The sequence below is a fragment of the Neolamprologus multifasciatus genome, chromosome 15, assembly GCF_963576455.1.
Source record: "Neolamprologus multifasciatus chromosome 15, fNeoMul1.2, whole genome shotgun sequence".
NCBI classification, from domain to species: Eukaryota; Metazoa; Chordata; class Actinopteri; order Cichliformes; family Cichlidae; genus Neolamprologus; species Neolamprologus multifasciatus.
Window position 1 is genome coordinate 35,431,169 of NC_140453.1, and position 103,799 is coordinate 35,534,967.

General features: G+C 41.8%; 3 protein-coding genes across 4 annotated transcripts; all 3 read left to right on the top strand.

Moving 5' to 3' along the window:
• Positions 1 to 4,435: 4,435 nt before the first annotated feature.
• LOC146502576 (interferon-induced protein 44-like) lies at positions 4,436 to 9,310 on the top strand. The gene is made up of 5 exons (XM_085132706.1): positions 4,436 to 5,121; positions 5,205 to 5,357; positions 5,458 to 5,629; positions 6,933 to 7,033; positions 7,127 to 9,310. Exons 1-5 carry the CDS (start codon positions 4,816 to 4,818, stop codon positions 7,355 to 7,357), a joined length of 963 nt encoding a protein of 320 aa, XP_084988832.1. The 5' UTR covers positions 4,436 to 4,815; the 3' UTR covers positions 7,358 to 9,310.
• Positions 9,311 to 14,958: 5,648 nt separating this feature from the next.
• On the top strand, positions 14,959 to 25,702 carry LOC146502577 (interferon-induced protein 44-like). The gene is made up of 8 exons (XM_085132705.1): positions 14,959 to 15,815; positions 16,439 to 16,930; positions 17,290 to 17,338; positions 22,523 to 22,718; positions 22,802 to 22,954; positions 23,055 to 23,226; positions 23,572 to 23,672; positions 23,761 to 25,702. The coding sequence occupies exons 2-8, from the start codon at positions 16,459 to 16,461 to the stop codon at positions 23,953 to 23,955; spliced, it is 1,338 nt and encodes a 445-aa protein (XP_084988831.1). The 5' UTR covers positions 14,959 to 15,815; positions 16,439 to 16,458; the 3' UTR covers positions 23,956 to 25,702.
• Positions 25,703 to 34,970: 9,268 nt separating this feature from the next.
• large1 (LARGE xylosyl- and glucuronyltransferase 1) lies at positions 34,971 to 96,090 on the top strand. 2 transcript variants are annotated; one of them, XM_085131904.1, is made up of 16 exons: positions 34,971 to 35,580; positions 36,868 to 36,915; positions 46,654 to 46,840; positions 50,223 to 50,521; positions 55,713 to 55,795; positions 67,762 to 67,885; positions 68,032 to 68,203; positions 72,658 to 72,762; positions 73,052 to 73,164; positions 77,113 to 77,238; positions 80,446 to 80,601; positions 85,747 to 85,910; positions 88,324 to 88,602; positions 88,696 to 88,842; positions 89,520 to 89,715; positions 92,963 to 96,090. In XM_085131904.1, the coding sequence occupies exons 3-16, from the start codon at positions 46,735 to 46,737 to the stop codon at positions 93,158 to 93,160; spliced, it is 2,268 nt and encodes a 755-aa protein (XP_084988030.1). In that variant the 5' UTR covers positions 34,971 to 35,580; positions 36,868 to 36,915; positions 46,654 to 46,734; the 3' UTR covers positions 93,161 to 96,090. The 2 variants fall into 2 exon arrangements, with proteins under 2 accessions (XP_084988030.1, XP_084988029.1); XM_085131903.1 differs by lacking the exon at positions 36,868 to 36,915.
• Positions 96,091 to 103,799: the final 7,709 nt, after the last annotated feature.

Below are 103,799 nucleotides of genomic sequence, written 5' to 3' on the forward strand. Positions count from 1 at the left end.
AACAAGGCAAAAACAGCAGTAAAATTAATAATAAGAAGATAGAATAGAATAGAATAGAATAGAATAGAATAGAACAGAATAGAATAGAATAATCCTTTAATTGTCCCACAAGGGGAAATTTGGTTGTAACAGCAGCCAAAAAGACAAATATACTACAAACAGTACACAGGACAAGGAACAGAAACATACACAATTTTTCTTACATATTTACATTAAGGACAATGGTTACTATAAACAGAGAGTACTGTACAGTTATTAAATTAAATAAAAAATAATTACAGGTAAGAGGCAAACCAGGTTGTAGTGCGAATTGGTTAATTAACTAACTTATTGCAGTTACAGCATTGATGTAAACATCTATGTTTGTTGGGAGCAGTTCAGATTGTACAGTCTGACAGCTGCAGGGAGGAAGGACCTGCGGAAACGCTCCTTCATGCATCTAGGATGCAGCAGTCTGTCACTGAAGGAGCTCTGCAGTTCAGCAACATCTACATGCATGGGGTGGGAGACTCTGTCCATCAGAGATGTTATTTTGGCCAGAGTCCTTCTGTCTCCCACCACCTGCACTGGGTCCAGGGTGCATCCCAGAACAGAGCTGGCCTTCCTGATGAGTTTATCCAACCTCTTCCTCTCAGCTGCCGATAAACTGCTGCTCCAACATACCAGACTGTAAAAAATGACAGATGCCACCACAGAGTAATAGAAGGTCTTTAAAAGCGCTCCCTGGACTCCAAATGACCTCAGCCGCCTCAGCAGGTAGAGTCTGCTCTGACCCTTCCTGTAAAGAGCAAAGTGTTGTGGCTCCAGTCCAGTTTATTATTCAGGTGAACACCCAGGTACCTATAAGAGTCCACTATCTCAATGTCCACTCCCTGGATGTTCACCGGTGTCAGTGTGGTGGGTCTGCGTCTCCGGAAGTCGGAACTCCTTCGTTTTCCCGGCGTTGATCAGCAGGTGGTTCTGCTGACACCAGTCAACAAAGTCCAGAGTCCACTGTCTGTACTCTGAGTCGTCCTCACCTGTGATGAGGCCGACTATGGCAGAGTCGTCAGAGAACTTCTGTAGGTGGCAGCGTGGGGAGTTGATGGAGAAGTCTGCAGTGTAGAGGGTGAAGAGGAACGGTGCCAGCACAGTTCCCTGTGGGGCCCCTGTACTGCAGACCAGTGTATCAGAGACACAGCCCTGTGACCTCACATACTGTGGACGTTCTGTGAGGTAGTCCAGTATCCACTGGGACATGTGGTGGTCCACTCCTGATAGCTCCAGCTTGTCTCTCAGAAGTCGTGGCTGGATGGTGTTAAAAGCACTGGAGAAATCAAAGAACATGATCCTCACAGTGCTTCCAGGCTTCTCCAGGTGAGCCAGAGCTCGGTGCAGGAGGTAGATGATGGCGTCCTCCAACCCAATGCCAGGCTGGTAAGCAAACTGCAGCGGATCCAATGAAGACCTCACCAGGGGGTGCAGATGGTTTAGAACCAACCTCTCGAGGGTCTTCATCAGATGCGATGTCAGGGCTACCGGCCGGTAGCTGCTAAGGTCCTTGGGATGGGAGGTCTTTGGTACCGGTACCACACAGGAGGTCTTCCACAGCTGTGGTACTTTCCCCAGTGACAGGCTCAGGTTGAACAGATAACCTAGGATGTCACACAGTTCATCTGCGCAGCATCTCAGGAGCCTGGAGCTGATGCCATCTGGACCTGCAGCCTTCCGCACCTTGATCTTGCGAAGCTCATTCCTCACTTGAAGTGCTGAGATAGAAAGAGTGGATTTTGGGGGAGGGGTGTGTATGTTGAAGTCCACAGAAGCCGGGGGTGGGTGTGATGACTGGGAGTTGGGAGGTGTGAAGCTGAGAGGTGTGAAGTCCTGAGATGAAGGACAGTCAGTCCCTGAAGATGAAGGAGAATGCAGCAGGGGGGACGATGCTGTGGGAGGGGTGGGTGTTTGATCAAACCTATTAAAATATTTATTTAGGTCATTCACCCACCCCAAGTCTCCTGCAGCCTGGGAGGTTGGTTTTTGTCCTGAGATTGTCTTCAGGCTGTTCCAAACCCCTCTGATGTTGTCCTGTTGCAGCTGCTCTTCCATCTTCCTCCTGTAGTTATCCATTCCTTGCCTTATCTTCCATTTCAACTTCTTCTGAACAACTCTCAGCTCCTGTTTGTCTCCAGATCTAAAGACTCTCTTCTTCTCCTTGAGGAGAGCCTTAATTTCAGGATTTATCCATGGCTTGTTGTTAATAAAACAACGTACCTTTTTGATGGGTACGGTGTTGCCCTGCACACAGAAGTTCAGGTAATCCGTAATGCAGTCTGTGATGCTGTTGAGGTCATCCTCCAGGGGGCTGCAGAGGTTGTCCCACACAGTAGAACGGAAACAGTCTCTCAGGGCCTCTTCAGTCTTCATTTCCTTACTGTGCGTTTCACAACTGGTTCTCTGTGTACTAGAGGTTTATACACAGGCTGGAGATGAACCAGATTGTGATCTGAGCCCCCCAGGGGAGGAAGAGGTGATGAGCTGTATGCCTCCTTGGTGTTGGCATACAGTAAGTCCAATGTTTTATTGTCTCTGGTGTAGCAGGTGACATACTGGGTGAAGGTGGGGAGAGTGGAGGACAGGGAGATGTGATTAAAGTCCCCAGAGATCAGGAAAAGGGCCTGAGGGTGCTGTGTTTGGAGTCTGCTGGTTACAGTGTGCAGGACCTCACAGGCTGCTGCAGCGTTAGCAGAGGGCGGGACATACACAGCTATCATAATCACGTGTGTAAATTCTCAAGGTAGATAGTACGGTCTCATGCTAACCGCTAGCAGCTCAATGTCCTTACAGCATAGCGTCTCTTTGATAGATAAATGCCCAGAGTTACACCATCTATCGTTCACAAACACAGCCAGGGGACCCCCCTCCTCTCTTCTTACCACTCTCCGTTGTTCTGTCGGCCCGGATCAGATGAAAACCATCCATGTTTACGTGTGAGTCCGGAGTTAGCACAGTTAGCCACGACTCTGTGAAGCACATCAGGCTGCACTCCCTGTAGCTCCTCTGATGTCGGGTAAGGGCTGCCAGTTCGTCTACTTTATTGGGGAAAGATCTCACATTCCCCATAATAATAGATGGAATCGCTGGCCGGTACCTCCTGACTTTACTGCGACGCCCGATCCCGGCCAGAGTACCGCGTCTCTTCCTCCTCACCTCGCGGGGGATGTTAGCTTGCTCGGCGGTAGGCAGGGCAGCGGAGGCTCCGAGGGCTAACAGCTGATCCCTGCTGTAAACAATGGGAGATCGGACCTCCACGCGCTCTCCGGACAAAGACGCAGTAAAAAATGTAATAAAGAATACCATTGTCCATAGTATTCTGAGCTCCATTGTGGGGGACAGCAGTCCACAATAGAAAAACAAAAACAATAACACAAAAACAACAGAGAAACATATATTAAAGAGAAAAAGGGACTCGGTCAGGTCGGAGCTGCTGATACTGGCTGCCAGCTCGGAGCGGCGCCGGAAGTTATAAAATAATAAAAATAATAAAATAATAAAGTTAATAAAATTTAATGAAAGATTTAAAAGTTGAAAATTTAAAAGATTTAAAAGGGTATTAACTTGTCAGGAAAGCCAAGTCAAATAGATATGCTTCCAATCTTGATTTAAAAGATTGGATAGAGTCCAAGGCACGAATAGAAGCAGGGAGGCTATTCCAAAGGTTGGGTGTAGCTGAAGCAAAGGCACAATCGCCTCTGGTCTTCAGTCTAAACTTAGGTTGGACCAGGAGTAATTGACCTGATGATCTTAATGCACGACAAGGAGTGTACAGATTGAGGAGGTCAGGGAGGTAGCTGGGTGCAATGTTATTCAGGATTTTAAAAGTGAGTGGCAAGGTGTGTTATTTTCCGAGGGCGTGAGCCCGCAATGAGCTCCGCCCCGGAGACAGAGAGGAGGAGAGAGAAAGAGAGCGAGAGAGAGAAAAGGAAGAAAAGGCCAGTTAGCGTCTCGCCAATCCCCCAGGCCGTGACAATGCCAGGGTGCTGGAGAGGAGAGTCCGTCCATTAGTCGAACCTCGGATACAGAAGGAACAATGCAGTTTTCGTCCTGGTTGTGGAACACTGGATCAGCTCTTCATCCTCTCAAGGATACTTGAGGCTGCATGGGAGTTTCCCCATTTGAAGAGTTTATATTTGACAAGCTTTAGTTGTATACTTGGCCATCCGTCTTCTCTCCATTTTGATCCATCTTGTCATTTTCCAACATACAGTTCCCCAGCAACAATAATGCTATCATACAGATACTAAGTGTTCACAGTACTGCAGCTGATGTGTCTGCAGTGTGAAATTTCCAGCTTACTTCATGTTATCATCCAGACCAAATTTCTGTTTTGTTTTGTTTTTTTTGTTTTGTTTTTTTTACTTGTGACCAAGTTCTTATGAAACTACTGATACTGACATCACCTTTAGCTGTAAATTGTGTTTAGTGTTATTCAAAAGATGAAGGCACACACAAGTTTTTTTTGTTTTAGTTTGGGGTTTGTTTGTTTTTTACCTCTGTAGTAAGTCAAGTTCTGGCAGAAACCATTTTTGTGTGGTGCCTGTAGTAGTACCCATGGTTTTGTTTGTTTGGTTGTTTATATGACTGATAAAAAGATAAAGTATAGTTTATGTGCTTAAGGAAGAAACCATCCTGCTTGATCTATTAACATTCCTCGGTTGTGCACAATATCCTTTCTACATTAAATGTAAAGTATACTATTGAATACTTTAGATAAATATTAAATTATCTAAATATCTAAAATCTTTTAGATTTTGACAGCATCCATGCAAAACATGGAACATGTGTAACTGCAGCTGCTTCTGTCAAAGAAGTAATATTAGGAAAAATGATTTTACTACTACGACTTCTTCTAAAATGGGAAAAGTTCTTTATTTCCTTGTTTTGTACAGGAAGAGGAAGGAGCTGATTGAGAGCATTAAAAGCTACAAACCCACAGTCAGCTCTGTGACCCAGCCTTGGGTTTTGCTCATTGGACCAGTCGGAGCTGGAAAGTCCAGCTTCTTTAACTCTGTCAGCTCTGTATTCAGAGGCCACGTCACCAGCCAGGCCATCTCTGGCTCCTCCTCCACCAGCCTCACCACACAGGTCTTTGTTTGCTGTCTGATGATTTCCACTTATTGTGACTGATTTCAGTGGTCTGTCACTCATTCTCATTGCACTGTAAACAGTTTCGCTCCTACTCTGTGAAAGCTGGGCGTGAAGGGAAACCTCTGCCAATAATCTTGTGTGATACCATGGGACTGGAGGAGACCAAAGGGGCGGGGCTTGACATTGACGACCTCAGCAGCATCCTCAAAGGTCACCTGCCAGACCGTTATCAGGTGCTACATTATATCAGTGGGTCACTGAATGTATGAAACACTGATTTGTCAGCAGTCGACTCAAACTGTGTCTCTGTTTCTCCTCAACTGTATCATTTAGTTCAACCCTTCAGCTCCTCTGCATCCTGAGGCCCACGGCTATCGCACATCTCCTGGACTCAAGGACAAAATCCACTGTGTGGCCTATGTTATTGATGCTTCCAAGGTCTCCATCATGCCCACAGGGCTGGAGGAGAAGCTGGATGCTATCCGCAGAAAGGTCAACTTAATGGGTCAGTAGAGTTGAGTCAACAAGGTTCCTGATAGCGTTATTGCGGCTTCCCACTCTCATTTTCAAGTATATTTTGTGACAAAGAGAAAGACACATCCACACTCACACTCTCTCTCACACACACACACACACACACACACACACACACACACACACACACACACACACACACACACACACACACACACAATGTTGATTTATTCACCTGTGTATTTTTGACGTTTTCTCTTCCAGGTGCAGCATGTTTGTTTTCTTACAGGCGCGGCACTTGGCAATACATTGTGCATCCTTTTATCACACACCCCTCCCTTTTTTCCCTGTCTGTCCTGCCATTGTGTCCAGACATTGTCACACTGTATACAACATATAATGTAATAACTGAAATAACACAAATAGATATGAATAAATAATCAGATAAAATAAAGACCTGAACAAGAGGAGCATTTAGAGAATTTATAGATCTGATCTTGAAAAAGCAAAATGTGAAGCACAACACTGCATTCAGATCATTATTATGATTGCAAAAGCTGCCAGATAGGTCAGGATTTAAAGGAGAAAAAAAGCCAGTGCTCCCCAAACAATACCTACCTAATTATCAGCCTGTTAAAATGAATGAATGCAAATCATTAAAAACCTGTATTTATCAATGCAAAGAAACATCTCAAATGTTGAAATTTGTCAAATTCTTTTTTTATTCAATAAACAAAAAATATAAAATTGCTAGCAGGCTAGTTTAGCAGCTGGACTTAAACCATGTTTTTTGTGATTCATGCTGATGTGATTTAAAGGAAGCAGGTCCTCAAATCTCATCTGAATGTTACCATGTGTTCATCCAAAACCTACATAAACACCTGTGAAGATGCCCGTTCCATAACATCACACAATAACACGATCTAGCTCTGTATGACATAGATCATGATGTCAATGATTTCAGTAAAACTGGTCACACTACAGAACAATTTCCTCTTCAACACTATTCATCTTAATTTCATCATGATGCAATTCATTATAAAGCCAGGGACAGAGGTGGCAGCAGTATTTTGGAACATGATCAGTTACAATAACTGGACAAAGAATATGTGGAAATGCTTTAATGGAAAAACTTTTAAAGATCTTCATAAAGACTAGAGAACTATTGCTCAGAACCACTTAAAAAAGATAAATATTAAAAAATAATGAGTGACTCAAGACTCTTGCACAGTGCTGTTTTGATGGATTAATCCAGATACATGATCTTCAGATACTGAAACCTCATTATAAAAACCTAAGGTATTTTACCAGTCATCTTTCTGGCTTGTTTCCAGGTATTCCTCAGCTGGTCCTCCTCACTAAAGTAGATGAAGCCTGCCCACTGGTGAAAGAGGATGTGAGAAATGTTTATAAGAGTGGTTACATTAAGGATGTGGTACGTGCTTTTTATTTTTTACTGCTATTGTGGTTATTAATAATAATAATAATAATAATAATAGTAATAGTTTTCCTGTGTTGTGTCATACAGGTTCAGGAGGTCGGCTCTCGGCTCGGTGTGCCGTTGTCCTGTGTTGTTCCGGTGAAGAACTACAGCGAGGAGTTGGAGTTGGACATGAATTGTGACATCCTGTTGCTCAGCGCTGTCATTCAGATGTTTCGCTTTGTTGATGATTACTTTGATGAGCTCAGTGACCGAATGAGCAGCATGCAAACCACAGAGCGGAATGAAGTTAAGAAGCAGCTGTACCAACCCGAGTAAAAAAAAAAACAAAACAAAAAAACCTTAGTTTCTTCATCATCAGTGCAAACAGTTGAAGTTTCTAATGGCCCTAGGATTTGGTGTTGTTTCTGAGTTATGGATTCTTCTTCATTACTGTGACTTTTGAGTTCCTTGTTATCGTACTGGATTGTGAGGTTTGAGTGACATCACCACGTATACAGTTTTATTCTGATCATCTTTGAGTTTTGCTTTTTTTTTGCCTTGATTACCTTTTTGTGTGTCTCATAATGAATGTGTCTTATTACCCTCCTGTCTTGATCCACGCTCAGTCATTCAGTAAATCCAGGAAAGTTGATTCTGTTTCTGTTTGGATTGCTGCTTTATACCTTTTTGAATTTAGTCTATTTTGGAGTTTTGAATCAGCCACAACAAAGGCTCGGCTCTTTTTGAACATTCTGCCTCCATTGTCCTGTATTTGGGTCCTCATTTGCATAATCACAACAAAGTTTTAGTATTCTGTCATTTCAGACACTTTATCCTCACATCAAACTCTGTACTAATGATACACTAATGAGTAATGGGTTTTTCCTTCAATGAATCATTTTTCAGTTGTTATCATGCCTACTATATTTATATTAGACTGGATGCCATAGGACTTCCTGTAAATGTGACAATTAAATTATTTGTAAAAGTAGAATTTTAAAAAGAAAACATCAAAAAATCCAGGATGTTGGCTTTATAAAATAATTACAGTTAGGCATTTTGATAATTATACGTCTTTCATAAATTTGCAGCTCTACACCAACACAGTGGATTTTCAAGCAATCAAGATATGATTGGAGTGCAGACTTTCAGCTTTATTTAAGCATTTTTACACAAACTATTACATTAACAGCTTATGAATTAGAGCCGTTTTTATACACACAAAAATTCCCATTTTCAGAGGCACAAAATTAATCGGACTACTCGGGATTATTTTAAACATGGGGATTGTTTTTAACACTCAGATGAAATCAGTCAGACTGCCTGAAGACTAGAATCTTTTTATTTTTATTACCAAATGCTCAGTCCTCTTTTGAGATATTCTGCCAGCCCTTTACTGCAACCATCTTCATTTGCTGCTTGTTTGGGGGTCTCTCTCTGTATTCAGTTTTATATTTAATAACTGAAATGCTGACACTGTAAGAAAATTATACAGTGTCAGAGGAGAGGATTAATGTTAATATTACATAGATAAAATGACTATTTTGCTGCAATGGCAACATGTGAAGCAGGCAGTTATTATTATTATTATTCTTTTTTTCTTCACTCATTCAGACAGATGGCCAAATTCCCCCACTTGGTTCTTCCATCAGTTTTGCAGTCCTGGAAGTCAGTAAGCTCCACTCTGCCACCTGCTGGAAAAAGAATAGTGCTTTTTTTTCCTACTTGCTTCAGCTGTGTTGCTTAGCTCTAGTGTGCATCCTACTATGATGCACACTATGATGCATCCTACTATGATGAAAGAGGGGGACTGGGATAATCATCTAGGCAGTACCATTGATTGGGGAGGACAGGGTCTGGCATATGGAGCTGAAAGGAAAGGAGGCAGCGCTCTTTGAAGACCCTAAACTCTTGCTGGGCCAAGATGTTGTTCATCAAGACTTCCTGCTGACACTGGAGCTCCTGCAGAGCCAAAATGGAGCAATATTCATGAATTAGGATGAGCATGGAGGAGAGGACAAAATCAAAAGCATAAACAAGTAACCCTTTTTCAATTACTGACTTTATTTGAACGTTAGAGCAGAGACAGAACATAGCTGTGTGGAAAACTAGTTGGAGCTGGTCCAATGAATTCTTTAACTCTGTCAGCTGTGTATTCGGGGATCACATCAACAGACAGTCCATTTTTGGTTCCACCACCACCAGCCTTACCACACAGGTTTGTGTCTGTTGTGTAATGATTTCCAGTCACTGTGATTCATTTCAGTGATCCACTTTTTGGGGTGTAGCCAATAATTTTGCTCTTACTTAGTGAAAGGTACACATGAAGGGAAACCTCTGCCCATAATCTTGTTATACCATGGGACTAGAGGAGAGCAAAGGGGTGGGAATTGACATTGATGACCTCACCATCATTCCCAAAGGTAACCTGCCAGACTGTTATCAGGTAATGCATTTCATCAGCAAGACACTGAATATATGAATTCTGGGCTCCATACCATACAGCCTCAACACCAGACTTGTCAACAACAGACAAAAAGGACAAGATAGGCTTTTCTGAATCTGAGACGCTTCCCTGCCAGTGTTGGGCAAGTTACTTTGAAAAAGTAATTAATTTTAGTTACTAGTTACTTCTTCAAAAAAAGTAACTGAGTTAGTAACTGAGTTACAAGATTCAAAAAATAATTAATTACTTGAAAAGTAACTATTGCGTTGCTTTTGACCATTTTAACTACTTTTGATGTTTCCTACACATTTCACCTTTAAAAACTGTTTATTTGCCTTGTTTGGTATCATCCTTTTCAGCACAACCTCACATGTCTGAATTTACAGTTACATTTTTGACATACTGTATTAACACAATTGATCTAAAATCAGACAAAAAACATAAAATCAGAGTAGAAAAAGTTATAATTTTTATTGTAACAACCACAAACATGTTTAATGAATCATATTTCATAAATTTAAATGCAAATATACGTTTTCAATTTTAAAACCATATGCACAAGTTTTGGAAACAAAGTTATTTGCAGCCATTTACCTTGATTTTTCTTAAAATAACCATTTCAAACTATTTACATAACAATCAGCTGTTCTGCATTCAATAAGATGCCACACAAATTATTTGTGCCACTCCAAAAACATAATTTCTGTCCACTATAAAGGAGAACATCACAGCCTGATACCTGCAGGTCTGACAGCAGGTGTATCACTCCTGTTTTCTACCTGGAGACAGCAGCCACCTCATTGTTCTGACAGACAGCACAAAACTATCCACAACACTACACACTAACTACACAAGACAAGACTTAACTACACACTCCAAACACACTAAACGTCACAAATCTCTCACATCTCAAAACCCGCTCTCGCTCTCTCTCGCCGTCACTCCTGAAACTTCCTCCTCTTCCTAAACAACCAAATGTCATGTTGCCATATAATTTTTCGATTGGTCAACATGGTGCATTTTTCCACAAAGACGAAATGGCTGGTTTTTTTTGTTTTTTTTGGAGGGGGGGGGGGGGGGTCATAAGCAGAGAGTGCGTGCTAGCGCTTAGACAGTAAACATGCCGAAACTATTGAGGAAAAAACACTGGTCTATATTGTTTATTATGACTCTGGTTTTACGTGGCCTATCAACACAATTTACAAACTGGTATATATCACCTTGTTGCTTTGTCATCTTGATGTGGTCGTGTGATTCACCACGACTACCTCACTCAAACAGCAGCACTCATACGCAGTGTTGGGTAAGTTACTTTAAATTAGTAACTTAGTTACATTACTAGTTACTTCTATCAAAAGTAACTCAGTTACTTCAAGTTACTCGTTACTTTCAAAGTAACTAGTTACTAGGGAAAGTAACTTTGGTTTTACTCAGAATTCTCTTGTTGACCACCGCCATGATTCTAGCCTACGTCACAGCGTCATGTGTGCTTTTTACATCCAACACAAAAACTGCAGTCGTGGTGCTTTCGATTGTACTCAGAAGTCGGAAATTCTGCCTTCTGAATAGGAAGATGTAGGTAACACCAGACTGCAGATGAGCTGCATACAGGGCTGGACTGGGACAAAAAATTGTCAATTGGATGATAGTCATTCAAGCAGCTCACTGTGTTCTTCTTGGGCACTTGAATGATGGAGGCTGACTTAAAGCAGGATGACTACAGACTATAGCAGTGAGAGGTTGAAGATGAAAGGCGAAAACCTCTGCTAATTGGTCTGCACATGCTTTAAGCACTCTTCCTACTACTCCGTTAGGACCAACTTTGGACTCTGTGCAGTGTGGTTCTGACCTGATGCTGTTCCAGCTGAATGGGGGCATTGTCCCCCTCTGAAACAGGTGTTGATGTCCCTGTTTTGTTGGTCAAAGCGGGCGGAGAACTCATTTAGAGTGTCAGGTAAGGTGATGTGCAGAGAGTTTGTTTGTGTGCGATTGTGTTTGTAGCCTGTGAGTCTCTTGATCCCCTGCCACATGTTTCTGGAGTTGTTTGTGCTAAAATGTTCCCCTGAGGCACTGTTTGTATTTGCACTTTGATTTGAAGGCATTGTCACATACTCTTAGTAGGGCTTGCACTTCCTTGTTGAGCCATGGCTTCTGGTTGGGGAAGACTTTAAGAGTTTTTGTTGTTGTTGCACTCTCAGTACAGAAGTTGATGTATGAGAGTATGGCAGATGTGTGGCCGTCCAAGTCCGTTCTTTCTGCAAATATACCCCAAACCGTTTTGTCAAAACAGTCCTGTATGGCTGTCGTGGATTCCTCCCACATAGCAAAATTGGTATGGCCCGCATCTGACCCGCACCTGACCCACACAATGTGCTTACACATGGCCCACATACCGCAAAGAATGATGGCCCTTTGGTGGCCCAGATCTGGTTTCCCAGAGGTGACCCACACATGGGCCATCACAAGGCCAGTTGCAGACACACTGCTGGCCCTGTGCTGGCCCAGAACAGTTTCAGCTCTGGCCCCAGATGTCAGCCTAATGTGTACCTTAATCAAGCCATGTATTAACAACATGTGCCGGAACATAATAGTGCAAAAGTAACATGACAAAAATCTGATCAGACAGTGAATGGACAGATTCTTATATTATGCTTTTCTACTCTCCCGAATTACTTAAAGTACTCGATACAACACTAATCCAATCACACACTTTCTCTAAACTGAGTGCTTCCTAACTACATTCATACTGCAGATTGGAGGAGCCAGGGATCAAACCACTAACCTTCCAATCAGTAGGTGACCTGCTCTACCTCCTGAGCTACAGCCACCCAGCAGTAAACATGAGTAAGTTTTGGATAAAGTGTACACTCACAAACCTGTCAAACCTGCATTTGAAACATTGGCTACCATATAGCAGTATAGTATTGCAACATGGCATTTTGGGTCTTCTGACTAAAATAGGAAAATAGCAACACAAATAGTGCCATCGTTGCCAGACCTGGCCCACATCTGGTTGACATACACCCTGCCATGACACCAATCAGTCAGAAGTGCCAGCTTGATGCCAGATCCGGGTCAGACCCGTTTTCTATGAGCCTGGGCCACATAAACCAAACCACAATTGGGCCAGATGTGGCATGCCATCACATAAACAGGGCCCGGTGGCACCAGTGTCCGGCAGCCTCGCCTCTGTCAGTGCGCCCCAGGGTGGCTGTGGCTACAATGTAGCTTGCCATCACCAGTGTGGGAATGTGTGTGTGAATGGGTGGATGACTGGATATGTAAAGCACTTTGAGGTCCTTAGGGACTAGTAAAGCGCTATACAAACACAGGCCAAAAATACAGGCCATCTATGCCAGCCCTGGCCCATATCTGGATGACATACGTCTTATCATGCCAGAAGTCAGCCAGCAGTGCTGGCTTGATACCAGATCTGGGCCAGACCTGTCTGCTATGTGGGCTAATATTTTCACAGACAATCTGACTATGGACCGTGGACGCCACCACAACCATACATGAAGCCACGACAGCCCTACAGGTTTGGGGTATATTTGCAGAAGGAACATTCTTGGAGGGCCACACATCTGCCGTACCGTCATTTCCTCTCTAGCTTACGAGTTATCTGTTCTAAGATTTGAGAGTTATACCTGGGAGTCAAGTTCTTCTGATTTGTGGCTTTCTTTTCAGAGGAGCTACGGTATCCATAGACGTATATAGTGAAAAAAAAATTAACAAGATAATCAACATCTGTGGGAGTGGGATTCAGGTAGCTGTTCTGCACTTCGTTGGTACAGGGCATTAAAGATGATAACAGTGGGTGAACTTTGTCCTTTAACTTAGTTACAGTCCATTCAGAAAGACATCTACTGGGATGAAGTCTACTTCTCACTGCTGTGTAATCAATCATTGTAAATTTAAATGTTAACAGGAAATGATCAGACAAGAGAGGGTATTCAGGAAACACTGTTAAATGTTTTGATGCATGCTCAATCATCCAGGTAAGTAAATCCCCAAAAGTTGGTCATCTGGACGTAGCGTTTTCAGTGGGAGGAACATTTCGTCACTCATCCAAGTGACTTCTTCAGTCTCAGCAGACTGCAGGTTTATCACTTACAACTATGAATCCCAAGCTAGTAAGTGTCAAGTGGCAGCTGTTGTACAAGGCCAGCATCCATGGTTTCAGTGGTTCAGTATCTTACCAAAGATGTCACAAATATACTCCCACTGTGTCTGTGAGCTACAATAACTCTGATTTTGTGTTTGGAGGCTACACCAAACAACCTTTTAGTCAGTCTGAACCGTACGTGAATGATGATCAGGCTTTTCTTTTTACCTTCAATGATAAATAGCTCCTTAAAAATCCAGTTACTGGTCCTGGAAATGAAGTGAGAATGATATCTAACTGTGGGTCCTAATTTGGTTCTTGCCCACCAAAGCAAACCAGTAGTGTACAGCAATCCAGGAAATTATTACAACTTCCCCTCTGCAGAGATGTGTGGCAATGATCTCAACCTGATTGAGTGTGAAGTCACATTATCATTAGTCAATGAGCTGCAAAGTAACTTCAAAATGAGCACATTTGAAATGGTCTTTAAAATATCAGTGTCATGCACATAATTGACAGGGAACTTTCTCCAGCTTTGTCACAAACTTTCACAGACCAAACAGCAAGAGTGATACAATACAGAAGACCTAGTGTTCAGTGAGCTTTTGTTTTCTCTTGTTTCATGATATTGAAGCATTTTCTCCAGTTGAAACACCAACTGACCCCCAGTAAGAGGACAGTACTCTAATGAGGCTGAAAAATAAGATTATTTGACGAGGTGGGCAGAAATCATTAGGAGCACAGATGAAGACCACAAGAAAGAGCAAAGGATAGGCTCTTGTGGCAAAGCTGACTCTCTCCAATAGTCCAAACAGTCAGTTTCTATACCTTCTCCCTCACAGAGAGAATTATGACCTTGTTTTCTGCTTGGCCATCACCTAAGGATTTACACCCCTGATAAGCAGAAGGAGTCCCACTATCTGTTTAACGTCTCCCATTATAATGGCGTCACTGTGTTAACATTCCCCATGCATGTAAACTAGTGGCAGGAGTGCTCTTACTATAGTAAAGTGAGAAAGTGATATTACAATAACTAATGTGATATGATTAAATATGTGATTAATACATGAGAAAATAAATCTGCCACCTCAGTGTTTATTGCTCAAAAAACAGAAAACACAAGCAAAGCCAATAATGCCTAATCTGCCCTTTATTTATTCATCATCTTTTGGACTGGCCCAACTATAGACACATTTTCAAAGTGTCTCCACCTCATCAAACAGTTCTTAATAGCAGGTAAATTCTCCTTTTCACTGTTTACACTGTTTCCTGGCAGATAATAAACAGTTGGCCCTGGAACTATGGAAGAGGTTAAGCTGCTTCTTAGTAGTGCTGACTCTAAGCTTTGGCCTATGCTTTTCTCGTAATAAGAAAAAAGTCAACATTCACATATCGATAATCACTTATGTTTCAGTGTTTTCATTTTAAAAATGGGTTTGTTTTAAAACTTTTGTTTGTGTGATTTTGCCATTTTTGTGAAAGCTTTAACAACAACAAAACGCTGCACATAGGTAAATAATTCTAAATGCAACACAAATGTGATTCAGAAATACGGTATTAAAGCTTTTGACATTCATTCAGGGCTTTCAATTTTTTCTTTCACAGCATAAAAATGAAATTTATGTGGTTCAGTCATCCTCACCCTGCACAGACGGCCTTCCTCACGTTACACAGCATTACCCAGTGTACATTGTTCTCTCTTCCATCTCCATTACTGCTTTGAATAAAGTCATCACAAAGGTTAACTTGGACCTAGAGGAAGAGATGGGTGTTTACATTTTCAGATGTAAATCTCCCTAGCCAGAGGGCAGTCTGGGCTTCTCCGCTCTTATAGTTTTCTTATTGTTGATTTTCACTCTTTGGGGAGAATTCTTGTTGAATTAATAAATAATTATCAAATGCTCTAACACTCACCTCCTTCTGAGCAAGTCGCTGTTTAATCGATCTAATTATGTTAATGTGGTTTACTTCACTCTATCTTCATACTATCACTAGTATGAAGAACAATGACCCCTCATAAAACGTAAGCAAAAGTATACATTATTTATGATGTGTGCCACCTAGGTTTGTTTTATATGTGTTTTAAACTGAAAAGCCAGCGGACACAGTGTTTTATTTTGAATTCCAGCGTGTTCCAGCCTGAGACTTTCGGTTTCGTTTCTGCCGGCCTGAAACTGCTTGTCACATCTGAACAAGGCATCTGTGATTTCTTCTCTTTTTTCCTCAGCTCTCTATAACAGGAGGTAAAACTGAAATTATTAAAGAGATGCATATTGATACGATTTTGGTTCTGATTAGATTATGAATGCCATGTGATGTAGTTCATTGGTAGTTAATTAATGAATAATAGTGTAATTATTGTTCGCTGATTTATTTATTTAAGTAACATGTATGAAAATATTCTAAAAGTACCTGCAACCAGTAAAAATGGGGTAAATGACTGATGAACAAGTAGGAGAACTATTTGGCACAGTTTATAAGCTGGGTGTGGTCTACCATGAAATACAAAGTTATGCTTCATATCATGCTGTGGTACTGTGCATCTTACTCTTATTCTTGTGATTATTATTATTAATAATAATAATCTGAGAATATTTAGTATTTTAAAGAAACAGAGAGACAAAATATGAAGGACATAACAAAGGGATCTGTGGTAAACTAAATCAGGCTTTCCTATCACCAAGTTTTCAGCAAGAAATGCATAAGAAAGAATAACATGAATAATTCTAATCCTGATGACTTGGAAATTCTAATCCTGCTGTAGTGTTGCTTTAAGTTTGTGTGGTTTAAAACAATGTAGTTTTGACCATTTGTGTCTGTTTTGGTTCAATGAGCTCCACAAATTCATTCACTGTCCTTTACTCAGTTCAGAAGTCCAAGTCCACCATGAACCCCAGACTAACACAAAGCCAGCAGAGAACAATCTGCGCTCAGCTGGGAAGAGTCAAACTACAGCTGCTGTACAAGGCCAGCATCCACGGCTTCACCGGTGCAGCATTTCACCAAAGATGTGACAACCGCTCTCCCACTGTGTCTGTGGGCTACAACAAATCTGGTTTTGTGTTTGGAGGCTACACCGAACGACCTTTTAGTCAGTCTGGACAGTACGTGAATGATGATCAGGCTTTTCTTTTTACATTTGATGGTGAAAACCTCATCAAATATCCAGTTACTAGTACTGCACATGCAGTGAAAATGATAGCTAACTCTGGGCCTTATTTTGGAGAAACACTGGTTCTTGTCAATGCAAGCCAAGCAGTAGCATACAGCAATCCAGGAAATATTTACAACTTCCCTGCTGCACAAATGCATGGCAATGATCTCAACCTGACTGAGTGTGAAGTCTACCAAGTGGAGGGTAAGTTCAGTATGAATAAGCATGAATAATCACATTTTCATTTAGTTGTCGTAGATGAGCAGTGATACATTTTAGGTGTGACAGTCTATAGATAAATATAATAAAATGACTCACAAATCTTGACTAGGTGACCGTGAAATTTATTGGGATTTATTGTACAACAATTAATATATATGATTTACTGTCTGTGAAGGTTCTCAGTCATCCAGGTCATTGTAGGTCAGTCGTAATATGTATGATTTACTAAAAACCAAGCTAAGATTCAACCTGATGACTTTTTTAGGACATTAACTGTGCTACAAAGTGCACCTAAAACACACACAATATGATATTTATCATTAATTTTTTCTCTTTAACAGGAGCAACTGAACTTGAGAGACCATGGAGGACTGTAATCTGGGAATCTGAGTAGGTTTGATAGAACCACCATTCTGGCATATCTGCAAAATTCAAATGAATTTGCATGCCACCCGTACCTGAAACCGCATAGACGTATATATATATATATATATATATATATATATATATATATATATATATATATATATATATATATATATATATATATACACATACATACAGTGGGGCAAAAAAGTATTTAGTCAGCCACCGATTGTGCAAGTTCCCCCACTTAAAATGATGACAGAGGTCAGTAATTTGCACCAGAGGTACACTTCAACTGTGAGAGACAGAATGTGAAAAAAAAAATCCATGAATTCACATGGTAGGATTTGTAAAGAATTTATTCGTAAATCAGGGTGGAAAATAAGTATTTGGTCAATAACAAAAATACAACTTATGTTGTATTGTAGACCCTTATGAAAAAAACACAGAGGGAACAGTTTACCCTGCCCGGGATAGGGTTACCGGGGCCCCGCCCTGGAGCCAGGCCCGGGGAGGGTGCCCGAGGGCGAGCGTCTGGTGGCCGGGCCTTAGTCCATGGGGCCCGGCCGGGCACAGCCCGAAGAGGAGACATGGGCCCATCCTCCCGCAGGCCCACCACCCGCAGGAGGCGCCATAGGGGTCGGGTGCATTGTGTGCCGGGTGGCGGCCAGGAGCGGAGGCCCTGGCGGACTGACCCCCGGCTGCCAAGACTGGCAATAGGGACATGGAATGTCACCTCTCTGGTGGGGAAGGAGCCTGAGTTAGTGCGTGAGGTTGAGAGGTACCGGCTAGATATAGTCGGGCTCACCTCTACGCACGGCTTGGGCTCTGGAACCAGTCTCCTGGAGAGGGGCTGGACTCTGTCTCAGTCTGGAGTTGCCCCTGGTGAGAGGCGGCGGGCTGGGGTGGGTATTCTAATATCCCCTCGGCTTGCTGCCGGTACGTTGGGGTTTTTCCCGGTGGACAAGAGGGTTTGTTCCCTGCGCCTTAGGGTCGGGGAACGGGTCCTGACTGTCATCTGCGCTTATGCGCCGAGTGGCAGTTCGGAGTACCCAGCCTTCTTAGAGTCCCTGGGGGGGGGGGTGCTGGAAGGTGCTCCACCTGGAGACTCTGTTGTCCTGCTGGGAGACTTCAATGCTCACGTGGGTAACGACAGCGAGACCTGGAGGGGCGTGATTGGGAGGAACGGCCTCCCTGATCTGAACCCGAGCGGTGCTTTGTTATTGGACTTCTGTGCTAATCACAGTTTGGCCATAACGAACACCTTGTTCGAACATAAGAGTGTCCATAAGTGCACGTGGCACCAGGACGCTCTAGGCCGTAGGTCGATGATCGATTTTGTAATCGTATCACCAGACCTGCGACCATATGTTCTGGACACTCGGGTAAAGAGAGGGGCTGAGCTGTCAACTGATCACCACCTGGTGGTGAGTTGGATCAGGTGGCGGGGGAGGACGCTGGACAGACCTGGTGCACCTAAACGCGTAGTGAGGGTGTGCTGGGAACGACTAGCAGAGGCCCCAGTCTGCGAGATCTTCAACGCACACCTCCGGCAGAGCTTCAACAGCATTCCGAGGGAGGCGGGGGACATTGAGTCCGAATGGACCATGTTCAGCGCCTCCATTGCCGAAGCTGCTGCATTGAGCTGCGGCCGCAAGGTGGTTGGTGCCTGCCGTGGTGGTAATCCCCGAACCAAATGGTGGACACCAGAGGTGAAGGGAGCCACCAGGCTGAAGAAGGAGTCCTATCGGGCTTGGTTAGCCTGTGGGACTCCGGAGGCAGCCGACAGGTATCGACAGGCCAAGCGGAATGCGGCTCGGGCAGTGGCTGAAGCAAAAACTCGGGTGTGGGAGGAGTTCGGAGAGGCCATGGAAAAAGACTTTCGGACTGCCTCGAAGAGGTTCTGGCAAACCGTCAGGCGTCTCAGGAGGGGAAAGCGGTGCTCTACCTGCACTGTGTATAGTGCTGGCGGAGCGCTGCTGACATCGACTGAGAAAATTGTCAGGCGGTGGAAGGAATACTTCGAGGACCTCCTTAATCCCACTGACGCGTCTTCCGAGGAGGAAGCAGAGTCTGGGGATGAGGGGAATGACTCGCCAATTTCCGGGGGCGAGGTCACTGAGGCAGTTAAACAACTCCTTGGTGGCAGAGCCCCTGGTGTTGATGAGGTCCGCCCCGAGTTCCTGAAGGCTCTGGACGTTGTAGGGCTGTCCTGGTTGACACGCCTCTGCAATGTTGCGTGGAGATCAGGGGCAGTACCCGTGGATTGGCAGACCGGGGTGGTGGTCCCCATCTTTAAGAAGGGGGACCGGAGGGTGTGTTCCAACTACAGGGGGATCACACTCCTCAGCCTCCCCGGAAAAAGTCTATGCCAGGGTGCTGGAAAGGAGAGTTCGTCCGCTAGTCGAACCTCTGATGCAGGAGGAACAATGCGGTTTTCGTCCTGGTCGCGGAACACTGGACCAGCTCTTCATCCTCTCGAGGATACTTGAGGGTGCATGGGAGTTTGCCCAACCAGTCTACATGTGTTTTGTGGACTTGGAGAAGGCATTCGACCGTGTCCCTCGGGGTGTCCTGTGGGAGGTGTTGCGGGAGTATGGGGTGTCTGGCCCATTGCTACGAGCCATTCGATCCCTATACAACCGTTGCAAGAGCTTGGTTCGCATTGCCGGCAATAAGTCGGACTCGTTCCCGGTGGGTGATGGGCTCCGCCAGGGCTGCCCTTTGTCACCGGTTCTGTTCATAATTTTTATGGACAGGATTTCTAGGCGCAGCCAAGTGGCGGAGGGCTTTCGCTTTGGTGGCCTCAGGATCTCATCTCTGATTTTTGCGGATGATGTGGTTCTGTTGGCTTCATCGGGTGAGGGCCTCCAGCTCGCACTGGAGCGGTTCACAGCCGAGTGTGAAGCAGCGGGAATGAGGATCAGCACCTCCAAATCTGAGGCCATGGTTCTCAGCCGGAAAAGGGTGGAGTGCCCACTCCGGGTCGGGGATGAGGTCTTGCCCCAAGTGGAGGAGTTTAAGTATCTCGGGGTTTTGTTCGCGAGTGATGGGAGAAGGGAGCTGGAGATCGACAGACGGATTGGGGCTGCAGCTGCAGTAATGCAGACGCTGCACCGGTCCGTCGTGGTGAAGAGGGAGCTGAGTGTAAAAGCGAAGCTCTCAATTTACCGGTCGATCTACGTCCCTACCCTCACCTATGGCCACGAGCTGTGGGTAGTGACCGAAAGGACGAGATCGCGGATACAAGCGGCGGAAATGAGCTTCCTCCGAAGGGTGGCTGGCATCTCCCTTAGAGATAGGGTGAGAAGTTCGGCCATCCGGGAGGGGCTCAGAGTAGAGCCGCTGCTGCTCCACGTCGAAAGGAGCCAGCTGAGGTGGTTTGGGCATCTGACAAGGATGCCCCCTGGGCGCCTCCTGGGTGAGGTGTTCCAGGCATGTCCCACCGGGAGGAGGCCCCGGGGCAGACCCAGGACACGCTGGAGAGATTATATCTCTCGGCTGGCCTGGGAACGCCTTGGTGTTCCCCCGGATGAGCTGGAGGAGGTGGCTGGGGAGAGGGAGGTCTGGGCCTCTTTGCTTAGGCTGCTGCCCCCGCGACCCGGCCCCGGATAAAGCGGATGAAGATGGATGGATGGAAAAATACAACTCAATACTTTGTAACATAACCTTTGTTGGCAATAACAGAGGTCAAACGTTTACTATAGGTCTTTACCAGGTTTGCACACACAGTAGCTGGTATTTTGGCCCATTCCTCCATGCAGATCTTCTCAAGAGCAGTGATGTTTTGGGGCTGTCGCCGAGCAACACGGACTTTCAACTCCCGCCACAGATTTTCTATGGGGTTCAGGTCTGGAGACTGGCTAGGCCACTCCAGGACTTTCAAATGCTTCTTACGGAGCCACTCCTTTGTTGCCCGGGCGGTGTGTTTTGGATCATTGTCATGTTGGAAGACCCAGCCTCGTTTCATCTTCAAAGTTCTCACTGATGGAAGGAGGTTTTGGCTCAAAATCTCACGATACTTGGCCCCATTCATTCTGTCCTTAACACGGATCAGTCGTCCTGTCCCCTTGGCAGAAAAACAGCCCCATAGCATGATGTTTCCACCCCCATGCTTCACAGTAGGTATGGTGTTCTTGGGATGCAACTCAGTATTCTTCTTCCTCCAAACACGACGAGTTGAGTTTATACCAAAAAGTTCTACTTTGGTTTCATCTGACCACATGACATTCTCCCAATCCTCTGCTGTATCATCCATGTGCTCTCTGGCAAACTTCAGACGGGCCTGGACATGCACTGGCTTCAGCAGCGGAACACGTCTGGCACTGCGGGATTTGATTCCCTGCCGTTGTAGTGTGTTACTGATGGTGACCTTTGTTACTTTGGTCCCAGCTCTCTGCAGGTCATTCACCAGGTCCCCCCGTGTGGTTCTGGGATCTTTGCTCACCGTTCTCATGATCATTTTGACCCCACGGGATGAGATCTTGCGTGGAGCCCCAGATCGAGGGAGATTATCAGTGGTCTTGTATGTCTTCCATTTTCTGATGATTGCTCCCACAGTTGATTTTTTCACACCAAGCTGCTTGCCTATTGTAGATTCACTCTTCCCAGTCTGGTGCAGGTCTACAATTCTTTTCCTGGTGTCCTTCGAAAGCTCTTTGGTCTTGGCCATGGCGGAGTTTGGAGTCTGACTGGTTGAGGCTGTGGACAGGTGTCTTTTATACAGATGATGAGGTCAAACAGGTGCCATTCATACAGGTAACGAGTGGGGGACAGAAAAGCTTCTTACAGAAGACGTTACAGGTCTGTGAGAGCCAGGGATTTTCCTTGTTTGAGGTGACCAAATACTTATTTTCCACCCTGATTTACGAATAAATTCTTTACAAATCCTACCATGTGAATTCATGGATTTTTTTTTCACATTCTGTCTCTCACAGTTGAAGTGTACCTCTGGTGCAAATTACTGACCTCTGTCATCATTTTAAGTGGGGGAACTTGCACAATCGGTGGCTGACTAAATACTTTTTTGCCCCACTGTATATATAGTATTTTAGATTATGATTGCAAACCATGCACAATATTATGCAATATTGTTTGCTATGCTTGCTTGTAACTGCAACTGTTTCTTTCAAAAAAAGTACACAGTAGTACAAATTATTTCACAGTCAATATGACTTCTAACGTTCTTTATCTCCTTGTTTTGTACAGGAAGAGGAAGGAGCTGATTGAGTACATTAAAAGCTACAAACCCACAGTCAGCTCTGTTACCCAGCCTCGGGTTTTGCTCATTGGACCAGTCGGAGCTGGAAAGTCCAGCTTCTTTAACTCTGTCAACTCTGTATTCAGAGGCCACGTGACCAGCCAGGCTATCTCTGGCTCCTCCTCCACCAGCCTCACCACACAGGTCTTTGTTTGCTGTCTGATGATTTCCACTTATTGTGACTGATTTCAGTGGTCTGTCACTCATTCTTGTTGTACTGTAAACAGTTTCGCACCTACTCTGTGAAAGCTGGACGTGAAGGGAAACCTCTGCCACTAATCTTGTGTGATACCATGGGACTGGAGGAGACCAAAGGGGCGGGGCTTGACATTGACGACCTCAGCAGCATCCTCAAAGGTCACCTGCCAGACCGTTATCAGGTGCTATATTATATCAGCGGGACACTGAATGTATGAAACACAGATTTGTCAGCAGTCGACTCAAACTGTGTCTCTGTTTCTCCTCAACTGTGTCATTTAGTTCAACCCTTCAGCTCCTCTGCATCCTGAGTCCCACGGCTATCGCACATCTCCTGGACTCAAGGACAAGATCCACTGTGTGGCCTATGTTATTGATGCTTCCAAGGTCTCCATCATGCCCAAAGGGCTGGAGGAGAAGCTGGATGCTATCCGCAGAAAGGTCAACTTAATGGGTCAGTAAAACTGAGTCCCTCTTCAGTTTCATTGTATTCTTTTTTCTGAACAAGATTATGTGGAATGTACAATCCATGCCATGTAAACAAAATCAAAAGAAAATGCAGTGATGTGTAAATCAAAGTTCGTGAAATTATATATTTTTTAAAAAGTATATCAAAAAATACAATAACATAACTGACGGCAGATCAGTTTTGCATCCAGACTGTTTCATGTGATCAAAGTTTTCAACTTCAGCTCATTTGATCTTCAATGAGTCCAGATGTGTTCCTAAAATTCTTACAGTCCAATACATAAACATCTCTGGCAGTCTGGAAGTGATCTTCCTGCTCCTTTGTTTCCAGGTATTCCTCAGCTGGTCCTCCTCACTAAAGTAGATGAAGCCTGTCCACTGGTGAAAGAGGATGTGAGAAATGTATATAGGAGTGGCTACATCAAGGATCTGGTGAGTTTGTACTTTTTTCTTCTCTTTTTTAGTGAGTAAAAAATTAGATGAGGGTACTAATACTTTTTTCCTGTGTTCTGTCATACAGATGCAGGAGGTCGGCTCTCGGCTCGGTGTGCCGTTGTCCTGTGTTGTTCCGGTGAAGAACTACAGCGAGGAGTTGGAGTTGGACATGAATTGTGACATCTTGTTGCTCAGCGCCGTCATCCAGATGTTTCGCTTTGTTGATAATTACTTTGATGAGCTCAGTGACCGAATCAGTAACATGCAAACCAAAGACTAGGAAAAGACAGAGGAGCCGGCATAAGCAAGGGATGAAATATCCCTGAAAATAGTTCATTTACCTGCAGGTGACCCTGCAGAGTGATGGTTACCAGTGTTGACAGAGGTTTGATATTGTGAATATTGGGAGATACCTTGGCAGGGATATCCAGAGTCTTACTTCAGAAATTTAGTGCACTGATTACTAAGTTTAATTTTATCTAGCAGTAGAAAAAAATGGCATTGAGGATACACCAAGACATTTTTATTTAATTTTATATATTTTATTATAAATGAATAGGTCTGGCAAACTAAAATATCATGTTATTACCAAAGGCATCATAAAGAGTTTTTTTATGTTGCACAAACATTTAAATTTTATTTATAAATGTATTCAGTATCTTAATGTATTTTGCTTATTTTTTCTTTATTAAATGTGGCTAAAACTGTGGCTACTCCCCAACAGTGTGATGTTTTCCCATCAAGTCCTTTCATAAACTGTTTCCCTACATCAAGCTTTGCAGTATTTATCAGTTTCTTTTTTTCCCTGGAACTTGTTTTCAGATGTTTTCATGTCTAATCATGACGTTGACATTATTTACATTCACCTGTGTTTCAGCTTTGTCAGTGATGGTCCTTACTGAGCAGAGTGAATGCAGTGAAGCTTTTATTAAATTAAAAAATGCAATCTGTGCTGAAAATGTTTATGTCAGTATAACTACTTCAAATGAGTCATCTAAACCAGTATTCTGTAGTAATAGCACAAATAAAATGCAAATGTAACAACACTACTGTTATGATTTATACATTTATTTTTGTTAAAGTTGAACGTGTGTGTACAGGAATGTGCAAAGTTTTGTGAAAAGCATCAGTACTTGATGCTTTTTACTAACAAGAAAAACATTTTAAATATGCAGGTAAATGCAGATTAGTATGTTGCATAATGCCAGTTTGAGATTTCATGAGTAAACAGAGAAAGTGGCATTAACTATTAAGTAAGTAAAGTGGGGTTTTTTTTAAAAAGCGCAAGAAAATCAAATTAATAAAAGCTAGAAGTCAAAATAGTAATGTCACAGGTCAGATTCTCTTTTTTCCTGTTTCATGATATTGAACCATCTCTTCCAGCTGAATGACCAGATAGTCCACAGCGAGAGGACAGTATTCATCCAAGGATGCTTCTAAGGGAAATGTCCAGTAAAAGCTTGTTTGTTGACATGGGCAGAGATCATTAGCACAGGAAAAGTACAGAGGAGAGGCTGTTAAGGAACAGCTGGCACTAACTGAGAGTTTAACAGTTAAAATGAAACATTTACTCAGGAGGCAGACGCTATGTCTACTTTTAAGATTAGGCTTCAAACTTTCCTTTTGATAAAGCATATATAGGGCTGCATCGGGTGACACTGAATCCTCCCTTAGTTATGCTGCAATAGGTGTAGGCTGCCGGAGCATTCCCCATGATGCATTGAGTATTTCTTCTTCAGTCACCTTTCTCACTCACTATGTGTTAACAGACCTCTCTGCATTGAATCATATCTGTTATTAATCTCTTTCTCTCTTCCACAGCACGTCTTTTATCCTGTCTTCCTTCTCTCTCCCCAACCGGTAGCAACAGATGGCCGCCCCTCCCTGAGCCTTGTTCTGCTGGGGGCTTCTTCCTGCTACAAGGGAGTTTTTCCTTCCCACAATGCTTGCTCATAGGGGTCCTATGATTGGTGGATTTTTCTCTGTATGTATTATTGTAGGGTCTACCTTACAATATAAAGCGCCTTGAGGCGACTGTTGCTGTGATTTGTCACTGGCACTAGAATTGAATTGCCACTAAAGATAAAGATAAACCATTTTGAACAATCAAAGCTGTCAGATGATGCCTCAAAGTTTTAAAAAGAAAAATACGTAAGAATGTTGAGTCTCAGTGTGGAAAAGTTCTCCTTGCAGCAACAGATAAATCGCCAGTCCTTTACCTGTTGCAGAACGGATCTTCCACTTCTTTTCTGAAGTCGTTGTTATCATGTGACCAAAGGGGAGGGCAGACCAGACAGAAAGCAGCAAAAAAAAAAAAAAAAAAAACAACTATTAAATTATATCTGAAAAATCCAGAGCTATGAGGAGACTAATCATGCCTAACTAAACACTACATAACCATCTAATAAGAGCCCAATCCTAATATGTCCTCACAATTCCTCACAAACACTATCAAGTGCCATTACCCCAATTAAAATTTGTTAGCATCCATTTCTTAGCTGCGACACCCTTTGTTACAGGTACAAGTCATTCTTTAAGTTGGGGGAGACTGTAGGTAGGAAGTGACACACTTTCAAAATAAATGCATGCAACCAAAAAAGTGCAACAAAACTACACAATAAAACGCACATAATAAAATATTTAAATGACTTTCACCCTAGACAATCACATAACCAAATACAACAATGACTGTGTAAATCTGAGTCCTTGTTCATCAGCTCATCAATGTGATCTGAGACCTTTAAGTCTTTTGTTTGATGTCCAAATTAAGGAGTTTAAATTTGACAAACTAACTTTAGTTGTATACTTGGCCATCCGTCTTCTCTCCATTTCAATTCATCTTGTCATTTTACAACATACAGTTCACTGGCAACAATAATGCTATCACACAGATACTGAGGATTTACAGTACTGCAGCTGATGTGTCTGCAGTGGGAAATTTTCAAGTTATGTGGTGTTATCATCCAAACAGACCAAATTTCTGTATTTTTTTTTACGTGTGACCAACTTCTCATGAAACTACTGATACTGCCATCACCTTTAGCTATGCCTTGTGTTTAGTACTATATAAAGTTTGGTGGTGGTGGGGGGGGGGGGGTTACCTCTATAGCAAGTAAGAACCAGTCTAGTCAAGTTCTGGCAGAAGTAAACTGCTTTTGTGTGGTGCCTGTAGTGGTACCCGTGGTTTTGTTTGTTTGGTTGTTTATTACTGATAAAAAGATAAAGTATAGTTTATGTACTTAGATAGCAGTTGTCAGATTTGACTTTGGTAAATGGCCTGTATTTGTAGTATGCTTACTTAGTCCATAAGGACCCCAAAGCACTTTACACTACATTCAGTCATTCACACACTGGTGATAGCAAGCTACATTGTAGCCACAGCTGCTCTGGGGCACACTGACAGAGGTGAGGCTGTCAGACACGGGCACCACCAGTAGGTGGGGTGAAGTGTCTTGCCCAAGGATACAACGAGTGAGACTGAGCCGGGGCTTGAACCAGCAACCTTCCGATTACAAGACGAACTGCCAACTCTTGAGCCATGATCGCCCCAGGTGATAGCTGTTTTAATATAGATTAATACTACAGGAGTATTTCAGATCATGGAAAATGAATAAATCCATGTGTGTGAGAGCTATTCTATGCACTGAAGAGGCTTGATGATAGATAGGGGGCCAGTTAGAAGTTAACTGAGATCGAATGTATTTAAAGTAACTTAAAAAGGCTACATGTTATGATTCACCAAGTTCTGGTGAAGGAATGCAGGAGAAAATAAAGTGAGCTAATTATAATCAAGACCTGTTTAAAATGCTTTTCAGGCTACATATTTAACGTGTCCTTTTACTACAGGATGCCATTTTAGGAAGCTGTTTTAGGTCAGTGCTGATGAATCTCTTTCTCTCTTAAATCTATTGGTGTTCTTTGAATTTTAATACTTTTGCCTGATCTAAATCTACAAATATCCCAGCTGTAAAATTCAATTGGCAGCAAATTAATTAGTGGCAAAAAAATCTGTAAACTTGTACACTCTACATTTATACACTTCCAGATCATTGAATTCAGGTGTTCCAAACACTTCCATGGCCACATATGTATAAAATCAACTAGACTGCTTCTACAAACATACACACAGTGCACAGAGGTCGCCAACCTTCAGCAGAGTCAATCGCTACAGAACTCCAAACTTTATGTGGCCTTCAGATTAGTTCAAGAACACTGTGTGGAGTGCTTCATGCAGCTGCATCCAAGCCATGCATCATCAAGTGTAATACAAAGTGTCGGATGCAGTGGTTATGTGATGGGGATGCACGCCACTACTGGACTCTGGAGCACTGGAGACATGTTCTCTGGAGTGATGAATCCCACTTCTCCATCTGGCAATCCGATGGGTGAGACTGGGCTTGGCAGTTGCCATGACAATGGTACTTGTCTGGAGTTGTCCTTGGCCTCTTTAATGCTTCAGCACACCAAGACATTTTGTGCAATTTCATGATCCTAACTTCTTGGAAACAGATGGCTCCTTCTTGTTCCAACATGACTACACATCAGTGTGCACAGCAAGGTCCATAAACATGTAGATGAGTGAGTTTGGTGTGGAAAAACCTGACTGGCCTGCACAGAGTCCTGACCTCAACCTGGCAGAGCATCTTTGGGATGGATTAGAGCAGAGACTGTGAGCCAGGTCTCACAAATGCACTTCTGGAAGAATGATCAAAATTAGCAAACCAGGGTTCCTCCCTGTCCAGGATGTGTTCATCCTCATCATTGAAAGAGTGTCCACTGGTCTCTAGTTTTAAATAGACTGCAGAGCACTGGTCTGACAAGTTAGCTCTTCTGTGTTGTCCCATCTGCTTCCCTAGAGGTTGCTTGGTTTCCCCGATGTATAAATCATCTTACAGAAAGATACAGAAATTATATACAAAACAGAACAGCAATAATAAAAATGTAATGAAAATATATGAAGTTAAAGCCACACAAAGGTAAATTTTAACAGAATATAGGTTTTCTGCTATGTTTCTGCTGATAAGTGACATTAAAACAGTTAACACAGCAGGGTGTGGTTTGTGACTCAGCTGCAGGGAAGGGTGGTACAGGGGTTTCAGGGGCAGTGCCAGGGGAGGCTGGCTGGGACAGCTGCCAGCCATCACCTAATTATACCTCTCCTATTTTACGCAGTGGGACACTGGGACTTATGTGTGTGTGGAGATGAGCAGTACTGAGGCTGACAGCACCAAAGCTGCAGTGAAGTTACAGCAGCAATGGTCCTGAAAAGCAAATGTGAGAACTGCAGAGGTAGAGTGTGTGCAAGAAGTGAACAGAAAAGAAAATGTTTTTCTGAACAATCATAAAAGTGTGTGAGACTCTGTGTGCTGGCACTCTCAGTTGCCTTGAGTGTCATACTGATATGATGTGTTTGTAAGTATAATGTGAAGGGAATAATGTTCTTATTTGGAACAGGCTGAATATATGGTGTCATTATTGCTACTGGGTTCTGCAGACATGGGTATTAATAAAGTATGCTGATTCGGATTCTCCATCTCCCAAGAGGAAGAGGCCTGCTGGTGAATACAAAGCACAAACTTGTTAGAACAGAAGAATAGAATAGAATACCCTTTTATTGTTATTGGACTTGGGAAACAAAATCGTGGATGCTCTGCACCAACTGTGTATGGATAAAATTATAAATAGCAGGACAGCAACAATAAAAAAGCAGGCAAAATGAGTATATACAAACAAGAGGAATATATACAAACAAGAGGAATATATAGAAAACAGGAGGAAGGCACACATTAGAGGTTAACATTGGCTGGTTTGGTTGGAGTGTAGTTATAGGGCAACAGGGTGTCCAGCAGGGGGCTGAGAATGCAATGTGGGACTCCAGGGGGCTGCATTCTGCATCAGAATGAGAAAAGCAAAGAGGCTGAGAAACAGTTTCCACTTGTGAACAATAGGAGGTGCTAGAAACATCATGTACAAACAGGTTTTCAAACTGTTTGAATGAGGAGGTTGAAATTACACATTGATGAAACGAAACTCTGGCATCACAGAGATTTCGTGTTGATATGCGATTTTTTTCTGTGGTTCTCCAAATGGAAGAATCTGGTGTCCAGCAATTACACCAGCAATGCAATGGAATACCTCATGGGAAGGTTTGTAGAGCGTGCCCACACCTCCTCCATTTCCTTTATTTTGGGGAAATGAGTTTCTCTGTGGAGCCACGCTTACATTGAACTCACAAGCCTGAATGTGCACTTGAAGCCATTTATAATTCTTAACTTGTTTGATCTGCTGCTTACCACAAACACATAAACAGAAATGTTGGACTTTTTAATGTATTTTCATAAATTTTACAGTTTTTGTTACTAATAAAAACCTCCCTTATGGCCATTCATAATACACAAAGTATTATCGTGTTTCCAAACCATAGCTGGCGCACCATCAGTTGTCACAGCAAAAATCTTTGTAATGTCAGTCTTTCGCTGCTTAAAATGTTCCTTAAAAACATTGGCAAGATCCTCACCTTGAGTTGTTTCAGGCATCGGATTAAGCAGAACAGTTCCTCCTCCTCTAGACACTACGCTACACTAAACACTTGGTCTTCTTTCAGACCAGCTGTTTGCTGGGCTCTGACATTGTCACCCATTTCCTGGATGCGTCATTCCACAATTCTGGCTGATGCAGGGTCTTGTATCCTTGCTTTAATTTTATGGCTGTTTACAAGCCCATTAAATAACAACTCTGAGCTTGGGAGAAAAGCCTCCTTAATAAATTCTCAGTCTGTAAATAGCTTTCCATGTTTATCAATGCAGTGTGCAATACTAAAACTTGCTTCAGTTCCATGATGTTTAATTTAATTCAATTCAATTAAACATCACACACACATATAAAACATATTAAGGATTATACATTAACATAAAACTGTTGTCGGAACCATACTGGATTTCACCAGAGAAACACACACACACACACACATATGAAGAGAGAGAGAGTATGCACTGTATGCAAACGGCTACCAAACAGCCATCATAATTCGTCATACAATGAGAACAGGACAAATCAACAATTGACAATGACTAATTAATATTAAAATCTGTAACATAATGTATTGTTTGGAGTTCAGTCTGTTACAGTTACTATTTTTACCATTTCTTTTTGGAGCAACTGTCACCCACATTATTGCCTTAGGGATTAATAAAGTATTCTGATTCTGATCGTTTCAGGATGACCTGCCATTATCCAATGACACATCTGCTTACCTGTATCTTTTGCTCGTTTCTCCTCCTCTTCTTTTCTATTTTTTCTAAACTTAGCACTTGATGGCTTTGAACTTTTCTTGTCCATCTTCCATTGGTTTTATTTTGCACTCCAGTATGAACACAAATCCCCCAACTCGAGCATCACCACAACATAACCTAATAGACCTACACCTTAGTTCACAGATTCACTTTGTCTAAGGTGTATTTCTGGGATTTCACACAACCCAGGATTCAAATCATGAATACATAATGGACTTGGATTTACATCATTATGAATGAAATGTGCTCTACTTGGAACCAGCTGGGGCCCCTCCCCTGTCAACAGGTTGTGTGTGAGACTTTAAATCATCAAACTGTAAATAATAAATTTTAAATTGTTATTGATCCCTTTACCCCTGGTCCTAAAGTGTATATTTATTTTCTTACTCTTCCCAACAGTCTACTGTTGTTTGCAGCCTTGTTGGCCGCTCTTTTTTTTTTTTTTTTTTTACTTAAATGACCTCAGAAAAGAGAGTCTAATTTTTGTTGTTCAGTACTGAAGAAATTTGAACTTTTTAACATTATGTAAAATTGCACAATGTGTTTAAGGTAATCTGCTATAAAAAGCATGCAGCCCAGGAAAATCTCCTTTTTCTGTGTTTTATCCTCAGTTACTCTGACACGAAGGCATATGCTTTGATGCTCACACCTCTGATGAAGTTTCACATGTATCAGTACTGAAAAATGATCAGAATTATAATATTTCTGACTATCTGAGGCAAAATTGAATCGAATCGAATCTGGACCTTGTGAATCGGAATCAAATAGATTTTAGAAATGAGTGTTGGTACCCAGTCCTAGTGAGTAGCCTAGACCTGACAGAAGTGGATGTAGCTGTGGGTAATAAGAAAAGATGAAAAGAACTATTGATATTTTTTTTGTTAAGTTAAGGCCTGATCCATCTGAAATTCATAGCCAGTGCTCTGACACGGAGCCATCAACCTGTTTGCTGCAGCAGGGGGCAGCAAACAGGTTGTCAGAGGAGGCCGAGATGATGATTAAGTTTAACATTGTCTACAATATTCCCAAAGAGTGCCAAAGGACTTTAAGCACAAGCACTGTTTCAGTAACTTATCTTTGTTGTAGAAATGTGCACCAAACAAAGAACTTTGTGTTGACAAGATTGTTAGTTAATCATTTACAAATTAATAGTGTCTGTAGACACCAATTTCCCCCCCAAAAAAGTGCACATGTAAAACTGTGGTTTTAAGCGATGCGGTTGAAAAATTTGGGTGCGCCTAAGAAGAAAAGTTAGGCCAGTGCAACCGTCGCAAAAAGTTAGTCTAGAGCCCTGCCTACTGCAGCATAACTAAGGGAGGATTCGGGGTCACCTGATCCAGCCCTAACTATATGCTTTAGCAAAAGGGAAAGTTTGAAGCCAAATCTTAAAAGTAGAGATAGTGTCTGATTCCTGAATCCAAACTGGAAGCTGGTTCTGAAAACTGAACCCTCTCCCTCCCATTCTACTTTCAAATACTCTAGGAAGCCAGCAACAAGAGCCTAAAAAAGCTAAATTGTAACCAAGTATGAAAGCACCGAGACACTGTGGGTGTCAGACTGGGCAGAAATAACACTCCATCATGTTACACAAAGTATTTCCAAACATCTGTAATTGTTAACTATAACTGCAAATTTCCATGTCATGCCGGGTCCTGCTGAGAGTTTGAAGAACAATTTGTTAAATGTACAGCTGTTGCGTAAAGGTGCTATAAATGCTGTGACGCTCAAGATTATGATCTACAGGATATTAGCTGATAAAAGTGAGCTTAAGATTCTGTATAATCAGTGTTCGTATAGTGTGCCTTGCTGTTTTGCAGTCTTAAGGATTAAAGTCCTAAGAATTAATTTTTACTACACTGCAGCCAGTTCAGTAATAACCAGCATTCTCCCAAGAGAAGGACTCAAAACTCATGAGAAAGGAGCGTGAGGGAGAGCACTGTAGGCCTGCTAACCAAAATAATCCAGTGTAAATGTAGGCTTCACTCTGAAAAAGGTGAGGCAGTTCAGATCACTGAGGAGGCTGAAGGAAAATCAATATGCTTCTGATATAAGAAATAACTCTTCAGATAGAAATTGACAAGCACTGTGAAAGTGCAAAATCCATAGTTCTGAGGACTGACACTCAGGTGGAGCTCAGGAGAGCTGCATTAATACAAACTGTTCCACCATATCAAATTGGGCCCAATTAAAGCATACCTGTTTTGTGCTGCCTGCTTTAACCTTACTATAACGGACATAGTCTATGTATTTATGTCTGTTCCTGTGATGGCTGCAGTTATAGCCACACATATTGAGTAATATCTACCAAACATCACAGTGCTATAATAGAGACTTATACATAACACTGCACTTATATTTTGCTTTCTTTAAAAAATAGGCTTTACTTTACAGAGTGATAAAGGTGGTTTTGGTTTAAAATCGATTTATACAATCACACAATACTGTATTCTATAAATAAGTGTGCACACTTTTAATTTACACTGTTACACTTCATGTAATTTTTCTCTGTTTTCTGAGTTACCTTAGTGGCAGCTGCTCCAGTTCCTTGGCTGATGAACTAAGAGTCTATATAAAGACCAACAAATTAGGTCATACCACAACTGTATCGTGGAGGGGAGGGGGGTAATGATATTTGCTATGTTACTTTCAGTTAGGTTTTTGTGTGTTTTACCCCTTTTGTGTCTTTGTGGGCTCTTTTTGAATTATTTTCAAAACACTCAAATCGCTACAAATTATATATTTAAAGTAGCTTATCTCAAAACAAATGGTAACATGTAAATGTTGACATTATGTGTGCACTGTTTTATTGTAAATACATTTTGCTAAACAATGTTTAGTGCAGTGGTACTAATATGTGTTGTCATTGAAATCTGTAAATAAATTCACAAAACAGTGATGCTAATAGTGCTTGTAACTGATTTTGTCTTATACAATGAATATGTAGCATCTATAGAAGAACAATTAATATTTTTTAAATATGTAATTATAAATGTTTTTAATAATAACACAACAAAATCAATTAAAGTGCATATGTGATCCAAAAAACACCTGTGGGACAGGTTTAGGCTAGTTCTTATGCTGACAGTTGGCTTAAATTATTCTTCTTATTATTATAAATTATTAAAACTGAAAATTATTATTCTGTAGAAAAAGGTGCCCATCAGTGCTATATGGGTGTTGCTGTTAATGAGCTCAGAAAAACAGGCATACATCGTATTTTTTAATAAAAGTATATTAAAATCAATGTTTTGAAAAAAATAAGGCTTAAGCAGCTTGTGACATGGTTAACTTTCAATATCTACCAGAGGGCGTAAAAATATTATTGAAAAAAGAAGGCAGGGTGTTGGGAAAGCAGCTAGTTAAACTTATCATGCAATTGCTAATGCTAACTCTGTTTCCACACAAAGTGTGGCTCATAACTGATCTCAGAGCAGAACTAGTGGCAGCTTGTCTTAGATGCTAATCCCCCATAAATCCTGTCACAGATCTGAGATTTATCCTCATTGCGCATGTACAAACAACTAGAAAAAGCTGCTGGCCAAGGGTCCAGCCATTAGAGGACATGGACATGCCTGTGAAATCGAGACAAACTCCAGTTCCCAATGAGATCCAAAGCAAGTGTTCTTCCAGTTACAATCACTGGCTGCAGCCACAAAATGGCACTGATGTAAAGGATAGATGAATATAGGTGAAATATCCCAATGACAGAAGGCTTTGTGAGATGGAAGGAGATGGACAGAGAGAGACTTTGGTGTATTTGAAGACATGACAAGGCAAATGTTGTTTGCCTTGCTCGACCTGACAGAGACCCTGTAGGTCAAGCAATGCTAACCGCGATGAACCCAAAAATCTCAAAACTGACCCTCAGCTTTTGTTTTGTTACTACTTCAGTTCAATTGTGTGTTTTGATTGTGTTAATCGGGCTGCTGAGGTCTTCAGCCCATCAGTAGGTTAGTCAATTCCAAGACTTCCAATCCGTTTCATCGACTCCTTTGTATCCTCCCACACTTCCAGAATCCAGCGTTGGGATTGGATGTTGGCTGCCTGTCAGGAAGAAAGAGATGCTATGCTGAGGCCGAAAACTCAGACAGAACCAGGACACGGACGATGTTGGAATATCTTAACTGGGGGATTTTAAAGTGTGTTGGGAACTCGGAGCGATTTGAAAGTAGCCGAGCTTGAGCGGAGCAGCGACACCGGGTCTCCGTGTTCCCGCTGCGGACCGTCGCGGCTGTTCGCCTCTTGCCTGCTGCTCTCACAAACGCGAAGCCGGCGCTGTTTTAATGAGACTGGAACTGCCGTGTTTTCGACGCAGCACAGACCGGTGTGAGATTAAGTCTTTATTTAGCCCGAAGCAAACGGAAAGGCTCAGATGTCGTTGCTGGTAGCCGGGGCTAACAGCCGAGGCTGCTGGGCCACATAAATATCCCGAGAAAATCCCAACCTGATGGAGCGAGTGAGCGACGGAGCACGGGCTTATTTTGCGCCAGAAGGACCGTTATGACTGAGCTGCAGGCTCAGTTCTCTTTTTGAAAAGCGCCACGGGGTTCAGTGCTGGGTATTGATTTGATCGAGGGCTCATAAAAGCAGCATTTGGAGGTTCTCTGCATCAGGTGAGTGTGACATTATTCACCAATGACTATCACGGTCACGCTAACAACCCTGGTATTTATGCCACGATCTGTTTCGCTTGTTATAACCTTTAAAGTCCTTGTGCTTACATTTCTATAAGGCCCTTTTCCATACGGTCATTAAGCATGTGTACAGCGCAGCGGATTTACTGTGTGCCGTCCTCCCATACAAAAACTGGGGCATTTTCCTCTAAGTCAGTCTTAAATATTGGAAGGAGATGGTAAACGGTTCAAGTTCAGTCCCCTCTCCTAAAAAGTGTTTTTAATCTTACTGAGAGCTGCGAAAACAACGCCAACAACCTTTACTTTGCCATGTTTTCAGATATGCTAATTCTTGCTTCCCAGTCCTCGGGTGATGGCACTGAGCACACAGACAGCCGTACGTCAGCGGCAACAGTTGCACGCAGGAATACGGTCATGGTGGGGAAAAGCTCGTTGAATGGTAGCATGGGCTTGGTAGTCCGTGGGCAGGTGCTGACTGACCGTCTACCTGCACGTTTTGTCAGATGTGGGCAGTGGCAGAAATGTGCAGCGCAACCAGTTACCGTGAAGAAGATCCAAGTTCTAACCAATGACCTAACAGCTCCCCCAATTGAAGCCAAAAAGTCTCTATCGCCCCCTGGTGTCTGGCTACAGTATAGGTCACAAACCCCGCCTCCTCCATTTTAGAAGGTGGGACTGGGGTAAAACAAAAACAAAAATTCTCCTCAGATAATTTTTTCCAAGGATGTGCTTTCGGCCATTATTAGTAGTTCGCGTCATGCTGATTCGTGTTCAAGGGGTCTGCCTTCTCATAACTCTAATTACAACTATAATACTGTTTGATAATCGTAACAGCTCTGAAAAACAGCTGCAATCAAGGAGAAACTTGCCTATCTCTGTTTGAGAATGGCAGATGAATCCATGGATGCTGAGAGGAGGGCAAGCGTTTACTTTACAAAACCATGACTGACTGTGTCATACTGACAGCATGCAGTAATCAACAGAAGGACCGTAGGTCCTGCTGCACTTTTTTTGGTAAGTTAAATGTGTGTTTGTAAGCTAATCAGTAAAGTCCTTAGCTAGCTAGCTAAGCTGACAGTTGGCGTTTGGGTAAAGCTGTGCTCATTAGCTAATCTGTGCACATGAATGAATTTACTAAAGAAATCACTGTTACCGTATGCTACCTGTACATACGGGTGTGTGAGGACAAGGAAGGATCAGTTTTATTTCAGAGATAAACTTCACATTTGACAGTTTGTAATGAGTCTTTTCTCACTGTGATTACAGGAGCTGCCCTCAAATTCAGACCTCAGCACCACCCAGTAACATCATCCTGTATGTTCACTCTTAATGCAGAATACACTTAATTTAATATTGGAGTAAATTTGCAATAACTCCAGATGTAACTAATGGAATAAAGTACAAAGTCTAAAGTACCATGTTATGTACTGTTAGTGATTGCTGCAGCTGTTTTACTGAGAAAATTAAAGACAAAACGTCATCAATATACAATGAGCATAAACAGTAAGTTTGGTGTTTAAGAACGCTGCTGATCTCAGATCTGCACAGCTTTTGCTTTTAACAATGAATGTATTCAGCTACATGAAGAGGACATTAAATAAAACCTGGTGAAAGGTCATAAGTTGTCACTTGTATGTTGAACTAAAAACTTTAACCTGGAATTCTACCCAACTGTGTTTTGCCAATAGCAAATCAGTGTCATTCATACCAGTCCTCCCTCTTTTTAATTATAGCGACATGATTGTGCAACATGTAGAGAGCTGGTTTTGGTTTAGCTGTCCATGGCAGCCACTGCCTCTACTTTATACATTACATTTTTAATTTTTGTTTAATCTTTCATGTTTTTTTTGTTTTGTTTTGTTTGTTTTCCCCCCTGTTTTTTCTCCCACTCCTGCTAAACTCTGGCCATTTCTCAATACTCAAGTATGCAAGTCCGTACTCACGTCCTCGCTAGTCCGTACTTCGTAAGTTCATCGTCATTCCACAATTGGAATGGTAGTATACTTGATGACATCTCAGCTCCAGTGTTTTAACTGCCATCCCCTCTTAATTTAACTGTGATTAATATTTGCAATTGAAAAGACGCATGATGTAGTAGATTTCTTTAAGAAAAAACAAATAATTTAAATAAGCATTTTAAGCATTTTGGCCAAATTTGCTTTTACTTTTATCTGTTTCATAATGTGTAAGCTTAATACAGTTGAGCACAATCACTTCATGACAAAAACTCAAGTTTAATCTCTCTTAATAAGCTATGCTGCTTATTGAATAAAAACCAAACAGATGAGCTGTTAGAATGCTTTTATTTTTATTTTAGTAGACACTCAAGACCTACAATAGTCTGCTGGGGTTTGGAAGAGAATTGAACAAATATTTAAAAAATAATTTGATCATTTCTGGAGCAGTCTTCAGGATCTCCTTGTATTAACATCCTGTTCCTGTTTCCTTCTGAATTAAAATATTTTTAATGTTAGTGTTTGATGTTTAGTAAAGACGCTGGGTTCATGATTCCCTATAAACTTTTACTGTGTATAACTGTGGAGACATTACATGCAAGCAGCTCAACTCCGGGGGTGGGAACCTGGTCCTGTGTTAGCCATTTTTAATTGCGTGCATGGACTTCGAACAGGTATGGGAAACCCCCACTATTCAGCAACACTAGTCAGATGTTCTACAATCCCATTCTTTAGCTTATGTCTGACTAACAACAACATCTTCAGCATAACACATTAACAATAGATTGTAATCCGTAACATTATAGCTTGAAAATTAACCATTCACTTGAAACCTGGAACTGTTTCACTGGTAAGAACATGGTCAACATTTCACTTTGTCAACATCAATTTACATGTAATTTCTATGAATATCAATAGCAGGAATAAATATTTAAAGAAATAATGTACACTTTTAAAAACAATTTTAAACAGTCCATCTCCTACGCCTTAGTGTTGGGGTTTGGCTTGCAAACTCTCCCAGATCGTGCAATGTAAGCCTTTTTTGTACAATATCTGGAAGTTGTACATTAATGTACTACACAAATGAGTATGTCTCTGATGAGGTTGTTGGCAAAACCTGCAACTGCCTGCCTTATTTTTCAAGTCCACATAAGACTTGTTTCATCACGGTCATTTGTTTCTGGTGTTAAACTTTCTATAGTTATGTTTGAGGACTACACAGTTTGTGGAATTTGCATTTGAGACATTGCACGTCTTTTCTTGATTCTGCTCTGGTTACTGGTCTGTGTTCTCCACGTGTAAAGGAAGGCACGCTCCCTTTCGATGGCTTCAAAGCTGGCCAAGTTTAGAAGGATGAACGCTCTAGTTCGGGCATCCTTATCTAAATGAGCAGCTGCAATGAATCAATCGTATTTTTGCTTGAACCCTACCTGGTTGCTTGCTCGCTACAATAATAATAATAATAAACTTTATTTATAAAGCACACTTAAAAACCAAGGGTATGCCAAGGTGCTTAACGAGTAACATAGAGAATAGAAGGAAGATCACAGAAATAGGACCAAAGCAAGTACTAGGTATGCAAGCAGGTAGCTGTCACTGATACATAGGAAAGCAACAGGTACAGAACAAACAAGAAATTAAATGAGCATAAAAGTGCATAATATAAAATCATAAAAGAAATATTAACTTAGAGGGAAAGGCAAGATTGAATAAGTGGGTTTTTAGTCGTGATTTAAACAGTGCAATGGAATCAGATACGCGGATATCGAGAGGAAGGGTATTCCACAGTACCGGGGCAGCCAGAGCAAACGCACGGTCACCCCGGGACTTCAGCCGAGATCTAGGTAGCACCAGAAGTAGTTGAGTGGCAGATCTAAGTGTTCTAGCAGGAGTATGTGGCTTGAGAAATTCATTAAGATAATTCGGTGCTAATTTATTAATAGTTTTGAATGTAAGGAGTAATATTTTAAATTGAATACGGTACTTTATGGGCAGCCAATGCAAGCTAGCTAGAACAGGAGTAATAGGGCAAAATTTCCTGGCACCAGTCAAGAGGCGGGCTGCTGCATTTTGGACTGTTTGCAGTCTAGAAGAGAAGAGGGAAAACCGTAGTACAAGTAGTTACAATAATCCAACCTGGAGGTCACAAAAGCGTGAATAAGCTTCTCCAGGTCCTCATGTGGAACATAATGCCTAGCCTTAGAGATAAGTAGCAGTTGGTGGAAGCTAGATCTCACTACAGCAGACACTTGCTTATCGAGTTTGAGCGAGGTATGCAGCAGTACACCCAAGTTACTGACATAGTCACAGGAAGAGCTAGCAAAGGAACCCAGGGCAGCACAGAGTTGGGCACGAGGGATTTTATGTCATCAAGGTGCTTAGAAAACTTCCGCCTTAGCATTTTGTTGGCAGCTCTTTAGCACACGACCACACCACAACTTCTGACACCATCATGATGTTCATGATTCCTTATCAGCTTTTACAGTGTATAACTGTGGAGACATTACATGCAAGAAGCTTCTTGACTCTGGGGGTGGGAACCTGGTCCTGTATTAGCCTTTTTTTATTTATTTTTTCACTGCATGCATGCGCAGTGCACTATTCGCTTCAAACAGGTATGGGAAACCCTCATCATTCAACAACACTAGTCAGATGTTCTACAGTTAGATTTAGTTCAGTCAGCTGTTTAAATAAGAACAGCATATTTTTACATCAGGGATATGATGGGTGAAATATTCTATTTAAAATAAGCTGACAGCTCTCAAAGTAAGACTTTAAAATTAAATAAGCTTCATAACTGAACTGTTCTAACTTTATTTACTGCCAAACCGATTTGTTCAGGAACAAATAAAACACTGAAATAAATAAGATTTACCTTATTAAATTAAATTACCTAAGTGACTTGTGTCATGTTTAACCTGAGTAACGAAAGACCACGGGGGTTTCAAAACGATGTGCCGGGAATCAAGTGTTCTCGCTGGCTCTACTGAGCCTTGACCTCTGTGGTCAGCTGTCAAGCTGTTGGAGTAACAGACATCTCCAAAACTGTTGGAGCACTTTTGCAAATGTGTGATGTCTTGATAGCAGATATTTGAAGTTTACACAGCTACATTCTTGCCGTAAAATATCTTAAAAGTTTATTTTGTTACACAGAGAGTAATATTTGAAACTTCTTAGCCGCTCTCCTCCACCATTGCTGCGTTTGTGTTTTGGATGAAATGCATTCTGGGCTATTTGGCTGCACCAGGTCCACACGTCACCACCGATGCATGCTCGATAGAATGGGAGGAGCAAGAACACATCTGGGAATTTTGAGCATACTTGGCTTGATGTGTACTTTAAATTGGGACAGTACTTGGTCTGCAACTGATGACATATAACAAGTGCATGAGAACACAAGTACACACAAATACGCATTTTCAGAAACGGCCTCGGTCTCCCTTCCATGTTCCAGGCCACTTGTCAACTAATTGGCATTCCACCAATGCACAGTGTCATTTACACTGGGCAATGCAAAGTTGGGATTTTGGAGGGCTGCACAGGTGCAAAACATCTCTCCATAAGCAAATACTTCCACAAACAAACACAACTGTGCTAGCATATATTTGGCATGACTGTAGGCATATAAATTCATTATTAATGGAATATATAAAATGTGAGTAAATGAGAAAAAAATACAGTATAAATAATCAGTTTGAAGGCAGTGTCACCACATATTAAATAATCTTAATAATGGTCAATATTTTAACTTTGTAACTCTGTTATTAACTAAACCTTTAAATGATTTATTGTTTTCTTATATCTTAATTCAAAGGTAAAAATATAATATTTTTAGAATGACCATACATCTGTGTGTATAAATGCATGAACAACCACTGGCTATGATTCGGATCATTTTCTGAGCATAAGATCAGGAGGATGTTTCAGTTTCATTAAGTGCTTCTGCACAAAATCCTGTCAGTAAATTCACCTTTGAGGATTGGGTATTCAGATGTTAACGGTAAATGAGTCAAAAACCTTAAGCTAATCAGGCAACAATCGATATCGCCTTTTGTCCCAGAATGCATAATGTTTCAAGATTATGCCTGTTTGTCTTTATAAATGAGCATGGAGGCTGCCTCTTAAAGGAAGTATGTTGGATCAGCAAACAAGCCTCTTCTGGTCACTGCTTCATTGATTTTCTCATTCTTGCCTGCCAGCACTAAACAAAAACATTCACTGAATAAACAAGAAATTATTTTCTTCTTGCATCGTGATATGTGCTTATACTTTTCATATTAACAGTGGACTTTGGAGACAACGCATTATGGTCCATGTCCAGGCTCACACAGTATATGAGGGTTTACAGCATATTATATTTTGACATGTTCATCTTCTTAAAGTCAGATTTCAAATGTTAGTTTCAGTTCTGACTCTTAAAGTCGATGTGCTAGGTTTCTACTTCATATCACTACAACTTTGGTAATCAAAATAATAATATTTACCCCCATTAATGGAAATAAAGTTTAAAATCACACAGCTTTACAGAGGAAACAGGCGCAGTTACTTCAAGCTAAAACACTATCTGAAAAAAACGTTTTGATGCATGCTCAATCACCCAGGAAAGTAAATCACAAAAGGTTAATTCTATTCATTTTATTATACTCATGGCCATTGATCAATGATCAGTGGTTGTTGATCAATGGTGATGACACTTTACATATTAATGATCAAGAAACTGACCTCACAGCCCATTGTTCATTAACTGGGTTAGTTTCAGTCACTGTGCAAAGGTACTGTTTATAAGGTTGGGGAAACCCACAGTCAGCTGAGACTGAAGAAGTCACTTAGATAAGTGGCGAACCATTTTTCCCACTGAAAATGCTATGTCCAGTTGAATAGATTCAACCTTTTGGGCTCTGACAGGAAGAGGTCTGGCGCACCCAAAGCCACAACTAAATCAGAGGACAAGTTTCTGAGAGTTAACAGCTTGCGTGATAGGTGGCTCACAAGAGAACAGCTTTAAGCACAACTTAATAGTGGTCGTAGTAAGAAAATCTCAGTTTCAACTGTGAAGAGAAGACCTCGAGCTGCAGGTTTGACAGGACGAGTTGCAGCAAGAAAGCTGTTGCTAAGACGTCAGAATAAGGCAAAGTGGCTTGCCTGGACCATGAAACAACACCAATGGACTACTGAAGACTGGAACAAGGTATTATGGAGTGATGAATCAAGTTTTGAAATTTCTGGTTCATCACACATAGTCTTTGTACACCTTCGAGCAGGTAAAAGGATGGTTCTACAGTGTGTGACGTCAACTGTCAAACATGGAGGAGGAAGTGTGATGGTCTGGGGCTGTTTGCTGGATCCCGGGATGACTTTTTCCAATAATAGTGTAAAGACTTTTTTTAATTTTTTTTTTCTGTTTTCTCAAAACAAAGTACAAACAGTATACAGTTAAAATAGACAGTGGACAATGCTGAGTCATGTGATAACTCCACCCTTAAAAAAGAGGTTTTACATGTCACAGTTTCTGATACTGTAAGAAACTCCCCATCAAGGCTTATTCCCAATTACATTTCAAAAGCAAGATCTATTTTGGGGACTGTGCGTGTGTGATCTTATTAGTTGTTTTTAATTTTGCTGGCGAGTGTTGGAGAAAGTTTCTCTAAAACCATCTTTTAGGAAATAGTCAACAAATTGAGAAAGTGATAAATTGGTGGATCTCTACTATAAACCATAATGACAAGAAATAGATGTAATTTATTGTAGCAGTAATGCAAACTAGTCTTCAAACAGAATTAAAGAATTTAAGAGCCAATCAATCAAAACCCAGGTTCTCAAGCATTGACTTTATCTATGCCATGTCTATTTGTCAGTGCTGCATATAATCAATTAGCCACAACAAGAAAAAACTAAATAGGTTAATGACATTAATCGTTTCTTTGCAATGCTCTAGTAGGAAAATTCTACCCAGGGAGGTCTTATTGTACAAGGCACTAAGTGCAGATCTGGTTTGATTTGGTTTGATCTGACCACAGCACGTTCTCCCAAGCCTTCTCTTAATCATTCTAATGTTCACTGGAAAACTTAAATTTGGCCTGCTTATGCACCTTCTTGATCCAGGGGGACCTTGTGGTTCCTACAAGATGATCCAAAAGATTGTAACATGTTATCAAAGATGTTCTTGGTGACTGTGGACCCAGCTGGTTTCAGATCATTACCAAGCGTCTTTTGTGTAGTTTTGAGCTGATCCACCACATTTCTCAAGATTATTCTCACCCCATGAACAAGATGTTGCATGGAGCTCCAGACCAGCGGTGATTGATGGTTATTTCGTATGTCTTCTATTGTACCAACACTTGTCATATTTTAACAGAGCTTCTTGCTGATGGTCTTCTAGCCCATTCCAGCCTCGTACAGCTCTACAGTCTTGGTTTGAAACTGATTCTGTGGGCAGGTGTGTTTTATACCCATATACCCAAGTTGCAATCAAGAGTAGCTGAAATAGATTAATTGATTATAATTTGTGTGCCACATGGAGACAGCCAACCTTTGGAGCCACAGTTTTCTTGTAGGAGATCAAATACTTATTTCACTCCACTATTTGCAAACCAATAGTTTTTTTTGGATTTTCAGTTGATATTCTCTCTCTCGCTGTCAAAATGAAACCACCATAAAAATGAGACACTGTTCGTTTCTTAGTAAGTGAAGGAAAATACAGAGGTCTGCTATTTTCCTTCTCCAGTGTTGTGTTCCTGCTTTTTCAAAACAATGCTTTTTTTCTGCCTGCTTCTCATCCCCCCCCCCCCCCCCACACACACACACACACAAACACATAATTTCCTTATAGATTATTAAAGTGTTCTGACTTTGAGTCTGATCCCTGCATAGCTGGATTTGTTCACTTTGTCCTCTGATATCTGACTTGGATGTGGTAATAAATTTCTTCAGTGTAGCATTTGTAATGTAAATTACAGGGTCTAGTGAAGTTATTATCACACAAGGGTCAAATGCTAAGGACCTAATAAAATGATTCATAGCCTGCCTGTCAGAATTTTGTGGAGACACTTGGTTAAGTCTCCCCAGCCACTCCACTTTACTCTGCTCTCTTTACATTGCCCAGGCCATATGTTTAAAAAAAAAGGACAAAAAACCCCCAGATTTGGTAATACTTTTCATTTTAAACTCTGCCTGCTTTACATCGTTTTACCGGGTGACACTATGATGCTATATTGCTTCCCTAACTACAAATGTAGTTATAATGGAAAAAGGATTTCAACTAATATTATATAATTGTACTTCTAACCTCTGTGCTCTACATCAAACTAAAATATGTCAAATTACCATCCATCCATCTTCTTCCGCTTATCTGGGCCGGGTCTTGGGGCCAGCAGCCTAAGCAGAGAAACCTAGTGTCCCTCTTCCCAGCCACCTCCTCCAGCTTGTCCAGGGGAACACCAAGGCGTTCCCAGGCCAGTCGAGAGATATAATCCCTCCTGCGTGTCCTGGGTCTGCCCCGGGGCCTCCTCCCAGTGGGACATGCCTGGAATACCTCACCCAGGAGCCGCCCTGGAGGCACCCTTATCAGATGCCCGAACCCCCTCAACGATCTCCTTTCGATGTGGAGGAGCAGCTCCTCTACTCAGAGCCCCTCATGGATGGCTAAACTTCTGACCCTATCTCTAAGGGAGAGACCAGCCACCCTTCGGAGGAAGACCATTTCTGCCGCTTGTATCCACAGTCTTGTTCCTTCGTTCACTACCCACAGCTTGTAACAATAGGTGAGGGTAGGGAAGAGGATCGACCGGTAAATTGAGCGCTTCGCTTTTACACTCAGCTCTCTCCTCTTCACCACGATGGACTGGTACAGCATCTGCCTTACTGCAGCCGCAGGACCACACCGTCTATCAATATCCTGCTCCTTTCTCCTGTCACTTGTGAAAAAGACTCTGAGATACTTAAACTCCTCCACTTGGGGCAGGAACTTGTCCCTGACCCAGAGCTTGCACTCCGCCCTCTTTCGGCTGAGGACAATGGCCTCAGATTTGGAGGTGCTGATTCTCATTCCCATCGCTTCAAACTCTTCCCCGAATAGTTCCAGTGCGAGCTGGTGGCCATCACCTGATGAAGCCAAGTCCTGGTGCCACGTGCACTTAAGGACACTTATGTTTGAACACGATGTTTGTTATGGACAGACTGTGGTAAATTGCTTTAGGTCATAAAGCCACATAGTGTGTGACTGCCTGATGTGTTATGTTATATTTAATAACATGAAAGTTGTCAGACTTCATTTCTGAAGGTGTGATTTAAGTTTTAGATGAACAGTTTGACTGAATAATTTTGTCTGATGTTTTTTATCTTAACTTGTTTTATGTTTGTTTTTGTTGTTGTTGTTTTTTTGTCAAAAGGTCTTACAAAAAATATTCAGCTAAACAGCTAAATGTTTGGATCTGACATTTGCAATTGTATACAATAAATGGATGCAGTTTTCACTTTATTATGTAGTGCTATAAATTGAATTGAACCAAACTGAACTGAAAGTAGAAATGTTAGCCACTTGCACAACCTGTGAAAGGCAATGATACATTTCATTGCCAACTATTGTCATGATTGACTTCTACTCTCAGGCAATCATATACTGCAGGCTTGCTCAGAACCATTTGTTTGCTTGGGAACAGGTTGGGTATTCTAACCCAGATTTTTACCTGTTCCTCATCCTACACAATATAGCTTTGGTGCTGTAAGTAAACGTCGCAGCATGTAAGGAGGAAAGTGACAGGCCACCACGCATTCTTCGCTCATTTAAAATTTAGTATGCAGATATCACATCTCCACCAAGTGGCATTTGTGTAACATACACACTTGGATGAAATTCTAAAGGAGCAGATTGCATGGCTTTTAGGGTGTTCTATCTTCTCCAAGAGTCCATGTTATCTAGAAATCCCTTAGTTGTTGGGTATGTCACCTTCTTCTGAAGCTGAATGAGTAAACCTGCTTAAACATCATCAGCGTCAGGAATGAAAAATAATCATTATAATAATCAATCTATGTAGACTGTGAAATGTGAGCTTCTTCTCTAACCTCTTTTTTTTTTGTCCTGGTCTCTCCTCTCCCTCAGTGCTATGACTCAGCCTGGACAGCAGCTCCTACCCACATAGAGGTCACTTTACCTCTCTTTCTATCTGCTTTGGTCCAGAGGATGCTGGGAATGTGTCGCGGGCGCCGGAAGTTCCTGGTGGCCTCCCTCGCCCTGCTCTTCATCCCAGCACTTATGTGGCTTTACCTGTCAGTCGGGAGCTTTCAAGGTAAGGACAATAAGTATTGGCAGAGTTATTTGCAACTTTTATGGCTTTAAATGATTTAGGTTTCTGTGGGGTTTTTTTAAACCATTTTAAAACAGTCTAACTATAATGAAAACACTAATAGAAATGAATACATAAACACATAAAACAAGAACAAGAAGAGCCGATAGTTCTTCTTGGAAAAGCAAACTGTGTTTGGTACATTATCACATTCAGATCATAATTCTGATTGCAAAAGCTACCAGACAGGGCAGGATTAAAAAAAAAAAACAATTCTAAAAACAAGTGATGCAAGACTGGGAAACTTTCTGTTTTAAAATTCAAAAATTCATGATAAAAGGTTTTTTTTAACATTTTATTTTTGACTTTATTCTTTTCTAAATTTAACACATCGTTAAGTTTTTAAATATTACAGATAAATATTACCTATTTTTAAAAATCTGGTTGAGCTGATTAAATGTTAACAAAATGCTGGACTGGTTCTCATACAGTCCTTATGGCATGAAGACTGGAGCAGCCAGGGATCAAACCACCAACCTGCTCTACCCCCTGAGCTACAGCCATCCATAGTAAAGATAAAAGTTTAGATTGCTGGGATTAAAATAAGGAACAGTACTGTCATACTTTTCAGTGCATGTCATGCCTTAATATTAAAGCCCGAGACTTGTCCCAGAAAGTGTGAAGATACAAATTTCCTGTAGACAAAGTGACCTTTCTCTCCCAACTTTCTTCCTGAGGTGGTATGTTAATGAATTACTGAGGCCTGTCTAAAGTTGATTACTTCCTCCAGACAATAATGTCCAAAAGTTCTTGGAGCCATTTTAATCACTTTGACTCACAGGATTGAAATGCTGCAGTAGTGCCATTATTAATTATGATTAAATTGGCAATTTTGACTTGGGGTCACAGTCACTGGAGAGCGTATATGTGTATACACTCCCATAATGGAATAGTCACCAAGGTCTGCAAAGTAATTATTAGATTTGGCAGTAATTCCTGGTGGTGGGATGCAGTTCCTGGGAGTGTGATAAGCTGTGACAGGGCCTGGCTGCAGGTTAAGCCTGGATGTGTGAGACAGGACCGATGTGCTACTACTGGCGCAAATTCAGTTTCACATTTTGACTCTATCACTACCTCTCAGTTCAGTTCATTTTATTTGTTTTATTGGCTTGATCATATTCATAATATTGCCAAAGCAATGCGTTTATACATTTTGAAACTATGATCCTTGGACTGATCCCATTTGAACTGATTTGTGAACAAAGCATGAATCCAGCAGTGATGTGGCTCTTTAAAATGTCTTACATACATCATGTTTTACATACATCATGTTTTACATACATCAATGTTTATTTGTAAAGACACTTTTAAAGTGTCAAAGTAAACTGTAAAGAAGCCCCCCAAAAGTTTTTAAAATAAATAGATTTCTAATCAATTTTTAAAGGCTTTTAAGCAAATCTGAGACCAGAAGTTTTGGTCTAAGCTGAAATCCTAAACTGACTAATGTTTGTAATTCAACTTTATTAGGTTTAAATTTCTTTTTTACTATAGATTTAATTTGTTATTATTCTAAAAATCTAATCTTGTTAATCACATACTGTATATCTATTTTGTGAGATGGAATAAAGTCTGTTCCTTCAAATATATGTTCCAAGTATTTCATTCCTTTACAGTTCCATTCTAGAAAGTTAATCATATTAGTCGAATGCCTTTTATTGTGACTATACAGATGTACAATGAGATAAAGAGGATCTCCTACTCAGTGCAGACATGTGGGGAAAGGGGGGAGAGTTTCTGCAACACTACATATGAACAGTATTCAAAAATATAAAATTTATAAATATACAAATTGGGGGAAAAATATTATATATTTACAATGTGGGTTATTGCATGTAAATTAAGTATTGCACAGTGGTGATGGTAATTGTGTAGTCTGTGTATAGAGGGAAGTCCTTGGATTAAGGGTTGGAACTGTGTTGTCAGTGCATGTGTGAGTTCAGGGTGGTTATGGCTTTTGGGAAGAAACTATTCTTGAGTCTGTCGGTTTTTGTGCTGATGCACCTGTAGCACTTCCCTGAGGGAAGCAGGTTGAACAGGTTGCCTTAGTGCAGCTGCCGTACCATACTGTGATACGGTATGTCAGCAGGCTCTAAATGGATGAGTGGCAGAAGGTCAGCAGTAGGTTGGAGTCCTGTTTTGTACATCCTGAGGACCCTCAGCTGCGATACAGTGTGGCCTGTGAGAACATTTCATATGTCAGTTATTAATTAATAAACTATACACAAAGTGCCCTTGACTGGCAGAGATGCAGTAATGTCTTCATGTAGCACAGAGCCATGGCTCAATGTCTGATTTCTAAATGAGTCTCACAGGTCTGAATGTGCACTTAAAACCATTTATAATTTGATCTGCTGCTCACTGGCCTCCTGAGAATGCAGACTTCAACATTGTTGAAGCAGTGTGGGATCATCTTGACAGAGAATGGAAGAAAAGACAGAAACATCCAAAGAAGAGCTTTAAAAGAAGCCTGGAGAACTATTTGTGACCGACATTGTAATTTAACCTGAAAAACTTTGTTATTTGTTGTTTTCACTGTAGAGGATGTGCAAAAGGGTGCAGCTATTGTACTATCTATTGTACATTAGATGGAGGAGTTGTACAGGGAGATGGCCACAGTGAGGAATGATTTCCTGTGTTGTTCGGTGGTGCATTATGGGTAATCTCAGTCTCTCACTGAACATGCTCCTGTGACTGGCTACCAGGTAATGGAGTGGGTGGGAGGTATTGTCCAGCATTGTCCTTGTCTTGGACAACATCTGCCTCTCCAACACCACCTTAAGGGAGCTCCATCCCCACAGCATTACTGGTCTTGAGGTTCAGTGTATCGAGTCTTTTGGCGTCTGGGAGCCTCAACCTGCTGCTCCAGCGAGCAACAGCATAGAGAAGGGTACTGGCCACACAGACTCATAAAAAATCCTCAGAAATGAAAGAAAGTTTTCCAACAAAGTTCAGGTTGTGCTGAAGAATGAAGATGGTCGTACCACTCCTAAATCAAGCCTAAAACTGCACTACGTAGCACAGCACTATACGTTTCTGTTGTACCATTCCAGAATAATAAGATGTGTCCATGGGTATGAGCCATGGATAGGAATAAATAATAGCTGTAGCTCTAGCCTTATACACTTGACGCACCTCTTTTTGGACAAGCTACTTACCTGCTTCAATTTAGATTTGTTTTTGTGCAGTGACGTTTCATATCAGTGGTTTCTCTGTATAGAAAAACCCACACTGACCAGCCCTTAGTGTTCAACTTCATATATATTGGGCACTGACACTGATGTTGTTAATCATGTTAAATCAGTTTCTCTCTGTTATAATTCCACAGTGAAGCCCCTCCCTCTTTCTCCATTGGAAGCCCTGTCATCCACCCCGGTGGGCGGAGCTGGTGAACGACAGGCCTTAGAGTTGCGGGTCCGGGTGGTGGAGGAAGAGAACCGGGCGCTGCGCCGAGAACTTAGCCGTCCACCTAGGAGCCCATCTGCACAGCTTCCGAGCAATAATCACCGTGGCAACCAAAGCCGAACACATTCAGAGGAAGGCACAGGTGACAATGAGAGCCAGAAAGCTGTTACAGTGGGTAATAGCTCAGACTGTGTCCGACATCCAGTGGTGGATAAGTGCGAGGTGAGATATGTTTAATTTTGTCCTAGCAGGTTTCACAAGCAGGTTTTCTAATACTACAGTGTTCCACCCACAACAGACCATTCAAAGTTTCTGCTCCGTAATGCAGTATGACCTTGAAAGATGTTTCCACATACCGCAGCACTATTAGCATAGTAGGACTGCCTTCTACAGGATGCCTTTAGCTCTTCTAGTTAATTGCTGGCCTCCTCAACAAGATATGACTCTGTGAGGCGGCTTGGTAATGTAAGCTTTAATACATTATACACTGATACTGTGATTGACACAGTATCAGTGTCCTGCCCATGAATCATAACGCACTATGATCCACAGATTCAAGAGCCCTCAAATCAGTTATGCTGAATCACATATTTCCCTCAATATCCTTTGTATGTGACAGAAGCCAATTGGCTGAGGGGTCTTTTGCCCACCTATTCTGGTTTTGCCCCACTCTTAACCGCATTCTGGTCTGCAGTGTTTCAGTGGTTTTCTTGATCATTTTTCTGTAACATTGCTCCAAATCAAAATCTGGCAATATTTAGATGCTCCTTAGAGTCACGTCAGCTGGCGCTCTATGTTCAGATGGCTGTGCACCTTGGAATGGAGGTGGCAAATAAACTCATCCTACTGACTTGGAAGTCAGCTACCCAACCAAGTTTTGAACACTGGCTCAACGAGATGTCTGTTCTACAACTGAAAAAGCTTCAACTAAATACAGTTCGTACTACAGAAAAATTTGGGAGGATGTGGTGGCCTTTATTGGCTGAGTGTAACATCAATCTGCGCTTATAAGAGCACTTTGTCAACTCATTTTATGTCAGCTTTTTCTGTAGAGCGATTTGCTATTTCATTTGTTTATCCAAGGGTTCCTACTGTGACTATAACCTCTGTTTCTGTACCTTTTCTTCTTGTTGAACTTTCTCATGGTTTGGCAGCCGACATATTTGTCTGTTTCTTGTTTGTTTTTAATTAATTTTTTATTTACATTCTTTACTAAACTGCTAAATACGTTATTGCTAAAAAGAGGCTTCAGATCATCAAAGCTCACCTCAATGACAAGAAGAGGACTTTCAGAATGGGTAATAAAGAGGAGGTGAGAATGGTTCAGGCACTACTGAAGGACAAGGTCATAGAGGGTAAGGACGACGCTAGGAGAAAGCTGGAGTGGAAACTCCAGCAGGACAGCATGATAGAGGTGTGGAATGGCATGAATCACCTAATTCAGGCTAACCAACAGCAGAGGAGCTGGGGACAATGAGGACAGAGCCAAGGAGCTGAATGTGTTCTTCAACAGATTCAACACTGCAGTGAATGCTCACTCCCCTACTGACTTACCTGTAGTCAGCCTGCGATCCACAGCCACGCCACTCTCTCTCCACATTGCACCATAGCTTCCTGTAAAAGTCCTGACACCCCACCCCCAGCTATTACTTTCACTCTAAGACAGGTTCAGAGACAAATGAGAAGACTCCCCTTAGACAAGTCTGTTGGACCAGACGGGGTGAGTCCTCGTGTCCTCAAGGCTTGTGCCCCCCAGTTTTGTGGAGCCTTTCATAAATGAGTCAGAGTCAGCAGAGGGTCCCAGTGCTGTGGAAGACATCATGCCTCATTCCGGTACCACAGACGGCATGTCCCAGTGGCCCCCAGGGTTACAGACCTTTGGCTCTGACATCCCAAATCATGAAGACCCTGGAAAGACTCGTCTTTCCAGCTCGACCTACTGTCAGGCCACATCAGGATCCCCTCAGTTCACTTACCAGCTCCTCCTTGGAGCTGAGGACATCATCATCTGTTCAGTCGTGTCTACACCCATCTGGACCAGCCAGTGAGCGCTGTGAAGGTCATGTTTTTCGACTTTTCCAGTCCATTCAGAACTATCAGACAAACCCTCTTGGGTGATAAGCCGATAGCGATGCAGGTGGATGCCTCTTTTATGTCCAGGATTGTTAATTACCTAAATGAATGACCACAATATGTGCGTCTTCAACATTTGTGTATGGCAAGGTGATCAGCAACACAGGGACACCACAAAGGACCAATGGTGGATGTTAGCAGGACCAGGAAAACTGCAACTCTGTTTCAGTCCATGCAGTTGATGTGAACATTGTGTAGGACTATAAATACCTCGGTGTACAGATTGATAATAAACTGGATTGGATTAAAAAGACCACTACACTCTGCAGGAAGGGCCGTTTCTATTTTCTGGGGCAGCTAGTCTTTTAACATTTCTCAGACAATGCTTATTTCTCTGTACAACTCCTCCATCTAATGCACATCTAACGCAATAACTGCATTAACGCGGCAAATCTCCTTTAGCGAGTTAACGCGGATCACCCTGTGCGTGGGGCTGCACGGCGTCAACGCGTTAACAACGCTAACGGTAACGTCATTTTAACGAGGCTAATGCTGACAGCACAAATATTTACACATCCTCTACAGTGAAAATAAAGTTTTTAAGTTTAGAGTACAATTTAATCTCTGTAATATTCTGGATATTTATAATTGACCTATTTACAGTGGGGCAAAAAAGTATTTAGTCAGCCACCGATTGTGCAAGTTCCCCCACTTAAAATGATGACAGAGGTCAGTAATTTGCACCAGAGGTACACTTCAACTGTGAGAGACAGAATGTGAAAAAAAAATCCATGAATTCACATGGTAGGATTTGTAAAGAATTTATTCGTAAATCAGGGTGGAAAATAAGTATTTGGTCAATAACAAAAATACAACTCAATACTTTGTAACATAACCTTTGTTGGCAATAACAGAGGTCAAACGTTTACTATAGGTCTTTACCAGGTTTGCACACACAGTAGCTGGTATTTTGGCCCATTCCTCCATGCAGATCTTCTCAAGAGCAGTGATGTTTTGGGGCTGTCGCCGAGCAACACGGACTTTCAACTCCCGCCACAGATTTTCTATGGGGTTGAGGTCTGGAGACTGGCTAGGCCACTCCAGGACTTTCAAATGCTTCTTACGGAGCCACTCCTTTGTTGCCCGGGCGGTGTGTTTTGGATCATTGTCATGTTGGAAGACCCAGCCTCGTTTCATCTTCAAAGTTCTCACTGATGGAAGGAGGTTTTGGCTCAAAATCTCACGATACTTGGCCCCATTCATTCTGTCCTTAACACGGATCAGTCGTCCTGTCCCCTTGGCAGAAAAACAGCCCCATAGCATGATGTTTCCACCCCCATGCTTCACAGTAGGTATGGTGTTCTTGGGATGCAACTCAGTATTCTTCTTCCTCCAAACACGACGAGTTGAGTTTATACCAAAAAGTTCTACTTTGGTTTCATCTGACCACATGACATTCTCCCAATCCTCTGCTGTATCATCCATGTGCTCTCTGGCAAACTTCAGACGGGCCTGGACATGCACTGGCTTCAGCAGCGGAACACGTCTGGCACTGCGGGATTTGATTCCCTGCCGTTGTAGTGTGTTACTGATGGTGACCTTTGTTACTTTGGTCCCAGCTCTCTGCAGGTCATTCACCAGGTCCCCCCGTGTGGTTCTGGGATCTTTGCTCACCGTTCTCATGATCATTTTGACCCCACGGGATGAGATCTTGCGTGGAGCCCCAGATCGAGGGAGATTATCAGTGGTCTTGTATGTCTTCCATTTTCTGATGATTGCTCCCACAGTTGATTTTTTCACACCAAGCTGCTTGCCTATTGTAGATTCACTCTTCCCAGTCTGGTGCAGGTCTACAATTCTTTTCCTGGTGTCCTTCGAAAGCTCTTTGGTCTTGGCCATGGCGGAGTTTGGAGTCTGACTGGTTGAGGCTGTGGACAGGTGTCTTTTATACAGATGATGAGGTCAAACAGGTGCCATTCATACAGGTAACGAGTGGGGGACAGAAAAGCTTCTTACAGAAGACGTTACAGGTCTGTGAGAGCCAGGGATTTTCCTTGTTTGAGGTGACCAAATACTTATTTTCCACCCTGATTTACGAATAAATTCTTTACAAATCCTACCATGTGAATTCATGGATTTTTTTTTCACATTCTGTCTCTCACAGTTGAAGTGTACCTCTGGTGCAAATTACTGACCTCTGTCATCATTTTAAGTGGGGGAACTTGCACAATCGGTGGCTGACTAAATACTTTTTTGCCCCACTGTATATATAGACAAGATCTATTTGTTATATTTTGCAACTCTGTAATATGATGTATTATTTAATTTAGTTCAGTTACTGTCCTTATTGTCTGGGAGCAACCATGACCATACAATTTCCTTAGGGATTAATAAGGTATGCTGATTCTGATTGATTCTGATTCTAATTTTATTTATATAGCACCAAATCACAGCAGCAGTTGTTTCAATGGGCTTTTTATTGCGATGTAAAGACCTTCCCAGGAGTGGCCAGCCAACCAAAATTACCCCACTCATCCAAGAGACGACTTATCCAAGAGGTCGCAAAAGAGCCAGAACAACATTGAAAGAACTGCAGGCCTCAATTGCCTCAATTAAGGTCAATGTTCATGACTCCACCATAAAAAAGAGACTGGACAAAAATGGCCTGCATGGCAAAGTTCCAACATGAAACCCACTGCTGAGCAAAAGGAACATAAAGGCTCATCTAAGTTTGCCAGAAAACATCTTGATGAACCCCAAGATTCTTGTGAAAATATAGACTGATGAGACAAAAATTGAACTTTTTGGAAGGTGTGTGTCTCATTACATCTGACATAAAAGTGATACAGCATTTCAGAAAATGAGTGTCATAGCAACAGTAAAATATGGTGGTGGTGGTAGTGTGAAGGTCTGAGGCTGTTTTGCTTTTGCAGAGCCTGGACCAAAATATCATAAAGGAGAACTTCCAGCCATCTGTTCAACTATATGTTGTGAAGTCAACATATATTTGAGAATTATTAGAATATCTGCTCATGTATGAAGATATTATCATATGAGTATAGTATAGTATCATAAAAGTATTATCAAATCTATTCTTCTCATTAAAAATTCATTAGATTTTACAAAGCTTCATCTTACAGTTGAGTTTTATACACGTCTGAGAACTTTTGTTTGACAGTTACTATAATTGCCCTTTGAATTGAGGTGGAATGAGTGAATGAATGCTCCAACACACAATCAGTGTTGTCTTTTTTTTTTACTAAGTCAATTCACAGTTATACTTTGTTCCTTGTGCTGTGCACATCTCTCCTTCTTAATCGCTTTGTCATTTTCTCCTCAGACCATCCATGTGGCCATTGTATGTGCAGGTTACAACGCAAGTCGAGATGTGGTGACGCTGGTTAAATCTGTCCTCTTCCACAGGTACAGCAAATCTTTTCTCCTTCTCTTAAAATAACAGACTTGGTGGAGTATAATTCTTTTTTTCTTTTTCTTTTTGTGTTCTCATATATACACACTGACTGGTTTATAATAATGTTTTCCAACAAATTTATGTATTCTGATAGAGTAAGAATGAATCAAATGAATTATGAAAAAAACACAGGAGCAGGCATCTGCAACCAGTGTGTACAAAAGAAATAAGTAAATAAAATAAAGTTAAAGATGGCCGACTTCAGAGGACTTCAGGAACGGTAGGAGCCAAGACACAACCACAGAAAATGATAAAGCAAAGCTTTGGTTGTATTAAAATTTCATGCACTGTATATCAACCAACAACAATAACCAAAATAGTGTGCGCGCACAGATACCAAAGTAAGACCCGGGCCTTTTAGTTATCAGTGTTATCCAGTTCAGGCCTGTCAGGTGATCTCAGCAGTTTATTGGTGTGAAATCAGTCTAACGATTGATGTACGGTTTGCACAGTTTGTCCTAACACTAACCCAACTCAGGCAATCAGACTGCCAGATTGAGTTCCATATGGGCTGTGGCACGACATCCATTGCAATGGAAGATCATTCTCCTTCTGTGGATTTCCAGAAGGTCTAAAATTCGAAGTTCTCTGGGGACTTTGAGTCCTTTGATCCCCAAATCAAAAAAATCTGACCTAAGAGCGAGGTCAGGGTTACTTCAAATGCACATTAACCATAGTTAACTGACAAATATCTATAAACATTTCTGCTTGAGGAATGAAGCATGAACAAAATTAGTTTTAAATTCAAGTTCTGTTTTTAATGTGTTGTACAAATGACAAGTTCAAAATGTTTCTACATTTCACCAGTCATGAAACCAGAGTTAGTTTTGTTCTCCTAAAGTTATGCAAGTCACTTTGCATCGGAAATGGCTGTGACTTCACCACTGGAGGGAATAGCCCCTGGTGAGCTTTTGAAACTTTGCTCTGTTGTAAAGCATCAGTAAAAGCTAAGCTCAAGCCTTGGAATAAATATTGCACAATAGATATCAGTGGGTTTCCCAAGTGGGTGTACTGCAGTCTTTCCGGTTGAAGTCTGCTTCTGACTGAATGCCTAATAGTGTCCATTTTTTCAACCTTCCACACTTTGCTGTGAATCTTTGTTGTTAATGGCCTTAGGGTCAATGTCAGAGTCTTCTCCACTTCGGAGAACGTCTCCCTAGAAAGTGGACATGTCTGCTAAGTCACTTTCATTTTCGGGAGCATCAGCAGTCAAGTGTTTTTCACTCTACAGTGATCTCTGGATTATCATGAAACAAGTTTTCTCTGATCACTGTGTCACCAACGCCTAAGCAGTCTTCAGTTAAACTTGGCTGCACTATCTCACTATCAGCTCTATCAGAGACATGATTTAGGAACCTAATATATTGTGGAGAATTGGGTGGTTCCTTTGGGAATCCTCTCATGAAGCCAGATGGTATCCTCCTCTGTCTCAGAAGGCTCAGTCTCATCATACTATTTAGCTGATAACCGTGTTATTGGCTTGTGTTTGAATTTTGTCGTAACAGGCTTCTCCCCAGTTGGTGTGATGAAGCCACACGGGAGTAAGAGATCTTGATGAACAGTTCGCCAAGAAGCTTCTTTGTTCTTAGGTTTTATGGTGTAAATTGGGAGATCTCCATCTTGTTTTACCGCAACATAAACATCTGACTCCCACTCAGCAAGTTTATGTTTCCCCTCTCAGGCAGACAGCATGCACTAAAACAGACAATCTATTTTGACAACCACACATTAATTCATAAGATGAGAATCCTGTTACATCATTCTTTGTACAATTGTACGGATGGACCGACAGCTTCGAATAGCTATGCCACTGTGATTTACCTTTGTTTTCCAATGTGCCAAGCATGTTCAGCAAAGTCCTATTAAAACACTCCACAGTGTTTCCACTGGTAGGTTGGTAGGGTGTGGTATGTATTTTGTGAACACCAATGATTTTGCAAAGTTCTTTGATGATGTGTGATTCAAAGTCAGGCCCTTGGTTACTGTGCAAACGTTCAAGAATCCCATAGCGGACAATGAAATTACCCCACAGACAATTGGCTGTTTGAGCTTTCTGGTTTGGTGTTGGGATGGCAATGGCTTACTTAATAAACTGGTCTGTAGGCTGGTCTGTATTCAGGCTCTTTTGGTCCTTTGAGCATGATAGGCTCAAAGGAGCAGCGCTTTCAGGAAGGAATTTTCTCAGAACACAGTGTTAACAGGTTTTAACCTTTTCTCTCAAAATCTTTCCCTCAACATCTGCTTGGCCAGTAAAATCTTGTTCTCACCGAGGTTGAGAGTATGTACAATGCGTAAGCGGCCCATATCATCATGGAGACTCTGGAGGACTGCATCTCGAAACTGTTCCAGAAGAACAGTGTGTCAGGTTACAAAATCAACAACTTGATGTGTCCGGTACAGTGTTTGATTGTGTAGCTCAAGAAGACTGAATTGTCTAATTAGCAAGGGGATATCAGGCAGTTGCTTTCTAAAGTTGCATTAAACCTTGTTCCCAGTCTCAAGTTGAGCTATGGTTTTCCTCCAACATGGGTCAACTTGTTGATCTGCTCTTAGCTGCTTTACTGGCATGTGGGGAATAACTAGAAAACCATCACACTGATCTTCATTTACAAACTCATCTGGTATAGCAGCTACAGACAAGGCTGAGTGTACTAGGGTGAACGCACACTCCACGTCTGTGTTTTCACTGGTAGGTTGGTAGGGTGTGGTATGTATTTTGTGAACACCCATGATTTTGCAAAGTTCTTTGATGATGTGTGATTCAAAGTCAGGCCTTTGGTTACTGTGCAAACGTTCAAGAATCCCATAGCGGACAATGAAATTACCCCACAGACAATTGGCTGTTTGAGCTTTCTGGTTTGGTGTTGGGATGGCAATGGCTTACTTAATAAACTGGTCTGTAGGTACAAAAATGTCCTTAATATTATTCAGGCTCTTTTGGTCCTTTGAGCATGATAGGCTCAAAGGAGCAGCGCTTTCAGGAAGGAATTTTCTCAGAACACAGTGTTAACAGGTTTTAACCTTTTCTCTCAAAATCTTTCCCTCAACATCTGCTTGGCCAGTAAAATCTTGTTCTCACCGAGGTTGAGAGTATGTACAATGCGTAAGCGGCCCATATCATCATGGAGACTCTGGAGGACTGCATCTCGAAACTGTTCCAGAAGAACAGTGTGTCAGGTGACAAAATCAACAACTTGATGTGTCCGGTACAGTGTTTGATTGTGTAGCTCAAGAAGACTGAATTGTCTAATTAGCAAGGGGATATCAGGCAGTTGCTTTCTAAAGTTGCGTTAAACCTTGTTCCCAGTCTCAAGTTGAGCTATGGTTTCCCTTAAACATGGGTCAACTTGTTGATCTGCTCTTAGCTGCTTTACTGGCATGTGGGGAATAACTAGAAAACCATCACACTGATCTTCATTTACAAACTCATCTGGTATAGCAGCTACAGACAAGGCTGAGTGTACTAGGGTGATTGTGGCTCAAGAGTTGGGAGTTCGCGGAGGTTACTGGCCTGGTGGCCTGGCTGCCCCTGAGTGGATCCGGGGCGGGCGTGGGGGTTTGGGGTTCGGGGGTGCTTCGCCTCCGTGCTGGGGCTCTGGCTGGGCCTTGGGGGCTTCGGTCCTCGTCGGTGTGTCGCCAAGGTTGTGGGCGGGTGGGTGCACGGGGGCTCAGCCCTGGCGCAGGGGGCCTCTTGTGCATCGGCCTAACCGGGGGGCTCTTGAACCGGCAGGGAGGTTGTTCCATCTTTGCAGGAGTCCACTCTGCAGGTGGGGGAGAGACATAGGAGAGGTGGAGAATAAACTTAACCTGGGTGTCTGTGTCTTGTGTAGTCTGGGAGATGATTGAATGTTGGGGTGGGTACAGTTTCCTCTGCGGTGGGGTGGGGTGGGCTGCCCCGGGTCCTGTGGGGCTTGGCGGTGCTGCTGCCGTAGGCCCCGGTCTGGATGGGCCTGGGCTCCCTTGCCTTGGTGGATACCGGAGGACGGGGGTGCCTATTGGGGTCAGCGGGGGAGCTGGCCCTAGGGAGGGACACCCTCCCCTCCCTTCTTTTCCTCCCCATCCCCGGCTGCCTCCCTCTTCCCGCTCCACCACACCCACCCACACAGGTAGGGCTTTGGGGTGCAGGTGTGTCACCAGGGTGCAGGGGAGACATTCCCCCCCCCTCTGTCCTCTTCTGGCCACCTGTGCCTCAATTTTATCTCACAACTTAGACATCCACATTACTTACACTCTCATAACACACACACATATATATATATATAGGGCCTTGAGGGTGGGTACGTTAACGGCGTCCAGTAGACGGTCTGTGTATTCAAACCTACCTCTGGCGCCGGTGCCCACCTCTCAATTTTAAATCCATGTAGACATTGAGGGTTCTCGGGAGGGGCCGTGCTAACACCTGCTGCTCTCTGGCAGCAGCACCATGCTCTCCCTTGTTTTAAATACACTTTAGAGCAACACGCAGCAACACTACACTTGAGCGGGAGGAGGGAGGTATGGGGTCTTAACACACCCCCGTTCTCTGCTAGCCATCGGGGCGGGGGGGCTGGGAAGAGATGCTGGCTGTCCGATTGGCCTCCCTGCTGCTGCGGAGCCTGTGGCGGTCTGCTTGCCTCCACCCCGGAGGGAAGGGTAATATCTCTTGGGTCTGGGTGCCGTTTCCATCTCTGGGGGTGAGGATACCTGGACCCGGGGTATAGAGTATGTTTGGGGAGTGTGATTGTGTGTACATGTCCATTTACGTTTATTCCTACGTTGGGCGAGTGCTGAGTGTTTGTATATGTGTGCATGAGGGTGGGAATGCATGTCTGTGTCTGTGTGTGCCTGTTTGTCTGTGTCTATATGTCAGGTCGGGTCTTAGACTCCACCTCTCTGGGAACTCCAAGGCCCTCCAAAGTGTGGAGGCCTATCTCCCCTCACCACACTCCCTGCCGGTGACTGATGCCCTCAGGGGTCGGTGCATTGTTGGTTCTTGGTGTCCGGGGCTGGGCGCTCGGGTATGTACCGGCTCACTCCCGGTGGCTACTTGGCGGGGCCTGGCGCCTGCTGCTCGGTCAGGCCTCTTCCGGGGCGCGGAGGGCCCTCGGGCCTCCGGCCTCTGTGCCTGCGGCTCGGTTCACTCTGGCACAGCTGGCTGCCGGCGGAGCCGGCGGGCACGCCGGTACAGCCCCCTCTAGCTCCTGCCCGGTGGCTACTGGGTGACCCCTCGTCTGGGGATCCTCAGCCCTTCCCATGAAGGTGGCACGGATGCCCCTCCGGTGGTCCTCCTTGGGCTCTTGCACTCTGGGGCCTCTGGATGTCTGGGGCCTGGATCTCCTCCATGCCTGCTTCATGCCCTGGGGGACGGGGCTATGGCTCTCTACATCCTCTAGCAGACCATTACATGGGGAAACCATTTGAATACAAGCGCGCCGATCCACACAGGTGTGCACATGGGTGTTCACTGTTCGTAGACTTAAATCACACCTTTCTTGGCTGCTACTTCAAAGCACATTGTGCGCTGTCTGTCCTGCGTGCTGCACAACAACATTCAATATTTAGTATTTACTGCTGTTTACACTTAGCTAGATTAATGCGATGGTGTTGTGTATAGTATGTTGCTTTGTTTTGTTTTTTTGCTTGTTTTCTATTCTTTTTCTCTCAACAGGTGATCCCGGAGATATTTTTTCTTCCCCCCTTTCTCACTGTCCCTCTCCCCTTCTGTTTTTCTTTTCCTTCCTCTTTCTTTCTCCCTTTCCTATCCCTCACTCATGTCTGTCCCGTCTGTAACAACTGAAAATAAAATAAATAATAAAAACAAAGGTCGATCAAATGGACCAATACGGCAATGCCATGATGATCCATTTGGCAAAATAAATCCATTGGGTATCCTTGTTGGTCTTCAGACAACAATTCTGATGGCTAAAGAACCAAATGGGACAGGCGAAAAAAAAAAAAAAAAAAAAAAAAAAAAGTTGGGAGTTCGCCTTGTAATCGGAAGGTTGCCGGTTCGAGCCCCGGCTTGGACAGTCTCGGTCGTTGTGTCCTTGGGCAAGACACTTCACCCGTTGCCTACTGGTGGTGGTCAGAGGGCCCGGTGGCGCCAGTGTCCGGCAGCCTCGCCTCTGTCAGTGCGCCCCAGGGTGGCTGTGGCTACAATGTAGCTTGCCATCACCAGTGTGTGAATGTGTGCGTGAATGGGTGGATGACTGGATATGTAAAGCTCTTTGGGGTTCTTAGGGACTAGAAAAGCGCTATATAAATACAGGCCATTTACCATTTACCATTTAGGGTGAACGCACACTCCACGTCTGTGTTTTCACTTGGATTACAGCCAAGGAGATGCTTCTCACAGATAGCTGGTACCACATCTGGGCCAAGGGTGATTCCTTGACCAGACAGATCTGTTTCAGTGAACCACTGTTCACTGAATGTACGTTCCCGCTCTTTTTTGTGAAACAGTGTCATTGAGCAGTTTTCCATGTGGTCACATTGAAAGACCATCTGCATCAGAATTCAGCTTTCCAGCTCTGCACTGAAGCTAAAAGTTAAACATAGAAAGTACTGCTAGCCAATGATAGCTCACTGCATATATTAAAGGGCTACTGTCAGTTACGACCGTGAACTGGCTACCATAAAGGTTTTTGTAACTGCCCACTTTCGGGTTAAAAACTCTAATTTGTGGGCATGGTAATGAGACTCAGTCTTACACAAAACCCTGCTAGCATATGCTGTGACTCTTATCTGACCCTCCTGCTCCTGATACAAGGCAGTACCAAGTCCCATAGTGATAGGATCGGTATTGATTTAATTTCAATTCAATTTTATTTATTCAGCGCCAAATCACCAACAACAGTCACCTCAAGATCCTTTGTATTTTAAGGTAGACCCTACAATAATACATACAGAGAAAAACCCAACAATCATATGACCCCCTATGAGCAAGCACTTTGGCGACAGTGGGAAGGAAAAACTCCCTTTTAACAGGAAGAAACCCCCAGCAGAACTAGGGAGGGATGGCCAGCCAGATTTTAAGTCGAGGACAGAGAACCACTGGGACTCACTCGGCGTGGAGAAGGTCTCCTCCAAATTCGGGAGTGCGTAAGCATCTTTCACTGTCTGCAAATTGAGCTTCCTGTAATCAACACAGAGACACATGTTCCCATTCTTTTTCCTCACCACCACTATGGGCGAAGAGAATGGTGACGTGGACTCCCTGATTACACCTGGCTGTTTAAGTTCTTGCAAATGCTTTCGGACAGCTTTACTGTGCTTAAATGGAATCTCATCAGACAGCTTACGCAATGCTTTACCTGATCTCCCAAAGTCAAGTCATCTAGAACCACTAATGCAAGTGTGAGAACTTCAACTTCCGCACCCAAAAAGTCCTTGGGGAATACAACATTAATCTCAATGTAGCCTAGATAATGCATAGATTGGCCATTGGCTTCTTTTACCTCCAAAAGCTCAAGGATTGCTCTGATCTCATGTTGTGGCATGTTCTGATTGTAAAAAGACTCGGGAACTGTGGTAACCTGGGAGCCTGTATCCATTATGCAGCTATCACAATTGCCCTCCATTTGAACCTGTGCTGTAGTTTTTGCCCCTATCAAACCTTTGGGTAATTTGAAATGACCTCGCTCAGCATGCAATGTTAATATCACACACTTCTTAGTGGTCACTTTAGGCTTCTTATCAGTCGTACGTGTTTGACCCGTTGCATTTTCCATCTGTCTCACGACAGGGAATGTCTTCAGTTTAATGAAGGTGTGTTCCTTTGCTGGCGTTCCCATAACTGCTGACAAATTCTTAGTTCCTTCTTTTTTGCAGCTACCAAGGCATGAGTTGAATCTGACTCGCACGTGGCCACAATGTGACCATCCTCCCCACAATGAAAACACTACCACAGTTTTGGCTTTAAAGTAGAGGTGCTGTGTAAGAGGGCCCTGGTTTGGTCTTTGCATGGTCAGGTTTTTTTAGTTTCATCTTTCTGTATCTGTTCTTTTTTAGAAGCTGCGGTTTTATTTGTTCCATGAAGGAAATCAATTGGCTTTTCAGGTCAGCTTTTTCAAATTTTTTCAACCTACGGATGTCGCTTGATGCAGATTCAGCCTGTATTTCACTTGCTGAACATTCTGTCTATGGGAGACAACCTTCAGTTTTGTAGTACAGAGGTGCAGTTTTATTCAACTACTTTCTGTTTCTTGCCTGTTTTCTGCAGTACACAGCAGCCACAAAAGCTCAGCAAGTGATGGGGGTTCTTGATTCTTAAGTTCTAGCTGCAGAACAGCAAGCAAGTCATGGTCTCAACAGCCACTGTAAAACTGTTTCAGGAAGTGTTTGTTGACCTGTTGTGGCTGTATACCTCCCCTATGTACAATGCGGTCAATGCCACCTGCAAGCGATGCAAGTAAGCCATAATAATCTTGCTACTTGTTCATGAACCTCACCAACAGTTCCTCCCCATCCTCAGCTGTGCCAAATGCAGAGTCTGCAGGTAGGTAGTTGGTGGCACGTTGGGTCCAAAATGTCAAACTACATCTGAAGCTGGAATAAGAAGGCTCTTGAGATTTTTATGAGTCTTCTCCAAGTCAGAAACAGAAGTGTCCATCATTAGATCAACATGACCGTTCTGCCTAATTGTGTTTTATATAAATGACTGGCTGCATACTTGGTACGTCGAAGGCGGAGGAGAAGACAACTCATTGGGCTCCCCTTCACTAAAAAAGTGAAAACATGATGGATCCTCCTCCTGAGCAGACAGTTGCCTGAGCAGTCATCCTGTTGTTCTGACTGTGTAGGGAATCCCGGTGAATGAATCAAAATGTGGAACAGCATCTAGGACACTGATCAACAGATCCACTCTGACCTTGTGACAAGCTGACCTGCAGATTTAAACAAAATGACTTAATTTTGGTATTTCTTCCCTCTATTGTCACCTTGTAATTCATTATTGAATATGCTATTAATTCCCTGTGAAACAAGCTTAAAGATGTGTGCCATTTCATTCTTTATATTTGCTGTTCTGCCGCTTAATTTCTGCCGCTAGATGTTTTAGCAAATGAATTTTTTGCTACCAGTTAATCTCTTGCCTAAATGATGGAGAGCCTTGTAGAAGACCTGTCTGTGTGACTGATGCTGTCACTCCTGAGAGATGGCCTTTTTATGCTGCACTCTGTCACATAGTGGAGGTTCTTATCATTGTCTTCTGTTCAGCAGCCACTGTATATGTCCTGTCTCAATAATACATCCTCAGCAGAAAAATAATGTCATCAGTTTCAAAATGAGCCTATTTTGTCTTTGCTATTTTCTGACACATAAGCTAAGATAAATTGACTGGTTGTTATATAAAGTGTGACAAGCACTCAAAGCGCTTTGTACAACATGCCTCATTCACCCACTCATAGAAGCACTTTTGTTTTTTACTACACATAAGTGCTTTCTGTCACACTCTGATGAACGCATCAGAGGAATAATCCAAGTATACTTTGGCATGCAGACTGGAGCAGCCATGGATCAAATCATCAACCTTCTGAAAAGTAGAAGGTAATCCACCCTGCATTAAAATGGTGTATGCTAATATAAGACAAATACAAAAAGTTGAGGTCAGCGTGCAAGTAATCTCTAAATAATCTCTAGCAGCTCAGGCTTCAGACTGCTCGAAGCACTCAGTTTCAGAGAGTTTTTCCTACTCTTGGCTCTGTCTGATGTCAGTGAGAGCGAATACATTTTTGTGTGGTCATCTCAGTCACACATCTGTGACTGTGAGCCACTCTTATGTTTTTTTTTAGGCTAAAGTGGCCTGTTCCAGACAGATAACCTCAAGGGCTGCACCAGGGAAAAAGTAAATACTGTTGCCACAGTAACATGACGTTGTTACAGGTCTACAAAAAAAAAGCTTTCTAAGCGAGAGATTTGGCTGAACAATTTTTGAAAAATGAATGTGGACAATGTATGCCCATTCAACAGTTGTTACTTTTAACTATGACTACCATACCTTCCCTACATATCTATTTTCTAATTAGTTACCATTTCCAAAAGTGTTACAAGTAATGAGGTATGATCAAAAGATTCTGAGAACAGATCTATAAAATCAAAAGCCTTATCTGATGTAAATATGGCCACTGTGACACTGAAGGTCAAAGAAGTTATAGAAGGCCAAAGGTGATGGCTGGTTGAGTCAGTGAGTGAGCATTGTCTTGGTGCAGGTTTGAGCCTGCACAACATGGGACTCTTTTACGCACCACAGTTCTGATGTTTCGGCTAAATTTTCTCCGTCATTGTTGAATATCTTAAAAGAGCACAATAAGGGTCTTGATCTTACTATGGAAACGGTAGTCTCTTGCACTGCAAACTGCTCTACTACACTTGAGCTCTCATCTCCAGTGAGGGTCTCTCACAGAAAAGTTGGGGCGGTTTAAAAGAGAAGTGGATGTAAACTTAAACTTCTAAAAATGTACAGTAGACTGGCACACCACACAACAGAAGCACTCAGTCGGGTATATTAAATAAACAAATATATTAGATATGTTAAAGCACAGTCGTATAGGACATTGTGAGGCTGACAGCCAATGGTCTGACTGTTTGGGCACTGAGAGGGGAAAAGGTGCCCCAGTTGCACACACATGCCATCTGTTGTAGTTTAGGATAATCCTTCACTCTGAGCAGATATGAGCACTGTGGATCTTAGTCTAGTGGATTTGTCTTTCACCAAATCCACAAGAAAACACAGTTGCATCATGTGGATGAAATTCTCATGGGTCACTACAGCCTAATAGTTTTTATAATCAGATGTACGTGACACTTTCTTTTTAGCACAATCCTAATCGTCCCATCAAAACCTTGTTGCTGTTTGTCCAAAGGATGTGAAGGTCTTTTCAATGTGCACTGCTGTGTTGACAGCTTTTCTGATTTTCTGGGTTCTGATACATTCTGACAGCTCCCAGCCTTCAGTGCTTATTGAGCCAGTGCAGCTGACACATTGATACACAAAGTCAATCAGCATAAAGCACCCGGGTGCTCACATCCTCAGCTTAGTGTCACTTCCCTTTGACCTGATTCGGAAGTCCTGAACACCTATTTTATACCCCCATCCCTCACACCTCTTCCCTGAGCTGAAATGAGGCGTAAGATTATCATCTCTCCATCAGTGTGCCATGTCTGTCTCTTGCAGCCTTAGGGTTTAACACATGCATTTATTAATGCTGAAGCTGAAACAACTGGACTTGTTTTCTTGTTTTCGAGTTCTCAAGCATATCACATAGTCTTATTGACCAGGAAAAGTACAGTTTATATTTATGTGCTAAACAAGAAAAGATTGGGTTCTAAGACAACAGGAAAGATGAGTGCACTTTGGAATGGATATGAAAACAGTTTCCATTCTTGTACCTGTACGTCTTGTGCCTTATTAAACTCAGTCTCTCACAAACATTGCTAAAATGTTTATTCTTCTAGCGGACAGCTCATGTAAATAAACACAATGAAAAATGTGAACATGAGCCTATTCCCCACTTGTGGCATTAATAGATCAAAAGTTTCCTAAAAATGTTGGTGGATGTAGGACACAAAAAGGAAATAATGGTGTTTTCTGCTGTTAACTTATCTGCTTTCACAAGCTGGTGAGTATTCACATTTTTGTTGGCTGCTCATTTAATATGCCATCTGTGTGTTAGACATCATGATGTGTGATGAACATTTTCCAGAGAATATGACAAACACATTTCTATATGTGGATCATGGGCACATTGGTGACATTTTGCAGAATTTATTTAAAGTTTATCCAGACATTGTGTAACTGTGCGCTTATAAAAATGGTTTGTCCTTTCTATTCAGTTTCATTTCCAAACTCCCACTGTGCATGTACTGAATGTTTTGTGATATGATGCAGGAAGTAAAAGCCGTGAATTCATTGGAGCTTGGTATTTGTGTGTGTCTACAGGCGGAATCCCCTTCATTTCCATTTCATCACAGACTCCATTGCTCAGCAGATCCTATCCTCCTTGTTTCATACATGGATGGTTCCTGCCGTCAGGGTGGACTTCTATGACGCAGATGAGCTGAAGGTGGGGAACACAGACTCCATCACCCTGCTTTACTGATTGGGCTGCTTAATGATCTCATGGCTACTGCTTTATTTAATGCGACACATTATGAGCTCTTTCTATTTAACAGTAAATGATCCCAGCCCTTATTTCCTCTTGTGTTTCAGTCCGAAGTCTCATGGATTCCTAACAAACATTACTCTGGGATTTATGGGCTAATGAAACTGGTACTGACAAAGACCCTGCCATCAGATCTACAGAGAGTCATCGTTCTAGACACAGACATCACCTTTGCCACTGACATTGCTGAACTCTGGGCCGTCTTCCACAAGTTCAAAGGTAATGCAACTCCTTTTCTCTCAGATGGCGGCCCCTCCCTGAGCCTGAATCAGCCTGAGGTTTCGTCCTGTTAAAAGGATTTTTTTCCTTCCCACTGTCACCAAGGGCTTGCTCAGATGGGGTCGTCTGATTGTTTGGTGTTTCTCTGTATTATTGTAGAGTCTTTGAACTCTGAATTTAAAAATGCAAGGCTCAGATACTTTGGACATGCAGAGGAGTGAGAGTGGATATACTGAACAACAATGGTTAACATGGACTGAAAGCATGAGTAAAAGAGAAAGATCCAGAGGAGGTTAATGTATGCAGAGGCTGGAGGATACAGGGACAAGGTGAGATAAAGACAGATGATCCAGCGTAGCAAGCTCAAAAGGAAACAGCTGAAAGAAGGGGAAAAAGAATAATCAAAAAAATAAAGTGCCTCGAGGTGACTGCTTTTGGGATTTGGTAATATATAAAAAAGACTTAGTTGAACTGAACCTACAACATTCCTCTGTTCCCACTTTTATGAAAGGTAAAAAGCTTAGTTTTGTTATAGAAACTGTTGTCCAGACATGTTGCTATTATTGTTTCTCCTCAAAATGTCAAGCTTCCACATATCAGTGAGAGTAACAGAAAAACCTCTCTGTGTGATGCACTTCAATAGCATTGCAAACTAAAACCTCCAAAATGTTCTTATTCTTTAATCAACATTTCTCCAGTTCTATTGTATCTGACCTTCATAAAAGATGGATGATTTTTCTGTGATATACTGGATGAGTTTCACTGACGTGCACCTATAACTTGTTCTGTGAAGTATGTGCACTGGCCTGTTCTGTTGTTCTTATTCTAAATGTGGGAATTCTTCTTTGTTTGGATACCTAACCTGCTTCAGTATATTGAGGATACTACAGAGCTCTACATGCTGAGCATGTTTGTCCAGTCTAATGTAACTGCTGGGAGAATGGGCCTTCTGGAGGCATGCAGCCGCAAGGCACTTTTATGAGCTCTTCAACAAGCGACCCTCCTCCCAGTTTCCACTCATAAGCGAAAGCCGGGATCACGGGGCAATATTTCACCATCATATGATCACAGTTTGATTGCGTTAGTGTAATACCATCATGGCAGGAGATGAAATTTATATTTAATTTACACATTAAGTCTCTGGCAAGCAAATTGACCGGACACAGATCAGACCACAGAGACCTGTGTTTGAATTTCTGCCCCTGCCCTTCTACACAAGACGGGGCTACGGTGAAATTTTCCCTCTGAACGGTTCGTGATGCAGATGCAGAATGAGTGGCCCCGGAATCTACAAGAAATTCATCTTCCTGACCACAAACTAATGAGGAGTGATTTAGAAGGTGCACTATCTGAATGTACATATGTACCAGCCGGCAACGCAGAAACATTACAAGTTACAAGTAACGTATTATTGTAATCTGATTACTTTTTCAAGTAATGAGTGAAGTAAGGGATTACTATAAACATCTTACTTCACTCATTACTTGAAAAAAGTAATTAGATGACTGTTACTTTCTCATAAGCACGCTGCATTAGTGCGTCACCAAACCATGATTTTGTGAAGCGTGGAAGTACTGACATTACTTTGAGTTTGATTCTGTAAAAAGGGACAGAAATATTAATAATCTATACTTTATTGATCCCTGTGGGGAAATTACTTGTTTTTCTCTGCATTTGACCCATTCACTCAGTGAAGCAGTGGGCAGCCACTAAGCAGACAACCGGGGAGCAGTGTGTGAGGACGGTACCTTGCTCAGGGGTACCTCAGGGTAGCTGTTCAGTGGATTTGAACCCCTGACCTTCCATGATCGGAAGGTCGGGGGTTCTACCTACCTACTGAGCTATCCCTGCCCCCTTAGTGTCTGCTGTGAGAAGAAAACGTCTTTCTACAGTGAAAAATTAAACTTAAAATCTGAGCAAACACCGAGCACACTGCCACAGGAATGTGAAATTCACAGAGCAACCCCCAGATCCCCCCACTGACATGACTGCTGCAGCACCAGGCAAACTTCCACTCGCCCCACTCCTGCTAAACGGGTGAAAATAGATTTGAGAGCAACAGGACTCAGTGCAGCTGAATCTTTGATTTTATTTAATCTTTGCTGTGTTTTACTTGCATCTATTTGAAAGAGTGAGTGTAAACACAAAAATGATTTTATTTTATATTTTTGGAATATGCAGAAAATAGGTTTAAATGTTAAACAAATTTCTTCAAGTCAAAGACAGCTACATATAATTTTTGCTTAATGCAATGTGCATAAAATGTAAACATTAAAACTCTTAAACAAATTTTAAAAAGAGACTTTTTTCATTTGATTAATTTTATATGATGGATTATGCAGAAAAAATAGAATTGGGTTGAAAGGTCTATTGCTTTATTACGTATTCAGGTTGTGCATCATATTTTTAACAAGTAACTGAGTACTAACGTAACTAATTACTTCTGAAAATAAGTAATCAGTAAAGCAATGGGATTACTTTCTTGGAGAAGTAATCAGTAACTAATTACTATTTTCAAGTAAGTTGACCAACACTGCTAATAAGTTCATTAAAAAATAATATGTTGAAACATGTTACAGGAACTCAAGCTATTTGAGTTAGTAGTGTGTGAATGGGTGCATGACTGGTTGTGTAAAGCGCTTTGGGGTCCTTAGGGACAAGTAAAGCACTATACATATACCGGCCATTTACCATTTTAGTAGGAGTGTTTTTAAAAAATAAGTTTACATTAATTTATTTAAGTAGTTTGAGTGTTTGGGTTTACAGCTAGATTACACCTCTTAGGGTGAGCAATTGGACCAAAGAGCTGCGCCCTGTCTCTGTCACTACCACTCACACCCCTGCTTAGTTCAGGTGCTGTAGGAACATTTGGACAGTGCTGTTTTTGATTTATTTCATGATGCAGTCTAACACTGAATAACTGTTCCCTGTGTTTTTTTTCACTTGGAACTCAACTAATTTCACACAAATATTGTGGCCATCCAGTTTGATTAACCTTTATAAACTATAGCTTTTTGTATTTGAGCTCTAATTATCCTGCTCAGGCAGATCTGTGTTCTTTGTTTCGTAGCCTTTGTAAAGGAGCACCCTGCTCTCTGCTGCCTGCTCCAATAAGCTCTCATTAATCTTCCTTATAGCCTTCATTAAACCTGCCACCACAGCACCCATGCTCTTCTCTCCAGGCTCCCACTGCTTCTTTCCTCAACCTTTATCTCTGCCCAGCTTCCTTCAGTAATCTCTCACCTTAAAGCCCGCATACTCGCCTCCTCTCTTCTCTTAATCTCCCAGTTATATTTAATTCCAACCATTTGCTGTCTTTTTACTTTTTGTTCAGTGACTCAAAAGCTTTAAATGTATGAGTGAATTCAATTCTTGCTTCTTTTCATTGCAGCATGGTTTCATTTATGAGGCAGCAATTAAAGTTTTTGACACTTTGTTGTGGATTTAACATAAAAGCTCTTTTTATGATGTGATTAGGTTTCTATTGGATCTGAATCTGGATGTCATGATATTTGACCCTAAAGTGTCTGCTACTGATGCGTCCAGCTTCCAGCTTGGTGACCTTTCTTGCAGAGAGACAATTGATAGGCGAGAACTCCACACAGAAAAGCCACGGCCAGATAGTGGATTCAAACCCAAGACCTTCTTGCTCTGAGGCAACAGTTTTTCACTCCACTATTAAGCTCATGTTATGTCATTCTTGCAGTTTTAATCTACTGTTACTGCTATTGAAACACTTTCTCAAATGATGCAATCAACCCGCTCTAGAAACGAGCAGATTGTTTCTATAAATTCTCTTATCTAAACAATCTACATACGCCCTTTCAAAGTCTTGCTGAACTCAGTTTCACGTCTGCTGTGGCAGAGCGTGCGGAGTAGAGAGACATTGGACCCAAATGCAGACGCTTTGGACGGACTTAAACCAAAAGTGAGCCTTTATTAGCAGCGGAACAGGACACAAATGCAACGTGAAAAGAGACAACGACTCAACTACAAAGCCTAAACTGGGAAGAAACTAAAACATAGGCTCATAGCAAAATAACGATACGAGATGGGGAAAGTAGAACCATCAGGGGAGATACACAGTCCATCCAGCAGCAAACCTTAAATATAAAGATAACCAAAACCATGAATAACAATAATCAAAGAATATTAAATCAAAAAAACAAACACCGGGTCACCAGATCCAGGACCGCGGCATACAGTTATTCCTCCCAATATAATCATGATGTTTTGTCCTCATCCCTTATGAAATGCCTTTATTTTTTTCCTCAATAAAATACTACAAATCAGTAATTACTAATGACATTACAGCCACTGTGCAGCAGGTTAGAGTTGAATGAATTGAAGGTTGTGGAGATAAAAAGGTGCTTGTTTGAGACCAAAAAAAACAAGTGAGAACAGTCGTGTGTGTGTGTGTGTGCGTGTGCGTGTGTGTGTGTGTGTTTATACAGGCCAGCAAGTTCTAGGTCTGGTAGAGAACCAGAGTGACTGGTATCTGGGGAACCTGTGGAAGAACCATCGACCCTGGCCAGCACTGGGCAGAGGCTTTAACACTGGTGAGTACCTTATAACCTGCTTTTAGCTGTGTCAAGTAAAGTCTAGATGACAGAATTTAAGAAAGGAAACAAAATTAGAAAACCTGAATGAGAAACAACACTTCTGGCACTGCGTCTAGCTGGTCTTAAGGAAGAGCTGGCCTTCCTTAAGACCAGCTAGACGGCAGTCACTCTGTTTCTTAAGCTACCATCTTTGTTTGTACCTTGTGTGTGTGTGTGTGTGTGTGTGTGTGTGTCTGTGTGTGTGTGTGTGTGTGTGTGTTTGAGCATGTGTGTGTCCACTTTACAGGGGTTATTTTGCTCCTCCTGGATCGTCTGCGAAAGCTCAGATGGGAGCAGATGTGGAGACTGACTGCAGAAAGGGAACTAATGAGCATGCTGTCCACTTCCTTGGCAGACCAGGTAAGACACACACACACACACACACACACACACACTGTCATAGCTCACATCACAATTGTGTCATCTAAATTGGAAAAACAGCTGTATTTGAAGTAGTAGTATTTTTGGACTTCCATAATTAAATAAACCTGTTGTGCTTTCACATACTGACAGCACAGCATTATGGTGCTGCACCAATATAAAAATGTCCTTTAAATTTGACAACTCTGCATTCAGTGACAGTTAAAATCTGAATAGGAATATCTCACTCTGGTACTGGATGAAATCATCAGGAAAAGGTAGTCGGGACTGGTGGGTAAACCTGCCATTATAATAAAAGTCACTAAAAAAAGATTTTCAGTTGTGTATAATTAGTATGAGTATGTTGTATCAAATGTTGCAGTCAATAAAGGTTATAGACAGTACAAAAAAATGACATGTTGGATATTGATGATCGAACTGTTCAAATGTTTCTCTAATTTGTTGACAACAAAATGATGTGACAGCAGTTACTGGAAAACAAAATCAACCTCTGGCCCTTTTGGAAAATGGTTCTGAGGGTCAGTGATCCACTATTGTTTGTTCCCCCCAAAAATTCACTGGACACAGCAAAGAGCAGGGACCTGGGAGAGAAAAGTTTTAATTGGCTGACATCACAGTTGAAACACTGGAACATGAACACGTAATGGTAAAGGTTCCCTGCAAAAGTCTAAATCAAGCGTTAGTCTTAAGCTGGGCAAACACTGCAATTTTTTCAGTCGCGTTATTCAGCTCCTGCTCAAACTGTACGATTGAGTCGCAGGAGTTAGAAGTTTGTAGGTCACGATGCAGCGTCTCACACTATATGGCCTGATCTGATGCGACCTGAGTACTCAAACTGTGGGTTCATAAAATGAAGCTTATAACACAAAATCTGCCTCTCGCTCCCCCTCTCTGTCTTTCACTCACACAGACACACACACCACCACCATCAACTTTGCTAAATTGCTAATGAAAAACATTGATCAGGCAGCTGTGACTGAGCAGCAATGTCCATCCAACTCTTTTCACGGTTGTTGTGGTCGTGATAATTTTGTGAGGCCACATCGAAAAGACTCAGATGAGCTTGCCAAAGTTCTACAAGTTGTGCCTCCATCATACGCTGCACTGCCGTGTTGCTCCGTCTTTTCACTTTCATTTCTGTGTTTGCGCGTGCGCAGTGTGAGAAGCTGCAGTGACACCCTCACGACCGGATTTCAAACATGTTTGATTTTCTTACAACCAAACGATTGATGATCGGGAGCTGGTCGTGAGGTGTTAATCGCTTCTTGTTACCCCACGTATACTACACGATGCACAACACACGATTAAGGCGAAACTCGGGCCGATGCCCAAAACGGTCGCACGACTGAAAAATCGGCTCAAAATGGGCCGAAATTGCACAGTGTATGTCCAGCTTTACATTTTATCTCAAAAGATAAAAAGATAGTTTTAACCTTCAAGGGTCATCCATTTTCTCACGCTTATCTGGGTCGAGTTTACAGAGGCAGCTGTCTATTTATAGACATCCTCCCTCAACTTGTCAGTGACCTGCTTCACTCTTCGCTCAGCGAATAGGACGTCAAAATAAACAGCGAATCCTCCCTTAGCTGCATGCAGCCCTTTGCCATCTGAGAACAATAGTGTCAGATTTAGAGGTGGCAATTCTCATTTCTTTTGCTTTAAAACTTGGTTGCAAATCACCCAGTGGGAACTGGAGGTCACTGCCTATAAAGTCACTTGCCTCACCTAAAAATGTTGGTCATAAAATTTAGGAACAGAATTGATAACAACGGGTCTGACTTACTGCTGGATCGAGAGCTTTCACTACAGTTGTACAGGGACCTAATGGCCCATACCAATGAGCTCCTGCCACACCTGAGTTTTTTGCTTCAGCTACTGCCAGATCCATTCTCCTCTTGGATTGTCAGTAACTGTCAGCTGACTCCAGACACCTACAGGCTAAATAAAATTTATAAGACTCTTTCTCCACCTCTGAGACTTTAATGTTTGGATCTTTCGCAAAACTAAATATACTAAATAACTGGAGTCCTGCATTGTGCCTGTGCCAGGATGATAGAACTCTTCATGTATATGCAGTGTTGGGAAGGTTACTTTTAAAATATATTCCATTACAGAATACAGAATACATGCTCCAAAATGTATTCTGTAACGTATTCCGTTACGTTACTCAATGAGAGTAACGTATTCTGAATACTTTGGATTACTTAATATATTATCATGCATTTTACAACTACATGAATGTACTATTGCTGTGTGATTTATTACTGTTACTGAAGGTCCGCGGCTCCGAACCGTAGTAAAGGGACCTCTGGCTAATACGGTGGGGTCTGTGTCGGGCTCGTAGCCGAAAACTAGCTTTACTTTGTTGTCTGGGTCAACTTTGCTAGCGAGAGACAGAGAGAGGCGTTGAAAGGCTGCTGCAACGGAACTTATTGTTTCAGAGGAAAACACGAACACGGTGTACAGTCGAGTCTTAATAGCTTACTTACAACTGGGCTCGTCAGGCACTCTTCTTGGCTGCAGTGGTTATTATTATATTTACATGCTTCCAGCTCCCGTTTTTGCTCAATGACAGCTCGTACTTTTCCTTTTTCTCCCTCCCTCGCTCACAGACACATAACGGGTACAGCAGTCCATTCTCTCTGCAGCACGGACTACACTGCCTATGATGCTACATTCTTTAGAGCTATACCTGTAGCATTCTGCCTATTAGCTTAGCACAACAACAACAGGCGCTCTCTCACCCAGGAAACACGCAGAGAGAGAGCGTCACCCTGTAACCATGGCAACCGTAACGCTGCCGCCTGGAACAACAGAACGTAGCTGTCAAACAAAACCCAAACAGTCCTGACCCGCGACAATATGAAACAGGAAAGTACCGCCGTGTAATCCATTTATTTCAACAAAGTAACTGTATTCTAAATACCACCTTTTTAAACGGTAACTGTAACGGAATACAGTTACTCATATTTTTTATTTTAAATACGTAACGGCGGTACATGTATTCCGTTACTCCCTAACACTGTGTATATGTTAGTGGTCTACACAGTTTTCTCAGTCCACTTGGGCATACCTATGTGCCAGTGGTCACAAAGACATGTTATCATACTCTTTGAGTTGTTCCACATCAACAGTCACAGGGCAAACACTGAGAGCTTTGTGAAGTTATCCTTTTTCCATTTAGTTATTCAGAGCTTGTCTAGATGAGAGGTGTGGTTATGAGAGTTAAATTAAACCTTCACTAAGTAAATTCCCGCAAAGTAGGCAGTTTGGAAAAGGAGCAGGTTCCTTTCAGCTTTCCATCTGCCTTCTGCTATATGACTTCCTTCCATGGACTGTCAGCCCACTTTATTGTAGTATTCATTACATGGTTAAATAGTTTTTATGTTTCCCATTAGGAAGCTAAAGCTGCCACTTAGGCTTTTGCTACGTGAGTGTTCAAAAATCTCAAAGTTAAAGAAAAGTCTGTCAGATGTAACCAGACTTCATTTCCTCTAAGCAATTTCAAGTTTTTCGCTTTATGAGAGTGAGTGTACGTATAAATGGAGTGTATAAGGATGAACATCTGGATACATACAGCACACTTAACAAGATGGTGGCTGAGTCAGAACTATGAAACTGGGCCCAGACCAGCAAGATTCCAGAATATCTTTTTCACTTTCTTTTTATTAAACATAAAACCACGAGGCAGGTAGTAATCCCTCCCAGCTCTCCGGTTGGTGATGATGATAAAATGATTCATATATGTAAAAAATCTAAATCGATCAAACAAAGCAGATTCCAACTTAGGTCTTTAAGTAAGCATTTGTACCACATTTAAAACATTCAGGAAGACACATCTCTTTCAGCAGATTAAAGAATGGACAACCTAAATATGTGGTTTTTTTGTGTGGGGATATCATATCTTATATGATTTTGTGTCTGCAGGATATCTTTAACGCAGTGATCAAACAAAACCCGTTCCTGGTTCATCAGCTGCCTTGCTTCTGGAACGTCCAGCTGTCTGACCACACCCGTTCCGAAAAGTGCTACAAAGATGTGTCCGACCTAAAGGTGAGATCTTGATAAGCGCGTTATACATTTATCGAGACACATATGAACCTGCTCGGAGGTGTTCCCCACTTTCTATCCTTTATTTTACTTTCCATTTTTCAAATAACTAGACATTTCAAACCCTGCATAAGAGTATTATTTTCTTCTATTTAATCTCAAAAAGCTCCTAAAATAGTCAGTGATCACTGTTGACCTCCCTCGGCTTTTATTACCACTAATCATTTATTTAAGCTCAGTTTTTTAAACCTTAGGATGTAACTACAGCCCAGCCCATGCAGCAGTATATGAATGACTAACCTCGTGTTGTGGATGGATTATCTCAGTTGTTCTCCTGGCTGAAGTTTGGTCCTTTTACAGCATCCTGCCATGCGATTACATTTGTTCCTGACCACCGAGAACACTCACGTTAACCTTTATCGAGTGGGAAAAAATAGTTAGCTTGTTTATATTATGCTAACATAGCTGTGTCGCTAGCGGTCACGTAGCACATCTATTATATACCAGCTAGCCAAACTTCAGTAACCCTACAAATGTCACTGCTGTTTAGTTTTCTGTCTTCATTTATGTTGGAAATGAATACAGAGCTGTACGTTTTAATTTGTTTCCAAAACCCCGCAGTCAGGACATGCTATATTGTATTTAGATAGAAGCTAGCGAGCTAACTTCCTGCCAGCTTCTAACTCCGTTAAATGTCATAAATTCCGTTTTCATGGATGCCTGGATGTTAAACTCAATTGTTACACCTGGTAGAGCAGAACGCTGATCATTTTATTAAAGATGAAAGACTTTAGACAGTTTTTCAACTCTCAGTAATGCCATAGTGATAGCTTGATATATGGACCTGCAGCAGAGTTTAGGCCCAGACATGGCTAGTGACGTCAGACTTAACGACCGGATTGATTATGTGCACTTTAGCATATGCTACTTCCGGTGGGGAAACTCCTGTAAGGTGCTTCGTTTCCGGTGTGATATTCGCACCTTGTTTACGGTCGGGTTTTCCAAAAAAACGTCAATCAAATGGATGAATCAAGCGGCAATTTACATTTCTCAAGATGTCTTGAGCATTTACCGAATATATCTGTAGTTGATGTTCATCGACTTGTCGATATTTTTCCTCCTGCCTCAGGGCAAAATAGAAAAAGGATTCAAATTTTATATTTCTTAGTATATAGTGTTCTCTCGTTTATTGCGGGTGTTATGTTCTAAAAATAACCAGCAATAGGTGAAATCCGCAAAGTAGCCAACTTTATTTTTTTACAATTATTTTATATGTGTTAAGGCTGTAAAACCCCTCACTACACGCTTTATACAATTTTTTCAGACAGGCATCGACATTTTCCCACTTTTCTGTCATTTAAACACTCATTAAACACAGTTCAAACCTTCATAAAAAAAAAAAGTCCAGTATTATAGAATGAAACCAAAGATCAAAACCTGTTTTCAGTTTCAAACATTTATTTGAAAAGTAAACATACAGTATATTTGTTTTCCTATAAATAATAATGACGGATTTTAGAACTTATGAATTTAACTGTAAGCTTAATTGCTTCATTTAAGCTTAATGCACCTTATAATCCGGCGCGCCGTATGGGCCAAGAAGTCCAACGTTTTTTGTGCCATGGTTATCTTCCTCTGCCTTTCGGGTGCTACCGCAGGTGCCTATGACGGTGCAAACCGTTTCGTCGACATTGTTTTTGTTGAGGAGAAAACTTACAAACATACAGTACAGCACTTCAGAGTCACACTGCTAGCTATTGATGTAGCGATTCTGTACTGTACAGGAGAGACGGCACGGAGGAGATCGACAATGGTCTGCAGTCGATCAGGACGCAGAACACACTGCGCTTTACAAAAAAAAAAAAAAAAAGCATGCAAAATTGCACTAAAAACATCCGCGAAATAGCGAGGCTGCGAAAGGTGAACCGCGTTATAGCGAGGGACCACTGTAATTGTGAAGATAAGTCACAACATACCCTTCGTAAATACTAATATATAGAGACCCTTACCAGCAGTCATTCATGTATTTTTTATATCCTGTGGCTTTTTTTCACGGTTTGATGACATGCTGTGTAGGTGAGCACTTGACCAGCTGATATCGACATAACGGGGAAACATCTGGCTTTGACTATTGTTCACCTGTAGTTTCAATACTGGACATTTGCCTGTTTAAACATAAGAACTGTCACTATACAGAGATGTGCTTCTGAATGTGGACGACGTGTCTTCTGATTCTGTAATACAGTTCTGCTTGTGTTGAGTGATGTAAACAACCAATCTACACGCTTCAAACGTCAAAATTGATCATTTTATTTTTAATAACACGGCAATGGTGAGTGTGCCCACCTTTTGCTCTTTGTAACTTAATGTAATCTTACCGTTTTCGTATTTTGGACATGATTTTGGAGTCCACCTTCGCAGTAGCGATTGACCGCAAAATAAAGCTACCGCAAATGTACAACCCTACATCCGGTCTTAAAACAGGAACTTAGCATTTTCTCGTGCACAGGGTCTATTACTGTTCTTACCACACTGGTCTGTGTAGGTTTTTAGTCATCCAAGTAAAAGTAATAGAAAATAACTGGATGTATTTAACTTTCCACACTAGCACAGTGCTTTTGAGACCGTTAAACAAAGACTTTAAGAAACTCTGCTGAATTAGTTTTAGGAAAAGCTCTTGATCTTACCAATCAAAAGTGAAGCCACGCCGTAAATAGTCTCATACATGTTTTGGCAGTTTTGTGGATTCTTTCATGTGGTTTCTTCTATAATGTATCTTCTGGCATTGGATAATGCTACATGTGCTCCTCGCACGGTTGGCAGTTCATTCTATGTCCACAAAGTGTTCTTGACCAAAACACTGAGGTGCTGAAAGTGACAAACGAGCATCTTGAATGGCACTGCTGAAACGTATTTATATCAATCTGCAAAAAAAGTGCGGTTGGTGAAATGGCACCTTTGTCTAAAGCACTGAGTGAAGTAATTTCACATCTTAGCAAACAGTATAATGAGGCTTTTCTTCACTGCTCTCTCATTATTTTTGCCAGGTATTGAGCCAAATAACAGACAAGTGTTAACAACAAGTAGTAACTTTGTTCTACACTCTTGGCGAAGCGCAGTGTAAATGTTTTGGTTTATTGCTCTGATTCTTTAGAACCTGATGATACCAGAAGCTTCTTCACCGCTCTCCCATTTGTGGTTCTCGAACAGGTGATCCACTGGAACTCTCCAAAGAAGTTGCGAGTAAAGAACAAGCATGTGGAATTCTTCCGGAATCTCTATCTTACCTTTCTGGAGTACGATGGCAACCTTCTGCGACGAGAGCTCTTCGGCTGTCCCAGTGAGGCTGACCACAACAGTGAGAATGTATGTGGAACTTCTGTGCTTCTGTTTCTGTTGTCAGTGTAGTGAAGTTATTTGAGATGGTGCTTAACCACTGTGGGATTCAAACTGCCATCATCCATTTAGTTACAAACAAGTTACATTTGTAGCGAACAAAGAGTAAATTTCTTATAAATTGAAACATAACTCTTGACTTGGTATTGACAACATACATGAGAGTTTCTACATCTCCTGATGTAACTGCTATGCCTAGTACATTAAATTAATACCTGACATGGTAGGTTCAGGGTATGCTGGCTAGTCAGACATTAGCATTAGCGTTGTGGATGCACATGGACATTTTGCATCACCTACACTCATGATGCCTTTACTGCTTCTGAGGTGTGCGCCAGGTTTTAGGAATTCCTATCCTTAGCTCGTTAACAGGAGGAAACATCTAGCAGAAGCAGGCTCAGGGAGGGATAGTCATCTTTTGAGGGGAAGGGAAGGAAGGAAGGAAGAAACCTATATCCATATGTATTGTACTTCCTAAAGTTTTTATTGACATGACTCATATTACTTTTATGCTTTACGTGTTCCCAGTCAAGTTGGCTACGACAGTATTCAAATGTTTTGTTGGGGGGGGGGGGGGGGGTCTGAATAACTTCAGACCTGCTTTGTATAATTAACATACAAACACTGAACAGAAAATCTAAAACTAAGTGATCTGATCTTTACATTTTAAGAGAGCAGGATTGTCATGAATCAGGAACTCATACGCAAACTCACTTAAGCAAAACGTGAATTCAAAATACAGTTTTATTGCTGGGAACAGAGGGAGCAATACAAAACTAAACTGGGAAAATCTAAGAATATGAACTCATGGGGAAACACAGGGAGAGACACACAGCCATGAGGGAGGACGCGACAGAGGACTGTGGAAGATGCTGACCTAAATACACAGAGGGATAACAAGGAAGTGAGAAGACACAAGGAACACAGCTGACATGAATAACCATAACGAGACAGGGGCGACTGGACTGAACAGAATAAACATGAAAACGCAGGACCTTCACAATAAAACAGGAAACATGATGTGAGAGTAGAGGAGAGGCAGATGAGGGAGCGAGGGAGAGCACAGACACGACACGCTGGGGAAACATGAAAAACATAACACAATAAAACATGAAGGGAACCACGGCACAAGAACTCACACCACAATATAAACACAGACACAGAACAACCTAGGAACCATGGAATAAATAATGAACTAACAAAATACAAAACCACAAGAAAAACTAGGAACACTGGGTCAAAATGATCCAGGACCATGACAATGATTCTGTGTTAAAAGACATTACCTGTGCTTGTAGCATATCTATGCAATTTTTATTTTAGCCAGAGTAGCTCAAGTAAGCACAGTGTTACATATTGGTCATTGTAAACATAGCCTGGAGTAACAGAGGATAAACTTCAGTGTTCATTAATGAGTTTTTGTGCTTTTGGAGCCATTACTAATCTGTAGAATAGGAGAATGAACAGAGGTGTGTCTTGCCATAACAGTCCCACAGCAGGCACACTGCTGCCCTCTACTGTCAACAGTGATAAACATTTACTTAAACAAAACTCCAACCAGGTGAAACTTGTATCCCCAGCACACAAACAGTGTGAAATATACTATAGAATCTCAGCATAGATAGTGCTTGTTTAATGGGTGAATGAGGCATGTTGTATAAAGTGCTCAGTGCTAAGGCAGAGTAGGAGAGTATAGCATAAACACCAGTCTATCTACCATGCCAGACACAAAAGCAGCTGTTCACATGTCGGTAATAATGTTCATGATCAAAGTCAGTGGCTCAGACTGACGCAAAAGTGCCACTGACAGGTTTGTTCTTGCTAGAATCATAACGTGCAGAAACTTTTTAGCACATGTGAAATTGCATTCGTTTAGGTTAAGGACAAAATGACTCGCAAACAATAAAATAGCAAGAATAAATTAATTGTGCAAACCTATGATGATGCAATAGATAGATAGATAGATAGATAGGAGTGGACACTTCAGCAGTCAACAAGACTCTGATTTGGAAGTATTTTTTTATTTTTGCAGGTTTATTTGCATTATTTCATTTCTACAGGTTCTACAGTTTTTCTATGCTGACACCAGAGTTTAATATGATGTATGTCCTCGAAAAGCAATATGTAAAAATGGCCATGATCATCCAGTCAAACACACAGTTTTAGAGAGAGTGGGTTGACTGAGAGAGAAAGAATAAGAGGACTAATTGTGTCGTGCAGGTACAGGAGACATTTATCAAAAGTGGTCACCTTATTCCGTCCGACTTCCTCCGGAGAATAACGGGCTGTATTCTCTGAAGGAAGTTTGTCACATAATTTCCCAGTGTCACACTTGAAGGAGCGATCAAAATTAGGATGAAGTCACTGTACAGTCTCTTTGAGCTGCACACAGGAAATACTCGTTTCTGCTCGAGTTAATTGAGAACAACCTTCAGGATGCCTTATCTGAAAGAGTGTCACTGCCAGAAATTGAAAAGCTTCTGCTTGATTCAGCAGAAGTGATTATAAAGTGGAAAAGAATTAAGACCTTCACATGCAACACCATGGGACAGCAGAGGTTAAATGCTCTTGCCATGCTGTCAGTTGAAAACAAATTAATTCATGGATTGGTGGAGATCGTGAAACTTTTCTTTCCAAGGAATCCATTTGAGTTTGGAAGGCTTTTATTTTCACTGGAACAGAGTTTAAACGAAATTACAATTTCTTCTACAATTACAACTTCTACCATCACAATAGGATTGCTCCATTCACTGGTTGAAGCCTCAGTAACCCCCAAATCCAATATCAGAGCTACCTACTTCTCCAAAACTCCAATCCTGTACATTCTCTGCCATATTGGTGTACTCTCTTTCAGGCACATGTCAGGCTCCACAAGGTTTGTCATCCCTGGTTTCTTCTTAAAAATAACTCGGCAGGAATAATGGCATGCAACTCCTCCTGCTGAGTTACAGAGAGATGGGAGAGGTCAAGAGAGGCAGAGTTAAGCCCAACAGGCATAAATTCCTCATTGATATCATCCTCCTCAGCCACAGTTTGCACCAACAACTGCTACTGGATTGGATTATTCTGGGTTTTCTATTCCTTTAGCTCAGGGGTGGGCAACTCCAGGCCTCAAGGGCCGCTGTCCTGCAGGTTTTAGATGTTTCCTTGATCCAACACAGCTGCTTTAAATGGCTAAATTGCCTCCTCAGCATGTGTTGTAGTTCTCCAGAGGCCTGCTAACGAACTAATTATTTGATTCAGGTGTGTTGACCCAGGGTGATATCTAAAACCAGTAGGAAGTAGTAAGAGTACCTGCTGTCCTTGGCTGAACGAGCTCTCCCTTGCGGCCCTGTTGTAACAGTACCCTGCATATGCCTCTTCACCAATTTGGTGTTTTGCTCCATTTTCTCCCTCATCTGAAGAACGTAGTCCAACACGCTCGTCACCTCTTTCCTCGGCCCCACCCAGGATTCCTGCAGAACAATGGTCCTCTCACCTGCCTGCCATACAGGAGCACGTGAAAAGCCGGTTCATGCTTGAGGCACTTCCCTATAAGCGAACAGCCAATCAGGAAGCCACATGTCCCAATCTTTAGCATTAGCTGAGATTAAATTCTTCAACATTGCTTTCAGAGTTTGATTGTATCTCTCCACCAAGCCATCTGTTTGGGGGTTCAAATACTGCTACCTTCCTCAGGGTATGTGAAAGAAACTCAAAACCATCATCTGTCAAAATCTCAGATGGAGTATCCACCTGGGAAAAAAAACCTGCAAGAGAGCATAAGCTGTCTGTTTAGCTGTAATTTCCCTAAGGGGAAATGCTTCTGGATATCTGGTACTGTAGTCACAAACCACTAATATATAGTGATTACCTGTCTGGGTTCACTCTAGCGGCCACACTATATCCATTGCAATGCAACTGAATGGAACATCAATAACAGGTAAAGGCTTTAAAGGAAATTTTGGGACATTTTTTTCACCAGCCAGCTGACAGATTGAGCAAGATTGGCAAAACTCCTCAACCTCTCTGTTCATACCTGGCCAATAGAACCTGCTGGCAATTCGGTCCATTGTCCTCTTAGTTCCCAGATGGACCCACCATCAGAATAATATGCCCCAATCTTAAAACTTGCTCCCGCTGCTGCTGTGGGAACACCAACCTTAGTCATCCCTGTTTGCTGGATGGCATTACCTTGGCCTCCAGTAACACTGAAAGGAAACTTTGTATCGTTTTTGATCAGGATATGTCCTTCAATGCACATACAAATATGTGGGACTGCTTTCTTTCATTTGTGCAAGATCTCAAAAATCATGTGACACTGACACACTATTTTATTCATTTATTAATTTTAGACTGAATTATTGTAATTTGTTATTATAAGTTGTCTTAAAAACTCCCTTCAGTTAATCCAAAATGCTGCAGCAAGAGTACTGACGGTGAATAGACAGAGAGAGCATATTTTTCCTATACGGGCATCTCTTCATTGGCTCCCTGTCTTAGTAATCAGGCCTCACAGTACAGTGTCACCCTCCCTGAGACTGGTTACGCCAGGTTTTTCCTTCCCACTCTCATCATATGATTTCTGGGGTATTCTCTTTATTATTGTAGGGTCTTTACCTTACAATGCAAAGCGCCTTGTTATTGTGATTTGGCACAGTATAAATAAAATTGAATTGAATTAACCAACCCTGATAAGACTCCTCCTTCAGCTTGATTGCTCCTTTCACCTCTGTCCACCATATGGTTCAGGGATTACCACTCCCATAGATACCAACCACCTTGCAGCCACAGTCCCAAGATCTTGCCTCGTAGGGTGAGGATGGTTAAGAGTGAGGTGGTGGATGAGCCCAGAACTACACAGGAGGAGCTTGTTAATCATCTGAATGCAGCTCACAGTCACCAAGACTACCATTGGTAACACAAAATCCCTCCTGAGATGTGTGCAAACTACAAATAATGTTTTACCAGCAAAAAGGGTTTCCCCATCAAGTACTAGACATGTTTTGTTTGGGGATCAAATACTTATTTCACTCAGTGACATGCATGTTTTGTCTAGTTTTTGTTGTTGTTGTTGAGATTCTGTCTCTCTGGTCTATAATCTGTCTTATTCTTCCTATCTTTCTCTATCTGCAGCTCCAGAAGACACTGTCAGAGCTGGACGAAGATGATCCGTGCTACGAGTTTCGTCGAGAGCGATTCACTGTCCATCGAACACACCTCTACTTCCTGCACTATGAGTATAAACCCAGCTCTGACAACACAGATGTCACTCTCGTCGCCCAGCTCTCTATGGACAGGTGCTGGTTTACACCCACACTTACAGAAGCTACACAGGTGTGTTTAGTTCAAAGTGGGCAGAACAATGAAGTGGAAGGCATCCAGAGGTTTTAGAACATTGAAAATGTTAAGAAAAAAACATATTAGAGCTGCTCCTGGTTAGAAAACCCCCCCACAATAAACAGTTGTGTTGGCGAATCTGTTGACTGATGAAGATCGAAGGAACAAACCTCTTAGGTATGACATTGGGGGATAAATATATTTACATATCTCCTGTTATAGAGCTTAACAATGGTTTGCCTCTGCTGCAGTAAGGCTGAAGCTTGAGCTTAAGAAACTAGGTCCCTTTTGGGTTTTTTGGACAACTCTAGTTGAATTCAGGTATGTACTGGAGCCTGGCTGCAATCATTTACCAATATCTTCCTTACAGGCTAATGGTTTATATATATAGTCCTGCACTACCAAAGAATACTAGGATACTTAAAAAGCAGAAGCAAGCATCCTTCCAGTAACAGCTCTTTTTCAGTTTGCAGCTTTTGTCATACTGTCAAATACCCAAACCTACCTGAAATGTTTAAAGGTTAGCCATTCGGCCTGTACTCTGCAGTTTTATGTTTTTAAAACCATAGACCAGGGAAAAGTATTTAACAGTCAGTAAAAATGACTACCCCCAGAACTTCTGAGCTTCTAGGTTAATAATTTTAGAGTCTAAGAGTGTCCTTGATTAACATCAGAAAGTGAGATCAGTTCATCTCTTATCCTGCAATAATCTGGATCAAGGCGATATAGTGGCATTAAAAAGGTTTATTTTCACATCTTCATGATGGGGAATGCTTGCTAAAATATTGACTGGTAGCAAGTAGACAATACATCAACATAGTAAAACAATCAACAGCTGACTGTATAACATACATGTAGTGGATGAAGCATTAAAATTCTTTACTTACTTACTAACAAAATCAAAACCAGTCTGTGAACCCCTGGCAACATCTGGTCACTAGAGGAAAATGAATATTTGCTGGAGGTTGCTCCCTGTGGTTGGGTGAAATTGGCTGCAAAGACGATGCTGCACTGAAAACATCCTTGTCCTTGCTTTGTCCGCTAGTAAATTGCCATAGTTAGTTATAGTTTGCATGGAAAAAGGCAGTTTGTATTATTTTAGGGTCTTGAAGGGTATTGAAGCAACTGCTGTTTTGTTTTGGCACTTTGTTTATAAAATTGAATCGAATTGTCTGCCGACACTTAAAATAATGGATTACATTTATATAGAGCTTTTCGGGACCATCAAATCGCTTTACAATTCCACTATTCATTCACTTTCACACACTGGTGGAGGCAAGCTACAGTTGTAGCCACAGCTGCCCTGGGGCAGGCTGACAGAAGCAAGGCTGCCATATCGCGCCATCGGCCCCTCTGGCCAACACCGGTAGGTGAAGTGTCTTGCCCAAGGACACAACGACCAAGACAGACAGAGCAGGGGATCGAACCGGTAACCTTCCAGTTACAAGATGAGCTTCCCAACCCCCTGAACCATGGTCGCCCTGATAAAAGCTAACCACCGAATGGTAGCGTAACTTGGAAAAGTGCAAGTCAAACCAAAAATTTGCCTTCAGCGTTAACTAACGGAAACAAACACATTTCAAAAAGTTCATCTTTTACTTTAAAGGGGAATGATCTCCATTTCTTGTGTGCAATGCCGTTTTAAAAGTTTCACTACTGCTTAGACGCTGCAGACCAGTCAGTGTTTTCCATACTATCTATGGGCAACCATGGAAATCTGTTTGCAACCAAAGCAAATACAAGGAGGTTTTTGGTTCAGTGCTCTATACACCTTTGCAATCAATTTCACTTTGCTACAGCAAGCAGCCTCTTGCAACTACTCACCAGCTAGTCAGGAAATACACATTTTTTCCTAATTACCCTAATTACCACTGACAGCCTCTAGGCCTGCCTCACTTGGGCTTCACCAATCAATTTCACAGTGAGTACCTGCAACTTCCAGCCACCGCTCTCAACTACTCAGTCACTGTGGTTGCCAGTGACAGAAATATGTGGTTTATAAAAAAAGACTTCTTAATTATTTTATTAACTTTTCATGTTTTTATTCTAACATCAATTCAGAATAATCATTTTGAACAAAACAGAAAAAGAACTGCCCACAGCTAGCAAGCAGACTTCCCTTTTAACATTTCAAATATTGCAATCCAGTAGTTGTATTTCATTGCAAGATCTCCTGCTGTTTTCTCTAATATGAAAGAACAGCAGATGTTTTGTCATTGGCTGACAAAACTAATACTCCAGTCACGATGCATGTATATATATATATATATATATATATATATATATATATATATATATATATATATATATATATCCTCTATATGTAATAAGTTATTTGGTGATGTCATTTATGCCTGTGATCTGGTCTTGTAGGCTCCAGATGTTGGAGGCCATCTGTAAGCACTGGGAAGGCCCCATCAGCCTCGCCCTGTACTTGTCAGATGCTGAAGCCCAGCAGTTCCTTCGTTATGCTCAGGGCTCTGAGGTGCTGATGAGTCGTGGGAATGTCGGTTACCACATTGTCTACAAGGAGGGTCAGTTCTACCCAGTCAACTTGCTACGAAATGTGGCCATGCGACACGTCAACACACCCTACATGTTCCTATCAGACATTGACTTCTTGCCTATGTACAGCCTCTATGAGTATCTCAGGTAAGATGATTAAGTAAAAACCAAAGGACAGCTCTAAATGTTGATCTCATTCCTCATTGACACTGTGAACAATCACTTACCGTCTATGTGCAGGAAGTCTGTGGTGCAGCTGGACATGGCCAACACCAAGAAAGCTCTAGTGGTTCCCGCCTTTGAGACACTTCGGTATCGACTGTCATACCCGAAATCTAAAGCCGAGCTGCTGTCTCAGCTGGACATGGGCACACTCTTCACCTTCAGGTTAGACATGTTTGTCCCTGTCTGTCGTAGAAGGTATGTGAACCAGAAAAGAATAGTAGAGTCGCAGATACGTTCTGTGAGCGGACTCAGAGGTGCTCAGTGCAGACATAAGACATGAGTGGCACTAACAGAAAGCTGATGAGGCACACATGACATCCAGTAAAACCAGCGTGAATCAAACCTTCTGCTTTACATCTGGAACAGAAGGATAAGAAGCTGGTTTCACAAAATACTGGTGTTAATAACTTTGACATAAATTAATGAAAATGTAATTTCATCTCACAGACATGGAGATAAGTATATGCCTATGTTTAGTGTGAGTACAGATGCAACACTATACTGGTCAAAACTCTACAGGGCTTCTCCTGTGTGCAGTCTCTATGGGTGCCCAAGGCTCTTTGAGTCACTTTGCTTCACCCACCTTGAGTTTGCAGTCTGTAATACGTCTTTTATCTTATGGTCTTATGGCACTCACATATATGGAGATAACTGTGCTGCCATCAAAAATGATTTGGTCTGAATAGTGGGGTAAAAACTCTATAAAAAGACTCAATTTTCACATCTACGCTAGAGAAAGAGCTTTTTGCATCCCTGTGTCCAAAGTACCACCTAATTTTTTAGGAACTGTAGAGTGCATTTCTGCTCTGGTAAACTACTTTCCTTTTTTCTCCTTACAGATATCATGTGTGGACTAAAGGCCATGCACCAACTAACTTTGCCAAATGGCGGACAGCCACCACTCCCTACAGAGTGCAGTGGGAGGCTGATTTTGAGCCCTATGTTATGGTGAGGAGGGACAGTCCTGAGTATGACCGCCGCTTTGTGGGCTTTGGCTGGAACAAGGTGGCTCACATTATGGAGCTGGATGCACAGGTAACTCAGTGCTCCCATTGTCAACCTCAGTTACTCCCAAAATTGGGACTTTGTGTAAAATGTAAATACAAACAGAATCCAGTGATTTGAAAATCTCTTTAAGTCATATAATAACATATCGGTTGTTTAAACTCACAACTGGACGAACATACAGTAGACTTATTAGCAACAGGTCAGTAACATGAGTGGATATAAAAAGAGTTTTTCTCAGAAGAAAATACAAGAAGAAAAATAAATGTATCTACAAATTTTGCAGCTAGCTTAATTCAGTTCAGTTTCATTTATGTAGCGCCAAATCACAGCAACGGTCACCTCAAGGTTCTCTATACTGTAAGATAAAGATCCTACAATAACACAGTAATGTTCCTAAACTGTGCAGACTGAACATCTCATTGTCTACAGTACATTATATCATTAACAGACTGAGAGAATGCAACACTTCACAAATCACCGTGTGTGAACACAGCTCAGTGTGCCGTCCGTACGTGCAGGTTAAAGCTCCATCATGCAGATAAGAATCATCTGTAACATTGATCCACAAACACTGCTGTCTCCGATGGACCAAAGCTCAAAGTGGAAAACTGATCGTAGGTCAGAGAAATCGGAACCAAAATATTTTTTGGAAAACATGAACGTGTCCTCTTTAGTCCTCTGGACTAAAGAGGACAGGGATGATCTGACTGCTTATCGGTGCTCAGTTCAAATGCCTGTATCTTTGATACTACTGGGGGAATCAGAGCCTATGGAACTGGCAGCTTACACATGAAGGAAAGGATCCATCAGTGCTGAAAGGTATATACAGGTTTTAGAGCAACATAAAGACAGCAGGTGCCTTTATCATAGTTTAGCAGGACGATGCTAAACTGCATATTGCATCTATTCCAGCAGCACGGCTTCATAGAAGAAGAGTCCACACCATTCGCCTGCTTAGAACATCTGGAGCCTCAGGACTGTTGAGCAGCTAGAATCCTCTATCAGATAAGACCAGGACAACATTCCTCTGAGAAAAGTCAGCAGTTGCTCTCCTCAGCAGTTAAAATAATCGTTCAAACCACCACCACGTTCAGACTGGTGTTTTGGACCTCAAGTAAAGTTAAAAGCATAGCTGATCATCACAACTCATCACCAACTGGTGGCAAGTTAAGTCAGGTTGTAGGGGAAGACGCTGGGTAGGGCTCATACTCAAGCTATTATTCTGAGGATACGTTGAACAGTCAGCTGACAGGTAATGGTAGGCCCTACGTTGCCAGAGTCACAAAGAGAGTGACTCTGGCAGTAGCTGAAGCAAAAACCTGGGTTTGGTGTTGCTATGGAACAAGACTTTTAACTGACGTCAAGGCAAACTGACAAACTGTCAAGTGACTCAGAATAGAGAAGCGTCTTCCAGCTCACCTGTATGTGGTGAGGATAGAGAGCTGCTGACTTTATATAAGGATATCGTTACGTGGTGAATGTGGTGTGGCTGTGGACTGAGAGGTGGAGCTGGTTGTCTACCGTGTGGAAGGTTCGGGGTTCGCTCCCTCAAGTCCTCAACTTCCTCAAGTCTGCATATCAAAGCAAGATACTGAAGCCCACGTTGTTCCCCATCAGAGTGTGAGAGTGTGAAACAATGTTAGATGCTAAGAAATTGAAAAAAGCACTTCAAGCATAGCGAGTAGTAAAAAAAATGTATCAATTTATTAACTGACTTATTAGGAGGGTTTCTTTGAGCCCACTGACATCCTTTCCTTTGAGGAGGCAAATTGTGGGGAAAAGGGATGACTGGTCTATCCCTGGGCATGAGGTCAAGGAGGTAGTTAAGCAAGGGAGAGGGCGGTCTGGGCATCTTTGCTGAGACAACTGCCTCTGTAACCCAGACAAGCAGCAGTCGATGGATGGAAAACGTTTAAATTTCTCATTTAAGTTTGTTTTATAATGTGATACAGAATATTTTCAAATGATGAAATCTTTTTCCACTATATTCCACTTTTTTCATGTTAGGATAACTTAACTTAAGATAATTTTGATTTCCACTGTGTAATTTAACCACATTTATTTTTGTATTTTGAGGATTTGAGGATAAAGAAAGCTCAAAAGCTCAGTCTGTCAAATGATTGGACAGGTTGTATGGCTTTGTGACACGTTCTGTTCTCTTTTAGCTGAAGAAGAAATCAGCATGCAACTCATTTAGGGATGGGCATTGATACGATTTTCACAATTCCCGATTCCATTTTCGATTCTGTTTAACGATTCAATTCTTTATCGATTCTCTTATTGATTCCTTTTAAAAAAGGAGAACACTAAGGTCGAATAGCTTAGAACTTTGTTTTATATCTTCTCTTTGAACAAGATAGAAATTTAGGAGTAACATGGCCTTACAAACCCAACAGTGAGATCTTAAGAGATCCACAGCCTACGGCTCTTCAATGGGGTGTCACAGGGTCCCCAGGAAAAAAAATTGTAAATGTAAAATAATAAAATAAATATTCTTCTGTATATAACATAAATTATATACAGTATAACATAAATTATTCTGTAGCAATTACAGAAGAATATCCAGTAATGTCCCTGCCTACAATTAAACACATTCACTTACCGAAAATCGGGGGCATCTGCTGTGGCAAATGTTGCAAGTTGCCCTGTTGTCATCCGTTCTCGGAAAGTATAATCAAACTTTTGAGCGTTTGAGCCGCTTAGGCGCCGTGTTTCCTGCCAGGTAAATGACGCTCCGCAACATGGTGACGTCATTCGGGGCGACTGGAATCGATAAGGGAATTGTTTGCAAAAATGGCAAACAATTCCAAGGAATTGAAACAGTGGGAACCGGTTCTCAACAAGAACCGGTTTTCGATACCCATCCCTAAACTCATTATGACTGGATTTTAATTTTAAGAGGTCATAGGTCAGGTTTGACTGAAGTGCTTAATAATATTCTTAGAGGACTTTATGCAAACATCCTTTTTTGGAGCATAAAAATGCAACTTCTAAAAGTCATAGAAACTATTTTGTGTTTATAAATTTTTTATTGTCACTATATCTAATGTCTGTGTGTGTCCTGTGACAGGTGCTGCTCATTGTTGAAAATATGAGAATAGTAATGATGTTAACTGCGCACTTCGGTTCAGTTCGACTGAGAATTTTAGCTTCTTATGCACGACCAAGAGGAATGTGGCTCATGCAGTTACATGTTACCAGATCAGATGTACTCAGGTATGAACGGTGATTCCTGACGAATTCAGACTGAAAGTTTGTTCTTTTCTCTCCACAGGAGTATGAATTTGTGGTTCTGCCCAATGCTTTCATGATCCATATGCCTCATGCACCCAGCTTTGACATCACCAAGTTCCGCTCCAATAAGCAGTACCGGGTCTGCCTGAAGACCCTGAAGGAGGAGTTCCAACAGAACATGTCGCGGCGGTACGGTTTTGCCGCCCTTAAGTACATGACGGCTGAAAACAACAGCTAGCCACCACTGCGGACCCTCATAGCCCCAACTCTGAACTACTGACATGCTCCACAGGCTGCACGAGGGGAGCATAGTGTGAACGGAAGCCTGTGTGGGTCCTGGGGATACTTTGAGACTTAAGTCCCTCAGAACATTGGACACTGAGTGTGACACTGCAGGGGCTCTTTTGTTCCAACTTTGTCATCAGGTGTGGATAAAGGAGAAAATGTGTGAAGTGTTTCCTTCTCCCAGGATGTTAAAGCTATGAATGATCGCACAAGGGACTGCTGGGGCTGGGCCCCAGGTGTGTGGGCCTCAAGCTTCAGTTATGGAATATGATAGACAGCAAACAAAAATATTGCCTTGCCATATTTCTAAGACCAATGACAGTGTTATGGCTATGTGTAACATTATGTGTGTGTGGGTGTGTGTTTGTATGTGTATGTGAAGGTAGATACAAGTGTGGGTGTGTGTGGGTGTGTGTTCTGCCAGGACAGTGCTTAGCAGGGTGTAGAGCACTGTGGACTAAGCTTTCCACTATGAAGTAACAGGAAGCTGCAGTATGACTGACAGCACAGCCCCGGCTCCAATGCAACCGATCTGCAGGCAGCAGGACAAAGAGGTCAACATGTTGACAGAGAGTTAAAAAACCTTGTTGTGACGAGTGAGACACACTCAGATACTGGGGGTAGCAGCCATCTGACCATCTGCTGCTGCTGAATTTGTTTCATGGCTGATACAGATCAGAATAAATCTTCCTACTCGTATGACAAATAAGCTAAAAGTGTAATAATGTCTGGAGGCCATCCGCTTGGTTAATTTTCAGGGGATCTCCACATCAGCCCTGTAGTGTGTCTTCTGTTTTGGTACGACTACAGAATGTGACAGCAGATGGAAGCATTGTCGCTTAGTTAACTGCCTCCCATAACAGAGTGCAGCAACAAGGCCCAACAGTCAGCATTATCTATGAGCGGGTTAAATGGTTGATGGGAGGGTGGGAAATCTGTAAAAATCTACCAGTTCCAGTAAGGTGAGTCCCAAACACTTTCTTCCTCACACTCGTTCTTTCTCCCTCTGGCCTCTAGTTTGACAGCAGTTCAATTCAGGTTTTTTTATATAGCGCGAAATCACAATAATAGGTGCCTGAAGGTGCTTTAATGTAAGGAAAAGACCCTACAATGATACTATAGCAGCCAAATGAGCCAATAACACAGCGACAGTGTGCGCTGTCTTGTTTGTGAGGTGTCACACCATCAGTTGGTGTATCGTCAACTTATTATTGGTCTGGTATGAATGTTGTGCCACTAATTTCATGTTATCTGGAGAGGCTGTGGACAGACTGGCAGCCATAGAGTCCTGATAAAAGACACTGCTGGGCATTAATGTCCTGTATGATATTATAAAGAAAAACTAAAGTTAGATACGGGTCTAAAGACATTAGGAACACAAATCACTGCAGGAATAATTTTGTAATCAATACAGTGAAAGTGAAACTGAACGTTTTGTCATGGATATTATGGAATACTTGAAAAAATATTGATAATATGATGATACTGGTCTTGGTCAAATAGTGCAAAAAATATTCTCCTATGTCTTCTCCATTTCACATGACCTCAGTGGAAAACATCACGAGGTCAGGTGAGGAAAGAAGTAGTGAAGCAGAACCCCGGTATTTAACCCAGATTTGGGTTGCCAGATTTGCCCCAGGAGTCACAGTGTGAAACGGCTGCGTAAAGGTCCGATCGCTCCTCCTGTGCACTGCACACATTGCTGTAGTCAAATTATTTAATCTTGGCAATACAGCAATACCTAATATGGTGTATCGTCCTGGGGTAGCTGTAGCTCAGGAGGAATAGCCGGTCATCTACTGATCGCAAGGTTAATGGTTCGATCCCTGGCTCCAAGTTGCAGGGTCTCTCAAGCATCCATCAGTGTGTGAGTGTTAGCTAGGAAGCACTGAAAGGAAAGTGCTTCTGTGAATGTGGCGTGTTGTATAAAGTGCTCCAGGAGAGTAGAAAAGTGCTATATAAGAATCAGTCCATTTACCTTTTTTATTCATTTTTATTGAGTCTGCTTTACAAAGCGTTTCACACGGGAATGACCTTCATGCAAAGGTCATTTCAAGAAGAGTTCATCTATGGATATAACAAATAGTTCAAAAAATATATATCTTTGACTAGGATGTAGATGATCTGTGTTGCTTGTCAGTCCACTTATAGGACACCATCACTGCTTTCCTATCATAGGAAATAAAGGCAGCGTTGAACCACGTTTCCTGAATTCACCCCAATATAATTATGACTCACATTCTTCTGTGCAGCTTCACTCAGTTAGGAAAAGAAAATCTGATTATCTGAGCACAGCTGCTGCCCTTGTGTTTCCTGGTGCCTGCTGTACTTCAGTCATGAGTGTGGTGATAAAGCAACCTGTTACCTAAGCAACCAAAATTTAATAAAACTAACACATGCATTTTAATCCACGTCAGTCCTTCTTCCTGCAGGTTAGGCGTGTAAAAATTGTTAACTGAAGATGCAGTCAGCTGCAGTTATGGATTCACTCTTCCACTTTGAGCAGCTGGAGGCACAGCGGCCTCTGTCAGGTCCCAGCCAGGATCAGAGTGAACGCGTCATTAGGCAGCAACTTGTCACTCAGTCCTAGTCTCCAAAAAACTTCCTGGACTCACACAAACTTGATACTGATGTGAAACTAGAGGCCTCTCTCACACACATCACAGTGATCTCTCACCCTGTACAGGAAGCTGCACAAGGTCTTGGTGCAGGTTAGTGTGTATGAGTGTGGAGAAGCTATCTAAGAGACTGTTGTATGATATTCGGTCTTCAGCTGTGTGAAGTGTAATCTGTTAGCCTTGCAGGGCTGAGCGGGGCTGCAGTGTGTAAGTAGGACAGTGCTGATTGATGCTGCTACCTGAATAAAAGCAAAGAGTCAAAGCGTGCCGTTTCGTCATTCCTACTTCTGTGATCGCCAGTTTGACCTCATGAACACAATAAATAAGAACACAGCTGTCACTACAGTATAGGGGAAATAGCCCATTCTGTTTTCAGTAGTCTGAGGGACGTCTTTTTGGTTTGTGAAGACATTTCAGCTCTTATCGAGGAGCCTCTTCAGTTCTAACAACTGATGGAGACTCCCATTTAACCCAGACTTGGTTTGTGACCTTGGAGATGGTCCTGAAGGTCACTAACCCAATAATCATCATGTGATTTGTCCGAAGCCAAGGTGTAAAACAGCTATGTAAGGGTCCAAGCTCTCCAAAGTGCACCGCACAGCTTAGACTACATTTTCAACCATTCTTGCGCCACTGCTGCCAGGATATCTGATACATGATATGTCTTGGCTGTGTGTTGAAATCACCTCCCCAGGCACCCTTGTCAGACAAGCATTGGGTTTACTGCGACCCTCTCCTCCACAGTAATGAGAAGAACTATTTAGCACTTTTTTATAGTGTTAACAAAATGCTTTGATCCATCCTTCCATTTTCTTCAGTTTACCCGGGTCGCGGGGGCAGCAGCCAACACAAAGAAGCCCAGACCTCCCACTCCCTAGCCAGCTTCTCCAGCTTATAAATAAAATCTCTCCAGTGTGTCCTGGCTCTGCACTGCACTACCCAGAACACCTCACCCAGGAGGCATTATTGTCAGATGCCTGAACCACGTCAACTGGCTCCTTTCAATGTGGAGGAGTAGCAGCTCTACTCTGAGCCCCTCCCAGATGGCCACGTCACACTGGCCTGTGAACCACTCCAGTGCGAGCTGGAGGCCACCATCCTGATAAAGCCAACAGAATCACATCATCTACGAAAAGCAGAGAGGAGATTCTGAGACACAACTTTTCGGTTTGGCTTTTAACCCAGTACAGAAATGTTCATTTTATTCAGATTTTGTTGTCTTTCTGATGTTGGTGTTCTATATTGTATTTTTATTTTTAGCATTTATATTTTTTCTTATTTATGTTCAGCACTTTGGTCAGTGCTAGCTGTTGTTAAAGTACTTAATAAATAAAGTTGTCTTGACTTGGCTTCAGCCAAGTGGAAGCCCTCTGCCACTTGGCTACGCCTTGGCTATTATTTACAAAATAAATAATAACTCCTCTCTACCCAAGGTTTAAATACCTGCTAAGATATGTCAACACCCATAATGATTCTGGGACCTAACAAAGTTTCATTATTAATTCCCTGCCTCTGAATTCAAAAATACCTCTAACAACACTCTGAACCTCTGCAAGTCTCCGCTTTAAACGGCCCATCTCCCTGATGTCACCCATAAGACTTGACCCGTGACTCTCTCACTCTGGCAGTAGGGTGAGGCCCCCACCTCACTTTAGTTATAAGACACTCGTGGCTTAGTGTATGTAACCTTCACATACTAAAAGCAAAAATAAAATTTCTGGTTGAAATGTTGCTGCCACCAACAGAACCTTAAGTCAGCCATTCCCTCAGTTGAAACTGACACCTTTGCCAAGCCCGACCTAACGACCTAGCCAAAATGTTCAGTAAGGATCTAGCTCTCTCTCTTCCTTATGGTGCAGATGATTGTTCAACAGACAGAACAATCATCTGCACAATAATGTACAATCCATGGCTTCATGTACAATCCATGAAGCCATGGATTGTACATTACTGACTCATTAGCACAAGGAATTATCTGTCCTTCATTATCTCCTATGCACAGGTTTTTTCTTTGTAGAGAAGAAAGACAAGTCCCTTTGGCACTGTATCAACTTCCGTGGTTTAAAATAACAACAAAGAATAAATGCCCTTGCTTACTTCTATTTTTGAGTTGCTCCAGGAGTGCGACTGTTTTTACCAAGTTGAATCTCAGTAATGCTTACATTTGGTGAGAATAAAGGATTGGGGATGAGTGGAAGACAGCGATTAATACACATCGGGGTCACTTTGAGTACTTGGTAATGTCTTTTGGTTTAACAAATGCTCCTGCAGAAATTTCAGACCCTCAAACGATGTCCTGAGATTTCATTAACAACTTTGTCAATCTTCATGATATTCTCATCTTTTCCAAGACTTCTTTGGTTTCATTGTGGAAAGAGGTCATTTAAAGTCAGACACAGTAAAGGTTCCATCAGGGTGGAGTAACGGAGGGAGCTAGCAATAACAGTCAGGCAAACAAGCCATGTTGCTCGGCCATGCTCGCCTCTCTCGACTAACCCACAGAAGATGCCTTGCAGTGGGTGAGTGTCTTTACTGTGGCACAAAAGGTCATTTTGTTTCTACTTGTCCGGTGCGGACAAAAGGCTGTGCCAGCCAATAAATCTAATGATACTGGCAGTCAATATCTTCTCCCTAACAAGTAATACCTGCTAAGATATGTCATCGCCCATAATCATTCTCTCCAATACAGTTTGGTAGACTCTGAGGCCATAAAGTTTCATTAATTACTATCACCTATAGATCTGGTTATCAAAATGTCAAGATAGTTTTCAACGTTTGACTGATCCCCTGATTAGAAAACTATCCTTCCACCCACCTGCGTAATTGGCTCCCTGACTTGGGAGTCATTAATCCAGCATGGCCAATGAAAGCTGTATGTTTGATTTTGATTATTGTTTAAATAAAAAACAAAACTATATCATGTACGTAATTATTCATAGCTTTTGTTGAAGCACCTTTGGCAGCTTCTCAGTTCTTCTTTGCAGAACCTCTCGAGCTCAGTCAGGTTGAATGGGGAGTGTTGGTGTACAGCATTTTTCAGATCTCTCTAGAGATGTTTAATCAGGTTCGAGTGTGGGCCACTCAAGGACATTCATTGTGTTGACCCAGAGGAGTGTTTAGCTGTGTCTCTGAGGTATTTGTATATTCATTGCTGGTGCACTTTTTGACCACATTGATCCATTCTTTCCTGTTGTTTACACCAAATTCCACAATCCAAATCAGAGCTCGACTGGGACAAAAAATCGGACCTGGCATTTTTGGTTATGAGCCACATTAAACCATACATTCATACAGTGTTTTAAGTACTTTATCTGTGTCACATATTGTGGAATAAAGCCAGAGTACTCAGAGAAACCCACACAGGCTAACGCATTGATGCCGTGCAGCCCCACACACGGGGCGATACGCGGTAACTCGCTAACGGAGATTTGCCGCGTTAATGCTGTTATGACGTTAACGTAATTTTAACGAGATCAACGCTGACAGCACTAATAATTTCTTAATTTGTTCTGCGAGCATGTGAAAGAATCTGACTGAAACTTACAGGTGACAACAACATAATAATCTAATGTTGGATCAGAGCTTAAAGGAGAATGCTTGCCAACAGATATCACACACCTGCTGATATGTGTGCCATTGCTGTTACCTGTGATCAGTGCTAAGAAGGACAAACCCTCAGCTGTGGGGAGTGAATAAGGAACAGCACTGTGGCAGAAGGCTACTGACAATCTGCAAGAAACTGACACTGTTAGATGGACACAAACCAACTTTGAATGGTATTATTTCACATTTAACCACTTGAATAATAAAGGCTTATCAACGGGAGATTTAACACTTACCAACACATCCATGAAGAAAAAGGTCAAATTTGAATTTAATATTTCATATAAAGTAAGATTAAGGCTGTATATTTGCAGATTGTAGAGAGGCAGAACTACAAACATCTAAATACAAACGAAAATCATGGAAATTTGTCAAGTGTAAGTGACTTGAGCAGTGATCAGTAGCAAAGAATGACACACGGTATTCAATTGTATTTGCAATATATATTTACATAAAGCTGTACATTTAAAGCTTTGAAATACTCAGTATGTACACCTGCATATCAAGTGGTTAGAAAGCAAACAGGCATTGAACACATTCAGCTGTATGACATTTAACAGTCTGGGTGCCAAAACGACAGATCAATAGCTGTTTGCACAGAACACCCAGTATGATCACAGTATGAAAAGAAAGCATGAATCCCGGTGTTGTGTAGTACATTCAGCAACATGATACTGGAAAAGCAGATTAAAATGTTGGTTATAAATTCAACAAAATTATTTGTTTTTAAATGCAAGCAGTGCAGTGCCCCTGTCTCTGACCAAAGTAAAACTCATACAAAGTGATGGAAACTACAAAAGATACAAAATTAGTCTTGAACAGAATACATAATAAGTGGACTTTATTCCCTTAAGTAAATTGAATCATTCTCGGCGGGTCTATGGATGCATTTAAGAACAGTAGAAACATAGCAGCCACTTAGTTCCATGAAAGCTAAAGTGAAACTCATCTTAAAACTTTAATTTTCCACAAACCCTGGTGTGAATTTTTCTGTTCCTTACACCTGCCCGTGATGGTACATTGCTAAGTATATTGATAGTAAGCCAAGGAGGTGACCTCAACAGCATGTTCCCTAAAGGACAAGAGGGGCAAAAACAGAAACCACTAGAGAGCGCTTAACCCCGGGGATCCAGTATGGCCTTCAACAACGCCATATCATTTCTCTCCACATGATCATATAAATTGACAGGTGCTACATGATCCCACACCAAAATCGTTACAGTTACATAATCTGTTAAATTTATGTGGCTATGCTACATGAAATGCTGTGATTATGAGCCACGGTGAACAGGTAAACTGGCATTAAAGTTTGATAAAAGTGCTTCAGGGTGTGGTAATAACTGAAGTAAAAAAAACTGTTTTTCCTCCCTATTGGACGATTATTTTTATACTTCGTGTTTATAGCTACCAGTTGATCAGAACACCAACAACATACTTCAAAAAAGTTACAGTTGCATTGAATAGGATAAATATGTGCATATATATATAATTTCTGCCCTTTTCATAAACTCCCGTGGTGTTAAAAGGCTCTAGGTATTTCATATGACCAGCATGTGAGCATTTAAGGTAAATGTTATCCCTTTAAATATTCATCTAGACTCATTTTTTTTTAATGTTCAAGCTTTCCTTGAATCTTTTTTGTCTGGACATCTAAACTATGTGGCTCTCTGTTATACACTGTCTGGAGAAGCCAAATGTCCAGATACAACTAATTATTCATCTCAGGCCACAAATCCACCAATGGTTAATGTAGCCATCTTAAAAATTGAGCACTTTGAAGACACTTTGTGGTAAGAGGGACTCCCACAGGTTTCAGAGAGACCTCCATTTATACCACCTGTTATGACCCTAGTAGGGTCTGTAGGGATTTTGATTTCTCCTGCCTTAGGTGTCGTCCTTTCCCCAGCCAACTTTACTAAGCAATTAAGGCAGAGATTTTAAGGCTGGAGAAAGGGCACTCTAGTGCCAGAGAGTCTTGTTGGTTTGCAGCCAGTGACCTGTGTGTGGTAGCTGTTTAATCCTGTTCTGGTAGCACTTTTTGACTTACTTTTATATTTAGTCACTGACTACAGAGCTTTGTTGTGTTTCCATTCTTTTAAAGGCGATGGCGACTTGTCTCTTTAAGTTTGATTAGTTAGTACAGATTAATAAGAATCTTTAATCTAACAATGTTGCCTTCACATCTTCTTTTTTTAACCACATTTTTGTTGCTTTTCCACACCCCCTGGACCTTTTAGGGAAACATGACAACAACCAACCATTTCCACCAATTATTTATCGGATTTCTTTCAAGAGGGGTAAAAATCCCTCCAGCAAATAATCTAAGTTGGATTTCCACAACATCCAGAAAGACTAATTGACTAAATCAGGGTTCTAATAATTCACAAGTATGAATGTCTTATATTTCCTCTGTAAATAACTGAACAGAAAATTGGACTACTTATTGTGAAGTTCCTGAACATTTATAAAATATCAACTCCTGACAAGGATCCGTTTTGGGGGGGAAAGAAAGCTCAGAACTTGCTTCAAAATCAAAATTGGAGGATTTTTGAGAAACAACTGTAAAAAAATATATAAACAAAAAACTGGCATGAATAGGACTGGACTGGTAGTCTGGCATAATTGAAAGGCCACTGAGAGGATGAGAAAGCGAGAGGTGAAATTAACAAGGAGAGAAAATATATGAAGAAAGTAATCAGAAAGGGAGCGAGTAAAGGATTCAAGTAAAGTGAATGGCTACTTTAGCTTTTAGCAGTGGCTAATGGTCAAAGTGTAGCTTTTTGCTACATGTGTGCAGTGCAGCTAAGAACTAACAAAACAACAACTGTAACAACGTGATTAACAAAAATAACTGTTTCAAAACTGTGTGTGTGTATATATATATATATATATATATACATATATATATATATATATATATACATATATACACACACACACACAAACACACACACACACTTCAAATGGCACAACAGGCTCAGGAGATAGAGTAACACTAAAACAACAAACCTTATGTACGAACAAGAAGTCTCACTTTGACACAAACCTGCCGTTTGTGTCTGTCTCAACTAAGAGTAGCAATACTTTATAATAATATTACTCAAGTAAAAGTAAAAAGTACAGTGCACTAAAACTACTCCTAAAAGTATTTGTTTTTTCCAAAAAGTTACTCAAGTAAATGTAATTTGTTACTACCCACCTCTGAGGACTGGATAATCAGTTACTTTAGGTCCACCTTTTTACTTGAGTTTTTATTGCAATTTTGTCAATAAAGTACACTTGTTTTCTACCATTCAAATCAGCAGCATCTGTCAAATGAGTTTTTCAAAAACATCTTATAACAGTTTTCTGCAGGATTAAACTTTTGATAGTATGTCAGTGGTGATTAAAGATTGTATACACTGAGAATAATTCTTAGTTTACCTCATTTAATCTTAATCTCGATAAGATTTGACATTCTCTTAATCTGCTACATGTAACCAGTGTGGAAACATTACTGTTATTGTGTGCCTTAGTGAGTGACCTCTGTGTGACCCTGTGCCTGAAGAACTGACCTCAGGAAGCTGTGTCTCTATTTTGTAAGCCCTGTATGCTAAACCCAGCACAGTAAACTGGCCTTACAGGGAGGCTGTCATACAGTCAATGGGCAGAAGAGACTAACAATGCTGAGGGCAGGTGTCTGTAGAAGGCTGCTGACCGCACAAGAAAGGCCAAGCTGTGACTGTGAGTCAGTCTAACGAGCGTGTGAATACTCAGTGTGTATGCTAGTGCACGACACATTTTGTTATGGTTAAGTAAAAAAGACATGAGGACTCAGACATCCTCACTCCAAAGAAGGGAGTCTGCTGGTGCGTGTGCTGAAGGCCTGACACCCCAGGGGTGCTCCTTGGTTTATTTGGCTCTGCGCTTTGTCAATGAATGGCACTGCAACAAACAAATCGTTTATTTATTTATTTATGTTTCTGACTGTTTTTAGTAACAATTAAATCTAAAAAGCAAGTGACAGGCCACACAAAGTTGATCATTTTGGCTCCAGATTTTTTTCACGAACAGTATCCAGACCAAAAAAAGTATTATGACTAAAAGTAATCCAAGCCAAAGACAAATACATAAAAAACAGCATTTTAGCCTGAGGTACAGGAGGAGTGACATGTAAAAGGAAGCACATTATCTGTTTGTGTCCAGGTGAAGGCAAGCTGCCAGAGCAGGCTAAACTGTAAGTACCGTGCAGCTGGTTCCTGCTGGGATATCAGGTGTAACAGAAGTTTTAAGGCCCATCAAGCATCTTTCAAAATAACTGTCAGTAGACTCACATCACAAGAAGCTTCACATCATCTGTCAATCAAGCACAAAGAAGTGGTTACACAAGAG

What these genes read in the sequence shown, in the direction of transcription:
- large1 (XM_085131904.1), top strand. Translation starts at nt 46,735, where the DNA reads ATGCTGGGAATGTGTCGCGGGCGCCGGAAGTTCCTGGTGGCCTCCCTC. An exon ending in CAGTGGTGGATAAGTGCGAG is followed by an intron (nt 50,522 to 55,712) that starts GTGAGATATGTT and finishes TTTTCTCCTCAG; the next exon opens with ACCATCCATGTGGCCATTGT. An exon ending in GGCACACTCTTCACCTTCAG is followed by an intron (nt 88,843 to 89,519) that starts GTTAGACATGTT and finishes TTCTCCTTACAG; the next exon opens with ATATCATGTGTGGACTAAAG.
- LOC146502576 (XM_085132706.1), top strand. Translation starts at nt 4,816, where the DNA reads ATGTGTAACTGCAGCTGCTTCTGTCAAAGAAGTAATATTAGGAAAAAT. An exon ending in CAGAAAGGTCAACTTAATGG is followed by an intron (nt 5,630 to 6,932) that starts GTCAGTAGAGTT and finishes GCTTGTTTCCAG; the next exon opens with GTATTCCTCAGCTGGTCCTC. An exon ending in GTGGTTACATTAAGGATGTG is followed by an intron (nt 7,034 to 7,126) that starts GTACGTGCTTTT and finishes TGTGTCATACAG; the next exon opens with GTTCAGGAGGTCGGCTCTCG.
- LOC146502577 (XM_085132705.1), top strand. Translation starts at nt 16,459, where the DNA reads ATGAACCCCAGACTAACACAAAGCCAGCAGAGAACAATCTGCGCTCAG. An exon ending in TGAAGTCTACCAAGTGGAGG is followed by an intron (nt 16,931 to 17,289) that starts GTAAGTTCAGTA and finishes TCTCTTTAACAG; the next exon opens with GAGCAACTGAACTTGAGAGA. An exon ending in CCACCAGCCTCACCACACAG is followed by an intron (nt 22,719 to 22,801) that starts GTCTTTGTTTGC and finishes TACTGTAAACAG; the next exon opens with TTTCGCACCTACTCTGTGAA.